This window comes from Vicugna pacos, chromosome 10 (genome assembly GCF_048564905.1).
Source record: "Vicugna pacos chromosome 10, VicPac4, whole genome shotgun sequence".
Taxonomy (NCBI): Eukaryota; Metazoa; Chordata; class Mammalia; order Artiodactyla; family Camelidae; genus Vicugna; species Vicugna pacos.
In genome coordinates this window covers 74,139,517-74,261,412 of record NC_132996.1, presented here as the reverse complement: position 1 = coordinate 74,261,412, position 121,896 = coordinate 74,139,517, and the positions used below count along the sequence as shown (strand labels likewise).

Below are 121,896 nucleotides of genomic sequence, written 5' to 3'. Positions count from 1 at the left end.
AGCTTATTTTCTGGGGGATGGGCGGGGACAGAGGGGAGAGGAACAGGACTTCAGGTCATAGGAGGGAGGACAGGGACATAGGGCTGGGGGTCAAAAGAAGAACAAATAGAAGAAACAGCCAGAGAACAGCTGGGGGGGCAGGCACCCCCCCCATGCCTGAGGACTCAGTCCTGCCCGGGTCACCCCTCCTGCCAAGCCCCTGACCTAGTCCCAAGGTGACCAGCCCCTACCCCTAGACTCTCTAGGACATCAGGTTGGAGGACGTTAATTCCTGCCTCCCAAAGCCTTGGGTCCCACCGACCCAAGAGGGTGGGGGCGGCTGGGGCTTTTCTCCTGCCCTCACCCCCAGGCTGGCCCGCCTGGGCCAAAAAGCCACCTGCGGGTGGGGACTGGCACGTCACCTCAAAGATACCAGGGAGACTTCAGAGAGGAGAGCTCCCCGGGAAAGGGGTGTACGGGGTGGGGGGCTCTCTCCTCCGAGGTCCTTGTGGGGCTTGGGGCAGACATAGGCCCCCTTCATCTGCTTACATCAGGGACCTTTACCTGCCTGGAGATGGCTCTCCCAAAACTAAGGGCCTCACCCTCTAGGAGTGAAAGGGTCTGACAGGCATTTAACTGCCCACTTCCTCCGCAAAGCGGTCACTCGTGGAGGTACCTCAACCCGCAGGACCTTCCTGAACTCTAGGTCTGACCTGGGGCCTAGGGGGGTGGGACAAGAGCCCACACCAAGCCTCTAAGTCCCTCTGCCCTCTGCTCAGTGGCGCGGGCACTGGCTGGCCCAGCTCCTCTCGCTTGACACCTGCAGGGGCCAAGCCCCCCTCCTGCTGTTCCCCACCTGGCAGCTGGCGCTAGGGGGCACCCATGGAGCAGAGGAGAGGGGAACAGCTTCCTCTGAACCGGTGAAACTAGACCCAGGCTCAGGCAGGAGTGGAGACATTCCATCTCCAGCCCGCCCTGGGGACCCAAATCATCAGACACTCCGGGGGCCCCCTTCACTGCACTCCGGCCCTGTTCCACACCCCAGCCGTCTCAACACCCCGGTCTCCTCAGGCCCAAGCCCTCGACACCCGCCAGGCCACAGGCCCGGGGGGGGGGTGGGCAGTGGAGGTGCCCTCAGTGGCACCAAGCTTTGGCTCCTGGAGCTGACAGGCTGCTAGAAGTGCCCCCTCCACTACACCCCGGCTCCTGGAGACACTGCCTCCCACCTATGGCTTTGGCGCAGAGCCCAGAAGACGCAGGGGAGCTGGAAGAGGTTGGGGAGGACGGGGTGGGCAGGGAGGTTCTGCGGCTCAGTTTGTGGCAAAGTTTTTTTTTTTATCCTTTTTTCCCCCTTTTTCTTATGTAAAAAGTGCACAAAAGCTCAGCAGCCTCTTTGCATCGATCAGCAGTGTTTCCTGGGGGAGCGGGTGGAGGGGACCCCAGGCCTGGCACCCCAGCCTGCAACTGAAGGTGGCCTCATATTGCTTAGAAACGTGGGTTTCAGTTTAAATACCAGACAGTAAAAATAGAGCTCAGAGGGCCGCCCGCAGTGTTGCCAAATCATTGCCAGAATGAACAGCTCAAATAAATAAAAAATTGAAATATTTACTTCTCGATAAAAATCGCAGTAAAACCATTTACCTTTCTTTGCGATACATATACTATATATTTATAGCGGGCCGGCTGCGGGCGGCCCAGCCGAGGGAGCGGACGGCGGCAACGGCGCTCGGGGCGCTGGGTCCCCGCGGAAAGGCCGCGCCCGGCCGCGGTCAGGACACCTCGATGACCTCCACGCTGCCGGAGAAGCTGGCCTGCTTGCCCAGGGCGGCCAGCTCCTCGCCGCGTGCGCGCCCCTCCACCATGCCCTCCTCGAACTCCATCTGGCAGCTCCGGCGCTTGAACTGCGTCTCCGGGGCCGGCTCGTCCGGCCAGCCGGTCCTCGCGTCCCGGGCCTCGGGCCTCGCCGCCTCCCGCCGCCGCAGGTCGCCACCGCCCGCGCCCTGCCCGCCAGCCCGGCCGAAGGGTGCGAATCGCGCGCTGCCCGCGCCCTGCGCGCCCTCGGGGCTGAAGCACCAGGGCCCGTCGGGCGACGGCGTGCCCGGGGAGTCGAGCGGTGGCGCCCAGCCCCCGGGGCCGGCCGGCTGGCCGGGGCCAGGCAGCCCGGGCGCCGACAGGGCCGAGAGGCCGTGCCGCGGAGTGTGCCGGGGGGGGTCGCCGAAGTTCAGGCCGAGGCCGTGGGCTGGGGAGCGCGCGGGGGAGCCCGCTGGAGGCCTGGGCCGCCTGCGGAGCCTCGGGCGCGTCTCCGGCGCCGCGTCCGGGCTGTCGGGGCTGGGCGAGGGCAGGCCCAGCGCACCCCCCGACGGACTGTCCAGCTTGCAGAGCTTGGGGGCCTCGCCGGGGTCCGGGGGCCCGGGGTGGTCGGGCCGCCGGCTGGGGGCGTAGGCCGACTTGATGTCCAGCGAGAAGGAGCGCTTGAGGCGGTTGGTGTCCTGCAGGCGGTCGGAGGAGAGGTGCAGGCCCCGCAGGCCCTGCTGCAGCGCGCTGGTGGCCGGGGCTGGGGCCAGGGCCTCGCCCCCTGCCGTCTGGGCGCCCTCCCTGGCTGCAGCAGCCGCTGCGCTCCCGGTGGCAGCGCTCTCTGAGGTAGGTGGTGGCAGCGGTGGCAGTGGGGCCGCAGGGCCTGGGAGGGGCTCCGGGGTCCCCGGGTAGGGAGCCCCGTCGCCCTGCAGGGCGGCCAGCAGCTTCAGGCTGCGCTCATACTCCAGCAGCTGGCCCAGGAAGTTGAAGTTGGGCGAGATGGACGGGCGCCGGTCCTTCACGAACCTGGGGGAGGGGCAGCTCCGTGGGGCGGGGCTCCTTCTGGGCCAGGCTGCCGGCCGGACTTGCCTGGCACCCACGGCCCACGCCGGGGCACACACACCAACGTGCAGATCTGAGTGTGTGGGGCTAGGCTCAGGCCTCCCCCTCCCCTGAAGGGGCTGTTAGTGGCTAGAGGGGGAGGGGAGGGAGGGGCTACCTGTAGGCGTCGTCTGAGGACATGCCCATGGTCTTCATGATATACGCGATGGCGATGGTGGCAGAGCGGGAGATGCCAGCCAGACAGTGGACGATGACTTGGCAGCTGGACAGCTTGGCTTTATCTAGAGGCAGATGAGGGCTGGGATAGCACGGTCCTTCCCCAAGCCCAGGCTCGGGCCCCAACCTCCCTACTGCCCATAACTCCAGCTCCTTCCTGGGAAGAGCACCTCCCAGGCCCCCTCCTTCAGGCCGCCCTCAGGCCCCCACCCGCCCGGCCAGCTCACCGATGAACTCGATGGACTTGTCCAGCCAGGGCAGCAGCTTGTCACAGTAGTTGTCATTAATGGGGATGCGCAGGAAGCGGCTCTCGCAGATGAAGTCGGGCTTGGGGCAGGAGCTGCTGGCGTTGAGAACGTAGCTGATCCCGTTCTGGGTCATCAGATCCTGGGGGAGGGGAGAGCGGAAGAGCAGGCTGGAAGGGGGTGCTGCCCGGCAGGAGGTCCGAAGCCCGGGATGTGTTCAACGTAGGAGCCCGTGGCTCCTGGAGCCCGGGGCATCTGTCCAAAGGGCTGGGCCTGGGACCCCCCCAGGGTTCCCACCCAGAGTCTGCAGCCCGGCCTGGCGCTGGGGCTGAGGGCCGCTGGTGGCCCACCGCGAGCCCCGCCCACAGCCTGCGGTAGGCTCCCAGGAATTTTACGGCCGCCTGGGCGTGGCTCCACCCTCCTCCCTCGTCACCATTTTTAAAATACGGGGTTCTTTCAGGGCTGGCCAGGGGCCCAGTGACATCGGCAGTCTGGCATGTGGGCTCTGCCGCCAAAGGGGCAGGGAGCTGCTTCCCGACCCGGCCCTGCCAGGCCGGGCCCCTGGGCTCTGCTCCGGTGCTGCCAGCCCCCTTGGGTCCTCCTGTGCCCCCCAGGCCATGCTTTGCCCACACCGTCAGCGTCCATCCCGAGTTGGGAGTGGGCAGACATCAGCGCCCTGCCTCCCCCAGCCCGCCCAGGAGCTGCTCTGGGCTCTAGCCGTGCACACACCTTGTTCAGGACGTCCTTCTGAGAGCCCAGGTACAGATGGGGCAGGATGCGGGTCAGGCCCACGCTTGGCACGGGCAGACAGGGCTGGGAGATGCTCATGGGCAGCAGGGCAGTAGGCTTGCCCTCACAGAGGCCGGGGAAGCAGGAGGAGAAGGTGGCAAAGCCCCCTGCAGAAGGAGCAGAGAGGGATGTGCGTCAGGGGCCCGGCCAGCTGGGGTGGGAGAGCCAGAGCACCCCCCCGACACGTTTCAGCCACACCCGGCCCGGACCCCCAGTCCGCATGATGGCAGCCACGGAGCCTCTGCCCTGAGCACCTGGAGGGCGGCTCTTATGGCGATGGCGCTGCGTGCTGTGCACATTTACAGCCTGCCCCACAACCACATTCCTCTTCACACTAATTAGGGGCTGGCCCCATCAAGGACGCCGCTGTGATGCCCGTAAAAGCAGGCTGAGGAGGCTGACCAGCACAGCACGCTAGGGGCCGGGGCAGCAGGGGCTCAGAGGCCATGGGGGCCTTCCCAGCAAGGGTTTGTATTCCCAGCCCCTCCACACCCATGCCCTGGGGCTAGGCTGAGCCCTTCTGCCTCTCCCTCCTTGCCTCCCGCTGGCCGGGAGTCCCAGGCCAGGCTTGGATGCCAAGGCTGGGAGGCAAGGGCATCTGAGGCGGCCCTTCCCCAACCCGGGCATGACATCACCCATGGGAGCTGGCACAGCCGCAGGGGCGCTGGCACTCTGGTTCTGGCTCCATTCCACCCAGCAGAAACTGGGCTGAGAGCTGGGAACCCTGGGGGCTGGGAGCACATGGGCCACACGCTCTACACGTGGTTGGTATGTGTCCAGTGGCCTTCCCCGCACGCCTCCTCCTGGGGTACAGGTCCCGGGAGACCCCCTGCCATTCAGAAAGGCCTGAGAGGGACCCACTGGCACCGTCTGACTCAGCGTGGGACACAGGCCTCCGTTTCCTTGTCCTGCCTGTCCCAGGCCCTGCTGCGAGGCTCACAGAAGATGACCATGAAACAACCTGGCTGCATGAAGCGGGGGGTGAGGCGGGGGGGTGAGGCGGGGTCCCCAGCACCCTTGCCTGCCCTGGTCCCCAGAAGCAGCTGGTGCTGGAGACCTGTGTTCCCGAGGACCGAGCTGCCTGCTGACCTCCACCTTCACCCCGGGCCCCGCTCAGTGGCCGTTCTGTACAAGCATCTGACCAGAATGCTGGCCATGTGTGCTCCTGTGCCCCCAACCAAAGCATGACTTTGGGGAGCCATTGAGGTGGGGCGCCATCAGCCTTGGAGGGGAAGGGGTCCCTTCCTTGGGCACCTGCTGGTCGGGCAGGGAGAAGCTGGCGACTGGCACCATGTACAATGTCACAGCTCTCAGGTCCCCACAAGAGGAGGCTGGGCTGAGCTGGGCGTGGTCAGCTCCTGCTCACCATCCAGAGCTGGGGGACCCCTGGACGCTTCAGCTGCAGGACAGGCCCCAGGAGGCACGGGGTCTGCTCTCCCAGCAGCAAAGCTGGGCAAGTACGGGGGTGCAGGGAGTTCCACCAGGAACCTCCCTGATCAAAGGACAGTTCTGGCAGGTGCAGAGACCAGTCGGCTCTGCTGCAGTTCCTCAGGTAAGGCCCCCAGGAAGCCAGTCCAGGCACAGCCAGGCAGCTAGGGGTGCCCCTACAAACTCCCTATAGACGCCAGTCCTTCCGCAATGTCAGGGCCACCCCAGGCCCTGGGGATGGGTGACAAGGGAGGGCCACCTGGGACAGCACCAGTGCCAGCAACCCGACCCTCTGCTCCCTGCACTCTCAGGGCCTGAGGTGCCCCTGGCCGTGGCGCTCTCCAGGACACCCGTGCCTCAGGAGGGACCCCGCCACCAACCCTGCGCTCTCTGCTGCGCAGGTCAGAGGAAGCCACACGGCAGCTCCCAGCCCCTCACAAAGAAATCCCCGACCGGCACAAATGCGCGTGTGGGGGAGGCACTCACTACGCGGCCACCGCCCCCACCGCCCCCACGCGCCTCCTCTCGCACCACACGCTCCTGCCTGGGTTGGGGGGGTGCCCCCGGTAGCGCCCACCACCCTGCCGCGGCTCCCGGGCTGGGGCTGCACCCACCCTCTGCGCAGGGGGGCTGCTCTCGCCACGGTCCCTGGCCAGGGTCCGAGGGTGGCGTGCACAGGGCAGGATGGCCTGCAGCGACAACACCAGCCCGCATTCCGCAGCAGTAGCACAGGGCGCAGGGGCGCAGCCAGCTCCAGGCGGGGCGCCTGCCGCTTAAAGGGCCAGGTTCCCTTTCCCGTTCCTGTCCCTGCTGGACGTCACCAGCCGAGCAGCTGTGGGGGAGGGGGGCGTGGCGGTGGTCGCAGCCACGAGTTCTAGGACCGCAGCATGGTCTGTCCCCACTGCCCTCTCCCGCGAACCTCCCTGTCCTGGAGCTCCCTTCTCTCCCGCTGTGACAGGTGCGCTTCCTTGATGCTCCTCAGCCCCACCCACGGGGGGCGGGGTCTGGTCCTCTCTTCTGGCCTCTACTGAGGACCCGCCCACCGTGCCAGTGATCCTCAAGAGCCCCTTTCCCCCTTTGGGGTGAGCAGCACCCCTCTAACCTTGCCCCCACCCCTCCCATTCTCCATGGTTCAGGCAGGAGCTGTGGGCAAGGCCAGGGGGCTGTCCCCAAGTCTCGGTCCAATTTGCTGTCACTATGAGCCATCCTCATACAGTGGGGTGTGCGGAGGGGTGTCATGACTCCTCCTTGGCCCAGCCCTCAGAGAAATAGGGGCAAATACTCTAACCTTGCAGGGTGACGCAGCTCCAAAGGCTGAGTGAGCCAGGTGGCCCAGCCAGGTCCCCGTGAGCCCCCTTGGGGCATCCCACCCAACCCAGGCCTGCCTTGCCAAGTTTTGGGTGAGGGCACTGCCCCCCCAGGGAGACAGACCTTTAGAGGCTCCGAGCTTTCGGGGCTCCTCTGGGACCCTCTTCTCAGACTCCCAGAAGGGCCTCTGCTTCCACTTCCCTCGAGAATGAACACACACACACACACACACACACACACGTTCCCAGCTGGGCCCTGGGAGAGTCCTGTTCTGCTTAGGGCACCTGCAAAAATCGCAGAACTTCTATCCTCTCTCCCCTCCACTCTTCACCTGCTTAGTCCCATACTGAACCCAGGGCAGTGGTGGAATCCGAGGGTCTGTAATTCTGCAGCTTCTGGTTCCCCACAAACGATGCACACAAATCCCATATCCCACCCCAACAAACTCAGGACCACCAGAGGTGGGACCCCCCGCCCCCGACCGTACACACACACTGGAGGAGCAGATGCTGACCGCCCTGTAACCACATGGACTGTGACACGCGGAGGGTTCCATCGGCGCCGGGACACCTGCGGAGAGCAGCACGCACACCGCCCACGGTGCTGGCCCACCCCACTGCCTGCCACACACCCTTCAGGGCTGGCTCCTACAGCGCCTCCTCTGCGAAGTCGGCCCAGGGCTGCCTGGCTCCGGCAGTTGATGGACCCTGCCCACATCCTCTCCATAACATGGGCTGTGCTGAAGGCCATGGTGTCCCTGGACACTTGCACAAGGCCAGCCTGGCGCCCATCGACCGCCCCTCATGTCTGTGTCCAGGAGGTGCTCAGGGCAGACGGATATGCAGAATGAACACAAGCGTCCCGCCAGCGGATGCCGGGGCGGCCCTCCACATCCTCCACCAGCCCGCCACAGCCCACACACAGAGGCCAGGGGCACGTGCAGAGAAGGGCGCACATCCCAGGGACAGGCCGGCTCCACCTGGCCCCAGGACCTGGGCCACCTATGTGGGGTGCGGGGTGGGTTCCACAGAAGCACTCCAGCCCCTGCCTACAGGATGAAGAAGCCAGTGGGAACCACAGCACAAGCCGTGTGTGTGTGTGTGTGCACGTGCACACACACACACGCATGGGCTGGGGTGGGTCAGGCTGCTCTTGGGGAGAGGGAAGCCCCGTGGGGACCTCTGCTGGCCCCGGGACTGCAGTCCTGATCAAGTAAGCTATTGCCAGGCCACCTGTGCCAGCTGGAGTACGCAAAGGACCTGCCTGTTTGGGGCCACTTCTGGCCCAGACCAACGTCCTAGTTTCCCGAGGATGGGGCCTCTGTCCCCTCCCTCAGACAGGCATTGTGTGTGTCTGTTGGGAGGTGGGGGGGCGCATTTCCACAGCAGAGCCGCATCTTTGCCCAGATTCCCCCTCCTTGCCACAGGCCTGTGCTGGGGTTTCCTCCTGTCCCCCTCTTCACCTGCTAGTGGAGGAGGGGTGGGCCTATGCTGGAGGGGGTCCTGAAGTGTGGGGCACAGGGGAGGGGTTGGTGGAGCCCCTGCGAACTCCAGAGCACCTGAGATCCCCTCCTGTCCCTTCAGTGGCCCCAGCATATGCTGGTCTCTGGGCTTCGAGAAGAGAGTAGAGAGGGACCCAGAATTTTGTTTCCTGGAACAGCCCCCCTGCCCCACCCCTGCCCAGCTGATGGCGTGGGGAGAGCCTGCTCACAGTGTCCAGAACTCACCCGTGAGGATGGCCACACTGTCAAAGCAGCCGTCCAGCTTGCTGAGCAGGATGGAGAGGAAGCTGTCTGCGGCCAGCACGCTGGCGTCCCGGGTGCTCTGGTCATAGACCACCACGTCCTGCGGCTCTGCGGCCTCCACCTGGGGGCCGTGAGGGAGGAGGTCAGGGCACCGCCAGGTACCTGCCACCTGCTGGCCGGCCCATCCCCGCTGCGGCAGTCCAGATGGAAAGGAGGGGCTGCTGCCACCCTGGTGCCTCGAGGGGGAGGCAAGCTCCCAGCTGAGGTTCACACCTGGACAGGTATAGATGCCGACAGCCACACAGGTGGACCCTCAGAGCTGGTAGGGCAGGGGACACTCACCCCCATGCAGCCTGCCCCGCGCACACTCACACCGTGAAGGTGACTGAGACGGGGGTAAAGGCAGTGGGGCGCCCCAGGAGGCGCACACAGGTGCCCGCAAGGGCAGGGGCACGTGGATGAGGCCTGGACGGGCTCCCAGGGCACCTGAGGGAAACAGGCTCTTCCTCAGGCATGTGTCGGTGGTTTTGAAGGTGGGGTGCCTCTGTGTCTGGGCTCCTTCCCTCCCCAGCTAGTGACTGGGAAACTGAGGACGCAGCAAGCCTTCCCTGCCCGCCCCATAAGGATTCAGGCAGCAGCCGGAGGCTGGGGCTCCACCTGCTCTCCCCGCCCGCAGTGCCCGCTGGGGCCCAGATGTTGAGTGGCTCCTGCGCAGAGAGCAGCTGATGCCCCCGCCCCCAAGCACACACAGCCCTTAAGCCAGCTGAGCTGCCAACCCTGGGCCAGATGATGTCACCAGCGGCCAATGGGAGGGCGCTCTGGCCGGGAGTCCTCGCTGGGGGTTATTAATCACCGGATTCCCCGCATTGGAGGCTGTGGGGAGCCTGTGCTGCCTCGGGGTGGGAGGCTCCCAGCTGGGTCCTCTCACGTCCCAGCCTGGCACGGGGCAGGGCCTGTGACCAGGACCCCTCCCTCAGCCTCCGGGCTGCCGGGCATGCCACCCCTCCCCCAGCGGAGGAGCCACTGCCTTCCCAGGTCCCTGGCCCAGCGGCCGACCCCAGCACTGGACTTCATACTCCTGGGGGGGGGGGGGCAGAGGCAGGGCTGTCTACTGCAGGCGACCTGAGCCATCCTTGGGGGCCACAGAGAATCCCTGGTCCTCCAGACTCCAGAGGGGCAAGAACGGGGGGCTGAGGACACAGACTGCCTGTGTGAGCTCCTTGGCTGCCCCTCCCATCCTCTTCCAAGTCCTCACAGCAGTCAGAGTGCGCCTGAGCCGGCTGCCTACCCCCCGCCCAGCCCCGCTGCCCCTCTGCCGCCTGCCCGCCCCTACCTGGCTGCCCCTGTGCAGGCCACACACGTCCCCTCATCCAGCGCCCCCAGAGCCCTCGCCGGGCCGCGCGGGGCGGGCGGTACCTGGCCGCGCACGGCGGGCTGGATCAGCTCGGCGATGGTCACCTTGCCCTGCTGCAGCCGCCGCTTCACCAGCTTGGAGCAGCAGATGTTGACGGAGCGGAGCACGTGCCCGCTGTTGTACTCCACGAAGGAGCGGCTGTCGATGACCAGCGGCCCCCCGGGCCCGGCCCGCAGCAGGCTGGCCAGTTTCCTGGCGTCCATCGCCTTCCGAGGGAGCCGGTCCCCGGCCATGGCGCGGCCGTGGGCAGTGCGGAGGGGAGACCCCCAGAGCGAGCGGGGGCTGCCCCGAAGGCCAGGGGGTGGCCTAGGGTTGCAAGCGGCTGGGCATGGCGCCAGACCTGCAGGGAGAGGCAGATGGTCAGCAGCGGGCGGGCACCGGGCCAGCGCCCCAGACGGGAGTGACCTCAGAGGGGCCGGTGGTGGGGCTGACCCCAGGGCACCAGAGAAGCTGGGCCTGACGCGTGCCTGTGGGGCCCCGCCCCCTCTGGCTCCTCCACGGAGGTCGGTCAGCGTCCCTCTGGCTCCTCCACGGAGGTCGAGCTCCCTGACCCCTCAGCTCTCGAGCTGGAACCTGTGAAGTGTGCCCAGTGAGTGGCCATCCAGCTCCGCACCCTCCAGGTCACAGTGTCAGCCTCCAGCAGGACGCAGCAAGGCAGATGGGGGACTTACAGACGGAGGGGCCTTGGGGCCTGGGCTGGAGAGGTGGGATGAGGCCTGAGGGCCCCTCCTCTGGGCCTTGGGGTCTACGGACCCTTACTTATTCCAGAACACTTCTTTCTGACCCTGTGGCTCCTGTCGCCTCATCCCTGGGAGGCAGACCCCTCCCCAGTCTGGCCTCCACGTCTTCTCAGTTCCCAGGACCCCAGGGCAAGACAGGGGTCCAGAACATGCCCCCCACCCTCCCTTGCTGCCAAGCCCTCCCCTCCCCGGCACACCCTTGCTTCCCAACCCCGCTCAGCCCCATGGCTCCAGAAGCCAGTTATCTGGATGGGGTGAGTGGGGGGTCTCCTGGACGTGGTGGCCAGGGTGGGGCGCTGGAGGGGGTTCAAGAGTGGAGTTCTGCAGGCCAAGACTTAGACACGCCATGGGCCAACGTCTGCCTCCTGCAGGGACATGACACGTGCTCACAGAACAGGGGTGACACATGGCCTAAGGTCCCAGGCACAGCAGTAGCCTGGGGTCTAGGGCACTCTTTTTGGGACTGGTAGGTCCAGGGATGGGGTGTGGCAGGGGGCACCCAAGGTCGCTGTGGGTGGCCTGTATGTAGGACCCTCAGGCTCAGGGGTGCTTGGAAGGAGCGGGAGGTGGATGGGGTCATGGGGACTCCAGAGCCCTGGGCAGAAGCTCCCCCTACAATTTGGTGCCAAACCTCTGCCCCACCTGTTACCTGTCAGAACTGGCCTTCCTCTAGGCCCACTCAGGCCTCACAGCCCTCTCCCCCTGGAGGCATTTGGCATCGGGATGATGAGTTTGCTTTAAAGATGGGGAAACTGAGGAGGGGGTGGGATCAACTCAAGGTCACATGAAGCAGACTGGACAGAACCCAGGGCCACTCAGTCAGGGCCTTCCCTCGACCATATCCCCAGCCAGTGGGGGGGGGGCTGGGAGACGGCTGCCCCCCAGGGCACAGAGAAGACCCCCTCGGCGGGGCCCCAGCTGCAGGGGCAGAGGGTGTTGGTGTGAGGGGACGTGTCGCCCTTCAGGCAGCGCTGATGACACTGCCGCAGCTGCCCCATCCCTGGGCCGCCCTCTTGGGGGAGCTCCCTGGCTGGAACTCTGGGCTTCTCAGTGGGGGGGGGGAGGCCTGGGGGTGCAGCTGGGGCTGCTCCCCACTCCACGCCAAGCAAGTCTGACAGCAACAGGGCCCACCTCATGGGGGGACCTGCCTGTGAGCCAAGGGGTCCCTGATTTGATTCCTGTACCAGCTTTTTCCAGAAGCTTCTCATGAGTTCTAACCCAAATCTTGTCAAGGCTGTGATGGGTCATGGCCACCAGGCCCCCTCCCACATGCGGCTCCTGCAGGCCTGGGCAGGGCCTCCCCACCTTGGATGTGGGACCAAGAGGCCAGTTCAGAGGCCCAGGGACTGGAGAAGGGTGAAGCAGGGTGGGGACACTGGGGGTCCAGAGGGTCCCAGCTGAGCCCCTGACCTCAGAATCTTCATCAGCCAGCTGGGGGCGACTCCCTTTCACCTGAAACAATAGAAGCCAAACGGAATTTGGTGCAGGGAGGATGGAGGGGACTGGTAGGGAGAGGCCTTCACTCTGCCTGCAGCCGGCCTGCACTGGGCTACCGCCCCCGGGTCCTTCAACAACCAGAGAAGGGCTGGGGTGTGGAGGGGTGCCCACTCCGCAGAGGGGCATGGAGGCTGGGGAAGGGGTGGGCGGCTGGCTCCCAGGCCCAGTACCTGGGCCCAGCCCCCGCCTCCCAAGGAACCCTCCAGCTCGGCCCTATTAACCACTGTAGTATTGTTATTTGCAGCCGAGGGGGACTCATTAGCAAGTTGGCACCTCCACCGTCGCCATGGCAACAGCAGAGGTGCCAGGCAACCGCTGCTCCTGCGGCAGCCGCTCAGAGCAGCTCACTCTGCAGAGCCAGGTCCCCTCCTCACTGGCTCCCACCCCTCCCTGGCACTGCAGGTGCCCAGTAGCTGAGCCTGGGACCACCCCCAGCCAGGCCACCCCTCTTCCCCCCCAACCCTCGACCCCCAGTCCCAAAGATCAGAGGGGTGGATGGATTCCTCCAGGCCCCTCCCTGTCTGCTCCACCTGGTCTTAACCCTTCTCACTGTGGGCACCCACGTGCACAGACTCATGCCCGGCAGCCCTCTCTCTCCCACCCCTAGGAGGCCTGGCCTGAATGGCCAGGGTCTGGCTGGAGGGCCTCTCCTGCAGACCTGTGGCACTCAGCTGGCTTTCTGGGAGTGCACCCTCATCCACAGGGCCTCCCTGGGCCTGGAGCTCCTGGGGGGCAGACCCCTCACCTCCCGAAAGTGCAACAGAGATCGGGGCTCAGAGCTGGGCACTGGGGGGCGGCTGGAGAAAGTCGGGACAGCCTTGGGGACACCAGGTGGGCAGAGAGGAAAGAGACTGTAGGGCGTGGGCCACCCCCCTTTCAAGGACCCACCCCAGGCTCAACCGAGACCCCTTCCCTGGGAGCTGAGGGGGAGAGTGTCGAGCCTGGGGCGGGTGGGAGGGAGGAACAGCCCTGCTTGCCCCAACCAAGGGGACAGCAGTACCCAGTCAGAAGCAGAAGGAAGGCCCTCCCCTCCCTGCCCTGGCTGGGCGTGGCCTGGGAAGCCACAGGCAGCCCCCCTTTCCCTGGGGAGGCCAGGTACCCGGGCTGCCTGGCCCCTGTGCGGTGGGCAGGTCAGACATGCCCCTTCGCACACTGACCGCACGCGGGACCTCGTACTTACCCCATTCCCACAATGCACCCCACTCCTGTGCGCACTGTCTCACGTGACAACACGTGTGCACGTTCACGTGGTCGCTGGATGCACACATCCCCACCTTCTCCATGCCAAGCACCCCAAGCTCCAGGAAGCCCAAGCCCCAGTGCCAGCTACAGCACCTCCTTGCACCATCGGCTGCGGCGGCCTGCACTTGGCACATCCCTGTCCCTGAGCACATGTGTGACCAGAAAGCTCCCAATTCAGGGCAGCCTCATCAGATTCTACTCAGAGTCTAGGGAACGCACGCCCCCAGGGCGCAGACAGCAACTGCAGCTCTCACGCAGACGGCGACTCCGGCCCGAGTGGTGCCTGGTACACACAGGCAGGCCTTCAGGAAGAGCTGCCAGTGGAGGGACCCACAGTGCTGAGACGTCCAGCTCACTCTGACCCAGGCAGGGGCTTTGGAGGCAGAAACTGCTACACTGAGGAGGCCAGGAGAGACTGTGAGGGGGTGACCTCCAGGAGTCAGGGGGCCCGAGTGCTCACCCTCAACTGCTGTCGTCAGGGACCCCCAAATGTTCTTGCCCCTGCTCTCCCCCCGCCCCGTACTGGCCCTAGTTCTCGGGGATGTGTGGCACGGGACCCAAGCTGGCCTTCACTTTGTCCTGGATGAACTTGGCAACACCAAGCAGAACCAGCCTAGTATGGGGAGGCAGTGGGCTTGGGAGACAGTGAGGTAAGGCTCCTGCCCTGCCCAGGGGTCTGGGCTGAGCCTGGGCTAGGGGGGCTTGGCACGTGGGTCCTTAAAAGGGCAGGCCCAGGACCCTACACATGGAGATCTCCTGTTTCTGCCTGGCTTGTTCTAGCCCCACTGATGTGCAGAACTTCCACTGGTCACTGTCCCCCATGCTACACACCTGGGCCAGCGTCTACCGGTCATTGTCCCAAGGGGTTCAGGCAGAGGTGGCTCAGCCTGTGCAGTCCTGATGGCCAGAGTCTGAGCTACGTCTCTCTGGCAGTGGGTTTGGCTGCCTCCACTCCTTTCCCTCCGAGCTGCATGTCTAGGAGCCGAGCGGACACCCTCTGGCTTCCTCTGGCCCTGGCCCATGGCCCCACGAGCTCTGTCTGGTTGAAACCTCTGGGCCCTGAGGTCGGCCTCAGCCTGAGGGGTGAGGCGATGCTGGGAAGGGTCCTGGAGCAGATGACTCCTGCATCTCTGTTCCTGGGAACCCACTCTTCCCAGAGGCAGCCTCTGGGGCCCAGGCGCCTTTCCAGGGGCCGAGGGCAGCAGGGGACTAGAACTGCCCAGCAACTCTCCTGAGGGCCGCAGGCGGCCTACAGCAGGAGGCATTTCAGTCAGACTTCAGGACGAACTCCCAGCTCCTGGTCGCACGGTCTGGCCATCTTTGGCAGGTGCTTATCAACTATCTGCGGAGCAAAGGAACATCTGTCCTCCCTGAGCAGGACAGGGACACTGGAAGCTACCCTCATTCCCTGGGCTGTGCTGGGAGCAAGGAGTTCTGAGGGAGTCGACGAGGAGCGCATGGACCCTCAGACCATTGTGGACCCCTGGGAGCAGGGGCACAGGGCAGGAAGAACACTGCTTCCGTGGCCTGCAACATCCCCACCCCCACCCCAAGCAGCACAGGAACACGGCAGACGCCGCACTAGATCCGGCCACCTCTCTCCTCCACCCGACAAAGTAGCCCCAACATTGCAGCACCCAGGCCCCAACACCCCCATTTCAGAAGCCAGTACAATTTTGCAGCAGGAAGTCAGAAGTCAATTCTCCCAGAAGGGATGACCTGGTGGCGGCTGGGCCCATTGTCACCCCCTCCCCTTCAGGCTGGACCAGTAGGTACCCTCCACCCCTAGGTGGGCGGATAGGCTTTAGGGGGCTGGGTACACTCGGCCTGGCGGTGCCAACCCCTCCCCCAGCACCCGCCGCGGCTTCTGCAGCAGGCTGGCGGATGGTCTTTATTCCTCAGAGACCAGCTGAGCACCCCGACGTGGGGGTGCGCTTCGCAGCTTGGCTAGACAGGGGAGATGGCTCCGCAGTCCTTCCCCACCGGACACAGAATGAGCCCTTTCCTGAGGCTCCCGCGGGCCAAGGCCTCCGCATCTCCCCGCCGGGCCCGGGGAACGGACAATTTCCTCCAATTCCGGGGCCCAGCGTGGTGCCGTTCGGGGACGTCTGGGGCTCGGGAAGGGGCTAGGACAGATTCAAGCTGGATCTCAAACGGCCCTTCTCGTTCTTAATTCGTGCCCCTCCCCCACCAAATTAAGAAAGCACTGCAAGGAGAAAAGCGGCGAAGCCGTGGCCGGGTGTGGGCTGGGCCGGGGTCCGCAGGGCGATGCGGGAGGCGGGGGAAGAGCTTATCGGTCCGGTCAGTAGCGTCCCTGCGTGAGGGGTTAGGGGCCCGCGGGCCGGCACCGCTCACCTCGAGGCCGCCTCCTCCTCCCGGGTGCCCGCCGGGCGCAGCCCCCGAGCGCTCCTGATGCGGCGCCCACCTAGCCGGGCGCAAGGGCTCCGCGCCGGTTAACCCCCACTCCGCCGGCGCCCCGCGCGCCCCCCGCCCCGCTCACCTCGCTCACGCTCGCCTCCCGGGCGCACAGGGGACCTGAGCCGCGCTCAGCGCGCCCACTCTGCCGCGCCGCCCATGGGCCCGGCGGGGACCCGCTCAGCTGGGGCCGGGGTCGGGGGAGCGTGCGGGCCGCGTCGCCGCCGCCGCCGCCGCCGCCGCCGCCGCCGCGGGGAGCGCTCGCACGGGCCGGGGCGCGCGCACTGCGGGCGGGCGCGCGCTCTCGCGGCGCGCATCCCACCCCGCGGCTCGGCGGGCGCGGCCGGTGCGACTCCGGCTCGGGCTCGGGCTCGGGCTCGGGCTCCGGCTCCGGCGTCCGGCAAGGGGGGGCGGGGGGTGAGCCGCGGAGCCGGCTCGGCAGCCGAGCTCGGCCGCGAGTGACAGGCCCGGGGCGGAGGGCGGGGCCGCCGGCGGGGATGAGGTCATGCCGAGCGAAAAAAGCCCCTGACGTCACCTGCAGCCAATCAACGCGCACGGCTCCGGGGCAGGTGACGTCAGCCGGAGCCCGGGCTTCGGGTGCTGATTAGAGGCGGCGGCCGCCAGAGCCAGGGGCGGGCGAGGTAGGGTAGGGGGAGCCGGGCTCAGCGCCGCCGCCCTGCGCCCTCGGCCCTCAGCCCTCAGCCCTCACCGGCTCTTAAAGGGGCCGCAAGGCGTTGGGACGTGCCTGAAGCCCGCCTCCGGGAAGCCCTCCCAGCCCCAGCGCTCGGCCCCACAAAGGGACTCCCCCCTCAGCTTCGCTGCACACACACCCGCAGAGGGTCCGCCTGACCCGGCCCCGAGCGCGAAGGTCCTCTCCCCGCCGGCCTGGCCGGAGTTGGCGTCCCCTCTTGCGCCCCACAGCCTTTGTTCGTGCGGGGCCTGCCTCCGGGAGAGCCTTCGCTAGCCGGGGGCCCGGCGCGAGCGCGCACCGCGAGCCCGGCTCTGCGCCGCGCTTTACCTGCGGCATCTGCGCTTACCCTCTCCACGACCCCTGGAGGTGGGAGCCTGGGTCTGCACTTTACTTGGAAGGAAATTAAAAGCTCAGAGGAGAGATGGTTTGCCTCAGGTCACACATCTCAGGAAGTCTGGAGGAGGGAGTCCCCTGTGCAGTGGTGTCCCCCAGCCCCACCCATGACCCCCAGCCTTTGTCGCTTCCAGTGAAAAGCCGCCCCTAAGCAGCGCTCAAGGTGACCCATCCTGATCATGCGACCCCTAACCCCATAAAGGCAGTTGAGGGACCGCCCCCAGCTGGCCGCTGTTGAAACACAACCATTTGGCTGCTTGGATGCTGGCTGTCCAGCGCGGGAGCAAACATAGGTAATTACACCTTGGGCAAGCGTCCGGTGGAAGCACACTGGAGCGGGTGAACGTCCCAGAGGCCACCCCAGGATGGGACATGCAAGCCGTGACTGGAAGCCAAGGCAGCGCCCTGGTGCAGAAGGGACCACCCTGGGCAGGACAGGTCTTGTCCCTCCACCAGGAGGTCAGGGTGCTGGAGTCACTAAGGGGGAGCCGGGAGAGGTGTGACAGGGCACTCTGTCTGGGGTCCACCCTCACGGCAGGTGTTTACTGAGAACCTGTGCCGGGCACTGGGGACTTAACTCTGAGAAAGGAAACAAAGACCCTTGCCGAGGGAGCCAAGGAGCCCTGAGAGCATTTGAAGGTAATTATTTTGGGGGGAGGTGTGACCAGACAGCCTAGACATTCCTAAAACCACTCCTCCCACCCCGGGCTGCCTGGTGGAGAGTGAGGGCCGTTTCTCCTCCAGCCTGGAGCCCCCAGCCATCACAGGGCTCCCAGGGCCAACCTGGGCTCTGAGGGAGGCTTTGGCCCCCAGGAAGTGCAGCCCCTTCCCATGTAGGGTGGGATCTGGGAGGCCATAGCAGTTTGAATGAAGGATCCTATTGCAGGGGGCTGTGTCCTGTACCCTCCTGGGCTAGGTGGGCACTCAGGACCCCAGAACTCAGAGTTGTAGTGGGAGAGGGCAGCAGGCAGCAGGTGGATGCTAGGCAGGGCTCCGGAGGGCCCTCTGACTTCCCGTGCTTGGTTCTCCTGACCTCCTGCCCAAGAACTTTGCACGCAGTAGGTGCTTACTAAGTGCTTGGCCCACTCCCTTGCTAGCTTGAGGAGTGCCCAAGTAGTTGTATCTGGTGTGTGTGTGTGTCTTGCAGGGGGAAGAGTGTGTTCCTGGCTCAGAGCCAGCACCTAGGATAACAAATATTACTGGGGTGGAGGAGGGTGGGGAGTGGGGCTGTCCTGGAAGAAAGCACTGGTAACCTAGGGGTTATTTGTGTCAGGCTGGGTTCAGGTCCTTCCTCTTTCCTACCCCAGGCTGGGCCTCAAAGGAGGAAAGGCCTGCTGAGGAGAGAGGCCCTGGATAGAGGTGGTCCCTGAGCTCGGGGAGATGCCCAGCCCTGATACATGGCCAGGTCAGGTCAGCGATGGAGTGTGCGGTGTGGTGGGGCTCACTCCATGTCTGAAAAGTGGGGAGGCTGGGTCCTGGGAGGGTGAGGAGGATTCAGGTGGAGCCTCGCTGCGGTCCTGGTGGCGGGAGCAGGTACTTGAGGCCCTTGGGGAAGCAAGGACAGACCCCCAAAGGGCCTGGGACCCATAGGAGTGGGAGGATGCAGGCACTGTCCCCTGGGCTGGGAGGATGCTCAGCTCAGTTTGCCCCCCTGCCAGGCCCAGGATGAGCCCAGTAGAGAGAAGGAAGACAGACCGCCCAAGTGGGCTCTTCTGCTCAGCCTAGATGTGGTCAGTGCCTGCATGTGGCCCCCCGGGCAACTCCCAGCTCCAGGCCTGAGCAGGGACAGTAAGCTGAGAGGAGGGGTTGGTGTCCTTGTGCCTCTTCTGGGAGAGTGGGGGTGGCATGCAGTACGCCCCACCCCCCGCCCCACTGTGTCTGGGCAGCGGAATTTGGGCCATGATTATTTTATTCCTCTGAGAGTCACTTCTCCTGCAAATAAGCATTTAAAGCCTGGGGTTCTGCAAGGATGGGGCGGAGGGGGGCGTGGTACCTCCTCTGGAGAGGACAGTGACTGCCAAGGCGACCAACTCTGGCCCTGGGTTCTTTGCAGCCCCAGACCCCGCCAACTCAGCGCGGCGTCCCCACCTCCCAGGGGCACGGGCGGCTTGGGGAGCGGGCTGCGCGTGGAAGGGACACCTCGCGGCGGTGACGGCTCCCCGGGGGCCCAGCCTCAGGCTGGGGAGGCCGTGCGGGGCGGGGCCAGCTCCAGGCCTGGTAGGCTCTCGAGGGCGCCCGGCCCGCGCGTGCGGATGCCGCCTCGGGGTCTCCGCGGTGGAGCAGGGCCCCGCGCAGGGACCGGGAGGCACCGTGGCCGCGCGTGGGGTCGGGCCACGCCGGACCTTCGCGATCGCTGCGCGCAGCCCTCGGCAGGACCCGCGCCTACAGCGGCCAGGTCGGAGTGCGGCTGCCCGGGAGGTCCGTGCGCGCCCCCTGCCGGCCACGTGCGTTCTTTTCTTTCTTTTTCCGTTGAAGTTAATTTACAACGTTGTGGTAATTTCTGATGTACTACGTAGTGATTCAGTTGTACGTATATCCACGTTTTCACATTATTTTCCATCGTAGGATATTATGAGATATTGAATACAGTTTCGTGAGCTATATATACAGTAGGACCTTGTTTATTTTATATGTGGTAGTCTCTGCAAATTTATTTTTAAATTTTATTTATTTACTTATTTTTAGTTTTATATTTTTTGAAGGGGGAGGTAACTAGGTTTATTTATTTTTAGAAGCGGCACTGGGGATTGAACCCAAGACCCTGTGTATGCTAAGCATGAACTCTACCATTTGAGCTATGCCCTCCCCCCCAGTATCTGCAAATTTCAAACTCCCAGTTTATCCCTTCCCACCCCCTTCCCCGCTGGTCGCCGTAAGTTTGTTTTCTGTTTGTGAGCCTATCTCTGTTTTGTAAATAAGTTCATTTGTGTCATTTTTTAAAGATTCCACATATGAGTGGTATCATATGTTTTTCTTTCTCTTTCTGGCTTACTTCACTTAGAATGATGATCTCCAGGTCCACCCATGTTGCTGCAAAGGGCATTATTTCATTCTTTTTTATGGCTGAGTACTATTCCCACCGGGACATTTCTTAATGCTTCTTTCTGGGCAAAAGGATTAGCAGGGTTCACTTATTTTTTGTTGATGCTCAATTCTGTGTTCCACATAATGGCATACGGTAAACATGTATCCATGGCGTTACGTTTTTCGCAACCTGATTCTTTTTTCAGTCAAGGCATAGTTGATAGAATGCACATTCAGCCACGTGTTCAAGCAGTGGATTTTGACAACTGTCACCGCCCATAACAAGTGCTCTAGAAAGTTCCCTCACAACCCTTGCGGGCAGACCCCCCTCACCTCTGAGCTATCACCATCAGTGCTGTTGCCTGTTCTTGAACTTCACAGACATGGGAACGTGCTGTGTGGATTCCTTTGTGTCTGACTCCTCTCACTCCAGGAGGTACTTCTGAGGCTCATTCTCATTCCTGTTTCCCACAACCTGGTGATAAATGTCTGTGTGAGTGGTGTTTTGTGGACGTATGGTGATATGTGAACCAATTCTCCATTTTTATATATTAGATTATTTCCATATCTCAGCTATTAAAACCAGCAGTGAGTAGGTTCCTTCTATATGCTTTTAATACCACATTTCAGATTATTTTCTTTCTGAGTATGACATTTAAAAAATGGACAAATAAACACAGAGAATGACAGAACAGACACCTGGCTCCTTACAGCCAGACCTGTCAGCCCTTTCCCAGTTTGCTTCAGGTTAGAAAACAACAGTACAGATGGGGGCAGTGCTCCCGGTGCCTCCCCTGCCTCCCTGTTCGGAGGCAGCCTCCGCGGAAGGTGGCGGCCGTCTTCCCGGCTGGCTGTGTGTGTGAGTCTGTGTACGCCACGTGGTATTGTCTCATGCGCTTTAAAATATTCGTATGAGTATCATAGGAGCGGTTCTCCTTCAATTTGCTTTTTTTTTTTTCACATCTCAGTCCGCTCATCCTTGCTGATGCAGGTGAGCCTAGTTTATGCACTGGGGCTGCTGTACAGGTTTCCATGGCATGAACAGATCTCCTCTGCGCCCTTTAGCTTGTTTTCCTGCGCGTGGCAGTGCCGCGAGGGACGTTATAGTAGCTATCTCCTGGCGCCTTGAGACCCCGGCCAGCTGTGTCAGCGTTGCCTGCAAGCGGGTTACAGGTGCAGACTCTCAGCTCCCACCCCAAGCCTGCTGAGCTGCAATCTGTGTTTTAACAACGCCAGGAGATTCTTATGCACCTGTCGTTTTTCGCTTTTCTTTTTTGCATCGTTTTATTTAATTTTTATGATTATTATGTAGTGAAATTGACTTTTTGTTGACTTTCTATATGTGTAAAATCTATATAACATAAACTTTACCATCCTAGCCATTTTTAAGTGCAGCCCTGAGCACATTCACACTGTTGTGCAACCATGACACCATCCACGTCCAGAACTTTCCATCTTCCCAAGCTGACTCTCTGTCCCATTGAACACTCAGTCCCTCCCCCCTCCCCCAGGCCCTGGCCCCTCAACCTACTTTCTGTCTCAATGGAATTGACCCCTCTAGGGACCTTATATGAGTGCGATCCGACAGGATTTGTTCTTTTTTGCCTGGCTCATTGCACTTAAGGCAATGTTTTCAAGATTCATCCACGTGGTAGCACATGTCAGAATTTCATTCTTTCTTATGATTGAATAATAGCTCATTGTATGGATGGACCGCATTGTGTATCCAATCACCAGTCAGACGCCTGGGTTATTGCTTTTAGCTACTGCGAATAATGCTGCTAGGAACACGGGTGTGCAATTATTTGAAACCGTACTTTGAGTTATTTAGGGGAGACACCCAGAAGTGAAATTACTGGATCATATGATGACTTTAACTTGTGTTTAACTTTTGAAGAACCACCAAACTGTCACAGCACTGCATCGTTTTGTGTTCCCAACAGCAGTTCCTTAGGGTTCAAATTTCTCAACATCCTTGGCAAAATGGACTCTTTTGAATTCGAACCCATGTGTAGTTCTGTGCCTTTTAACACATGTACAGATTCGTGTATTGTCATCATACTTAGGACACAGAACAGCGCTACCACCCCAAGACTCTCCCTGGAGCTATTCCTTCATGGTGATGCCCCTCCTGCTGGCCTGTCTCCATCACTGGGACCTTTGTCTTTTGAGATTGTGGTGGGGATGGAGTCATGGAGGAGGCGAGCTTCCGAGTCTCACGTGCCCAGGCAGCTCCTCCGGACTGTTTCATATAACAGCAGGTCATCCCTCTGTGCTGCTGGGAAGTACTCAATGGCATGTTTAAACCAAAGTTTACTCTTGCTGAAGAACATTTGGGTTGTTTTCAGTTTTTTTTAAGCACTTTTTTTTTTACAATTTCACATTAAAATTTTTTTGTTGTTGTTGAGGGGAGGTAATTAGGTTCTTATTTATTTTTAATAGAGGTACTGGGAATTGAACCTGGGACCTTAATGCAAGCTAAGCACACGCTCTACTACCTGAGCTATACACCCCGCCCTCCCCCCATTTTCAGTTTTTGGAGATGACAAATGAAGCCACTGTAAACATTCCTGTGCATCACAGCCTCCTGGGACAGAGGACCTCTGGCTGCTAACGGGAAGGTGGTGGACTGTTCCTTGTGGGGGCAGATCTAGACAACCCATGAGGGCGAGGGCTGGTTGTTCCCAGTGACGGGCTCTTCCTCGGGCTGTTTGTCTGTCCCCAGGGTGGCCAGTCCAGAGCAGCCACAGCCCTCAGGCTTGGGACAGCTCTCCCCACACTGTCCATGGATTCTCCTAGCCTCAGGGATGTCTCCTGGGTTGGCCACACTGCTGTTGCTCAGACAGAAACCCGACAGCGCCTGCAGAGTGGATAGTGGGAGATGCCTGGCGGTGCCACCGCCCACGGGGGAGTACGACCTTTGCCAGCCCCTGGGCATCCGGACCAGTCCGTCGGCCCAGGTGGCTTGTTCCCGCCTCCGCTGCTCTCCAGGTCTGCATCTTGGTCCTCTCTGCAGGGTCAGTGCCCTTGGGGATGGTCCTGCTCGTGGCTGTCGGGACAGGGTGTGGGTGTGCTTTCTCTGCAGGGGCCTCGGGGTGCTCCTGGTCCTGATGTCACAGGAGAGCCAGCAACAGTCAGGTGGCACTCGAGGGCTTCTTTAAATCCTTCTTGCCACTCAGCCTCCAACCAGGTACTCAACTCTCCATTAACAGGGAGCACAGTGAGGGGCCACTTACTCACCGCCCCGCCCACCGCTCACTGCCGGCCGCTGGAAATCTCACAGGAGGCTGTTAACTGTATTTCCTTCTGTTTCTGGTTTCTGCGGAGCTTTTTTTTTTAAATCATGAATAGGTGTTGATTGTTTTAAACGTGCGTGTCTGGTTTTTTCCCCCCTCGGCGGTAGTTATTTATTTATTTCTTAAAAAATTTTAAACAGAGGTACCGGAGACGGAACGCAGGACACGCGCCTGCCGCTGAGCTGCGCCCTTGGCCCGCGTTGGGCTCGCAACATGCTTTCTCCGCACCTACCGGGGTGATCCTATGCGGCTTCTCCTTTATTCGGTACGTGTGATGAGCTGAGTTGATCAAACTTGGGACGTCAAGTCAACCTGTCATTGCTGGTTGTGACATAATAACCCTTTCCTATAACTGAGTCTTGTTGGACGTTTGCGTATGTCTGCGAGACGTTTCGGCATGTCGTGTTTTCTTGTTTTATCTACAGATTGGGTGTCAAGTGCGTGCTGGCTTCATGAAGTAAGTTGGGTAGCCTTACCTCTTCTCTCATCTCCGAAAGAGTTTGTGAAAGATTTGTGTGTCGGTTTCTCGTTGTTGTTGTTAAACGTGACCACAGGGGTGGGGAGGGTAGAGCTCAGTGGTGGAGTGCGTGCTTAGCACGCACGAGGCCCTGGGTTCAATCCCCAGGACGCTATTAAATCAGTAAACCTAATTACCTGCTCCCCACCCCCCAAAAAAGGCAATCTACGAATGGGAGAAATCTTCACCGCTGAAGAAACAAAATCTGTGTTAGGAGTAAACAAACTGGTGCCCATGGAGCAAATCTAGCCCTCTGCCCAAGTGAAAAAGAGTGACCACAAATTCAGTGGCTTAAAACAACACACATTTGTCACCTGGTAGTTCCTAAGTACCCAATAGGTCTTACAGCCTGAAATCAGGCCGTGTTCACAGCCGAGTGGGGTTTCTTCTGGAGGCGCTGGGGAGGACCCGTTCCTGGCCTCGAGCAGATTGTACACGCCAGCTGCATTCCGGGGTCACGGCCCCTTCCTCCATCTCCAGACACATCGCTCCACGCTCAGCGTTTCCTCAGCGTCTCGTTGCGTCTCCTTCTCTGATTTGGACCCTCCGGCCTCCCACGTAATAAGGATGATTGTGACAACAGTGGGCCTGCCTTGACAGCCCAGGACAGTCTCCTCGTTTCAAGGTCCTCGACTAAGCCATGTCTTAAAGCCTCCGTTATTCACTGGTTCTGAGGGTTAGGATGTGGGCAGCTTTGGGTGTCTGCTCTCCCTTCTCCCACCATTGGCACTACCGCTCCCTTAAGTGCCTGGAAGTGTTCACTCTCGGAGACATTGGCCCTCTGCTTTCTTTGTGGGAAAGTTTTCCATTACAGACTCAATTTCTTTGGCAGAGAAAGGACTCGTCACACGTTCTGTTTCTTCTGATGTCAGTTGCGATGAACTTGTGTTTTTCAGGGAATTCACGTATTTCATCTAAAGCTTGAAGTTATTCGTGTAGATTTGTCCTCACACCTAGTTATGGTTTTACTGTGTGCAGAGTATGTCATAGTGCCCCTTTGCATTTCTTTTAGTTGTGATTTACCTTTTCCTCTGTTTTCTGGATCAGCATTGCTAGTGGTTTGTGCATTTTATTAATCTTTATGAAGAGCAAACGACTTGGCGATGTTAATTTTCTCTGTTTTACATCTGATTCCGTTCGTTGATTTCTGCTCCCACTTTTATTATTTCCTTTCTTCTCCTTTATTTGAATTCAGTTTGCTTTTCTTTTTCCAGCTCCTTGAGATGGAAGTTTAGACAGCTGATTTTCACCTGCTCTCCTTTTCTAATACACGTGTTTTGAGCTGTAGCCTTTTCTCTAAGCACAATGTAGCCGAAGCCAGCAGACTTTGATGTCATATTTACATTGTAAGGCAGTCCAAAATATATCTCAATTTCCACTGGGATTTCTTAGACTTCTGGGTTATATTGAAGTCTCTGACTTAATTTTCGTACATGTGGGGATTACAGTGAGCTGTCTTTCTCTTACTGAGTCCGAGTTTGACTCCTCTCTGTGAAAGGACATACTCTGTAAGATTTCAATATACATCAATTAGGCAAGTTGGCTCCTTATGTTGTTCGGGTCGCCTGTATCTTTGCTGACTTTTTATCTCCTTGTTATATCAGTTACTGAGAGAGAGTTATTAATATTCTCAATTCTGTTTGTGAATTTGTGTACCACTTCTCTTGGTTTTGTCAACATCTGCTTTATGTGTTTGGCAGCTTTGTTATTTGGTGCATAGAAACTGAGGGTCCTTTTCCTTTTGATCGCATGGCTCTTCCAGCATCGTTGGCTGTTCTTTGTTGTCTCTGATAAGTTTTGTCTTAAAGTCTGTATTACCTGATATTAATATAGCTACACTAGCTTTTTTAGAAAATAAAATTAGTGTTTATAGGATATATCTTTCCCATCTTTTCACTTTCTTCCTTTCTGGGTCCTGATGTTTAAAGTGTATCTTTTGTAAGTAGTGTGTGGTCGAGTGTCCTTTTAATGTCCCTGCCTGACAGTTGCCTTTTATTGGACTGTTCAGAGTACTAGCATCTACTGTGGTTGCCAACCTTGTTGGGCTTAAATGGCTGTTTTTATGTTGTATTTCTCTCATCTCTTCTTCCTTTATTCCTCCTTTTCTGTCTTCTTTCGGATTCATCAAATATTTTCTATTCAGCTTATCTCTTCTATTGGCTTTTGAGCTATATATTCATATATTATTTCTTAATGGCTATCCTAGAGATTACATTTTACTTTCTTGAAGTCTCATGACTTCCTGAAAAAGGAGAGAACCTCACCTTTTAATTCCATGTGTTTAATTTCATGTGTTTGCTTATATTTTACTTCTGTGAATGTTAACGATCTTACTGGACATTAATGTACTGTTTTAGGCAGTTAATTTTCTTTTGTTCTTACCAGCCTATTTAGCCTCTCCATCACGCTTTACTCACTCCTGAGGTTCACTCCCGTACAGCTACTTTCCTCCAGCTCAAAGAGCTTCCTTTAGTGTTTCTTGTGGTGGAGATCTTTCAGCTGAAGACAGCTATATTCCACTTACATTTTGAAGGTGATTTTCATTAGGCATAAAATTCCACATTGGCAGTTTTCCCTTTCAGCCCTGAAAAATGTCTTTCCATTTTCTTCTGGATTCCATCATTTCTGTTAAAAAGTCCACCGTCATTCTTACAATTGCTCCTTCAGAGATAATGTGTCCTTGTCCTCCTGTTGCTTTTACAATTTTTAAAAATTGACCTTTTGTGCTTGAAAGGTGCCCTGTGGTTAGCCCCTGTGTGATTTTCTATTTATTTACTCTGCTGTGAGTGTGCTGAGCCTCTTGAATCTGTAGGCTCATGGTTTTCATGAATTCTGGAAAAATATACCATTATACTATGTCTTCAACATAGCCCTTGCTCCATTATTCCTCCCTTCTCTCTCTGGGAGTTCAGAAATGTGTTTTAAACTATGTTTTGCATTTCTCATGCTCCATTCTATTTTTATTTTCAACATTTTTTCTTTCTGTGTTTCAATTAGCGTATTTTCTATTTATATATCTTTGAGTTCTCTGAACTTATTTTTTGTTGTTAAATTTGTCCCATGAGTCATGAATTTTAGGCATTTCCACATAGTGCATTTTTCAGTATTAGAATGTCCATTAACATTTAAAAGTATATTCTATATTTTGGTCTGGCTGCTTCAGTAAAGACAATGCTCTGCTCATCACTGAGCCAGGAGTGTGTGCAGAAATTACCCAGGCCCCCATCTCACCATGTCCCACCTCACACAGCTGCTTTACCGTTTATAGGGAAGGTGCTATTAACTGCCTATTTCACAGATGTGGACACTGAGGTTCTAGGAGAAAAAGTGATTTGCTCAAAGCTGCTCAGATAGTTGGCTGTAGAAAACACACACAAAGTACTTGGGGGATGGGGAGCAGGCCAGCACTCTCTGGGGACACTCTGGGAAACTTGGACAGGTGGGCTGTGAGCAGGTCCAGGGATGAGTGTAGCCACAGGTGATATTCCGATGTGCACCCCCCCCCACCCCACCAGAGGACTAGAGACAGACAAATGTACCAACACAGAAATAGGGTTCTGGGTGAGTGGCTTTATTAGACACTTAAAGGACAGAGAGATCTGAGCAACTAGCGACCAAGAAGGAGCAGAGCTGAGGGAACGTGTGCTGTCTGCTCAGAAGTCCTTACTGGAGCAGGTGCCAGGTGGGCAGGGCTTGGGACAGGCCTTTGCTGCAGGTGATTCAGGAAGGTCTCCAGATGCCGAGAAGGGGGCTCTGGAAGTCATTCTTGGACACAAGTGCCTGAAGCATTTCTTAGCAAAAGGTCAAATAGGAAAAATTGTACTTGGCAAGAGAGGAGGATTCAAAACAGGGAAGTTGGGTAGGGAAGGAGAGTCTGCTTCAGAGGGGGTCGGGAATAGGCAGATGACGACTGTGCTGGAGCCCATGACCCCTGACCAGGGATGGCACTGGCTTCAGTAAGAATCCCTGCAAAAACTGATAATCAGATCTTGCGCTGGCAGCAAACGGGGACACAGCAGCTGGACTGGGAGCAGCAGGGTTTGCAGCAGCTGGACTGGCAGCAAATGGGGACACAGCAGCTGGACTGGGAGCAGCAGGGTCTGCAGCAGCTGGACTGGCAGCAAACGGGGACACAGCAGCTGGACTGGGAGCAGCCACAGGAGCCACAGCCCCCTTTGCCACAGCTGGAGCAGGAGCAGGTGGGCACACAGCAGCACACGGGCACACAGCAGCTGGAGCCACAGCCCCCCTTGCAGCCCCCGCAGGAGCCACAGTCCCCCTTGCCACAGCTGGAGCAGGAGCCACAGCCCCCCTTGCCACAGCTGGAGCAGGAGCCACAGCCCCCCTTGCCACAGCTGGAGCAGGAGCAGGCGGGCACACAGCGGCACACAGGCACACAGCAGCTGGAGCCACAGCCCCCGGAACAGCCACAGTGACTCATGGTTCTGGTGGGTGGAGAGTGGAGGAGGTCAGAGGAGCAGGTGAAGAGAGAGGGGAGGTGTTCAGATGTGGAGCCTCCAGGGCCAGGGGCATTTATACCCCTGCCAGGGTCAGGTGAGATGCTGGGCGCAGGGTCACTTCCTCGTGACTGTTGATACTGTTTGTCTAAGCCCTGCTTTTTCCCTATGCTTGTGCCTTCCCCCTGGCTCAGGTGAGCATCCACTTTCTGTATTTCCTATTTGTCCTCTTCCCCTTTGTTTTGGCCCCGTAACCAGGACCTCAGCTCCAGGCTCCCAGTGCTTCCTCCCAGGTGCTGGTCACACGGCTTCTCTGCTGACCTCAGGGGACCTCTGGATGACAGAGTCCACCCAGGTGCTCTTCCCTTTGCTGTGCTGGCTTCTCCATGACAGTGTTAACCTTACTTGTGTACAGTTTAAGTCATCCATGGTGTCTACTGGAGACAATAAGAAACGAGAGAAGAAAGCAGATTACCCACAATCCTGTCCACTGGAGATGGCACTGTGGTTGACTTCCCTCTGAAGGAGTACGTGTGTCTGTGTTCAGGTTGCCTCACTTCACCCAGGCCTTTGTCAGCTTTTTGGGGATCTCCTTTTCTTTAGTACCCAAATAAGGAGGATCTAGTCCCTATCCCGGTGTTCAGAAGAAACCCCCCCCATCCTTGAGTAGTTCTTAAATCCTGACGAATGCCTCTGGTTCCTGCTCTTCTCTTCCCCCTTCTCCACTCAGACCACCCCCTCCTCCTGAGGCTGCTGCTTCCAGCTGCTGGTCCACCTCCCTCCTCAGCCTTGCTCCGTGGAAGAAACCAGGTTCCTCTCTAATCACCAAGCCATTGCTGATTCAGGCCACTTCGTTGAAGGGATGGTTCTAAGCTTGGAAGAGGGGATAAGAGGATTACTTTACTGAAAAGGAGAACTTAAGCTTGCATTCCAGGTGTTGCTGCTCCTGAATCCTCTTGGGCACCGGGTCCCACTGGACGCCTTCCTCCTCAGCCCTCCACCCACTGCCTTTTTGGCTGGACCTCCTCCCTTTTGCATGAGAAGTCTCCTCCTTTTCTTCCATGTTTCTTTCAGTCTCCACCTCTGAGTCTTGTCCTGACAGGGGATCCTCCAAATTAGCAAAGTATACGATGACCTTGGCAGAGATGCACCCTTCTACTCGTGAAGTTAGCCTTTCCCTTGATTACACGGTGAAGTTAACCCACCGGTCTGCAGCATCTTATCTCAGGGCTTCCTGACACGCGGTCAGATGGTCACCTCTGCATCTGTCAGTTTGACTAGAGTTCCTGATATTGAACCATCCTCACATGCCTGAAAAAACCCAGCTGGGTCATAGTGTATGTTTATCTCGATACACTGTTGGAGTCTATTGATTACTATTTAGAAAATTTGCATTGATATTCAGAAGTAAAATTTGGAGGGGATTCTTGGAAGATGACAGGTGACTATGCAGCATCTGCCTTCTACTGCCAACTTTGATTCCTACCCCTGTGTCTTTCAAGGGCAGCAGGTAGGGATGTCATGGGTGGGGGTCATGGATGAAGTTGCAGGCTCTCCTTGAAACTCTGGGACTGATGAGAACTCGGGGAGGAGTTAGAGACGGCCTGAGGAAGGATCAGGACTTAGTGGGTCTGGAGAAGGACTTGGACCACAGAGAGACAGAGAGCAGAGTGAGAGTCAAGGTTTCCTCACTCCTGTCCCCAGGGAGCCAGGAAAAATGTGAAATGAGTCCTCTGACTTCTGGAAGAACCTTGAAACACGTGGGAGCAGAGTGGGTTCCACCTGATGTCCTGATGGGGGTCTTGTGTTGTGCGATGGTGCACGGGGCCAGAGCCACGGTGCCTTCTACATCCTGTGAGAGTGCAGCCAGTACAGATATCCTAGCAGGTGGAGTGGACACCGTGGGGCAGCAGGAGAGCTCACATCACAGGTGATGTGAGTTGGAGGAATGGGGAGACCGGGCACCAGCTCCCTGTAAAAAGGAGTTTCTAGTGGAGATGAATGACAGTTAGGCAACAATAAAAAGGAGGAGTGGCCAAGGGGAGTCAAATGCAGGCACACACACAGGTTTAAAAACATTCAATAGACTGTATTATTTTTAAAAACGGTTTTAGGTTTACAGAAAAAAATGGAGTGAGAAGGTCAGAGTACTCCCATATACGCCCTTTGCCCTCACCCTCGCGGTTTCCCACATTTCTAACATTTTGCATTAATGTGGTACATGTGTTACAACAGAGGAGCCAATATTGATGTATTACTATTTAGCCAAAGTCCATGGTTTACTTCAGAGGTCACTGTGTGCTTTACATTCTGTGGGCTCTGAAAAAAGTTTAATCCCATTTATCCACCATTATGTATCTTACAGAATAATAGTCTCACCGCCCTAAACATTCGCTGTGCTCCATTTATTCCTCTCACCTCCTCACACCCCCACCCCCACCCCTCGTCTTTTCATTGTCTCCGTAACTTTGCCTTTTCCAGAATGCCACGTGGGTGGAATCACACAGTCTGTCAACTATCCAGACAGGCTTCTTTCGCTTCGTAACATGCTTTCACGTTTCCTCCACGTCTTTTCATGGCTTGATAGCTCTTTTTTTTCTTTTTAAAGCATGGAATAATATTTTGTTGTCTGGATGAACCACGGTCTATTCAGCCACTTGCCAACACAAGAGCATCTTTGTGGCTTCCAATTTTTGATGATTGTGAATAATACTGCTATGAACATCTATGTGCAGTTTTTTCTGTGGACATGTTTTTCACTCACTTGGGTACCAAGGAGTGTGATTACTGAATCACATGGTAAGAGCATGTTTAGTTTTGTAGGAAACTGCCAAACTATCTTCCAAAGTGGCTGCACCATTTTGCACTCACACCAGGGTGTGTGTAGTGGTATCTCATGTCATTTTAATTTGCAGTTCTCGAGGGACATATGATGTGAAGCATCTTTTTGTGTGCTTATGGGCCATCTGAGCATTCTCTTTGGTGATGTGTACTTCCAGATCCTTTGCCCACTTTTAAATTGAGTTGTTTGTTTCTGTATTGTCGAGTTTTAAGGATTCTTTATATATTTTTGATACTAGTCCTGTATCTGATATGTCTTTCGGAAAGTTTTTAACTTTTTCCCCAGGCTTGTTTTTCATTCTCTTAACATTTTTTTTTTTTTGCAAAGTAGATATTTTTAATTTTAATGAAGTACAGCTTATCAAATTTTTTAAAATTGAAGTGTAGTTGATTTACACTTTTGTGTCAGTTTCTGGTGTATAGCATAACAGTTCAGGCATACATATACACACATACAGTCTTTTTCACATTCCTTTTCTTTATACGTTACTACAATGTATTGAATATAGTTCCCTGTGCTGTATATAGTACAAACTTAAAAATTTTTGTGGGGGGGAGGGAATTTGGTTTATTTATTTATTTAATGGAAGTCCTGGGGATTGAACCCAGGACCTCGTGCGTGCTAAGCACACACTCTACCACTGAGCTGTAATTCTCCCCACTTTGCCTTTGTTCTTTCTTCTCCAAAATGGTTGGGCTCTCTCTCCATTGATTTGGTTCTCTGGTTTCATTCATCAGAGTTTTGTAGTTTTCCTCGTATAAACCTTGTACATATTTCATTAGATTTGTATCTAAGTGGTTCACTTTTTCGGGCGCAAAGCTAAGCGTCATTGTGTTTCACTTGCTGGTCTGAAGGCAGGTGGCTGACTTATTACGTCAGCCTCGCTCACTGTGGCCCTGACGTGACTGCTCGCTCCTTCCAGGGGGTCGTTCTGGGCTGTTGTTGGTGATTTTGGATTTTCTAACGTGGATGGTCACACCATCCGTGAACAAAGATCATTTTATTTCTTCCCTCCCAATCTGTATACCTTTGATTTCTTTTTCTTGTCTTATTGCGTTAGCTAGGACTTCCAGTGTGATGTGGAGAGCAGTGGTGAGAGGGCACGTCTCTGCCTCGTCTCTGATCGTAGTGGGAAGGCTCGACATTTCTTATCATGAAGTATGATGTCAGCTGTAGGTCTTTTGTAGATATTTCTTTATCAAGTTGAGGAAGTTCCCCTCTATTTCTAATTTCCTGGGAGGAAATCACTGGTAATCATAGTCAGTCAGGTGAGTTTGTGGACGTCAGATAAAAGCCCACTGTCAGATTTGCAAACATCTCCCACCATTCTGTGCTCGCGCTCCACTTTCACAGTGGCATCCGTTGAAGCACAAGCATCTTTGGTTTTGCAGAGGTCCAGTTTACCCACTTTCTTTTGTTGCTTGTGCTTTTGGCGTCATTTCTAAGAATGCTTTGCCAAATCCAAGGTCACGAAGACTTAAACCTACATTTTCTTCTAAGACTTTCATAGTTTTAGCTCTTAAATTTAGGTCTTGGATCTATTTTTAGCTATTTTTGCATAGGGTGTGAAGTGAGGGCCCAGCTTCATACTTTGGCATGTGGATATCCACTTGTCCCAGGGCCGTTTGTGGAAAGACTCTTCTCTCCCCAGTAGGTAAGTCTGCCACGTACTTCCTTGGTTGATGGTGGTCGCCAGTGAGTGGTGCTGGGTCGCTGTTCCTGGGTCCAGAGGGGTATCACCCTTGCCCCTGGCACACACCAGTCCTGCCTGCAGAACCCACCTTGACACCCATCCCCTTTTGGTAGTTGGCTGTACAGTCTTTTTTTCCCCTTTCCTGCCAGGTGTTTGGCCTGGGCCCCTACGGTGCCTCCAAAGATTCCCCTAACTTGGAGTCTGTGGGAGACCGGGTCGGATCTCACAAGAGGTTTCAGGCTTCTCAGGAAAAGTGTTGCAGCTCTTCTCTGGCGTTGACATCACCAATAATTCCTGTAGCAGCAGCATAATTGGAAAGCTAGACACAGGGACATTCTCTTTGCTGGTTCTGTTTCTGGTATAACCAGGCAGTGGACTCAGTGTAACCTGTTTCTTCATGTATGACTTAAGAGCATGCACATAATTTATTTTCATTTTTGTGTTTTGCTTTTGATTTGAGTTGGGAAAGTCTACCTATCTTAGAAGTTTACGACTCACTGAACTTTTGTACCTGTGTAATCACCACTCATTCCAGGATAAAGAATGCTCACAGTGTCCCAAATCTGCATATTTAAAAAAAGTATTAATTTTTAAAATTAAAGATACAAATATTAGAGAATCCTCACCTCATCCATCTCTTGCACAAACACGGTTGTGACCACATGCTCTGTAATGTTTTGCATCCTGACGTTTTTCTGTGACACAACAACAAAACCACATCCCCGGGTTATAAAAATCCCACAGGCATTTGCACTGCCTGCTTCCCCCTGCCCCCAAAGAATATATCATGTCATGTCATTTGCAGCCATTCAATTTTAGGTGGTTGCTAATTCCATCCTCTAATGAATAACTTCGTGTTAACCAAACTTGTCCACGAAGTCTGTGAACATCCAGTATCTTTTCCTCTAGATAAATACTGAGAACTCAAGGCGCAGAGCACAGAGGTCAGCACGTGCCAAACGTTAGTAAATACTGCCGGCGCACCACGGCCTCTGCTGCCACGAACGGTGCACCAGACGTTCAGGAACGTTTCTCGCCAGGAAAGCGGTGAGGAAGGAATCACAGTGAGACATGGCTTGTCGAGACTTTGTTTATTTAGAGGCCTCACAAAGTCCAGAGTGGAATTTGCTAGAGCGAGAGTCAGAATGAGCTGGTGTCAGGGGAGAGGTGAGGGGCGTGTGATGGATGTGGCCCCCCAGGTTCCGGGGAATCAGCACCAGCCCTGAGGTTATGTGAGAATGAGGACTGAGCAGGAAGGAACCGGGAGTAGGGAAATGGTAGCACAGCTCTGTGCCCCATTCGGAGCATGAGGAGTGGGCCTTCTGAGGTTCAGTACGTGAAGAGCCTACAGATGGTAAAGTTCAGCTGCCAAGGACGAAGATTCCTCTGAGTTGTGTGTAGTAGTGAATCCCCGGATGGCTCAAAGCACATGAGGGGGACCCCTTTCTCCATCACGAAGTGTGGAGCGGGAACTCTGGTCCTGAAGATTCAGACTCCATGACTCCTGCAGGGGATGGACAAAGAACTATGCACTGGGGGTATGGGGCGTGACAAGATGCATGGCCAGGGAGCGTGCATTGGTCTGATTTCAGATTCTCAGATCTTGCACTGGCAGCAAATGGGGACACAGCAGCTGGACTGGGAGGAGCAGGGTTTGCAGCAGCTGGACTGACAGCAAACGGGGACACAGCAGCTGGACTGGGAGCAGCAGGGTTTGCAGCAGCTGGACTGACAGCAAACGGGGACACAGCAGCTGGACTGGGAGCAGCCACAGGAGCCACAGCCCTCCTTGCCACAGCTGGAGCAGGAGCAGGTGGGCACACAGCAGCACACGGGCACACAGCAGCTGGAGCCACAGCCCCCCTTGCAGCCCCCGCAGGAGCTACAGTCCCCCTTGCCACAGCTGGAGCAGGAGCCACAGCCCCCCTTGCCACAGCTGGAGCAGGAGCAGGAGCCACAGCCCCCTTTGCCACAGCTGGAGCAGGAGCAGGCGGGCACACAGCAGCACACAGGCACACAGCAGCTGGAGCCACAGCCCCCCTTGCAGCCCCCGCAGGAGCCACAGCCCCCCTTGCAGCCCCCGCAGGAGCCACAGCCCCCCTTGCCACAGCTGGAGCAGGAGCCACAGCCCCCCTTGCAGCCTCCGCAGGAGCTACAGCCCCCCTTGCAGCCCCCACAGGAGCCACAGCCCCCCTTGCCACAGCTGGAGCAGGAGTAGGCGGGCACACAGCGGCACACGGGCACACAGCAGCTGGAGCCACAGCCCCCGGAACAGCCACAGTGACTCATGGTTCTGGTGGGTGGAGAGTGGAGGAAGTCAGAGGAGCAGGTGAAGAGAGAGGGGAGGTGTTCAGATGTGGAGCCTCCAGGGCCAGGGGCCTTTATAGCCCTGCCAGGGTCAGGTGAGATCTGGGCGCAGGCCACTTCCTGGTTCCTGCTTGTGGCGTGTTTGTTTCTTCTCGTCCCCGAACCCTCACTGACTCAGGCAGCATCGGCTTTCCTAGGCTTCTAAATTTGGTGTCTTCCCCTTTTTTGGTCCCTAAAGCTAGGAGCTCGGCTTGTGTTTGCTCAGTGTATCCCTGGCCTCCCAAGGAAGTGGTCACCCAGCGTTTGTGCCCATCGCAAGTGACCTTCTGGAGGATGGCCCAGGCCTGTACCCCGGCAGCGTCTAAGGAACGTCCCCAGGCGTCAACATCTCGGCAGCTGCTCACGCGGGGAGAGGCACGTGGCACCAAGCAGACGAGCTGGATTTAGTCCCAGCACCCTGAGTCCAATTCCTTTCCACTTATTGAGAAGACTGTTAAATTCCAATTGCTCTTTTGCCCTGATTTTAGTATTTACTATCTAAGAATTACTTTTAATGTTTTAAATCAAAGTAATACACATACAGTTTTAAAATTCTCATGAGGCTTTCCCCCAGGAATTCAAGGTCTGTGTACCATTCTGAAAGGAATCCATGTAATTAACTATGCGAGTGGAATAGAGGAGAGAAGCCGCCTGATCATATCACACGCTCAGAACAAGCATTAGGCAGAAGCCAGTACCCGTTCATGATTTTTACCAAAATCTCTCAGAAAACTAGGAGGGAGCTTCCTTAACCTGATAGAGCAAATGTCCAGAACTGTGAAGTGACTGAGGCATTTTTTCAATTGCAAACTGCAAGCTATACTGCCTCGGTTTCACAGGTCCTGGTAAAAGACATGAGACCCTTGGGTCAGAGACAAAGCACTGCTTGTCACTCGCCGCAGAACCAGCAGACAAGGACCAACCTTTAACGCCAGTTCCTTGAATTCCAGTTCCCACAGGGCGACCCATGTGACACCTGTGTACTTGGAGGTACCTTACAGGGTAGGAGCCCTGAGCTTTGAGAATCTGAGCCTTTTATAATAGGCAGTAAACATGCCCACCCTTTGCTTCAGAGGGAGACAGTGCTCTCTCCCAAGGCTGTTTGCTATACAAACACTCATGGAAAAATCATGCGGAGCTAAACACAGCTGTATCTCTATTCTTGAGACGCACAGAAATGAGAGACCCATGGTGCATTGTATCCCAATGTTTTTCTAAGAAAACATTACAGCAAACATCATACTCAGGGGTAAAACAAAAGGCTTTCTCCCTAAGACTGGGAACACGGGGAAAATGCTCACTATTACACTTGTAGTCAAGATAAGTTAGCAAGTGAAAAAAAATCTGCTGGGATTTTAATTGACTGCAATAATCAATGTTTGGAAAACTGACATCTTGGCAACATTGAGCCATGAAATCTGGGAATAGGAGATAGCTTTCCATTTTTAAATTCCTCTTCAATATCTTTCAATAATGTTTTGTGATTTTCATTTTAGGGGTTGTGTATTATTTTATACAATTTATATTGCTAGGTGAATGATTTTGGGGGGATGAGTTAGAAACGATTTTTAGATTTTAATATAAATAACTATGTATTTTAAAATTTAACTTAAATTTCTAATTGCTGTTCTTAGCATATATGGAAAATTAATTTTGTATTGATTGGTTATCCAGTGATCTCGCTAAATTTACTTGCTTATTGCAATACTTTATTTATAGATTATTTTGGATTTTATTTTGTGTTTATCCATATCTTACCTTCCAGGAATTTCTTGCCAGATTATAGTCTACATTAAAAATTATGACTTTACTCCTTCACAAAGAAACCAAGAAAAGCACAAGAGGTCGGCTCCGTCCGCCCTGCTGCTGACTTGCCCTCACGTGTTTCTCTTGTCCATGTATTGCAAACCCCAGAAGCTGTATTTTTAAGCTGTTACTTTGAATGGTCATTGTACGAGCCTGCTTTGGCTGGAATGCCAAGGCACCACAGCCCGGGTGTCTTAACAACAGGCACTTATCTTCCTAAAGTTCTGGAGGCTGGCGGTCCAAGCTCAAGGACGATTCTGGGCGAGACCCCGCTTTCTGGCTTGCAGCTCGCCGCCTTCGCGCTGTGCTGTCACAGGCCCCCCTTGTGTGAGGGGACACTGCGGGGCAGGCTCAGTTGTCTGGCGTCTCTTCCTCTTCTTCTCGGGACGCTAGTCCTATAGAGTTAGGACCCACCCTATTACCTCATTTAACCTTAATTTCCCCTTAAGGGCCGTCTTTCCGAATACCGCATTAGGGCTTCAACCTGTAAATGTGGGGGCACGACTCAGCCCATACATGGTCGTTACTCTTTTGTAGTTACCCGCAGACTCACACTCTGTAGTGGTCTTCCTGGAAATGTCTGTTTTTTATGAGACCACTTCCCTTCAGCCTGAAGGACTTCTTTCAGTCTTTCTGGAAGTGTGAGTCTGCTTGTGAAGCGTTTTAGTTTTGTCTTCCTGAAGATGTCTTTATGTAATCTTCATTTTTGAAAAGTTACTTTTGTTGAAAATGGAATTTTCAACACAGAATTGTTCACTAACCATGCTCGTCGTTCGTTCCTTCAGAGACGGCGTTCCACTGCCTTCTGGCCCCCATAGTTTTTCCTGCAGTCAGCTCTACATTTTGCTGTTCCTTCTTTGGGAGTCATGTGCCATTTGCTATGCTCTTAGAATTTAAAAAAACCCTTTGTTTTTCAGAAGCTGGTCATTATGTAGCTAGGGTTTTAAAGATGTGTTCTTCTCGGGTGTTACTGGGCCTCCTGAAGCTGTGGGTTGGTGTCTTCTGTCAGTTCTAGACCCTGCGTAACCCCTGTCCTTTCAGTATTGCGCTTGCCCATTTCTTTCTCCTTTCCCTCTGAGCTGCCAGTTATACTTCTGTTTCTGTCTGGTGCACCTTTTGCACCCATTGATTTGCTCCCGTTCTTATTTCTCTCTGTGCTTTAGCTTGGGTGTTTTCCCGTGGACTCGTTTTCGCGTTCCCTAATCCCGTCTCTTGCCGTGTCCAGTCAGCTGTGAAAGCTAGCCAGTCAGTTCTGAGTTTTATATATTATACTTTCCAGCTTTAGAATGTCCATTTGATTCTATTTTTATGGATACCATTTTGGTAGAAGTTTTTCATTTTTTTCATCTAGCTTGTCCATCTTTTCTCCACAGTATGTTTAATTTCAGGTCCTTGCCAGTTAACAGCAAAATCTGAGTCATTTTTGTCTGCTTTTATTCCATTTTTCCTTTTGATTATTAGTCCCATTTTTGTATTTCCTTTTACGTCTAGTAATGTTTCATGTACGCTGGCTCTTGCGTGTAGAAGAGTCACAGAGGTTGTGTGTGATGTAATCTCCCATCAGGGGAGAGCACTCTGTTTTTTGGAAAGGTTTCTGCTTCAGGAATCCCATTCACCTAGTTCTTGCTACATCCACATTTCCCCACTGTCTTTAAAACACGATGTTTGTAAATCACCTGGGTTCGCTTCGTTGTTGTAGGGGCATTCGGGATGCTGCCACTTACTACATTCCACCTGGCGGCAGAAGCCCATTTCCATTCATCTGCAATATCCCACAGTTTCGCTACGATGTGATCTATTTGTGCATTTTCTTGTTCTTCCTCCTAGGGACCCATTATGTGCTTTTAATCTGAAGCGTCTTTGTGTATTGTCTCTTTGAATATTGCTTTCCTCCCGTTTCTTTTGATCTCTGCGTGGACGATGGAGCCTTGCAATCTGCCTCCCACGTTTCCTAGCTTCTGTCTGATGGCTCCACTCTCGTGACTCCACGCTGCATTCTGGGTGAGTTCCTCATCCTGTCCTCCTGCCTTCTGTTCTGTGCCCCTCACTTAGCTTCTGGGGATTTGCCAGCAGCTTTGGTGTCCCTTGGCTTATAGAAGCCTGCCCTGAACCTCTGCCTCCATCTTCGTGTGATGTTCCCCGCGATGAGCGAGTCTGCCTCTAAATTCCCCTTTTGTAAGAGGGCAGCAGTGCTGCTGGGCTAGGAGCCCGCCCTGCTCCGTTCTGACCTCATCTTGTCTTAGCTGACTGTATCTGCAGAAACTCTTCTCAAATAAGGTCGTGTTCTGGGGCACAAGGAACTTGGACTTCAACATACAAATTGTGGGGGCTACAATTCAGCCCACAGAGAGTCTGAGTAGACCTGGTACAGGGTCTCACTGGGAGGGAAGGACAGAGGCGGTGGGTGACCCGGGAGGCCTGGTTCTCCCTGAGGTCTATGGACAGATGGGTGGTGTGAGGGCCACACCCGTGTCGCTCCCTCTGAGGGAGAGAGTGTAACCAGACCTGAGGGCCACCCCAGAGTCAATGCCTGTGGTCAGGCCAAGGGACACCTACCATGGACCTGCGAGCTCTGTGACTTTGCTGAACCTCCTTGGACACAGTCGAACAGGCATGAAATCTGGCATCTTGGAGCACCAGCTCTGGGAGGGAACCCGGTGCAGCCCAGGGAAGGGGGATCGTGAGTTCTCACTCTTAGACCCGTGCCCGGGGTGTCAGGACTGGCGGGGCCCCGACACTGACGTACCGAGGCCTCTGAGTCAGTCGGGGCCCGTCAGGCACGGCAGACCACACGCACTGTGCTCATTTCCTGTGCCTGCTGTGACACGTCGCCACAAATTAGTGGCTTAAAACAGCGTACATTTGGTTTTCTTTTTGGTCATTTAGAAAACATTTTTCTATTGAGTACATCTGTTACTTTACAGTTCTCAGTGTCAGAAATTGAAAATAGGTCTTCCGGGCTAAAATCGAGGTGTTGGCAGGCCCCCACTCATGAGTAGATGTTCTGAGGAGAGCCCGTTCCCCTGGGTGCCGGGGCCTCGGCTCACGGCTCCTCTCCTTTCCCCATCATCCAAGCCAGCAGTGGCCAGTCCAGTCCTCCTCCAGCCACCGTCTGTCTGCTTGTGACCCTCCTGTCTCCCTCTTCCCCATTTCAGGGCCCCTGTGACTGTACTGGACAATCCAGTAGAATCTCCCCATCCAAGATCAGCTGGTCAGCAGGCTGAAATTTCTTGCCACGTGAGCCAACACAGTCACCAGTTCTGGAGATTAGGAATGTATGTCTGTGGCCACAGTGGGACTGAACACAGTGAGCCAGGTGGTTCCAGAACCACTGAAAGGGGCAGAGATGTGGGCTTCAGGCTGAGCATCCTGGACAAGCATGACGCCCATGGCTGGACAATGGGATGCAGTTAATGGCACAGCACTAAGGTCCAAGATGCCCTTACTTGCTTCTGCCTTATTTTTCTTTCCAAATCACATGAGAAGGCAGTGCAGGGCGGCTGAGCCTGTTGCAGCTGGAACCGCGTGCAAGGGAGTCAAGACAATGCTTTCCAGCCCCTGTGAGATGGGAGGGAAGGAGCGCAGAGAGGCTGCTGTCCCCCCGCAGTAAGTTTACTGCCCCAAAGGGAAACCCCCACTGCCGGGCGGTCGCAGACACAGGACGCAAGCCCCACATCCTGACCTGCAGGCCGGTCGTGCCTCGTAAGGTCCCCTTGCCAGAACATCAGTGGAGGACAGTCACGGGTGGAGGCAGCCGGGACAGCTGGACGTAAACGGGGTCAGTGCCCGGGAGACAGGCGTGGGCTGCCAGGAGCGCATTCCAACCCAGGCTCCTTATTCATCAGCCCTTGGTGCAGAGGCGGCAGTGAGCTACTCTGTGACTTAAATTGTTTTGCAGTGACAGAGATAGTTTTATTGAAAAAGCATTTTGTCGTACTTTAGCAGACAAGTGTAGACCCCTGCTATCAGGCAGGGGGCGCTGCGGGGCTAGGCTTTGTCGGGGAAGGACGCGTGGATGTGATCCGAGCAGCATCTTTCCTCATGGAGGAGCCGGGAGGGATGTTCTCGACCGGCCACCGGTAGACCCCTCACGTGGAGGTCAGCGCCTGCACGTGGCAGCTAGTGGCCCTTAGAAGGGTCAGAAAGACATGCAGTGGCCACTTGCTTTTTAGAGACTGTTAGAACATGGCCTTCTTCTGGGTATTGATATCTGGGAGGGACAAGGACAGAGCCATTGCCACTCATGTGAATGGTGTTTCCTGTGCTGGACACAGGACAGTGAAGGAAGGAGGTGTGCAGGGCAAGAAGTGTTCAGGGGAGTGACAAGACCATGGGCCTCATGAGCTGCTGCAAGTGGAAGAAGCTAGCTGAATACCGGACTGGCCACTACATCTGGGCTTGTCCTGGCAGCAAATGGGGACACAGCAGCTGGACTGGGAGCAGCCACAGGTGCCACAGTCCCCTTTGCCACAGCTGGAGCAGGAGCAGACAGCCGCCACTGCTGGAGCCACAGCGGCCCACGGTTCTGCTGGGTGGGGGTGGGGGGGCAGTCCAAGGAGCAGGTGGAGAGAGAGGGGGTTGTTCAGGTGTGGAGCCTCTGGGGCCAGGAAACTACACACCTGCCAGGGTGTGTGCTGGGCACCCACTCACCTCCTTGTGTCTGGACTGTTTGCCAGGATCAGGTTTTTGCTTATTTCTTTTTCCATGAGTTCCTACTGCCTGTGTCACTAACAACTTTCTTAGGTTCCAGATTTGACGTCTTCCTCATCCATGCTAGATTTCAGTCTGTCCTTCCCCAGTGTCCCTGTCAACTGGTCCCAAGCCTTGGTGTGGACTGCACGTGACCTGTGACGACAGCCTTGCATCCAGGTTCCCTTACCTCGGATCTACTGGGAATTTTGCAGGTGTGATTAAATTCAGTCCTGCGGTAGAGAGACCATCCTGGGGGTTCTGGGTGGGCCTGAACGTAAGCCCATGTATCATCATGGGACAGAGGCGGGGGGAGCCTGGCGCACGCAGAGGAGGAAAAGGCGGTGTGCAGACGCTGCCTTGACCGTTCGAGTGGTGTGGCCACAAGCCGCGGAGGCTGGCAGCCACCAGAAGGGAGGGGAGGTTTGCAGAGGGAGTGCAGCCTTGCTGACAGCTGCCTTAGTGGGACGAATGGCCTCCAGGACTGTGAGGGTGAGAATATATTTCTGTTATTTCAAGCCATCATATTTGTGATGACTTGTTGCAATGGCCACAAGAAAAAAAAATACAGATTTTGGTGACGGGAAGCAGTTTGCTGTTGTAAGTACCTGAAAACGTGGAGGTGGCTTTGTTAAGAGGGTCATGGGTGGGGGCTGCAAGGCTTTTGAGGTGTATGGTAGCAAAAGCCTGGATTACCTCAAACGAGCGTTCGGTAGGAATACGGACGTAAAGGTGCTTTATGACAGAACACACGCACGTGAGAAACATGCTATTGGAGACCGGAGGAGGGGGGACCCTCGTTACAGACCGGCAGAAAACAAAGATGAATGTTTTCTGGACTTTCTAGGCATCACTTAGAAAGTGATGAATTTGGCTGTTAGCTGAGGGGTTTCCTAGCAAAGAGTTGGAACCTAGTTTCTTCTTGCTCCTTACAGTAAGACGTGAGGGGAATGAGGTAAATCTAGGAAAGAACTGTTAAGCCAAGAGGAACCAGCCCTTGAATATTTGGGAATATTCCAGCGTGTTCAGATTGCAACAGATGCTAAGAGTAGCCGTTCGGAAGGCGCGCCCCGCGGAGGAGGCCGGCGCGCGCCGGGACAAACTGTTCCTGAAGGGACTGGGCCGGCGGTTCCTGGACCGGCTCAGCCGCGGCCCAGCAGTCAGTGCAGAGGCTGGGCTGCTCGGCGAGGGGCCGCGAGGACCCGCTGGTCCAGCTGCGCGCGCGCGGCGCGGCCCCCCGCGTGGGTGAGCCGGGCTGTCTCCGCGCAGACGGCCGCGGGCGCCCGCCCTCCCGCCTGGATGGCAGAGCCTGCGTGAGACGCTGGGGCCCGGTGCTCTTCACGAGCACACAGCCCGGGACGGTAGCATTTGCGGGTCTGGCTCTCCACGCACCGCGTCGTCCTGGCGGCCGGGGCCGCGCGGCCCGCTGCTTCGCGCACAGAGGCGTCGCGCTTGCTTGAGCGAATCTGGCATCGTTTCGAGCTGAAACTCTTGGTTTTAAGATCTCTGTGCGTCCTCTGGTTTTTGGGGCCCAACTCAGAAAGAGTGTGCATATATCTGAGTTGATAATTAGAATAAGAAATCACAGTAATTCACAGATTTAAAGAACTGACGAATACCGACAAACGTGGGAAAAACCCTTATATTTTGTTGAATGAATTGCCTGAACTCCCCCCGCCCCGCCCACCTCACAGCACTTTTCCCCACTGGTTTTTGGCCACACGTCCTTCCGTCACTTCTTCATATGACAGCAATTTTATAACTTCGTTTTCTAAAGAGGGACTAGGAAAACATACTAGTTTCTCAACTCTATCGTGGCTGCGTAAGATTTGTTTTTTTTTACTGTCGATTTTGAAAATTTCTTTTAGTCTCATGGTATTGTCATACAGGTTTTTAGGTTTGCTGTCAAATCTGGGAAAATACTAATTCAAACTTCAGGACAGCGGCATTCTGTGTGCTGGTTAGTCTTACATTCTCTTCTGCTTAACTACACTCGTCGATCTGTTCACGATGACGTCCTCGTTAGAGTGGGCTGTTACGGGTTTTATAACACCTTTGGCTGCATCAATATTTTTACGTCCAATTAGCAGGAAACTTAAATCTTTCCCAAAATATTTAAATGATTCACTGTTATACATCAATCAGATTTTCAAATAATCTATGAGCCTTTATTACTTCTGCTTGAATGTCTCTCTTTATGAATTCTGCTGTTGGTGTGATATGAAAATTTTGCTACATTTGGGTCTCCTGTCGAAATGATTTATAGCTTGTTTTTATCATGTTTATTTCACATTTTATTACTTTTGGTGAGAAGTACCTCTCAGTTCTTTCATAAATAAACGTAAAGATGACAAAGGAATGCTTGCTTTATATACGTTCAACCCAGCGTCCCGTACTTCCTCCCTTTTTAACTGGAAAGTTCAAAAGGTATTTCCGAACTGCAGTTCAGAAGGCACATTGGTACTGGAACAACTTTTTTTTCTTGAACAACTTTTGTATACTGTTTGTGTTCAGCTTTCTCTTCTGAATTTTTGAAGACACGTTTCAGAGTTTTTAGAGTATTGAACCCATGTTGTAAGCCTTGAACAGCCTTATGCTGGGCAGACCACCGTTACCTCTAGATTCTTTAGAGAAAAATGCCAGTTGACACGTGGCTTCTTAAGGATGGACCTGGAGCAAGTTAGGAAGGAGCTGCCTTCAGTGGCCTGGGGGCAGCCTTGTTCTGCTGTGACCGAGGCCAGGAGGTGGCTGGGCACGGCGCTCTGCGTGGACACCCTTACCTACGTGGTGTTCTGTGATCGTGAATGCCCTCCAAGGAAGGGCTGGTTACAGTCATCTGCAAGTTTTTTCACTTTTTGAATAAAGCTGCGGGGGGATGGTGCTGAGTTGGTGGAGATGTTCAGTGCAGCCGATAAGGTCTTCTGTTTCCGCTGCAACGCGCAAGTCTTGTGGGCGAATCAGGGACCACCGTTTGCGAAGGAGGACGTTTGGCAGTGGGGATGTATTTCGTATCTGGCTTATTTTATTTCATGTATCGGTTTATTTTGTACACGTCCTTATTTAATTGGGTTGACTTTTCATCAACTGTTTTGGATAAATGAGGCACACGTGCTTTTACATTTTGACATCTTTTTAAGGGCTCATGCGAAATGGATCCAGCCCAGGATTTGGTTAATTTTGATCAACGTTCCAAAATGTCTTTAGGAAAAAAAATATACGCTCTCTTGGTGTTGGGAACCGTGCTCTGTATACGTTCAGGAGGCTAAGCTGCTGTTGGATGATTTGAATTTTCGGTCATTGTGCTGACGTTTTATATTTTCAGTCTCATAATTACTGAGAGAAGCTTGTTAAAAACCTGCAGTGCTTGTAACCGCGGGGTCATCACTTTCTCCGTGTAACCCTCCCATTTTTGTCTTCGATATTTTCGTGTGCTTTATGTATTTGAATGCATGCAGTTTCAGGAACGAACGTCCTACCTTCCTTGTGAATTTGCCCTTTGATCATGAATTGAGAGGCGTTTATCACCGTCTCCTTTTCCATTCTTCCCACCCCCACCTCCCTCTTCTGTAACTTTGCCTTGAAAGCCTGCTTTGATGTTAAAACATAACTATATGCATTTTCCTTGGTTAATATGTTCCTATTTCTTTATTCTCAGCATTTCCATGGCATTTTGTTTTACAACTATTCTCTTAACAGATTAAAGAAAACGAACCTGCAGATTTGTCTTTGAAGTGATGACTTCACTTCCTTTTGGGGGGAGGGGAGTGTTGATACATTTTTCTTTCTTTCTTTGCGGGGGAGGGATGTTTTCCAGTCACCGTACTTTTTCTTTGCTTCCTTATTGTATTAATCTAGCTCTTCATTTTTTATGTTCACCCCAGCTGGACCCTCCAGGCTCTGTGAAGGTGTGTAATTTGTTTCTCCTGCTTTGGTGGGAGGTCTTAGCTGCGTGCCCGGAGACCTGCTGTGGGTGACTTGTGGGCGTGGCGTGGAGAGCTCACCGGCCGCTCCCTGCAGGCTCGCCCCGAAGGCGAAGGCGGGAGCCTGAGCAGGGGAGGGGCGGCTACGAGCGCGCAGCCCGGGGAGGAGGCGCCGTCCGCGCGGCTCCCGCCAGCGCTGCCGGCCCCTCGCTGGGCGCGGGTCCCCACACCGGGCGCGGCCCCGGCCCCGGGCCCCGCTGCGCCGCCGGGACCTGGGAGGGCTGCGCCCCCGAAGCAGACCCGTGGGGGCCCTGCTCCCCGCACCACTAGTCTCTGATGCGGTGCCCGGGGCCGGCTGGGTGGGCAAGCCTCGGCCTATGTCCCCCTGAGAGGACGGTCAGGAGGGAGGCTATCGGCCCTCTGACTTCCGTCCTGAGAGACAGGGCCGTCCTCTCCCGGAAGCGTCCCTGAGGAACCCCCCAGACACAGGAGGTGGCGCCGGAGCCCGTCGGCCCGCCGCCACGACGCCCTCCGCCACCGCCTTCAACACGGAGCGAGCGCGGGGCTGGGTCCGAGCCCGGGGCCCCCGGGCAGGCCTGTGAGCCGAGTGGCCAGAGGGTCCCGGCTCCCGCGACCGACCCCCGGGGCCACGCGAGCCGCCTCGCCGGGGTGCTGCGCCGCCCCGCTCGCTCGGGCGCTCTCCGCGCGCGTCCTGCTCTGCGCCGTCCGCAGGCCACGTGACCTGCGCGCGCGCGCGCCCCCGGCCTGGGCTTTCCCGCCTCCCCAAGGGCCTGCGGGGCCCGGGGGGCCGGCCACGGGGCGGCGGCGGCGGCGGCGGCGGCGGGCTCTCTCGTCTGAGCGGAGCGCAGCGGCGTTTCCACTTCGCGCCGAGCTGGTGCAGACGGCCTTGCTGGGCGTAGAACCCCAGACCGACAGCGGTCCGCTTCCTCCTGGTGCTCGATGTCCCCCGCGTCTCCCGCCCCCTCCTTTCCAGTTGAGAAGTCTGTTGCCAATGGAAGCATTAGTTAGTCTTTCTGCTCTGGTAGTTTCAGAGGTTTGCTATTTGCCGTCGTGTTCTGAAGTTTTACTGTGATGTGGCCAGGTTTGGATTTATGTAAATTTTGTTTATCATGTTTTGGCCTTGAGATTATTCAGTATGAAATCCATCCTTTTATCCATTCTGGATAACTGTTGTTTCCAAATGTCGGATTTTATCCGTAATCTCTGTTCTCTCCCTCCGCAGCTTGTGTAAGAAGTATGTTGAAACTTTTCATTGTATTCTTCATGTGTCTTAAGGTTGTTTTCATATTTAAACATTTTTCTATGCTGCATTCCAATCAATTTTCTTTAACATTTGCCCTCTGTTCAGCATCTCTCTCTGAAGCTGTATCTGCTCTTCTGTTTACTGGTCCTTTGGAGTTTTAATTTTAGTGACATTGTATTTATATTGATAATTCTCTATGAACATTCTTACAAAATTTTCTGTTTGTTCTTTAAATATTTAAACCTTTGATAGATCCCAAGTTTTCCTCTTTAAAAGTCATGTGATAGCTCTCCTTGTGCATAAATCTTTGTGTTCATTTGCAGTTTTTCCCTTAGAATATATTTCTCGAAGGCTCATTGCCAGGCAAGTGGGTGCGCACATCTAAAGTGCTGATAAATGTGTGTCTCAAGCTGGTTAGTTTTGGTGAGTCGTAACCACCCATAGTGCATGGGTTCAAGTCCTACCGCTGCAGCACAAGTCACCACAAACACGGTGTCTCAGCACAGCCCCTGGAGGCCAGAGCATCGCCAGGCGGTGGCGGCCAAGGAACACAGGGCCGTGTTCCCGCTGGAGGCTGGAAGGAAGGCTCTGCTCCTTTGCCTCCTCTGATTTCAGGAGTCCACCTGCTTCCCTAGGCTCCTGGCTCTCTTCTGTCTTCCAACTGCAGCACCCTGACCTCTGCTTTTGTGGTCACATCTCCCTTTCTGACTCTCAAAGGACCTTGGTATAAAGCTTGTCTTTTAAGACCCTGATGGTTACACTGGGCATACCAAAATAATCCAGGACAGCCTCGCATCTCAGCCCTCAGTTTAAGCACACCTGCAAAGCGACCCTTGCCACATGTGGTAACATATTCACAGGTTCCCCAGGTCAGAACATGCATGTCCTCGAGGGGCCGTTATTCTGCTGCCACGGTAAATTTGAAAGATAACCCGGTGAGAGGTAAATGTGTTTCTCCCACCCACGCCCCACTGCCTACTTGCCTTCCTCAGAGCCAACGTAAAGGGTTGCACCTTCTACACATGATCTGCACCTTGATTTTTTTCACTTAACACATTCTAGGCGCCAGGCTAAACCATTACACCCAGGGCTGCTTCATTTTTGGGCATCACTGCTGATTACTTCATTTTTGACTGTGTTATATATTTCACGTAGCTTATTGTTACAGGACGTTCAAGTCATTATGGCTCCTTTGGAAGCTTGGAAGAATAATGAAATAATAATCCCTGTGTTGACTTCCTAGAACTGGGGTTTCCGGGGCAAACGATATGGACACTTAAAATTCTTGATAAATGCTGTCAAATTTCCATCATTAGAAACCGATTAATATTCCCCAAAAGGTGTGAACATGCCCATCTTTGACAATTCATTGTATTGTCAAACTTTCTGAGTAAGTTTGTCTGATAGCTGAGAAATTACGTATCTTAGGGTTATAATATGCATTTTTGTGTCATTTAAGACCCATTTGTATTTCTTCCCATAATCAGACTGTCCATGTTCTTTGCTCATTTTCAATATTGAATTTTAAAAAATTTTTTGGTAAGAAATACATACCATAAAGTTTAAAATCTTAGCCATTTTAAAACGTACAGTCCAGCAGTGTTAGGCATATTTACATGGTTGGGAAACAGGTCTCCAGAACCTTTCCATCTTGCAGAACTGAGACTCTATACCCTTCAAAGCCAGCTGCCCTCCCCCTCCCCGTCTTCCCAGCCCCTACAGCCACCACTGTACTTTCTACATCCATGAATTTGGCTACTTTGGAGACCTCATATAATTGGAATTACATACTATTTGTTTTTTTGTGACCGACTTTTTTCATTAGTCTAAAATCCTCAAGGTTCGTCCGTGCTGTAGCCTACGGTGGGACATTCCCCTTTTGCGTCTCCATTCACCCACCTGTGGACACTGTGTTGCTTCCACTTCTTGGATGTTGTGAATAGTGCTGTTATGAACATGGGTGTGCAGACATTTCTTTGAGACTGTCCTTTTGGTTCTTTTGGCTGCATACCCAGAAGGGGAGTTGCTGGATCATATAGTGGTTCTGTTTTTAATTGTTTTGAGGCGCTGCCGTACAGTTTTCCACGGTGGCTGCGTCATTTTATAATCTCACAAAGTGTGCACGAGGATTCTGACTTCTCTGCATCCCTGCCAACACCTGCTGTTTTCTGTTTCTTTAATGGCATGCATCTTCCTGGGGATGAGGCAATATTTGTCAGACACACAACTTGCAAATGCTTTCTCCCATTCTGCAGCTGCCTTTTCACTCTGTTGCTTGCTCCCGTTGCCGTGCAGAAGCTTTTCGCTTTGACGCGATATCGCTTGTCTGGTTTTGCTCCTGCTGCCTGTGTTTTTGGTGTCTTATGCATGAAACAATTGTCAAAACCAATATCATAAAGATTCCCCCTATGTTTTCTTCTAGGAGTTGTGTAGTTTTGGGGTCATGTTTAGGTCTTGAATCCATTCTGAGCTGAATTTTGTATATGGCACAAGGTAAGGGTGCAGTTTTGCTCTTTTGAATGTGGAGATCCAGCTTTCCTAATGCCATGTGTTGCCTAGATCGTCCTGTTCCCGAGGGGTTCTCTTAGTGCCCTGGTCGAAGGGCATTCGATCCTGTATGTGAGGGTTTACTTCTGGACTCTCTGTTCTTCCCATCTCTGTCTCTATGCCAGTGTCACACTGTTTTGATTACTGTAGCTTTGTAACCTGTTTTTGGAATCAGGAAATGTGAGTCCTCCAATTTTGTTCTTTTCCCCAAGCTGTTTGGCTGTTTACTGACAGTTTATTGAGGGTTTTTGCAGCAATGTCCATTGAAAGTATTGGTCTTTAGCTTTCCTTTCTTGTTGTGTCTTTGGTTTTGGTGTCAAGATAATGCTGGTCTCAGAATGAATTTGGAAGTGCTCCCTCCTCTTCAGTTCTTTGGGAAAGTCTGAGAAGGAGTGGTGCTAATTCTTCCTCAAGTGTTTGATAGAATTCTGGTTCACTCTCTGGTCCTGGGCTTTGTCAGGAGGCTTTGAGTTCCTGATTTAATCTCGTTGCTAGCTATCGTTCTGTTTAGAGCTTCCTTTTCTGCACGGTTCAGTCTTCGGAGGTCGTGTATTTCCAGGAACTTACCCCTTCCTCTAGGTTATCCAACTTGCTGGCACACGATTGCTCACAGTATTCTCTTATCATCTTTCTTTAGTTTCTGTGGCATCATTTGTAATATTCCCTTTCACTTCTGATTTAGTTACTTGAGTCTTCTTTCTGTTTCCTTAGTTAATCTGGCTACGGGCTTGTCCGTTTTTCTACTGGCTTTCTATTCTGCAGTTCATTAATTTGTGCTCTAATATTTATTATTTCCTTCCTTCTGCTGGCTTTTGATTTCGCTCGTCCTTCTTTCTGTAGTTCCTGTAGAGCTAGTTTGTTAATTTGAGACCTTTCTTCTTTTGTAATGTACGAGTTTATAGCGAAACTCTCACCCGCACGGCCGTCTCTTCTTTTGCTATGTTTTAGTGTGTTGTGTGTTCATTTTCATTAGTCTCTTGGTATTTTCCAATTCCTCTTATGACTTCTTTACTCATTGGTTATTTGAGAGTGTGTTGTTTAATTTTCACAGACGTACAGATTTTCCAGTCTTCCTTCTGTTATGGATTTTAAACTTCACCCTGTTGTGGTTGGAGGAGATACTTCATATGGTATCTGGTGTTTTACACCTGTTGAGCCTGTTCTGTGGTCTGTTCTGCAAAGGGTTCCATGTGCACGTGAGAAGAATTCGTACTCGGTCTTCTTTGAGTAGAGTGTTCTGTGCACGCCTGTGAGGTCCGGTTTTTAAGCCGTGTGGCGCCTCTGCCTCCTTTCGCTCCTCCGTCTTGCTGCCTGCCGTTGTTGAGAGCGAGGCACCGCAGCCTCCTGCTCGTGTTGTGCTGAGGCTTCTCCTTTCAGTTCTGCCAAAGTTCGCTTCATGTATTTAGGCCGATGTTTCAAACTCTGTCTGTGTTACTAATTTTAGTTGAAATATAGTTGATGTACAACATTATCTTAGTTTCAGGTGTACTTCCTACGTTTGCACACATCATGAAGTGGCCCCCACGGTAAGTCCAGGAACCACCTGTCCCCATACAGAAGCTATTACAGTGCTGTTGCCCTGTTCCTCGTGCTGTGCCTCACACCCCCGCGGCGTATTTATTTAACAGCTGGAGGTTTGTACCTACTAACCCCTTTCACCTACTTTGCATCCCGCCCCCCAGCCCCTGGCAACCACTTGTTTGTTACTTGTGTCTGTGAGTCTGTTTTAATTTTCTTTTGTTTCTTCATTTTGTTGTTTAGGTTCCACATGTAAGTGAGACCTGTCTTTCTCTGACTCATTTCACTAAGCGTAACGCCCTGTAGATCCATCAATGTTGTCACAAAAGGCAAGATTTCACTTTTTACGGCAGTGTAGCATTCCATTGTACACATACGTGTGTGCGCGTCTGTACCTCGAATCTTCTTTATCCATTCATCTATCAGGGGACACTTAGGTTGCTTCCGTATCTTGGCCATTGTAAATGATGCTGCAGTGAACATTGGTGTGCATGTATCTTTTTGAATCCTGATTTTATTTTCTTAGGATTAATACCCAGCTGTGAATTTGCTGGATCACGTGGTATTTGTATTTTTGATTTTCTGAGGAGCTTCCGTACTGTTTTCCATTATGACTGGACTGATTTACGGTCCCGCTGACGCTGCGCCAGGGCCCCCTTTGCTCCCCGCCCCCCCCCCCCCCCGCCGCTTGCTGTTTGCTGTCTTCGGGGTAATCCCCGTTCCGGCGGGCGTGAGGTAGCCGCTCAGACGTTTTCGGAGGCTGTGTCTTCTCTGGGTCTGCGTGTGTGCTTCTAGCCACCTCAGACCTCCTAAGCATGTTGTCCCTGCCCCTTCTCAGAAGCCTGTAATGTCGCGAGTCCCCGGCACCGCCTCCAGGAGGGCAGCTGACCGTGCCGCGCGTCGCGCCTGTGGTCCGTGCCTCCCGCACAGGGACGGCGGCTGTCAGCGCGCGCGGCGGGCGAGACGGACGGCTGCCCTCGGGCGGGGCCTGGCGCCTCGTGGACTGTCCGTTGACGCTGCTCTTACTTACTTATTTCTTTTGCCATGCAGATGAGCTTTTTCTTTTTGCATGTCTATTGTCCTTTGATGCTGAACTTATCAACCTTTTCTTTTTGTGGGCTGCTGAATTGTGTGTCGTGCTTAGAAAAAAACGATTCCATCCCGATGTTATTTGAAGTTCCTGTTTTCTTTAAGCTGTTTTGTGTGGTTTTTGTTTGTGTCTTCATTCCTTATGGAATTTATTTTTAGAGTAAGAGGTGAAGTAAAGTTACAATTTTGGTTTTCCCAGATCCTACTGATTGCTTTAATACCATGCATGGAGAACACATTGGTAAACAAATCACACGCGCCGTCTTTCACAGGTAAGGGGGCCGCGTGCGTGCTTGCTTCCCCTTCCGGTGGGTCTGCTCTTTGACATTTCTCCGTTGGATCTCCATGTGCTTGTGTCAAGTTGTTTGAATTATCGTAACTTTATACGTTTGATAGCTGGTCCCCTTTCTTTTTAACATTGTCTTGGCTGCTTTTATGCGTATATTTGTTCTGTGTGAATGTTACAATCAGAATAGCTACTTAAAAGATCTTCTTGGTATATTTATTCAGATTAAATATATATTAATTTAGGAAGCATGACTTGGTTATAGGGTTAACACTTCCTATTAAGAGAAGAGTTATCTGCTCTTTTATTCATGAGTCCTTTTACGTCTTGCAGCATATTGAAGTGTTCTTCACATAGATTTTAAGAGACTTTTATTGAAATATAAATTAAAGGAGAAAAATGCACATAAGAAAGCAGCTTGATAAACTTTCGCAAAATGAACACACATGTATTTAGAAACAGAACATTACCAGACCTCAGGATCTCTCTTCCTGTCTCCCTTCCTGACACTTCTCCCCGAAAGAGCCCTGCTCCGCTCCTTGGTGGCACAGACCAGCCTGTTCTTTGCGTGTGTGTGTGTGCGCGCGCACATGACTCCTATCGAAGGAGTCATGGTGTATACCTTTTTGTTGGATTCTTCCACTCAGTATTATGTTTCTAGGATTCTCTTTGCCATGTGGTATTCCACTGACTGACTATGCTGCAAAGAATTTTTTTTCTACTAATAATGGACATCTAGACAATTTCCCGTTTTTACTATCGTAAATGCTGCTTTTTTGTATAGATTTTTGAAATGTGTCTTATAAAGTTCATGTTGGCAGAGTGTGGTTCTTTTCTGTCATTACATTTCTGTTTATTATGTGTGAATAGAAAGGCTGTTGATTTTACATGTTATGTACCCAGCCCTCTACCTGAGTTCACTTACATTTTTCAGCATTTTTTATTTGACTCTCCCCACCCACCCAGGTATACGGTGGAACCATCTGTGGATAATGATAATTTTGCCTTCTGCTTCCAACTGTTACATTTTTCTGTTTCATTCTCTTTAATAATTGTATTGGATAATGCCACCAAAGCAAGTAAAAATAATACTGTCAATGGCGAAATTGTAGTAAATATTGCCAAATTTACCTTCAGAAAAAGAAGTTCCATCTGTTTTTACTCCCATCAATAATGCACAGGTGTTTTTTGAATTTCCCATTGGAGCGAATATTAGAGAAATACCATGGAGACAGAGTCCTCGAGCTAGGAACGAGTTTATTTAGAGCTGTCGCCAGGTCAGTGTGGACCTTGGCAGGGAAAGAAACACAGGCAGGTTACAAAGACGTGCCAGAGCCGGGCCAGGTGGTGTGGGGTTGGGGGAGGGCGTTGTGCGAGCTGGACATCTCCTGGCCTGTGCTCCAGACTTCGAACTTGTGGGACTGACCAGGCTCAGCCACGTCTGAAGCATGATGGGTGATGGGCTCCAGGGATCAGGGGCCTGAGGAGACAGTCATTGTTGAAGGGACTGTGAGGAGGAAGTTACTCTCCCACAAGGTGGATGAGGCAGAGAATCCAGAATGGACAGAAGGCACAGGAGATCCATCTTCTCCTCTAGAATCTGGGGAGAAACCGCTGGGACTGGAAATCTAGGCTCCCCCATTCTAGAAAAGGTGAATTCACAGCTGCAATTTGCAACTCTGGGATGGGACACTGATCACTTCCTAGACATCCTGGATCTGCAGTAGCCACTTGAGGTCCCTGGACAGAGCCTCAGATCTTGCGCTGGCAGCAAACGGGGACACAGCAGCTGGACTGGGAGCAGCAGGGTTTGCAGCAGCTGGACTGGCAGCAAATGGGGACACAGCAGCTGGACTGGGAGCAGCCACAGGAGCCACAGCCCCCCTTGCCACAGCTGGAGCAGGAGCCACAGCCCCCCTTGCCACAGCTGGAGCAGGAGCAGGAGCCACAGCCCCCTTTGCCACAGCTGGAGCAGGAGCAGGTGGGCACACAGCAGCACACGGGCACACAGCAGCTGGAGCCACAGCCCCCCTTGCCACAGCTGGAGCAGGAGCAGGTGGGCACACAGCAGCACACGGGCACACAGCAGCTGGAGCCACAGCCCCCCTTGCAGCCCCCACAGGAGCCACAGCCCCCCTTGCCACAGCTGGAGCAGGAGCAGGAGCCACAGCCCCCCTTGCAGCCTCCGCAGGAGCTACAGCCCCCCTTGCAGCCCCCACAGGAGCTACAGCTCCCCTTGCAGCCCCCACAGGAGCCACAGCCCCCCTTGCCACAGCTGGAGCAGGAGCCACAGCCCCCCTTGCAGCCTCCGCAGGAGCTACAGCCCCCCTTGCAGCCCCCACAGGAGCCACAGCCCCCCTTGCCACAGCTGGAGCAGGAGCCACAGCCCCCCTTGCCACAGCTGGAGCAGGAGCAGGCGGGCACACAGCGGCACACGGGCACACAGCGGCACACGGGCACACAGCAGCTGGAGCCACAGCCCCCGGAACAGCCACAGTGACTCATGGTTCTGGTGGGTGGAGAGTGGAGGTGGTCAGAGGAGCAGGTGGAGAGAGAGGGGAGGTGTTCAGGTGTGGAGCCTCCAGGGCCAGGGGCATTTATACCCCTGCCAGGGTCAGGTGAGATCTGGGCGCAGGCCACTTCCTGGTTCCTTTTGTGCTACCATGTCCTGTTTGTGCTCCTAGATTCCCCGGGCTTTTTTTGGCTTTTGTCCAGCAGACACCTTCGTAGGTTTCTAAATCTGGCTTCTTCCCCATCCTGTTTATTTCTTGTAAAAAGGAACAGCTCCAGATTCATGAAGTTTCTAGTTATCTTTTGACTACGTCTAATTGAGGGATCCAGGGGTCACTGTCAACTTATCTATTTTCTGTACTGAAAATTTCCCTATTATTTATCTTCAATATTTTATTTTAATTGAGGTTTGCAATGGAAACAAAAGCAAAAAAAACAGGTAGGACTACGTCAAACTAAAAAGCTTCTTGCACGGCAAAGGAAACCATCAACAAAATTAAAAGGCAGCCTACTGAATAGGAGGAAATATTTATCAATCATACATCTGATAAGGAGTTAATGTCCAAAATATGTGATGAACTCATACAACTCAATAACAGGAAAACAAACAATACACTTTAAAAATGCGCAAAAGATCTGAATAAACAGTTTTCTAAGGAAGGCACACGGATGACCAACAGGCACGTGAGGAGGTGCTCACCACGGCCGCTCATCAGGGAAATGCCCCGCGAGACACCGTCACCCCTGTCAGAGTGGCCGTCAGCAAGCAGGCAGCAAATAACAAATGCCGGTGCGGGCGTGGAGGGAAGGGGGCCCTGGCGCCCTGCTGGTGGGAACGCAAACCGGGGCAGCCCCAGTGGGAAGCAGCACGGCGTTTCCTCCAAAAATTAAAAATAGACCTGCCATATGATCCAGCAGTTCTGCTAATGGGTATTTATCTTAAAGAAAGGAAAACATTCCCTTGAAACAATCCCTGGACCCGCGTGCTCACTGCAGTGTTATCTGCAACAGTCGGGACATGGAAGCGGCCTAGGTGTCCACTGAGGACGAGTGGGCACAGCACATGTGATTTGTAACGTAATACTGTCCAGCCACAAAAAAGAAGGAAGTCTTGCTGTTTGTAAGAAAACAGTTGGACCTAGAGGGCATCGTGACAAACGAGTTAAGTCAGACGGAGTAAGACGCTGTGTCATCTCACTTGTATGTAGAATATTAAAAAAAAAAGCCAAATGGGCTCACAGGTGCAGAGAACTGATTGATAAGAGGGTGAAGATGGGCAAAATAGGTGAATGGGGGCAAAGGTACAAACTTCCAGTTATAAATCAGTCACGGAGGGGGCGGGGGGCAGCTCAGCGGTGCAGCACGCGCTCAGCACGCACGCGGTCCTGGGTTCAATCCCCCGTCCCTCCACTGAAAAATAACAGAAATAAACCCAATTAGCCCCCCCAAAATCAACAAAAACTAGTCCCTGAAAATAAGTCGCGGGGGTGCGACGTGCAGCGCGGGGACTGTGGTCAATGACACTGTCTTCTATGTTTGCACGTTGCTAAAAGAGCAGATCTTGACCTTCTCATCTCAAGAAGGAAATTGTGATTCCGAGGCCGTGTTTGTTTGCTAGACTTGCTGTGACGCCTGTTTCACGGTATATGCGGGTGTCAGACCATCGCGTAGCCCGCCTGCACCTGGTCTCCGTGTTTGTCAGTCGGTTCTCAGTAAGAAAATGGGCTCTTAGTTAAGCAAAAGTAGCAAATTGGAGGAGAAAGCGAATCGCCCACGGCCCCGTTCGCTAGTGCTCACATTTCGGTTGATCGCATGTAGTTTAAAAAAACAGGCGGCGTAGCTCGTGCTTACTCTGTATCCAAGGCCGCCTGTGTTTTCAGCTCTCTGAGGTGCACGTCCTTTACTAGCCAATAAGAATGACGTGGCCCTTGCCCTGCTGTGACCGGTCCCCTTCCCGTCCCACGTGGACCCCTGGCCCGCGGGCTGGGAGCTGCTCCTCCGTCTCCCTCTGACTGACTGCCGGGCACCCGTCCCGGCCCCCCTGCCCTCCCTCCTGACTGCTCTCCGCTCTCACAGGGGAACCTCTGGGAACCAAGTCCTGCATCCCCGCTGTGGCTTCAAGTGGGTTCCCCTTGGCGGAGAACAGGGGCGCCGTGGCAGGGCCTGGTCTGGGCCTGGCTCTGCGTCGGAAGTGGACGCTGCCCGCCGGTGCTGGAGGTGGTGGGCGGCAGCCTGCCGCTGGCCCGAGGTGCTTCTGTTCCTGGGGAAGAAGAAGGTGGCTTTGGGATTCAGGAACAGTGGTCAGCGTCTTGTCTGGCTGCTCTGAGTCTTGGAGGGAACAGGACTGCAAGCTCGGCGGGAAACATGGGTGAGAGCAGGAAGGCGGTCAAGACCCGGGCTGCCCTCTGGCTGTGTCCAGGGCGGTCAGGGCGGGGGCAGGAGTCGTAGGTCCTCGTCCTGTGCTCTTCAACTGGCCTGGGCGCCCCTCGACCCCCGCCCACTCTGCTTTCCCGAGTGGAGAATGTGGAACAGAAAACAGAGGCCGAGATGGGGCAGACACAACTCAAGAGTCTGGTGATAAAGGCGCCCGCCCGCCCCTGCAGCCAGCCCTGGGCTGAGCTGGGGTCTCTCTTTAGGGGGAGGTGGTCCCGGTGCCCGGCCGTGGGGGACGAGGCAGCTCCCCGAGCAGCACCCTGTGTCTGCAGCATCTCAGGTTAGTACTTGATTGTCTTCGCTGTGGAATCAGAGGTCTCGGGGAAGTTCCGCAGGGCCGTGGGGCAGCAGCATCGGTCAGGGGTACCCTGGGGAGCCAGTGTGTGCGCCTGGGGGCCCCACCCAGGGTCAGCCGGGTCCTCGGCGGGCTTCCAGGCACACGACTGGTTACGGTGACCTCTGAGCCCCGAGTCCCCGCAGTTCTGAAGGCACGTCTCCCCACCCTTCCTCTGCACGTGCGTGCGCACGCACACACACGCCTCCCTCTGGTGTCAGGGCTTCAGACTTCCCGAACGTGAAGAGGGGATGCGAGTCTCTGCGCAGAGAGCCTCACTGCTCTTCTGCAGAAGGTCTGGCCGCCTCCGGGTGGCAGGTGTTTGGGGACCACCCACAGGTGGCTTAGGACTTCCCTGTTGGCTTTTCTAAGACTTGAAGATATAAATCCTTTCAAAACCTCATAGCCCGACTCCGGTGCCACCTGGCACCACACTGTTCTGACGCAGAACCACACCCGAAACCAAGGGTGCGGGCCACTGTGCGGTCCCCGACTCAGAGACAGCCCTTTCCTCCCACTCCTCCTCATGCCCCTCCCAGTCCCAGTGGTCGCCACGTCCAAAATTCTACCTTCAAGTGACATAAGACGTTAGCTGGTCCCCAGTCCCTCCGTGGCCGGTCTCACCTTCATGCCTCTGTCCCTCCCCAGGTGTCCTGTCGCCCTGGTGGCTGCCTGGCCCTCTGCCCTTCTCCCGCACCACGGTTGTGGGCGCCTTGGGCAGGTGCACGCCGCGTTCCTTCCTGACCGCCAGCCCCTCGCACCGCGTGAGCAGTGCGCGCTGAGCACGCCGTGTCCCGTGGGTCACTGAACGCCCTGGCGGGATTCCGGAGAGCCACAAAGGACGTGACGCTCCAGAGACGGGACGGATGCTGACGTGGCAGACTAACAGCAACGGTAAGAAGAGAATCATGTAAAGACCAGCGCTTGTGCGGGGAAGGGGTAGGTTTATTTAAAGGAATCGCAAAGATGCAGACCCTGATAAACAGAATTACGCACCTGACGTCAGGAACCTTCCTCAGAGAGATGTCTGAGGGCTGGGGCCGAGGCTGAGAGGAGGGGCCGTGAAAGCCCCGGTAGAGAGAGGCGATCTGGGAGAGGAGGCTGCCTGGCTCCATTTTCAAGGGCTCTTCACAAGAAGGTGATGGGAGGTGAGGGGGACGACCACCCTCACAGGTCCCGGGCATGCGGTTCCTGCTCTGAACGGTCCTCTGCCCACATTCCAGGAAACACCAGGCCAGGGCCAGGACTGAGGGCTGTGAGATCAAATTCGGGTCTCCGTCCAGGGCATCCAAGCTGCAGCCACTGGGGGTGTGTTACAGAGCAGCTCTCACACTGGCAGCGCAGGGGAGCACAGCAGCTGGACTGGGGGCCCCCACACCAGCCACAGCCCCGGAACAGCCGCAGCGCCCACTGTGCTGGTGGGGGGAGGGGGGGTCCGAGGAGCAGGTGGGGGGGCGTTCAGGTGTGGAGCCCCCAGGGCCGGGAGCCTCAGGACACCTGCCGGGGGTCCCCCTCAGCCTATGACTGCTTCCTCTGACGCTTTTCCCTAGTTCATGTGCACAGGCGCTGTGTTTAAACTCTGCCACCCCGTGAGCTCCCGACAGCTCAAGCCACAGTCCACTTCTCTGGTTTCTAAATGTGGCCTCTCCCTTTTGGGTGCGTCTCTTTTTAAACAGTCACCGAGCTCCCCCGTCAGGGAGCTCCTGGGAGCGGAGTCACCGCCCTCGGTTTTCCCATTTCTGTTTGTTGATATCCAACCTCTGTCCCCCGCCCTGATGTTTCTATTTCTCTGCTTACACGTCAGCGGGTGTCATTTTTAAAATAAAAGTGTTGAGCAGAAAAATAGACCGTTCCTAGTTCCTGCTCCCCAGAACGACCAGTCTCAGTATTTTGTCAAGTTTGAAAAGCGAGACGTGAAGCGCTTTGCTAGCAGTGCTTCCTTGGGGTGCCCCCGTCCTCGTTTCCCGCCCCCACCTGCTTGGCTGGTCGCCCCAAACACGGATCCGACCCGGCATTCTCTCTCTCCACGTGGCCCGGCGTCACCAATCACTGTTACTCTTCCTGCGCCTCTCGGTTTTGTTCAGTCCGCTTTTATGAAACTCCCTCACGTCAGCGGACAGAGCCCACGTTCCCTGTCTTTAAAGGCTGCACAACCGCTTAGCGCAAGTGTCGGCCACCGTCCTCTCCGACGGACCTCCGTGTCTTAGACAATGAATTTCCAGTTTTTTCATGGAGGTAGAACTTAGACCCAGTGAGGTGCGCACGTCTGCACGTACGACTCGCAGGTTTGCCCCTCGAGCACTGATGCAGCCACCACCCCGGTCACGACAGGCCGCTGCCACCGTCCAGAAAGCCCGCCCTGCCCTCCCGGTGGCCGCCCGGCCGGCTTCGCCTGCGTGGACGTCTTAGAGCTGGAACGCAGAGCGGGCGTTCTCAGCACGTCGCCCTGTGCACCAGCACCTGTGTGTGGCTTTATCGCCGCCGAGGGTTCCAGGCGGGAACGCACCCCAGGGGACCCCGGTCTCTCGTTCACAGACCCTCGGAGTGTTTCCAGCCCGCGGCTCTGAGGGGTGGAACTTTAATGGGCATCCTTGTGCGCATCTTTTGGTGAAACTGTGTCTTGTTTCCTTTGGGGGCGGGACTCCCAGGGAGCACACGATCAGCTGTGCAAGCAGCCCGCATCTTCCGTGAGGGGTGGCCATGCCGCCTCGCCTCCAGCCCCCTGGGTCCGCGCTGCCGCCGCGCCCACAGCCTGCGCGTCCCCGCGGGGGCGCAGTGCCACCGCCCTGGTGACGGAGGTGGCCAAGCGCCTTTCCATGAGCCTGCTGATCGTTTAGACACTTCCTGGGTAAAGAATGTTTGCTCAGTTTTGTTGGCCCCTTTTTATTGTGTTTTTTGGTTTTCTTCTTTTGTGACAGATTTACTGGAGTTCTTCATAAATTCTGTCTGAAGTGCTTGCTCTGTGTGTATAAACACGTTTGTCTACAGGTAAATGTGTGCTTTTCTCCTGGCATTTAGTTGCCTCATTATTAACGCATTAGTATTAACCTTTTGATAGGGGAATTTGGGAGGGCTTGAACTGAAGTTTTTTTTCCTTTTCCAGTTTTCAGAGGTAGAATTGTTACAGTCGGACCGCACATACGCAATGTATCGTATGTGAACACATATACACCACGTACCGCTCATATTTAAAAACTTTGCAGTATGTGCTGATCACTGTTTACAAGAACAGATTAGAGCTTTAGCTTTTTAAACTTACATATTATCAAAGGAATAAAGCCAACCACAAAACAAGAGTCAACAGCATGCGGTGATCCAGTCACGAAGGACAGTCAGATGTGCTCGCACATATTCAAGAAATCAGTCCTCTGAGTTATAAATCGTAAGTAGTTCAGTTGTGTCCTTTTTTTTTAAGATTCCACATGTGAGTGATATCACATGGCATTTTTCTTTCTCTTTCTGGCTGACTTCTCTTAGAATGACGATCTCCAGGTCCATCCGTGTTGCTGCAAATGAATGGCACTATTTTATTCTTTTTTATGGCTGAGTAGTATTCCACTGTATACATACACCACAGCTTCTTTACCCAGGCATCTGTTGGTGGACACTTGGGCTGCTTCCATGTCGTGGCTGCTGTAAACAGTGCTGCTATGAACAGCGGGCTGTGTGTATCCTTTTGAATTAGAGCTTTGGTCTTTTCCAGACAGATGCCCAGGAGAGGGATTGCTGGATCACAGGCAAGTCTATTTTCAGTTTTTACGGACCCCCATACCGTTTTCCACGGGGCTTCATGGCTGAGCATCTTTGTCATGGTGGTTAGGGCTTTCTTCAACTTCTCTGAAAAATCTCCTGGTTTCCCTCCTAGGTGCATTGGTTTTTTTTACATTTATTTTTATGGTGAATCTCAAACCTGATTTTGTTTGCCAAGAGAGGCAGGACCAGGGCCTTAGTGGCCCCTGAGTGCTGGGTCTGCAGAGCCGGCAGGGCTGCGGGATAGACTGCATCTCAGGCGGGTGAGCTGTTGGGTGGGGGGGGGGCGGATAATTTTAGAAGGGTTGGCTTGTCCCGGAACACTTTCAAGACATGATGGACCTTTCCTGGGACTCGGGTGACACGGCTTGGGGTAACAGACCCGCTGGACTGAGCCTGGCGAAGCGGGCTGGGCCAAGGGCTGGACGTGGAGGGAGTATGCGGGGCAGCTCCGTGCTTCACGGAGTTTCGGGGCCGGGGAGCCGCTCCTGATCTGAGGGCAGGGGAGGACGGAGCCTGGGCGGCACCGATGCCCTGTTTCTGTCAGTGTCACCAGCCCCCGTCAGTTCTACTTCTGAAACCCACCTGGCATCTGGTCTTTGCCATCTTCCCTGCCCCCACCGAACTCCCGCAGCGCCTTCTGCACACACGCGCTTCATGGACGTCAAGAACCTTAAGCGTATGCTTCTGTGGGGGCTGAGCTTCTCACTCCAGCCCCGAACCTGGGGGTGGCTGCGGACCCCTGCCACCCCTGGGGCAGCCGGGAAGCTACACGCTTAGAGTGGGGATGTCTTAGATTGAGTTTGCCTCGCCCTTTGCTGCCCGAGGACCTTCTGAGTGTCACTCCCTTCCAGCTGGGGGTGAGAATCCCGTAGCCCCCCCACCCCCCACGTTTCTGGACTTTCTTCACACCTTTCCTTCTGGCTTGCAAAGCAGGCAGGTCCCTGAACGTCGCCAGATATGGACACAACGGCCGCAGGGAGGCAGCACTGAGCCCCCGAGCGGGCGCTCCTCCCGGAGACACGCAGTCTGGGGCCGCCTCCCCAGATGCGTAATAACCGTCTTCCCGCCGCTGAAGGCCGCGTCCTCTCTGCCCCCGCCTGGCCACCCGCAGCACCATGCGTGCGTCTGTGCCGGGAGGTTTCTGGGGCAAGGGACAGGCCACCGCCGAGTCCGTGGGCGGCACAGGCAAGTTCACTTCTTGCCCCTGCGGGTCAGCTGGGGCTCTGCCCTGCGCGCCCTCCCTCTGGGAGTCAGGACGAGCTCTGGCGGGGACATCGGGGGCTCCTGGAAGAAGGGGACGCCAGTGCGGAGACCACAGCACCTGTTTGCCGGCTTGGACCGCCCCCGCGGCCACGCCCGGCTCCCAGGGGACTCGTGCCGGGCTGCCACCTGCTGTGCAGTGGGGCTCCCGGGGCAGGGGCCCGGGTCTGCAGGAGCCGCGTCGCGCTCTGTGGCAGCCCAGTGGGTGCCTAAGATGCGCTTTCAGCTCCGGGGTCCTCACGCCGGCGCCCACGCTCCAGGCGGCATGTTGTCCTCTGAGCGCTGACTTGGTCGCGTTCAGTCAATTCGATGTGAAATAATTCATTCTCGTCACCTGTAGCCACTGTTTCATGAGTCCTGTGGAGTGGTGTGTTTCTAACCCTGCCATTCCTCCTGCGTTCATAATCTGGAATTCTTCCTCCCACGGTGTGATAACCGTAACAGAGCTTGTGTATAAAAAGCAGGGTGAACGCAACATTCTCTCCCTCACTTACTCCTGTTCAAAATAATGAATCGATTCGCAGCCTCCTCCGAAGGCAACTGATAAAGGTTGGGTTTTTCGTATTTTTTCCCCTTTAAATGAAAGAAAACTGTATGATTGATCAATAAAAAATGTATGTGTTCAGGTTGTACCACGCGATGTTTTGATACATATACACGTTGCGAAATGATGACAGTCATCAAGTCAATTCACACATCCGTCACCTCACAGGTGCCTTTTTGGGGATGAGAACACTTCGCAAGCTGCTCTCAGCGAAGTTCAATCATCCAAGGCAGCGCTGTTACCTCCAGTCACCGTGCTGTGCATTAGGTCCCTGGCACTTACCTGCCTTAAAGCTGAAAGTTTGTGCCCTTTGACCAGCTCCCCCCATGCCCCTTGCCCTCCAGCCCCTGGTGAAGAGGGGAATGCTGGTTTCACGGTTCTATTCTTTGCTACTATGAGTTCAGTATATTTTTTAGATTCCACATGTGAGTGGGTTAACTGTCCTTCTGTGTGTGGCTTGTTTTACTTTGCAGTGTCCTCCAGGTTCACCCGCGTTGCCACAGTTAGCAGGGTTCCCATCCTTTTGTAAGACTGTATAATATTCCATTGTGGACGTGCGCGCGTGCACGCGCACACGCGTGTGTGTACATATCTTCTTTATCCATTCATCTGTTGAGGGACACCCAGGCTGCTTCTGTATCTTGGCTGCAGTAAACGTGGGGTGCAGGTAGCTCTCCCGTATATAGTTTTATTTCTTTTGGGTATGTATCCAGACGAGGAATTGCTGGATCGGAGGGTAAGTCTATTTTCAACTTTTTGAGGAACTTCCATGCTATTTTCCACGGTGGCCGCACCGATCTGCATTCCCGCCAGCAGCGTGAAGGGCCCCCTCTGCTCCACGCCCTCTCCAGCCCCTGTTACTTGGGTTCTTTTTGACGACCGCCGTTCCTGCAGGTGCGAGGTGGTGGCTCGCTGTGGTTGGGATCTGCCTTCCCTGGTGGCGATGCTGAGCACCTTTCCACGTGCCCGCTGGCCGTCTGTACGAGTTCTTGGGAACATGTCTTTTCGTGTCCTTTGCCCAGTTTTAGCTGAGTTACTTGGTTTTTGTGGTTGAGTTATGTGAGTTCCTTGTGTGTTTGGATATGAAGCCCTTATCAGATAAAGTTTTGCAAATACTTTCTCCTGTGCGGGCTGCCTCGCCCCTCACTGACGGCCCCCCTGCCGTGCAGGGGCTTTTCAGGTTGACCTGGTCCCACTTGTTTGTTTTTGCTTTTGTTTCCCACGGAGCCGCTGTCCTGGGCTTCCCCTCGGGGGCCGCTGGGTCAGTCTCCTCGCTGGTCACAGGGCTGTTCAGGTTTTCTCTTCTTCATGATTCAGGCTTGATCGTGTGTTTCCAGGAGTGTATCCATTTCTTCTAGGCTGCTGTGGAGAAATAAGAAATATATATGGTCTCTGCGTCCAGCTCCAGCACAGGGCCCCCAGGCCCTCGGAGTTTTGTGGGAGACGGGAGCGTCCTTTGCCGCCCACTACGAGTCCCTTTTGAGTCCTGAGTGTATGCTAATGAGGTGACAGGTGGCGCCTGGACAGCCTCCGGGTGGGGCTGGTCCTCAGAGAGACTAAGTGATCAGTGGGTGGGACGCGCAGGCCTGCCCCGAGCTCTGGGAAGGGGCAGCGGGGGCTGCAGGCCGAGTGCTGTGAACGCTCGTCAGCACGAGGGTGAGTGCACTTCCAGGCTGCGGAGCCCGTGGAGCTTCACGGAGAAGGCGCACCTGAGAGGGCATGGAAACTGCACCCCACACCCAGAGTCCCAGTTCCTGCTGCCAGCGACACCCGCGTGGCAGGCTGTGAGCGACAGGGCCGACTCTACCGCCGCCAAGGCGGTGACCGACGGGAGCCCAGATCGCCAGTTTTTGTTCTTCTGCGCTTAGGCTCTGTCCCACCAGTACATGACTGTGTTTTCAGATGACTTGAAACAATCCGTCTCCATTGGTACCGCCTTTCGTGAGGTTTGAGAGAATGCTGTTGGGAGGGCCCTTAGGGTAGCAGGGACACCTCAGAGCACCACTCCCCAAGGTCCTCGGTCTGGGAAGCAGCCGCCGTCCATTCTTTTTCTTGACAATCCCTTACGTGTCTGCAGATTGAGAAACACAGGTGAAGGGCTATGGAGACGTGGAAGTCGCACGCTCTTCCTTAGATGGGCGGGCCTGCGAGGGCTTCCGGTGGCCAGAGGCTGGGGATGCTCGGTCCTCAAACGTGAAAGGACAGTGGTTGTGCTCAGCCCAGCCCGGGCCACGCTGACCGAGACAGGGGCTTCCCGAGGGCAGCTGGAGGAAGAGCGCTCTCCCGTCTAATGGAGGCGACGGCCGGGCCTGGGCCGGAGGGGCGTGGAGTCTGAACTCTCCCGGTCTTCTCAGCAGCCTCCTGGGCCTCTGTTGTCCTGGGCCCAGGGACAGTTCTGTCTCCATCAAATCAGTGGCTGGTAAAACGCAGGGAAGAGAAGGGTCCAGAGAGAGGGAGGCGATGGGCCCAGGAGGAGGCTCGAGGCAGGGGGACCGCCAGCCTCACCTGGTGGGGAGGCTTTTGCGCCTTCTGCCGACATCTCCATTAGCCCCCGAGGTCTGCGAAGCAACCAGAACCAGAACGACAGTGACCAGAGCAGTGGTACTGACCAACGGCAGAGCAGTGGTAAGGTGTGGAGCCCAACGTGTCGGCGTGAGATTTCCATTGATTTGCAACATACAATTTAAGATGAAGCAGAGTGTTTGACATGTCTCCTTAGCTCCCCCCACCTTGTTCCAAGCGGAACGCCAACACTGCGGCCCCGGGGTGAGAGCGCAGGGTTCCGGCACTCCCGCCTCCGAGCGGGCCGGCCGTGGGCAGGCTGCGTGGTGGCGGGGGCGGCCTGGCTGCAGTCTGACTCGGGGTGAGAGCTGGCGACGTGGGTATTAGGCTGATTCTCCTCAGGAACGAGCAGCCACGTCAGGCTTCATCCTGCAGGGGGGATGGCCTGAGGCCCCGATCTCAGCGGTGAAGCGCACAGCCCGCCCCGGGAAACCAGCAGGGCTCACCGGGACCTGAGGTCGGCCTCTCAGATCGTGCACTGGCAGCAAAGGGAGACACAGCCGCTGGACTGGGGGCCCCCCACGAGCCACAGCCCGCACAGCGGGAGCCACAGCCCTCAGAACAGCCGCAGTGGCCCACGGTTCTGGTGGGAGGAGGGGGGAGGAGGTCAGAGGAGCAGGTGGAGAGAGGAGGGCGCTCAGGTGTAGAGCCTCCAGGGTCAGAAGCCTCTCTGCCCCTCCAGGGTCGGGTGGGATCTGGGCACCTGCTCACTCCTGTTCCTGCCTGCGGCGTTTCCCCGGGGGGGCTCCCTGCCCTGCGTTTTCTAACCCCACTGCTTTTTCTACCTCGTGGTCAGTTCCATTGGTGGAACGTTGCTCTCAGTGAAGGAGAACGGGTCCCCTTCTCGTGGGGACGCGCGCGGCTCAGAGACCGGTCTCGGGAGCCGAAGCTGAGCCCACGGCCTGGATCGTCCCCGTGCGAGGGTGTCCTGCAGCCTCTCTTCTTGCTCTGGAGGGGCCCGGGCCCTCATCGTCGCTGTCCACGGGGAGCCCCTGGCCAGGGGCTGCTTCTGAAGAGCCGGGGCTTCGGCTCTCTGGCCTCCAGGTTTCTCATCCATGTAAGACTTCCCTGGAGATGCTGCGTGTTGACGAGGGAGTGCGTTAAGACGCTTGTCCCAGGGCTCTGCCAGGGGCTCCACGTGGGAAGGGGCTCCTGCGGTAACGGGTGTGCTTCCAGCCCTTTCAGACCTCTCTGCTCAGCCCGCCGCCAGGGGCGGGGTTCAGGATGCCAGTGGAAACTGGATGCCAGCGAGACACGTACTTTTTAAGTATAATATGTCCCCAGTATCATCTGCGTGTCAGTGTCGCATCTGTGCTCAGGTGGGGACAGACGCTGTGCTGTTCTTCCCGCTGCCACACGATGTCGCTCCAAGACCTTGCAGGAGCTGGAGTGCAGGCCAGGAGGCAGCGAAATCCCAGGGCAAAGGCCGTTCCTCTTCCTTGAAGAAGTTACATAGAGAAGCGGTCACGTGGAGGTGCCTGAAACAGTCTCTCAGCCCGCCCGGTGGGCTCCGAGTAACTGCCCTGGGCGGGCTCCCTGCCCCGGGACGGGAGGGGGCGTGTTCTCAGCCGCACGCTTTCTTAGAGCAAGGCTGCATTCCCTTTGGCCCTTTGATTGCCTTTAGGTTCAGTGAGTCAGGCAAAGCGGGTCTCGGTCTGAACAGGGAAGGAGGGCCCCTAAAACGTTCCTGCTGGACTGTCGACCCAGCAGTGGCCTCTGCCCTTGCTGTGGTGAAGCCAGCAGTGAACAGCTTCCGAACAGGCACCCGCGGAGTACGTGTGTTCCTACAACGTACAGGTGTTCCTGTTCAGTCACGTGCTGCATGTCAGTTCATCTTCATCTTCTTGAAGGTGAAACGCATGCATGTTTTAACACCCTTTCCCTGCTCCACCTTGGGGACCACATCTGTACCCCCCTCCTCTGACAGTGCAGCGAGCTTCTCCTTGGAAAAGTCTACACCCACGCGCATGAGCGCACCAGTCTGCGTAAAGCTCTTAAGACTGCGTGTCAGAGCTGATGTCCACGCACGGCTTGCAGGCCCCAGATTAAGAGCTCCCTACAAGGGGAGGCTTTAAGGAAGAGGGGAGGTGTCTCCCCTTCACATCCATGGAGGGTGTCCCGTGATTGCACGGGCTCTCACTCCTCTACCTCCTGAAGCCAAAATAAAATGAGAGCAAAGGTGCAAGGGCAGCATTTTTTAAAAAAAGATAGTCAAGTACTAACAGAGTTAGCTGAGCAAGCAAAGTTGCAGGCTTTAGAGAGGATCATGAATGAGCAATGTCCCCAACAGTGGTTCCCTTCAGCGAACAGAATGGGCAGAGCTGATGGTGTGTGACTTGGAGGCCGGGTCATGAAGGCCAGGTGCCATGCCGCAGTCCAGTGGGGAAGCCCACATGTGAGGAACTGAGGCCTCCAGCCCACAGCCATGTGGGTGCACCATTTGAGAATGGGTCCTCCAGCCCCAGGCGAGCCTTCAGATGATGCAGCCCCAGTCAACACCTTGACGAGAGTCTTAGGAGAGACATTGAGCCAGGATGACTCAGGAAAATTTAGAGCCAGACAGAAAAGATTGAAAACAAAGTAAGTATTCAAATGGAGATGCTAGGAAAGTGCCAAAGGAAACTGAAGTAATTGGGAGGAAGCAGAACAGAAATGAGACATGAGTTACAAAAGAAAGCTTTTTTTGTTTTAAATTAATTAGATAGACGGATCTCTGAAAAACTGAGTCACAAAAAGGAAGCAAGATGGAGATAAACAAAATACAAACTGGGCAAGGTTGAATGACGTAGATAGAACAGATTTTACAAAAAGGAACATGGAGAAGAGATTCTGCTGGTAAATTTGGTATCTGGAAGAAATGGATACATTTTTGAAAGAAAAAACATGAGATGGTAAAATTCACATGGAAAGATTTGGAAAACTTGAATGGCTCAATACCATTAAAGACAATGAAATGATCACCAGAAATCTCAAGCCTGGAAAAGCCCCAACCCCAGGTGGCTTTACGGATGAGCTCTAAGAAAGGCCCACTCCTACTCACATCCTGAGAATCAAACGGAAGGGAGGCTGAGCAGGTTCATGAAGCCATTATGTCTTGACTTCAAAGTCAGGCAAGGGCTATCAGACAAAGGAAAATTACAGACCCACTTCATTACGAACAGAAATGCACCATTTCTAAATCAAATATTAGAGCAATCAGACAGGTTATTTAAAGAATAACAAGCCATAACCAAGCAGGGCTCGTTCCTAGACTGTGAAGGTGGCTCACCGCCAGTAAACACATCCACGTGGCTCACTGCAGCAATGGCTCCAAGGGGAAAAGAAGGCACGTGACCATCTCCGCCCGCGTAGCAATAAAGGTTTGATGAAATTAATTATGACGTTGCTGCCCAGAAGTTGAGGGACAGAGGGACCTTCTTTAACCTGATAAAATCTGCCTATCGATCTCTCTAGCAAATATAGTTAGTTAAGAAATTAAAGAAACATTACATTTTTTTTAATCTTTTTTGCCGGCGGTGGGGAGGTGATTAGGTTTATTTATTTATTTTAATGGAGGTGCTGGGGATTCAACTTGGGACCTCGTGCATGCTAAGCACACGCTCTACGACTGAGCTACACCTTTGCCCCAGACATATTAAATTTATGCATAAGATCAGCATTGCATCGTGACTACAGGAAAAGACAAAGGGGTCATTTGCAGATGACATGGTCATCTACGAAGAAAAGCAATCCAGAACCAGCAGAGACAGAATGAGAGAATTCAGCGAGGTCTCAGGGTATCTGCCCAGCATTCAAGAAGTAATCGTTTTCTTCATCGGGAACTGGAACGTGAGATAATGTGCACAAGGACAAGTGTCAGCTACCCGGGATCGCTCCTCGCTCAGGCTGGTCCTTCACCGAACTACTCAACTGGAGAAAGCCTGCACTGACACAACGTAGCAATTGACCGCATGATACGTGGCAGTGGACCTGAACTGATAAAACAGTGGTGGGAGGAAGATGCCGGTCCTCTCCCAGCTGGCCTACACAGCCCACTCTAACAGCTCCCAGAAGGCTCTGGGAAGAACTTAACAAACAATTCTGAAATTACACGGAAGCCTGAGGCTTCAGGGGCCACAGCGAGGGGAGAGTCCGCCTCCCCGACGTGGAGCCTGGGCCCTGAGAGGCCGTGCTGGGTCCGAGCGGGGAGGCAAGGAGGCCAGGGACAGCGGGCAAACTATGCACCAGACAGACGAGGGACTGGGTTCATACAAAGAAACGTGCCTTCGACACAGGGATCTCTATTCAATTTCTTGTAATAAGCTATAGTGGAAAAGAATCTGAAAATATATGTACGATTATGTATGTACATGCGTAACTGGGTCTCTTTGCTCTACACCTGAAACTCACGTTGCAAGTCTACTACACCTCAATAAAAACAAAATAAAATAAAAGGAAATGTGGCTTTTCACATTTACACAAAATTTTACAAATACAGTATTCTGCAAGTGAGAGGAACGAAATAAGATCTGAGGGGCAAGGTGTATGTCCATTTAAACTGAAACATGAAGAGCCAGACTGTGTTTTCCCAGGAGGTACATGTCTGCGTGAGTATCTCTGAAGCGCATTCGCGGAGGTTCCTTTGTGGGGGGAGCCCCTCCCTGACAGGGAGGCAGGATGAGAATAATCGGAACCAAGTAAGGAGAGACCGGTTTCAAAAGACACCGGTGACCCCGGCTCTCGTGACTAACCGCGCTCATTCGGAAGATGCAGGGGGAACGGGGTGGGGAGGAAGCAGGGGCTCTGCGGCTCACGGGGTCTGCTGACGTCCGCACGGCGGGCCTGCTGCCGACTGCTCGGAATGAACCTCGTCGTGCTGACTTCCCACCAGAGCTTCCTCTCGCTCTGCTTTGATGTGGGTCAGCCCCAGCAGGATGGAGCCTGTTATCAGCTTGTTGAGGAGCCCGTGCTGCGTGTGTTATCTGGGTTTCTGTCCTGTTTGGGGCTGTTTGCCTTTCTTCTTTACTTCAGAGGCGTTGCGTCTAAGTATGCTGTCCCTGGGTCATACTTGTTTTCGACGGGTTTTTGGAGATATTGCGCCAACGTCTTTGGGTCTGGGATGTTCTGAGGGGCATCTGGAGCCAGCCAGATATCTCCGTATCTGGGAATCTGCTGTTTTCACAACATTTTAAACCCCTTTGGAATGCATCACCGGAATCGCTGTGTGTCCTGGGCTGGGGCTCTTTCCCCCTTGAGCCACGTTGTGTCCCTTTGGCTAAACTCTCAGATTTTCCTTCAGGTCACGGGGAATTTCACATATTGAGACGGCATTTCAGCTCCACATCCTGGGGTCTTCACCACGCGCACGGGGGCTGGTCCCCCCTGCCCTCCGCATCTGGGAGCCCCTCCCTGGCTGATGCGGCAGCCCTGCATTCGCACCTACACTGCGGGCCTCCCAAGGCTACTTTTTTGGTGTCAGCTCTTCCATGTCTAGCCATCCCTGTGCCGCCCCGTGTTTTTCTACTGCTGTTACTCTGCCTGTAATGACCTGCGACGCCTGATCTTTGTTCACAAAGGCCTCTTCAGCTCCCCTTTAAAACTTACTCCATGGTTTAATCATTTCACCTGTGAGTCCCCTTAAGCTGACTCTGCCACGTCTTACTTTGCACTATAGCTCGACCATCTGTGGGAAATGCACCTTCGTCTCCTGCATAAGGTTCAGTTTAGAGTGATGTATCTGGCTTTTCCTTCCTTCCTCCCTTCGCTCGCTCCCTCCTCCTTTCTTCATGGTTTGTTTGCGTAGTTGTCAGGTTTGGGCAGCCCCGTCTACACCCTCTACTTTTGTTGAACAAAGTGGGAAGTTTCTTGTTTCCTCTGCCCAGTGTCTGAGGGCCGGGCTGCGGGCTCTGGCTGGACAGTGGGGCACCTGCGGCCCTGCCCCATCCTGCCCAGGGCGGCCCTGGGCACGGCAGGCGGAAGGGAGCTTCGCGAGCACGGCCAGGGGCTGCTTGTACCTTCCAGTCCTTAGGACGCGTCCCCACCTGGTGGGAAGCTGCGAGCTGCCGCCACGGGGGCTGCCCAGGCTGCAGATGCAGGGTTTTGCTGGGGGGCACGTTCTGGGCTGGCGGACGCGGGCAGAGCTGGCGGCCCCTGTCTGTGTCCTGCTGCGTGTTCCTCTCCGACTCCATGAGCAACGTGAATGAACTGGAACGACACCGTCTCACTCCTCCCAAACGGGACACCGCCTTCCCCTCTCAGACGGTCATCTTACACCATCTAAACGTGCTGGCCAGGCAGGAAAAAACTGGCCATTAAGAAAAAGTGAAAAGGGCTTTTTAAAAGTCAAAAACTAAACGACCACATAAACACCTGTGGAAAACAAACCACATTGAGCACAAGGAATCTGTTTCCCCAGCAGATGGAGGACTTTGAAGGCAATGAAGGGAACGCCGAGACAGTACAGTTTATAGTAAAGAGGAAACCCCTTGAAAAAAGAAATTAAAGCAAAAACGAGATGCTTTCTTCCACGGGCGAAATTCATGAAGGCTTGAAAAATAAATGGTGACGCCGTCATGAGGCTGTTTCCACAGGAGCCAAGAGCTGGGAGCGAGCTGAGCGCTGGAGAGGCCAGAAGGCAGAAGACACCAGCGCTCATGGGTCTGTGTGTGCTGAGATGGGATGAGGCTGCAAAATCTCCCTTTCAGTGAAGCCTCTTTAAGGACATGGATTCAAGAGTCAGCGAAAAAGAACTAGGTTTCCTGGGACATCAGAATCTGAAAGGAAACGCAGCTGTAGCGATGGAAGGTGGACGGGGAGAGGCGAATCAAAGCGCCACGCTGGGAGCTGGGGGCACTGGGTACTGTAGCATCCCTCCTTGCATTTCCAGAGTTCCTCTTCTTGGCACGGCCGTCTTGTATTTTAGGAGTCAGAAGTGTTATAAAGATATAGCTGCTGTTAATCACATTTGATTAAACATATTTTGGCCGCAGACCTCAGGTGTCCGGGCTCTGTCTTCACCCCTCTGTGTGCAGGGAGGAGCTGGGGGGTGGGGGTGTCTAGCTCAGGACCTGAGTCACTCGGGGACCCAGAACGGAGGCTCTAGCTCTGGTTCAGGAGGGCACTGGGGCAGGAGCGGCGTGAGACTGTGAGTCCCCGCCGCCCCGTGTTCCCTGCTTCCTTCCCATGTCGGCTGCACGGTCTCCTCGGAAGGCTGCTCCTCCCCTAGGGCTGCCTGGTGGGCCTGTGGCCTCTGCAGACACACTGCGTCCCCTGCCCAACACGCTCCGTGTCGTCAGTAGGCCGCAGACCCCAGCCCACCCTGTCCCGACCTCCAGGTCTCCCCCACCAGCTTGCAGGACCCACAGGCAGCCCACTCAGCCGGCCCCAAACCATCTTCTTCCACTGCCCCCCACCCCTCCCATCTGGGTGAGCAGCCCCAGGACCTATCCAGAAGCCAGAGGCCAGGAACCATGCTATGCAACCCCCGCCACCGCCTCCACGCCAAACACTGCACTCACCCCTTGCTCTCCTGCACGACTGTGATCCCCTCCAGCCCACACAGGGTTTTGTGACCTGTGCCTCCATCAGGTCATCAGTGCTGCTTCCGTCTGTCTGTCCACGGAGGAGAAATTGTCTGTGCATGTGCCCAAGGCGACGTGAGCAGACTTGCAGGGCTAGCTGTGCGTGAGCGGGTGGGCCGGGTTATTGTGCGTGAGCGGGTGTGCAGGGCTAGCTGCGCGTGAGCGGGTGGGCCGGGTTATTGCGCGTGAGCGGGTGTGCAGGGCTAGCTGTAGCAACAGCAACAACAGAGAACCAAATGTCTGAACCAAGGGGAATTCGGCCGCACTGCACACGACAGAAAAACATGTCAACGACCAGAGATTTGTTCCCCCAGGAGAACAGCATTCCAGTGAGAGGCCGCCAGGCTAGGATGCAAACAGCCAAGTAAATGCAGGTGATGGAGGAGGCTTTTTACCTGTTGGAGTCTGGGGAAGTCACTCTGGCTTATATGTGATGTAACTTGAATTTTAAGCTAACTAGAACATTAGTCTTACAGCCTGTCAATCACGCACTGCACGCCGGCTTTAACCATTAAAGAAAAGAACGCATTTAACAATCAAAATGCAGTCACTGTGGAGCAGGCATCCAAAACGGAGCCGGGCGGCCACTGTGGATGTGGTTTCAGACACGTGCCTGCATCACTGAGAACCTGGATTTTCTGGACGGTGTCGGACTCGAGGGCACCACCAGCCATTCTCAGAACAGCAGCTGCCAGCACAACCCTTAGTCTCAGGGTCTGCCCTTGCCTGTGCAACCATTTCGGACCCCAAGCAACCCTCACTAAGCAGCACCCCGACTGCTCACCAGCTCCCACCCTAATTCTTGGTGAACAGTTCACGTAACCGTGCGGTTTTTGCCTGTGTAAGGTTCCCGCACTTTGCAGGCCGGGAACATAATTCAAGTGCTTCTGAGTCTGTGTCTCCCATGCCAGAGCCTCAGTTTGGCTGGACTACAGCTCTTTTCTATTCCTGCAGGTTGTCTATTGATGGTTTCCGGCATACAAGGGAGGCAAAAGGGTGGCATTCACCAAATGGAAGCAGGGACGTGCGATCGGGGGACAGCCTCGAAGGCAAACACAGGTCAGAGGGCAGTCGCTTGGTTGTTCTGAAAAATGAAGTTCCCCAGACCAGAAAGTCAACAGAGATCGCCACATGTGAAATAGATTAACGGCGGGTTTCTCCCGGATAGCCCAGGGAGCCGAATCCGGTATCTCGCGGTGACCTGCGATGAAAAGGGACGTGAAAAGGAGTACCCGTACGAACGCGTAGGGCTGAACACCACGCTGGACACCAGAGATGACGCGACGTTGTAACTGACTGCACTTCAATTAAAGAAAAAAAGAGTGAAAAAGAAAGTCAGAGGAGGAAGCAGTCTCAAAAGGGGGGAAAACGTGGAATTAGAACAGTCAAGGAAAAAGTTTTTTAATTCACTTGCTTATTTTGGGGCAAGGAAACTGTTCGCAGCGTGGCTAAGGTGGGAGGGGGCCCAGGAGCGCGCGCGTCGCTGCTCGACCTGGGGAGCCGGCGCAGCCAGCAGAGCCCCGGCCGCAGGCGGCACCTCGAAGGTGGTGGGAGCCGCCCAGAGACAAAGCCCAGGCCCCCGGCCTCCCTGGCGGCCCCCGCCTGCTCTTCCCGAGCAAACACCCACGTGCAGCTCAAACAGGGTGGTGCAGGGGAGGAAGGCCAGCTTCCAGGTGACTTTCGTGAGGCCACCACCCCATGGGGGACAAGACGTGACAAGAGAGGGTGACCGCAGAATTTCAGCCCCTCCCACACAACAGACTTGGAGCTGAGATGCTGAATAAAAGTCCTGGCAGATCGATTCCCACGTCACACGCACAATACAGCGGCCACAGAGGGTTCGCACCAAGAGCGCAAAGCGGCTGCGCCGTGATGGACGTGGGAGCCCTTCACCACTCGGGCGGAAGGGGACGCGCATCTGCTCGTGTCCTCCTTCCTGGGAAGTGCTGGTGACAGGCACCAGCACCGAAGTGGCGGGACAGCGGCCACTGGGCCCCCGGGCAGCATGATGGCAGCGCGTGTGCTCATCGATGCTCGCGTGTTCCCGTGGACACGCGTCCCCCGGCTCCAGCGCTGTGTCTTTCCCGCTGAGTCCGGGAGTGGAGCCGTGTTTGGGACAGCCGTGCTTACACCGAGGATGCCGGGGCCCTGGCCGCGGGGCTTTGCCCGCGGGGCCTCGGGGGCTGCGGCCGGGCTGACCTGAGGAAGTGGAGGTCCCGCCGGGGCCCCCGGGAGCCTGGCCGCCCCCTCGGGCCCCAGGAGCTCTGCTCAAATCAAACAAATGAGCGTCTCCTCCTCCCTAAGCCTCCTTCCTGGACGGAGGGATATCAGCAAATTCCGGGCAGACGGAAGAATGTAAACAGCTGTCCTGCAGGTCATGTGTGCGTGTGCGTGTGTGTGTGTGTGCGTGCACGCGCGTGTGTGTCCGGGCCTGCGGAAGCAGGGAATTCTGTCCTCTCTGCTTGAGAAGCACTAGGCACAGATTCTCTGGAGGTTCACGCCTTTTAAACCCACGTAAGAAAGACTTTTAATAATGGAAAGGAAAGCCTGCACAGAGGTGCGCCCAAGCCCTCATTCCTGCCAAGCTGGGAGCAGCGTGTGTGCCCGCCTGCGTCCTTCTCTCCCCGGAACCGGAGCGTTGCAGGTGAAGCGCCGGTGCCAGCCCCGCGCCCCGCGCCCTGCAGGCGGTGTCGGCCACCTGCGTGCTTCACTTTCTTCCTTTGTGCGTGAGCGCTCGCCGACGCCCTGCAACACGCAGCCCCTGCCCTCCTGCCCGGCTTGTGGTCCCGCCGATGCCACCTTTCCTCCGTCTGTCGTGTCTCCTCCTCAGAAGGTTGGCGCCCCGAGAACAGGGTCGCTGTGGCTTTGGTGGTGTTGGTCACTGCTCTGTTCTGTGCCCACAGCAGTGCCCCAACCATAGCAGAAACTCAATCAATATTTGCAGAACAAATGGGTGGACTTGCCTGACCCTCAGCTGCTCTGGACGGTGGCTCTGGGTTGCAGGTGGGACCCCCACCTGGTGCAGGACCAGAGAACAGGCTTGGATCGGGAGAGCCGCTGGGGTGCTGGGCCCTGGGAGGTGGCAGTGGCATCTCTGAGCACAAAGGGAGACCGCCAGGTGCCCCGGGGATGGGGGAGGGTGGCCAAGCCGCCTGGCTGAGGCACAGCCCGGGCAGAAGGTACCCGCCCTGGCACAGCCGGGCCTCCAGAGGTGGAGTGTCTGTCAGGGGCTCTCGGGTGAGAACAAAGGATGGTCCTTCTAGAAACACATGAGCTGAGCCTTGTTTCCACTTGTTTTGTGTTTGTGGTTTAGAGCCAGGAGCAGGGCAAGCGCGAGGCCCCAAGGCCCGAATAAGCCCCCGTCCAGTGTGTGTGCGTGGGGCTCAGGGACCAAGGGGGCACGGCAACGGGCGTGACACAGGTAGAGCTGGGGGCTGAAGGGCAGTGCTGGTCGCGGTGCAGGGTCGCAGCGGTGAGGCTGACGGGATGGAGACGGTGCGGGAGGAGCGGGCCCTGCGGCCTTGTTGCCCGGCTGCGTTTTAAGCGCCATCGGACGCTCATAGCGGAGGAGCCGTGGTGCGTGGCGCCCTACCCGGGCCGCCCGGGCCCCGCTAAACCTCCCCGGTCTTCATCCAGGCCTCCGGGCCGCTGTTTCCTTTGCTCTTTGACTCTCTATTTCTGGCAAACAAATGTTATTTTTACCTAAACATTTTCTTAGTTTGTTATCTGATTGAGCCTGGGGCCTGCTGCCCCCCCCCCCCCCCCCCCGTTCAGGACATTCCTGGTCTCCTCGGAGGGCCCTGGGCTCCTCTGGGCGGTCGAGGGGTCCACGCCGGCCTGGAGGCTCCCAGAGAGCAGGGTGGTCCAACCCCTGCACGTCCCGATGTGTCTGCCGTGGGGGGTCAGTCTCAGCTGGCGAGGGGGGCACCTGCTCGTCTGTGGGTGACCCCGCACACGCTTTGCCAGCGTCTGGACACAGCTGCGAGGCGGCCTCGTCTGTGTCACCTTGTTGTGGTCTCAGCTTGCTCGGACAGTCTGCATCCAACAGGAGGACGGGCGGCCCAGCTGGGGTGCCAGCCGCTTCCCTGGCCGCGGCCTTTTCTTGTTCCTTTTCCTGCCATTTCCCTCCCTCGTCCCCCTTCCTTCCTTTTTTTCTTTTCCATCCAGAAAGTCCCATCATTCTTATTTATTTGTTCTCCCCCCATTTTTTAAGTTGAAGCACGGTCAGGTGCAACACGGCGTCAGTCTGGTGCGCGCATCGTGTTTCAGTCACACACATTCATGCAGACACTCCTTTTCACGACCTCGTCCAGGATCCGCAAGATGTTGAGTGCAGTTCCCTGGGCTGTGCTGAATGAGCCTGCTGTTCATCCGTGTTACAGAGCTTTCCCTCTTCCTCTTGCCTTCCTTCTCTCTGACTTGGAACCCCTCTGTCTCTCAGCCCTCACCCGCGGGCTCACACCCTGAAGCTTCGGGCAGGCAGGTGTCCCCAGGCCCGTCCCGGGCGGCCTGGCACACCTCCCTGATACACTCCTGCTGCAGGGCCACCCCCCTCCGGAGAAGCAGTGCCTTTGCTGTAATCTAAGGCTGGTGCAGGCCACCTCCCACCCCCACCCCTCTTGCCTGCAGCCCCACGCCACCCCCATGACCCCGAGGACCTCCGAGAAAGAGACTGAGTCTGCAGGCTCCACCCTCGTGTCCACTCACCCCCTCCCCAGGGACCCTGAACCGAGCAGATCTGGGGGGTAGGGACCATGGTGGGTGGCTCTGCCACGAACTCCGACCTCCGACCTCCGCAGAGGAGCCCAGGCGGCCCCGCACACAGCATCCCCGGAGGCCCAGCTGCTCCGGCGCGTCCGCCCCTGCCCTGGCCGCCGGGCCCTCCGCACGCGGTCCCCAGGTTGAAGTCCAGATCAGTTCTTCTCGTCCCTGGCTTAGCAACATCTCATGGCTGTCTAACCTTCCTGTTACTTAGTTACACTGGTCAATTTCTATTTCTGCAACTGTTTCTCATTCCAAACCGCTCTGGAGACTTTTCAGAGCATTCTATCTCTTGGACATGGATTCGTGATCTACTTTTCAGCAGCTGAAACACACTTCCTATATTAATTAGCGTTCATTTCATTTTTCTGAAGTTTCCAAAACCTCATGAGCTTGAGCCTGTCCCTTCCTTCCTTCCTTCCTCTCGCTCTTTTTCACTCCTGATGCTCAGGAAAGGTAGCCTTCCCCCTGGTGTTTGTTTTTGGCCGTGCTTGGCGGCTCACATGCAGTGAAAATCTGTTTGAGGAGGATTGGAGGCACCAGTTTGGAGTAAGCTCTTCCAGAAATAAGCTGCATGTCTGTCGTCCAGCCCAGCTGGCATCCTGTGAACTCAGGAAGTCGGGAAGCAGGTTTGCGAGCAGGGGGTTGCGTTGCGAGGGTGCCTGCTCCGTCCACGAGCCCCCGCCGCGGGCCCGGGCCTGCCACACGGCTGCGGCCGGGCCTGGGCAGGGGCCCCCTGCCAGCGCCTGTGCTGTGTGTCTGACTGGCTTTCTGTCTTGTGGTCGCTGCACCAAGACTTGGCCGTCTGACACCCGACGTCAGGGCACTGGACCTGGCCGACGTCCCTTACGCCCACCGGTCCCACTGGGTGCCCGTGTTGAGCTTCCTACGGCCGCGGCCGCCAAGCACCGCAGGGACTTAGCAGAAATGTGCGGTCTCACTTGCACGGGCCTGGAGGTCCGAAGCCCAGGATCACGGCTTTTTCCTGAGGCTGTGGGTGGGGGAGAGACTGGGCCAGGCCCCTCTCCTCTTTGGGTGGCCCGTGGGCTGGCCATCGGAGGGGCCTCTCAGTGTGCAGACACGCCGCCCCCGTGTCCGCAACACCCTCACCTGGTGCGCCCCTGGCACCCAGGTGCGCCTCAGTGCTTTCTTTTTATGAAGATACTGATCTAGCTGGATTACAGCCCACACTGAGGACCGCGTTTCGGCCTGGTTAGTCCTGTGAAGCCTCCATGTCCAAGTAAGGTGACATTCTAGGGACAGGACTTCGGCGTGTGGCTTGGTGTGAGGCGGGGAGGGGGGCCCAGTTCCACCCGCGGCAGCTACAGCAGCACCATCAAGGGCCTCACGGCTCTTGGTGTCTGATGATCCCCTGTGTTCTCGCGCCAGGCCAGCCGGGCTTCGGGGAAAAAGGGAGCAGTCACGCAATCAGGAGGGAAGGAACGCGCGCATTTCCAATGACGGGTGTGACCTCCGCTGCGGATCTTCCCGGCTCCCACAAACGGCAGGAAGATTACAAAGGAATTTGGCAATTTCTGTAAAGATAAACTCTTTGAAAACTAAAATTTATACAGAGGCAGTGAAGAAGAAATAGAACATCTGAGTTACTCTACGTCTGTTAAGTCAACTGAATCCACTACTGAAGTCGTCCCGCGAAGGCAACCCCAGGCCCAGCCGGCTCCCTCAGAGGACCCCGAAAACGCTGAGAACAGGGCACCAACTTCACATACATTTCTTCCTGAAGGACAGACAGAGTGGAAGACTTAAGAACTTTTTATGAGGTTAGCATGACTACGACCCCCCAAACCTTGAAGGCCACTACAAGAAAGAATTTGGAATCCGCACTGTGTCGTGAGTATAGATGCAAAGCGGCTAACAAAATACACGCTCATTAAATGTAACAGCATCTGGAAAAATAATGTATTATGATCAAGTGGAACGGATTCCAGGTTTGCAAGGGTGGTGGAAGCATCGACAAATCAATCAGCATAATTCATTACAGAACAAGGAGGAAATTTCATGTGATCGTCTCAGTTGATGCAGAGCAATTGTTTGACAAGGCCCCACAGCAGTTCACAGCGGAACTCCCAGGCCTCAGCCTTGCTGGCGTTTGGGGTAGAGCATTCTTTTCTGCCGTGTTGATATTTATTTTCGGTTTTTAAAAACTGAAGCGCAGTTGATTTGCCGTGTTCGTTTCCGGTGGACAGCAACGCGATTCAGTCGTGCACACACGCATTCTTTTCCGGGCTCTTTTCCATTGTGAGCTGCTGTGAGCTACTGAACGTAGCTCCCTGTGCTGCACAGCAGGACTTGTCGTCTGTCTGTCCTGTGCATAGTAGTTCGTATCTGCTAATCCCAAACCCCTGACTTATTCTTCACCGTCCTCCCGCCTGGTAGCCCTCGTTTGTTTTCTATGTCTGTGGGTCTGTTCCTGCCTTGTACATAAGTTTATTTGTGTCATGTTTTAAATTCCACATGTAAGTGATATTAAATGATATTTGTCTTTCTCTGTCTGACTTACTTCACTTAGTATGATAACCTGTAGGTCCCTTCATGTTTCTGCAAATGGCATCATTCCATTCTCTTTTATGGCTGAGTAGTACTCCATTGCATACATACACCACGTCGCCTCTAGTCAGTCTACGGCCCTTTAGGCTGCTTCCATGTCTTGGCTGTTGTGAACAGTGCTGCTGCAAGCACTGGGGTGCAGGTGCCTTTTCAAGCTAGAGTCTTCTCGGGATACATGCCCAGGAGAGGGGTTGCTGGGTCATAGGGTAAGTCTACTTTTAGCTTTTTAAGGAAACTCCATGCTGTTTTCCACGGTGGCTGCACCGGTTTACATTCCTGCCAACAGTGTGGGACGGCTCCCTTTTCTCCGCACCCTCCCCAGCCTTTGTCGTTGGTGAACTGTTTGGTGACGGCCCTTCTGAGCGGTGTGAGGTGGCACCTCGCTGTGCCTTCGAGTTGCGTCTCTCTGATAATTGGCGATGCTGGGTGTCCTTCCGTGTGCCCGCTGGCCCTCCGCATGTCTTCTTTGGAGAAATGGCAGTCTAGGTCTTCTGCCATTTTTGGGTTGGGTTGTTTGTTTTTGATATTGAGCTGTATGAGCTGTTTGTGTGTTTTGGAAGTTAAGCCCTTGTCGGTCACATCATTTGCAAATATGTTCTCCCAGTCCATAGGTTGTCTTTTCATTTTGTTTATGGCTTCCTTTGCTGTGCAAAGGCTTTTAAGTTTGATTAGATCCCATTTGTTTATTTTTGATTTTATTTCTATTGCCTTGGGAAACTGACCTAAGAAAACACTGCTGTGATTTATGTCAGAGACATTTTGCCTGTGTCCCCTTCTGGGAGATTTATGGTGTCATGTCTCATATTTAAGACTTCAAGCTATTTTGAGTTTATTTTTGCATGTAGTGTGAGAGAGAGTTCTCACTTGATTCCACGCATCATATGATATTTAGAAATAGCCTCGTCGTCTACCTACTAGAGGCCAGTAGAGCCACACACCTAAGTCACGACAGCCAGAATGTCTCCAGATCTTGTCAAATGTTCCGGGGGCAAACCTGCACCCAGCTGAGAACCACAGTATAAAAGAAATGTAGCGAACTATGACTAGAAGTAAACATTCCTACCTGGTTTTTAAATCTACCAAACTCACAGCAAACATTAAATATTGGAATAGTAAACATTTTACCCTAAAAGCATATGCAAGACCTGGCTGCACTTGATGACCAGATCCATTAAACACTGCCTTGGAGAAATCCAGTCCGTTCAATAAGGGGAACAAAAAAAGGAGATAACATTATAAATATTGGAGAGGAAATAAAATTGCTATAATTCATGAATAACGTGATTTTTAATGTATGAAGTTCAAAGAAGTCTATTATAATCAATAAGTTAGTCTAGCAAGATAGACACCAGATCAGCATAAAAATTAATCATGTTTTGACTACAGGCAACAATCCCACAGAAGATGAGATGGAAAATACGTCATGAACAAGGACAGTTTTAAAAATCAATTACCTGGGCCTCAAACAGAAGGAAGAACTCACGAAAACTGTGACATACGTTTGAGGGGCGTTAAGGAAGGTGTGGGTGAGTAAAGCCGAGCATCGTTCGTGGAGCTGAAAAGCCAAGATTATAAAGGTGGTGATTCTTCCAAGACTTACGTAGAGGGTCAGAAGGTTCACTTTGTTTAAGGTGATCAGCTGGTTCCAAAATTTATATGGAGAGTCCAAAGACCAGGAAGAGCCAGGTGATCTTGAGGAACAAAGCTGGAGGATTTGCCCACTGACGTCAAAGCCTAGCATGAAGGCAGAGTACGTAAGACAGAGAGGGCGGTGAGAGACGGCAGCGCGCGGGGTGCAGAGGCGCGGCCCCCGCCCCTCGGAAGTGTCCGTGCTGCCCTGTGCTGCGGGCCCCGCCACGTCTGGCTACCGGGCATTTGAAAAGTGACCAAAGAGACTGAAGAACCAAATTTTCAGTTGTATGTGTTTGTAACTAATTTAATTTAAAATAGCCACACGTGGCTCATGGCTGCCGCGTTGCCAAGCACGTTTGCGGGGAAGCCAGCGACAGCCCCGCGTCTCATACGACACCCTTATTTGTAACCAAGGTGATGCTTCAGTGCAACATGGAGAGGCTGCTCTTTTCAATAAATGGTTTGAGAGAAACAGACCATCCATATTAAAGAAAGGCCGCTTGCCCCTTACCTCACACCACGCTCAAAAGTCGGCTCCAGATGCCTGCATTTCTATAGGTGAAAGCTCAGAAAGAACAGCGTTTTGCTAGGGAGCCTCGAGGGATGACTTTCTGATGGCCCATGTTCTCTTAAGAAGTAAAGTAATAGCTCGGGATATTTAAAATGTGAGAAATCTGTCGTTAAAGAGAAACACTGAAGACAATGAAAGGCACCTGGAAGAGCTGGAGAAGATGTTGAAAAGGCATATATTTGACAAAGAGCTAGTGTCAGGCTGCTGTGAATAATTTAAATATAATCATAATGACTTCTATGAATAATTTTTAGAAGACAGACGGTCCAGTGGAAAACAGGCCGAAGGTTGGAGCAGCCGTCTCACGGAGAGGACAGGCAAGCGGCTAATACACAGAGCAGGAGCTGCCCAGGTCCGTAGGCGTCAGAAAAATGCAGAATTACAGTCGCAGTGCGGCACTGCTCTACATGGGTGAGGGCGGGTAAAATGGGGGGCTCGAGGCGCCCGCGGACGGCGGGGCTGGGGGGCGGCGGGAACTCTCCCACGCTGGCGAGGAAGCAAAACTTGGCTCAGCTGCGTTCGAAAACTGTCTCCTCGTGATCCAGCAAATCCCCCCCGATTACTGCACACCCGACAGACGTGAGCGCTGACGCTAACCAAGAAGTCAGACGCAAGAGCGATCAAAGCCACTTTATTCCATAACCCAGACCTGGAAGCATTTCAAATGTCCATAAACGGCAGAGCAGATCAGGAAACTGTGTGTTTGTCCCGGGGAACAGTCCACAAGGGGAAAAGGTGTGGTATGTCACGTGCGACAGGATGGACTGTCTTCCCAGACCTGCACGTTGAGCAGGTCGGCCTCCAGAGACTGTGTCTCTACAGGTCAGCGCTTACGAGCGACCAAAGCAAGGTGCCACTCACCTCTGGGGACCCAGGGGAGGGTGGCGGGTAGATCTGAAGTCCCCACTGGGAGGAGACACGTGGAAGCCTTTTAAGCCCACAGGCAATTTCAACAGAAAGGTCGAAACTATCAGAAAGAACACCACCGAAGTGCTGGAGGGGGAGAGCGCAGCCACAGGGCCGGAGCGCCTCCCGAAGGGCCGTCAGCAGGCTTGACGTGGCTGAGGGGGACCCCGAACTCAGACAGGGCCAGAGGAAGGCGCGAGCTGACACTCAGGGCGGGAAAGAGAGTGGGCCGGAAGGGACAGAGCCTCCCAGGGCCGAAGCAGGGGCTTCAGAAGTGGGACAAAGGGGGGCAAGATGCAGTTTCCTTGTTTTTAACTGTCCTACAAGGTGGCTGTTGAAGCAGTGATGGTAACGATGAGCGGGAGACGACAGCGCCCATGAACGGGGGACGCTGGCAGCCGTGGCAGCAGACAGAGGAGTGAGGTGTCCCCTCTGCAGGAGAGAGCCACCTGCGCGGCTCATTCGTACAGGTGTGAGCCTGTAAGGGGGCTCTGAGTGTTGGCCTCCTCTCAATGGCTTTGGTCCCAGTGCCCCCCTGTGATCGAGCCCAAGCTCGCGCCACTCACTGCAGGGCCAGCCAGTCATTCGAGAGGCGAGGTGTTGGGGCAAGAAGGGTGGCTTTATTCGGAAGCCAGCAGACGGAGAAGGTGGTGGACTGGTGTCCTAAAGAGCCATCTTGACTCGGGGTGGACCTCGGGCTTCAGGAGTAGAAGCCACGGGAACTGGGGAGGGGGAGGCCCTCAGACCAAAGGGCAGAGGCGGGCGCAGACCTCCCGGAGCCACCTGGCCTCCAGGGAAGCACGCGCTTCTCTGTTGCCCTGGCTGCTCCTCCGCGGTCCGAGGCCCCTGCAGAGCCTCAGGCTGTTAGCAGTTACTTCTATGTTGCGGCTCTTATCTCTGCTTGTTTGCAAGGTTTCTGGGCTGAAAGCAAACTTATCTGCAAGTAGGAGCCATAACTAACCCGGACCGTGGGATGGGAACTTTCTTCAGGGAACTTAATGAGCTATTTGGGCACAAACAACATTTCTCTGATGTTTAACTCTTGACGCGCAGGGCTAAAGCAACAGGACGCGGGGTCACAGGCTGGGCGGGGGCAGGCCCAACGCGGCGGCGGCGCTGTGCCCCTCCGTTTCCCTTCCTCTTAAAAGCCTGCATTTCCCACATTCCGGGGGGCGTTTTAAATATTATAAATCTATCCATCGCATCAAAATGATGTTTTGTGAACTCTTAGAGCTCAGGTGAAAATATTAAAATCTGGTTGATTGATACCGAGGGAAGCAGTGAGTTGCGCCGTGTGGGAGACAGGCGGTGTTTGTCCTTCATCACAGAGACGACTGGTTTTGAAGCCATGTTTTGGTCTCGGCCGAGGAGGGCCTGAAACAGGGCGTGAGTGCGCACAGGATGGGGGCTCGGTGAGGGGCTGCAAGGCAGCGTCTCCCTCGTACGAAGGGGTCGTCACTTCATGAGCTTTTCTGGAGGTAGGGGGTGGATTTCAAGCTGCGCTGGCCCGAGTGCCCCCCCCACCGCCCGCCTGTGTCCCACCGCCAGGCCAGGCCGGAGCAGCGCTTTGGGAAAGCAGCTGGTCCGTGCCCCTTCCGCACCCCCCCGCCCCCCTGCCCAGGATCGGCAGGAAGGCTGTAAAGCCGAGAGGAATGTTCCCAGAGGAGCGTCCCCGGCAGACGCATTTCAGCTGCCATCAGCCCTGATCTGTAAAGACCCAAATACCTTCCGATAAACCGCCTTTGGGAACTTCATATCTTCAAACATTTTTGTCTTTAGTGGAAATATTTCAGATCCAGCTCATCTGAAGCACTAATCTCTCCCACAGCTGCTGCCTGGAGATAAGGCGCTGTCCGGGGGCCGCGGCGGGAAGCTTTCCCGCGGGGGCAGGGGGGCCGCGGCACAGGCCGGGCCGGACGGGGCGCCCCGGGCTCCGGGAAGCGGCCGGGGCGGAGGCGGGTGGCACCGCTCTGCCGGGAGTGGGTGCCGTTTCGGATTGCTTTATTATTGAACGTGAAAGAGTCACAAATGATGGTAACTCAGCTTGAGGTTTTGTCTTCTTCCATAGAAAATGACAGGAAAACACGCATCGGTTGAGTGTGCAGTCCCACTGAAGGCAGGGACGTGGGAGGTGCGGGTGAACGCGGGGCGGGGCAGGAAGCCGCCTTCAGCAACCCCGTGCCGGCGGCGGGGGGCACCTGCGTGCCTCTGCAGGGGTGCTGCTGCGGGGTTCCCCGCGCCCTGCGCGTCCTCTGGGCCGAGCCTGCCGGGCCGTCCGCTCGGGCAGACACTGCGCCCTCTGGCGGATGAGGCGTCCAGGTGGCGACACCTCCGGACGGAGCCCCGGCCTGAGGAAAACCTGGACAGGAGTGGGATGTGGCTTCCTGCCCCCCCGGGATGCCCATGGTTTACAGTGGCAACCCACCTCATCAGTGCCGTGTCTGCAGCCCCCAGGGCAGTGCGGCCAGCCGCAGGGCCAGCCCCGAGCTGCTCCCCTCTCTCTGGGGAGGGACCCTTATCCCACACGCTTCCCTCTTGTCCATGCTCCCCGCTGACCTCCCAGCACCTGCGGGCCCATTCTCCCCCTAGGTGGGCGGACCCCTCTCTTCTCTGCTGCTCGGTGGTCGTGCCGTCAGCCGGCTGGGGTCTGGGGCTGAGGCTCTCTCTGCCCTCAGGTTCTCGGGGGCAGTGGGGGATTATCAAGCCAGAAGGCCGAGAAGAAAGCATTGCAGACGACATGTTTCACTAGTAACAGGGGCAAGACGTCCAGCTGGTCTCTTTCTTTGGTTTCAGATCTATGTTTTATCTAAACCAATAGATCTGAAACAGCATATCAACACGTGATCAATATAATAACATTGCTTCCAGGGTTTTTTTTGACATGACACTTCCTAATAGTAAAGTGTTGACAGCTACTTTTGGACGAGGGTGGGGCTAACTAGGTTTCTTTCTGTATTTCTTTGTTTGCTTATTTATTTATTTATTTAATGGAGGTGCTGGGGATTGAACCCAGGACCTCGTGCATGCTAGGCACGTGCTCCACGCCTGGCAGTACCACCGCCAAGAGCAGACCTCTGTGGGCGCCCCGGGCAGTCCTGGTCTGGTGTCCCGAGACTGAGCCCGTCCACCCTAGGCTGGGTGTTCCGGGCAAGGCTGACAAGGCGACGACAGGGCACCAAGACTGGAGACCCTGCACCGGAGGCTCCTGGCCGGGGACACAGATCACGTGAGACATTCCCTGCCCCCCCAGAGACCCGGCCCCCACCGCCTTGTGCTCTGCCTCCTAAGAGCATGTCCTGCGTCACCCTTTTGCCCAGATCCTCTATATTCTGGCTTTTTCTCAGAGCTGAGAAAGGGCACCGACACACTGTCTCCCCTTGAACACCCCTCCGGGGCCAGCCTGAGGTGCGGGCCGCCGGCCAGGTCAGCACAGCACAGCCAGCCCGGCCTCACCCCTGCCCCTGGGAGGGTTCGGACGCTGCTGTTTCTGCCTCCGTGGAAAAGGGTGCAGGACTCTTGACCTGAGTGGCGTCGGGCTGAATTGGGAGGAGGCGACACTTAAAGGGACCATGGTGGCACCGGACGTGGGACATCAGGTCTGCCCGACCCCTTGGTCCTCGCCCTTCCAGCTGGAGAGCCACTTGGGCTGGTGAGAAAGACAGAAATGGCCCTACTGAGGAGAAAAAGGGGCCTTGCTAATCCCCCCCTGCCCCAGGGCGTGGTGCCCTTGACATGGACGTAGGACAGCTTTGTCCTGACCGGTGTTTCAACAGGACCTTGGGACAGCAGAAGCCCAGACGCTCCTGGCCGTTTAAAGAGTGTACACGGGGAGAAACTGAGGGAAGAGCGTGACGGCCAGCTGAGCTTTCAGGGGACTCCAGTCCGCCCCGCGTCTGCGAAGCCGAGGCTGGCGCGGGCCTCGTGGCTTTCCCTCCTCCGCTCAGACGCCCGAGTTTCCCCCGTTTGGGGCCATGTGTGGGCATCCTGGCTGTTTTTGGAAGAGTATTTTGGGAACTTCAGCTCTTTCTTATTAAGTTCAGTAAGCCTCTGCGTCTGGCTTAGTAACTGAGGAAAGGGTCACTTTGTGCGGGGTCGGGGGTGGGGAGGGGTCGCGTTCTGAAATGTTCTTTTCGAACTGGAAGGGGACGGGCTGGGACACACGGAGCCGGCCACCAGATGGCACTGTTGCACGGCGGACCGAGTGCACTGGCTGGTGGGGACGGAGCCTCTCTGAGGACACAGGCGAAGAGCCGTGACCACCGGGGAGCCCAGGCGCGCGGGCAGAGAGTCCTGGGCAGCCCGACCTGACGGAGAGCCAAGGGGGACCCAGGGCAGCGCGCTCTCGGGGAGCTGCCGCTTGGCCTTCCCGGTGGGGCGGTCGTCATCGGGCTGTGTCCCTCCTGAGCCCAGGAGACCACGGAGGACGGGCCTCTTCCCCTGCGGAGTCGTCCTCTGCGTTCCGTGTGCAGGACGTGGCAGCCCCGTCTCAGAGCTTCCCGCCCGGAGCCTCCCTGCCCCTGGAATGCAGGCACTGTCCCACCACATGGGGCAGAGTCTCATGCACGTAGGGGCATTTTTAACCCCCTCAAACCCCGGGGCCTGCGGGGTGGTGACCTCTGGACCCCAGAGCAGCAGCGCTGTCTGTGTGCTTCTCAAGGGACACCGAGCCCCGGGCCCGCTCTCGAGCCTCCTCTTGCTGGGGGTCCAGTGGCCGAGGGGATAATTACAGGCTGGGGGCAAAGTCCCTGCCAGGCCTGCCCCGAGCTGGGTTTGGGTTGAAATTCTGTTATTCGTCTGTTTCCCACACTGTCCAGCTCTGACTGGCGTGTGGCCACAGGCTTCTTTGTCCCCGTAAGTCCAGGGAGGGCCGCAGCTGTCTGGGGAAGGCACCTCTTCTGGGGCGATGCTGGCAGGGTCCTCGCTCAGGAAGTGGGTGTCCTGCCCGGTCGGGGGTCAGGACGCTGAGAAGCCTGGGAGCCAGGGAGGGGTGGGTCGGTCGTGCCGCCAGGAGACAGGACGGAGCTGGCTTCTTGGCTCTGGTGCTGGGACGACACCTCTGCCTCCCCCAGACTGTCCACCTCTGGGTCCCCCGCACAGGAACGCGGCGCGAATAGGAAAGATGGTTGGTGGCTGCAAAAGCTAATGACATCAGAAACAGTCCCTACGTCCTGCGCGAAGCACTTGATGAAACGCAGCCTCCTTTCTTTACAAAACCCAGTGTCAAACGGAGGTGCAAAGAAACCGCTTACGCTGGAAAAACATTACGTTTCAAAACATGAACTCAAACCGCTGCCACTCAGGAGGACCCTGAGACTTCCCTGGTCGCATGGTCATCGGCTGAGATGCTGGTGGCCCTGGGCGGCGGGGGTAGGACACAGAATTAGCCTTAAGGGAGAAACACAGTCAGGAGAGCTGGGCGGACGGGCAGGTGCTGGTGGACCCCTTGCTGGCTGTTGACAAATCGCCGGGCAGGGAGGCTGAGCTCGCTCCCACCGCGTGGGTTGCGCAGGTCTGGGGGCTTCCCCGGGGCACAGGACTTTCAGTGGGAAACAGGCAGGGTCCCGGGCGGGCCTGGCTGTGACTGATGGACCCCTGCCTCCTCCCCAGGCCGGGACGAGGGAGGGGTCTCATTGGTGGTTTTCCTCTGTGTTTGGGTCGCGGCTCCGGGTCTTTTCAGGCGAGCGCTGCCCTCAGCACTTCCTCCTCTGTGCGAATTTCTCATTTACATGATTTGTCCATATTTCTACCAGTCCTCTTTGTTTTCGCCTTTTCCATTTGAATTGCAAATATCCTTTGAGGCTGCAGGCCTCTTTGGGATGTGCTTCTTAACTGAAATGTGTCAGCGCAGAGGTGTCCATGAACAAGGGTGTCTAGGAGGCGTTCTGTGTCATGGAAACTGCAAAACAATGCAGGACAAATGATCTGGAAATAATAGTGTTTTCCACCGACAGGGTGATTGTTTAAGACGCGGTGATACAATTAAACTGTGGAATATTATGCAACAATCGAAAAGAGTGGGTTACACCTACAGGCGCGACCTTAAAGTATTCCTGTTTTGCAAAGAAGAAGACGTCTGCATCCACGTCCAGGCCGGGCAGGAAACCGGGTGAGAGCTGGTGGCGGAAGGGAGCCCGTGTGGAGAACGGGGACTCGGCGCGGAGGGGCCGGGGGAGGCTCTGACTCGTGGCGGCGCTGCGGCCGCGCTCAGACGCTCTCCGTGCGGCTCAAGACGTGAACGAATTACAGAGACCTTGTCAGGATACAGAGCATCACGTACGTTGTGATCCTTCTGCTGAAGTAAAAACGGCTTGTCAGAGAGTCAGAGGCAAAGGTTTGACTTACTCGTTTTTGAGAACGAGGTAAGGGGGTGAAGGTACAAGCACCACACAAAGAGACGGAAAAGAAGGGAAACCGCAGTGAACTCAACGAGACCGAAACCCGGGGTTTGCTCAGCTGACTAACTATTCAATAGAGAAACACGGGGAGAAGGGGGAGCCCCTCCACCCGTCCGTCCCCGGCGACGCTGCATCCTGCCGTGCCGGCCACCCACACCCCGCGTGCGTTCACACGGGCGCAGGAGAAGGCCCACCCTCTGCCGGGGCACCAGCCTCTGCCGAGGCGTGTAGCTTTTCTTCTGAGAACAGTGGGGGGCCAGCAGGGCTTTGAAGACCAGAGTGAGAGGGTACAGCTCGTGCTTTTTAGAGACCATGGCTGCTGCTCGGTGATGACAAGTTGTCGGCTGGAGGGAAGGATGGACGTGACCGGCCAGATGCAGGGAATAAAGCTTTGGGCACATTACAAATGACGGAGGCTGAGATGGGGCCGGAGGGGGCCGTCAGCCGCGATTCTGAGCTGTGGACGAATGTGCAGCCCATCTCAGACGGGAAATGACAGCCCTGTTGATGGATGGGGTGGGGGGTGAAGGAAGAGCGAGGCCCCAGCGTGACGCCCAGGTTGCTCCCTGGGCGCGGAGGCTCTCACACAACGGGGCTGACGCGGCCATGGGCGGGCGGGCAGGTGCCTGCGGCCCGCAGAGTGGCGCCCAGTAGGTAGCGGGTCACAAAAGCGTGTGTGGGAGCGCGGCTGGGGAGGGGGCTCCCGTTGGGAACTTCTTGCATGCAGATGTCAAATGGTGGGGAGGGGGAGAGAGGGACACTGTCGGGGGTGGAGGGAGAGACAGGGAGTGGGAGGCAGGGGAGGACGAGAGAGGGACCGCGGGCGAGGGGCGGGGGAGACGGGGACCTCACGTCTAACAGGCGAGGAGGACCAGGCAAGCCGGGAGGAAGCTGGTGGCAGACCTTGGAGGTGGGGGTGGGGAGCCCACGGGAAGGAGGGAGGGTGAGTTGAGAGGACAGCTGTGGGCGCCCAGGAAGATGACGCTGAAATTGTCTGGAGGATGCTGAGGGCTGAGACCGGTGCTCAGGGAGATGCCGCGCCCGACTTAGAGCTAACAGATCAGCCTGTGCTGTCTCCGGGTGCAAATAACCACTCTCACCAGAACCCACATCCTCTGGCGGCAAGTGTCACCCAGGCAGCTGCTGCCTCCCACAAAGAGGACGTTGCCCCGACCGGGCTCCATACACTCGGGGTCAGAGACAAAGGCCTCCTTACTCAGCACGGCAGGCAGTGTGGACGTCAGCACATTTACGTCGGCTCCCGTTACCCCAGAGCACCCAGCAGGGATGGGGGACAGTGACCACGGGCCGACACGCCACGTGCACAGCCAGCCATACTGCAGCAAGCAGCAGACGTGGCCGCAAACGGTGATACGGCAACAAGGAGCAGACACTAGCGAGCAGCGAACCGCGCAGGGAGCCCCGGGCACGCGCACCCCCTCCGCTGGGAGCCGGCAGCTGCGGGTGGTCGCGCTGCGGTCCCCACACCCGCTTCCCCGCCGGTGGGGCCAGCTGCAGCGAGGGGGCTCGGCCCCAGGGGACGGGGGGCCTTGTCTCTGGAGCCACAGCACGCACAGGCATGGATGCTCGGGCCCCGGGGATGCCTCTCCCGACACGAGCCGAGGCTGCAGGGCCAGAACAGGGGGGAGCAGGACAACGGATCGCCGGCGCCCACCCTGCTGTCCACGTCTGGTCCCAGGCCCTTCTCTGCCGGGACGCGCTGCCCTGCAGACGCCAGGAAGGGGCAGACGCTGGGCTGGGGTCTGGAGGCTCCACTGCCCTAGAGCAGGGCTGGGTGGGCTGCAGGAGGAGGGGAGGAGCCGGGCTCCCCAAGCGGTGGCCGTCCCTCCTGCAGAACCGAGGGCCACACCGTCTCCATCCTCAAGACGGAGCTGCCCCCTGAAGCCTTCACCCGGATGCAAGCCTCTGTCTCGGCACCAAGAGCCGTCGTCGGACCAAGAGCCGTTGGTAACAGGCCCTTCGTTCCTTCTGGCTGGGACTGCGGCCAGCCGCTCTGTGTCATCAGACGTGACGGCTCCGGGGACAGAGACGGACACGTTTCTGTCTCAGCCACGCCAGGTGTCTGTGTGAGTGAGTGTCTGTGTGTGTGTCTCTGCGTGAGTGTGTGAGTGTGTGCGTGCTGGGGGGTAATGACATAATGAAGTCACTCCGTGAATACACATCACTTTCCCTGCGTCAGTGTCGGTGACTAACAGGTGTCTGTCACCCCGTCCACACTTTGAATGAGAAGATCCGCTCACTCGCTGCTCTCGCTCTGGACACGGCAGCGCGGCTGGGATTCGTGCCCCAGGACTTGTGTCCTGCGGTCGTCAAAAAGCAAATGCAGGCCTTTTTAAGTAACCAAAGTAAGTTAACAGCCAAACAAATTCAAAGTGCGGTCAATCACCTGCTAAATACAACGACCAAGGCTGTGACCGCCAACGCCCGGACGACGTGCACACTCAACCAAACACCAAACCCACGCGAAACGGGTGAGCTGAGACGGTGACCACAGGTAGGAAACATGCTCACCGTTCAGTTAAAAAGAAAGAAGCAAAAGGGAAGGGACACCGGGGAAAGGAGAGCTGCGGCCCCTTTGGCTCTCCGAGGCCACCCCACGTGCCGTCGTCAGACTCGGCGTTCGCTGGCGGACAGACGCGGCACTGCGACCGCGGGCGGCGGGGGCAGAGCACTTCTGGGAGCAGCCGGGCAGGTGCCCGGAACCTTGCTCTCCTCCCACGCCTGGGAACAGCAGCTTCCCTGCTGCGCTTTGCCTGCAGGAGCACTGAGAGCGCGGCTCCCAGAAGTGCTGCCGGGTCCAGATCGCCGGCAGCACGGCAGGACACGGACAGCCTCACGTGGAGCGACACTGACACCAACGTCCCGGAAGTAAAAAAGATCGGGGTCCCGGGGATACACAAGTGTGCGACTCTGCTTGCACAGTCACACCAGTTCTCAAGGAGACGTCAGGGCAGATGCAGGAAACACTGGAGGGCCAGCAAGAGAAGGGCTGGGTCCCGGCGTGTCCGGGTGGTGAGGCGGCGATCCACTTTCATTGTTGTGTCGTTCTTTTCTATAATAAAAGAGAATTATTCCAATTTTCCAAAATCTAGGATTACTTTTAAAGAGACAGTGCATTACAGAAAGCCCCCAGTAACAATGGCTTAAACTGTTTTAAGGAGTGGGAATTTCATTCTCAATCACATTTTTCAAAAAGCCTAGATGTAGGGTCCACTGAGGCGCGATCCAAAGAGGCACCAACACACACTCTGGTGTTTAAGCTCCCTCTGTCTTTCTACTCCATCATCCCAGCACGAGGAAGCCAGCCTTTAAGTTCTAAGATGGCTGCTGGAGCACCTGCCATTGCACCAGCATTCTAAAAGGCAGAAGGGGGCACAGAGGAAAGACCAGAGAGTCACTAGTAGCAGAGAGCGTCCCTTTTGAGAAAGAGGGTTGAGCTCAGAATTCCCGTGTGACCCAGCAATCCCCCTCCTCAGTACAGACCCAAAGAATGGAAAGCAGAGATTGAAATAGATATTTGCACACCCGTGTTCACAGCAGCATTACTCACAATAGCCCGGATGTGGAAACAACCCCGTCTCCATCAACAAGTGAATGGATGCACAAAATGCGGTCCATACACACAGTGCGACAGTGCTCAGCCTGAACTTAAGAAGGAAGGACGTTCGGACACAGCTCCAAACACAGGTGGACCCTGGGGACGAGATGCTCGGTGAAACGATCCAGACACGAGAGCCCAAATCCTGTGTGACTCCCGTCACGTGAGGACCCCGGAGGAGTCAGACCCACAGAGACAGGAAGACAGGAAGACTGGGGGCAGTGGGGGCGGGGGGGGGCCGAGTGTTTGATGGGGCCAGAGTGTCAGTTTGGGAAGATGGAAAGTTCTGGACATGGTGGTGTGATGGTCACACAACCGTGTGACTGTGTTTCATGCCACGCAGATGTGCGCTCAGAATGGTTAAGATGCCAAAGTTAGGCTGTGTGTGGTTTATCACAATTTCAAAAAATGGAGGGAAGGAAGAAGGCAGGCGCCTACCCGCCAGGCTGTCGGGCACCACGTCACGGGTCCTTTCTTGGCGGCCGGACACCGGCGTGTGGCGCCTGCCGGTGTGAGCGAGGCCGGGTCCCCCGGGTGGCAGCGCAGGGCTCCGGGCCCCCGGCGGGAGGCGCGTGGGCGCCGGGCGGCTCCGGGGGTCTGGCGGGGGCTGGGGGGAGGCGGTGGGCCGAGCGGCGGGCGCGGCGGCCCCGGGCGCCGTCTTGGGAAGGACGTGGCTTCAGAGCCGCGTCACGTCTGCCGTCCCTGTGGGCTGAGGGGCTGGCGTTTCCTGAGAGCACCGGGGAGCTGGGCAGGGAGTTCTACCGGGGGGGTGTGCTCTGTGGGGTGGGGATGGGAGCTCGGGACCCAGCAGTGGCCCCCAGTGATGCGGGGGTGGCCCCGGAAGAGGGGTGAGCAGTGGGATGGAGGTGGGGTGCCGGTGGGGAAAACCAGAGACGTGGACAGTCCGGGCCCACCTGACCCGCTGCTCTGAGCGGGGCTGGGGACTGAGGAGGACGCGGCCCCGGCGACCTCGGGGTCTGTGAGCTGGACGCCATGAGGGCGGTGATGCCCTAAGCAGACAGATCACACGGGGGAGATTCGGGGCCCGGGGCTGGGGCTCGGGAGGGGCCGTGGTCTGAAGAGGAGGTGGGGGCGTACCTGTGTGCGGGGCCACGTGGCGAGCCCGGCAGGCTCTGAGCACAGACGTCGTGGAGTCATGCTGGGGAGCGTGGCTCTGGCAGCTGGGGGGACGAGGAGGGGAGCATGGCTGGGACGGGACCACAGGGCCGCAGCCCCAGCACAGCCCCAGCGGCCCGTGTTCTGGGGGTGGAGGGTGGAGAGGGCCGGGGGGCAGGTGGAGGGGAGGGGACCAGGGGCCTCTGATCCCCGCCGCGGGTCTGTCTCCCAGGACCCCTGCCTGGGCACCTCCCCTCCCCTGCTGTCACTGACCCCCCACCGGGCCCCTGGGGCCGGGTCTGGACACTTGGTCCTGGGAAGCGGGGCCCCTCAGAGTCCGTGGACAGCGCAGGCCCTGATGGCCCCGTCACCCCTCTTGCAGAACACCCTGGAGGGCGCGGCGCCCGGCCCCCTGGGCCTGCAGCTCCTTGGGGTGGAGCAGCCCCCAGCCCTCCACCTGAGGCTCCTGCCCAGGCTGCAGGCCGCCTCCTTCCCCGCCCAGGGGTCCCCAGACCCTCCCCGTCGGCCCTGCGGGCACCGACCCCGGCTGGCCGCCGGGGGCCAGGCCACGAGCTGATGGGTCCCCCGGACGGGCGGTCCCGAGGTGGCGTGACCGGCGTGGTGTCGCGGACGGTCCCGCAGCGACCCGGGGGGGACCTGCGGAGCGTTCCGCCAAATGAAAGAGAAGGCGCGGGAGGGACAGATGTGCTGTCTGCAAACAGTCCGATTTCCCAGTGCAAACCAGGCTCAGGCCCCGGACATCAGGTAAACATCTGCGTCAGAGCCGGGCCCCCCACCGCGGGGAGGCCCCGGGGTCCGCAGCGCCTGCTCTGGGACACGTCAGGGTGACCGCCCAGGCGCTTCGTAATTAGGCAAAATTGGTCTTGCATTCCTGCCCTAAATCCCCAAGATCTCTGCAATTTCAGGTCTTCTCAAACATGAAAACACTTGCTAATTAAATGATACAAGTGGGAAAAAGCACAGAACGTTCTGTCAACTGGAAAATACCAATTAAGGCAGCAGTTCTGAGTTTCCACCCACCTTGGGCCGAGCTGGGAGCTCATCTGGCTCTGAGGCAGGAGTCCGCCGGAGGAGGGTCTGGGCAGGGCCCCTTCCCGGAGCCCCCTCTGGGGGAGGCTGGCTGGGGAGGGCCTAGGGAGGGGGCCGGGCTGAGCCTGGCTCTCTGACACCAGGGCTGGGGGCCGGGAGGCCCCGGTATTGGCGCCAGCTGTGTGGCAGCACCACGGACAGTGGCCTTGACGCCAAATGTGGGCGATGGGCTCCCTTGCCTGCTGGCTGGCTGGGCCCCGCCGGCCCTGCCCGCTGGAGGACCCAGGAGGCCGTGGTGGGAGCCGGCTGCCCGTGCTGCAGCCTGGCTGCCCACTGTACCCTGGGAGCTCCCTTCCCCACTGGTCCCGCCTGAGCTGGTCTGGGTCTTGTCTCAGGCATGGAGCTCAGGCCCGTGTGTGCAGACGACGGTTCCCTTCGTCTCTCGGCTGCTAACCCCTGGGTCTCCTCCTCCTCTCGGCTCAGTGTCTCCCACTGTCTGGAGATTTATGTGTCACTCCCACTGAGCCTGACTCTGGACCCCTGGGCTGGCTTTGAGAACACATCCCTGTGTGCCCACCAGCTTAGGATGGGATTTAGGTTTTTGTTGGTTGGATGAAACCAAAAGAAAGTCACACTTTGTGACCCCTGAAAATTACACGGAGCTGGCATTTCGGAGCCCATGGCCCGTTTTGGAGCGATGGCCCGTCTGTTCGCAGACTGTCCGTGGCTACTTTCTGGCCACCACGGCAGGGCTGAGTTGTGGCCACAGGGGCCGTGGGGCCCATGAAGCGGACAACATTCATCGTCCGGCCCCTGTGTGAACTGTTCGTCGATTCTGACACATGCCGTCTCCGGCCAGGCCCAAGTCGCTGGCCGGCTCTGGTCTCCGAGTCTGTGGCGCTGCCGTCAGCCTTTGAGTCAGGCTGGTGGAGCCTTTGGAAAGTGCTTCATGCAATCGTTTGAATACTCTCTCCAGATGCCTGGGCTTCCAGAAATTCCAGTCAATTGTAGACATATTTCTAGAACATTAACTTGCAATGGGCTATAGGGATGAGGGGGCTGGAGACCAGGCTAACTGATAAGTGGTCCTGGTCCTCAAGGGTGTCCCAGCCAACCACAAAGACACCAAGTAACGCTCCCGGTGTCACGGGTCGCTCCTGGGTCCAGGCTGGGGCACCCGCGGAGCCGCAGTTCCAGCCCCCAGGAAAACAAGCCTGAACATGGTTTTTAGCCTGAGTGTTGGCCCCCTTTTTCCGACGGACGCGGTTGTCAATCAGCAGGCCTGTGTCATGTGCCTGCCTTTTTTTTAGAGAACGTAATTGCTGGGTTTCAGGCAACGATGATTTCTGTGCGTGTAATTACACACGCACAAGTCTATACATACACCCGCGTCTGCAGTGGGCCAGCGGCTTGTGGTTTTTTTTGGATGAAAATGCAGCTGCATCAGATATGGGTGTCGTGGTCACCCCGAAGGACCCCCCCCCACCAGAAATCTGGTTCCAGCGTCAAGACGGTAATGCCATGCAGTTACCAAGAGAAGATGGAAAGGTTTGTCACTTAGGAACGAGGTTTCTGGGGAGAGCGGGGCAGCTTTAGGAGAGGGGCTGGCTTGGGGCTCTGACTGAGGGGTGAGACCTCCTCCCACGGCAGGAGATGAGTGTTTGAAACTCTCTGGTACCAAAGAAGGAGTACCCGGCGCTCCTAGCAGTGTGCTGCGGTGCAGGCAGGATGGGAGGAGGGGCGGAGCTTAAAAGCTGTCAGCAGCGAAGCATCGTAAACATCACACAAACGGGGTCAGACTCTTTATTCCAGGGAACAGGTCGTTTGCATCTCCCAGAACAACTGGAGGAGTCGGGGGTCTCTGCGCTGGGTTTTGGGGGGTGAGGGGCTTCACTGGGCCCACGCACACGGCGGATTACCCCGAGAAGGACACAGCGAGTTTTCAGCGCTGCCCATGGGAGAAGTATTTCCCGGTCACCTCCAGCACGGAGATGCTGAAACAGCAATGTTTACAGTCTGATGGCAGAGCTGTCATTTTTAAGAAGACAGATGGCCTGGCTGTTTTTCCTGATAAGACGGCATCCCATTGTTGGCGCTGTGAACTCACAGGGGGCTGGGGCCCCCGCAGCCGCTGCCGCGGAGCCGCAGGGACCAGGCCTCGCCCCTCTCCCTTGGGCCTTTGTGCTGCGGGGACCAGATGCTCCAGCGCCTGCCTGAGGTGTGCTTTGTCCCTGCTTGTCCTGAGCAGACCCTTGGCACGTCCTGCTTGGGGGCTTGCGGGGCATCCTCACGGTTGGCCTTTGGGCTGCAGTTTGGGAAGAAGGGGAGAGGAGAGGCCAGGAGGGAGGGGAGAGGGAACAACCATTTACCTGGACCCGCGAGGGCCAGGCACCCCTCCCACCAGCCCCCCTGCCCGCCGCGCCCCCAGCTCGCATTTGAGGAAACTGAAGCTGGGGAACCGAAGCAGCCCCCCCGAGGTCATGCACACTGAGGGTCCGCTCCCCGAGAGGCCCTGTTGCATCAGACAGCGAGCCGGGGCCGCAGCGAAGAATCTGGTTGAGGTCACCTTCCTCAGAGCCCAAAACATTCTCTTCTGGCAGCAAGAAAGCACAGCGGGTCACGGTGACTCAGCCAAGGCCAGTCCCTCACCTGCGCGCGTCCCGAGCACGGCCCGGCCCTGGTCTCGGCGGACGGCCCGGGCCCCTCTGCCTGGCCGGCCGCGCGCTGCGTCACCCCCGATGCCGCGGGGCTGCTGGAGTCTCCACCTGGGAGTCTGGCCTCGAGCGCTGTTTTCTGCCTGGTGCTTCCCTCCACGCAGACACAGTGTCAGTGTCAGGAGTCCCTCCAGAGAAAGTCACGTGCTAACGGCCACTTGCCTGGGGTTCTCTTTTCCCCGGGATCATGAACTACAAACATACGTACGTGTCTGCATATGTGCGTATGTGAAGAGATTTACCGACAGAAATTGGCTTGTGTGGTTACAAAGGCTGGTGAGTCCAAAATCCCCCGAGTGGGCCCAGGGCGCAGATGAAGTCCGGAGGCCACCTGCTGCAGAGCTCCCTCCTTCTCGGGGCGGGCAGGCTTTTGTTCTGGTCAGGCCTTCAACTGATTGGACAAGGCCCACCACGTCATGGAGGTCGGTCTGATTTTCTGAACATCTAAAGCCAGTTTAAATGTTAACCTCGGCCCCCAAACACCCGGGTTGATGCAAGAAATCAACCCTCACTGAAGAGTTAGTATTTGCCTCGTGATAGCCACAGGGGTGCTTTTCAGACAGAGAAAACAAACATGTTTGCCAGGGGAGCAGGCGGGGTGGGGGATAAACTGGGAGTTTGGGCTTTGCAGATACAAGCTACCACGCACAGAACAGATAAACAACTGTGGAGCACAGGGAACTGCATTCAAGAGCTTGTAGCAGCCGGCAGTGGAAAGTAATCTGAGAAAGAATGCGTGCGTGCGTGCGTGTGTGTGCACACGCATACATGTGCAACTGAGTCACTGCGCTGTGACTCCAGACACTTTAAAAAAGTAAAATCAAGATAAAGTAAAATGGAAAAGAAAGCAAAAACCAAAGCAGTAGTTTTCAACAAGACGTTAAGGGTTTGAACATCGGGCCTGGGGTGTGCGGGAGACCGAGAAGGCGGGTTTCTCCCCTCTGGCGGGGAGAGGCCCCGGGCACGGCTTAGGAGAGGAGAGGGCGCGGCTCTGAGGCTGAAGAGTGCAGCCCGGCGCCTGGCCTGCAGGGGCGGTGGGAGAAAGAGAGGGCGCGAGAGCGTGGAAGTTAGACGGAGCCGGCCTGTTTTTGCCTACGTCACAGTATCCTTGGGAGCAGCAAACTGCGCGCATCTGAAGTGCGACCCTGGTGAGCCCTGCCGTGCATTCAGCCAGGAAGCCACCTCCACCAGCAGGCTAACGGACGTGCCCGTCACCCGCCGAGCTCCCGCCAGCGCCTGACCCTCCCCGCCCCACGAGACCCGCGGGCTCTGTCCCTGGGACTAACTGGCATTTTGTACAGAGGTGGACTCACCAGCTGTGTGCTCTCTGGGGCTGGGCTTTCCGCTCAGCATACATCTGAGGCTCATCCACATTCCTGCCGGCTCAGGAGTTCATTCCGCTGCTGGGAAGAAGCCCACGTAGGGAAAGACCCTCAAATGCAAAGGCCGCCGGTGCGTTCATCCGTCCACCCGCTGGAGACCTCGGGGCTGTTTCCGGTTTGGGGCTGTTACAGGCCTTATGGGGTCATAGACTTCCGCTGCTCTTAGGGAGGCGCCTCGGGCCGCGTGCCTGGGTCACGTGAGAGGCGTACGTCTCACCATGCAAGACGCCACCAAGCTGACCTCCGCGTGCTGCACCACGTGCCCATCAGCGGGGGGTGAGGTGAGGGCCCAGGCTCCCCACGTGCGTCCTGGCTGAGGGTGGCGCTCTGACAGACGTGTGACAGCGTCTCACTGCGGTCCTAGCTCCCTTCCAGTGGCCGCGAGCACTTGAAACGGGCTTGGGTTCCATCTGCGTGGTTCAGAAAGGCTGTTCAACTCCTGCCCATTTTTGAATTGGGTTCTTTGTTTCCTGATGGTTGACACTGGAGTTACACCTTCTGGCCAGACACCCTGGACCAGATGAGTGATTTGCAGACAGCTTCTTCCAGTCTGAGCTTGACTTCCCGTCCTCCACGCTGTGAACCTTCGGGAGCTGAAGCTGCGCCTTTTCACTTCGATACAGTCTAGCCTAGCAGTTTGTTCTTTAATGAGCCAAAGAAACCTTTGCCTAACCCACTGCTCAGAGCAGGCCAGGCGTTGGCTGGGGACGAGGTGAGGGCAGGCGGGGGCAGGTTCACTACTGGACCACGCCTGACGCTCTTGTGCGGGACTGTTCGGGTCCAGTGTGTGTGACGAGTCCCTGCTGTTTGTGTGGCCACAGGCTCCCTGTGCAGATTCTCCCAGAGTGGGTCCCAACCACCTTCTCTTCGGGGGCAGAAGACTGCTGTGGCACTAGGCAGTCCGCTTTCCCAGATCTCCCAACCAGGTCCAACAACGTGCCGTCATGCAGTCTCAGCCGGGGGCCGTCTTACCCCCCGGGACTCCAAGGAGCAGACAGCGTGCCCTGGCGTGTTTCCAGCGGTGGAGGGTGTGGGCTCTGGGTGCCTCTGCCGGGGATGGCGTCGTGGGACAGGTGACTCCTCGAACGTCCAGCCCTGGGACGTGCAGCCGCTCTGGCGGAAGCCACTCACAGTGACACCCAGGAGCAGACCGGCGCTGGGCTGGATGCTGGGGCGGGAGGGGGCGGGGGACTGCAGGCAGAGCCAGCTGGGCAGTTAGCAGACGCTACTGGGCACTTCGAGGACAATGAATAAGGTGCGACTCCCTGCTTCCGAGGCCGAGGAGGTGGAGTGTGTGTGCCCAGCCCTGACTGCCCGGCTAACCCCGCCTGGGTCTGGGCGGTGCCCTCTGCCTTGAAGTCTCGGCCTCGTCTGACCTCACAGCCTCACAAAGAACCACCCCTTAGGCTACGCCCCAGGTGAGAATTGCAGGAGGCAGCTGTGTAGACCGTTACAATGATGGCCAAGATGCTGGACTCCGATTTGTCACATGACAGGCTTATTTCTTCACGGGCTGCGCCCTGAGCCTCCTGCGTCTCTGGAGGTTGAATGAGACGAGGACTTGGCACCCCAGGCACCAGGACCCTGTATGGGGAAGTGCGCCGCATCCTTCCACTCCCGGACCATGTGTGACCGCCTGCCTTGTCCCCCAGGGGTTTGGTAATCGGCCCCACCTGTGCCGCAGCCCCTGCTGGAGGCTGGCTCTTTGTACCACTGAGCCGGGTCTGCCTTGCTACTGAGGCCAGCGTGACCTGGGACTTGTTCAGGTCCCAGAGGCTCAGTGGGCAGGACAAGGAGCCCCAGACCCAGGATGGGGCCCAACCACCGGTCTCCAGCCCACGGCCCTGATGCGGAGGGTCTTCTGCCCCACAAAGCCGTTCAGTTCACCCCTCCTGGGTATTTCTGGCTTCAGAGTCAAGGTCAGCCCTTCCCCAGACTGTGTCCGCCTTCTCTACAGATTCTCCCACTGGCAGGCAGGCGCAACGGAGGCCGTGGAAGAGTGACGGGGGTGAAGGTTACTGCAAGACGCTGAATACAGTTCCCTGTGCCACGCAGAAGAAATTTGCTTTTCATCTCTTTTTACATATAGCGGTTGGCGTTTGCACGTCTCAAACTCCCAAACGCACCCCTTCCCACCCTCTGCCCCCGGTAACCGTAGGATTGTTTACTGCGTCTGCGAGTCTGCTTCTGTTTTGTAGAAGAGTTCATTAGTGTCTTCTTTTTTCCCCAGAATAGCTAATTTTTTAAAAACCACTTTTAAGACTCAAGTCGGAGGAATCACACCACTCGATCCGCAGACTTACTCTAGGGCTGCTGGGATCCAGAGTGGGGCCCTGGGGAAGAGACGGGCTCATGGCAAATGGAACAGAGCAGGGTCCACATACAGCCCCGCACAAGTGCGGCCAACGCTGCTTTACAAATGCCAAAGCCACTGCCTGGAGGACGTGGCGTCTTGGCAACAAACTGCTGGATGGAGCAGGTAGGTATCCGGAGTGAGGAACAGGCCCTTGACCTAAACCTCACACCGTCTCATAAAAAAAGTGAACTCAAATTGGGTCCCAGATTTAAACATACACTGTAATACTTAAAACTTCTAAAGGCAAACAGAGGAGAAGGTCTCCAGGACTTGGCAGACCTCTTAGACACAACATCAAAAGCCAGATCCATGAATTTCTCAAAAAATCGTCGAAATTAAAACCTTTTACCCTGCAAAGGCGCCTGTTAAGAGGATGAAAAGATAAGCTATAGACTGGGAGGAGACGTTTGCAAACCGCGTATCTGACAAAGGCCTCACCTAGAACACATGGAGCCTCTCACAGCGCGGCCGGAGGGGCACTGACAGCAGGGGCGTGCAAGCGGACACGTCACGGGGGAGGAGACGCGGGTGGCGAACAGGCCCTGAGGGGGGCCCGGCCGGGCTGGCCGTTAAGGAAACGCAAGCGAAGGCTGCAGTGAGGCCTCCCTACACGCCTACCAGAGCAGCGAACACAGAAAGGTGATGACGGCGCGCGCTGGGGGGGCACACATGGCTGCTGGGGATCGAAGACGGGCATCCGCTCTGGAAAATAGTCGGACAGTTTCCTTAAAAGCTCAGCGTACACATAGCCTACGGCCCAGCAGTCACACTCCCGGGCATTTATCCCAGAGACATGAAAACTTATGTTCACATGCAGGCAAAAACGCACACGACCGCTTACAGGAGCACCATTTGTAATAGTAAAGCTGGAAGGTAAAATGTCCTTCCAGGCGTGGAGGCTGGACAGATGGCGGCCCACGAGTTCCACGGGAGACTGTGAGTCAGAGAAATAGCTCACCGACAGGCTGAGCAGCGCAGACGGGCCAAGGGCACCACGCCGAGTCAGAAAGCCCGTCTCGAAGGGTCACATCCTGCGTTGTTCCGTCTGTGTGTTGTCTTGAAAGAGACACCATTACAGCCGTGGGGCGTGGCCAGGCGGTGGCCGAGGGTCGGGGTGGGCTTGGAGTCTTGCCTCTGAGGTGCACGGTTCCGGGGAGCCGTCCCTTACCCGAGGCCACACAGGCTGTACTGGCTCCTGGGACCACACCGCACAGGGCACCCCCAGGGTCCCGCATCCAGGCTGTGCTGTAGCTCAGAGCCCACCCTGGGGGACTGGGGGAGTAGTTGGGCTGTGAGCACTGATCTGAAAACCCCTGTGAGTCTAGAATTATCGCACAATAAAAACTACTTTTTAGAAGCCATCGTAAGCTATTAAAAAGGGCTTGTAGTATGTACTGCCTCACACGTAGGAAATAGGGGGAAATAGGAAAAGAATGTGAAAATGAATATGTGCACGTGCACGTGTGACTGAAACGCGATGCTGTGCACCAGAAACTGACACAACATTGTAAACAGATTATAATTAAATCAAAAATATTTTCAAGGGGCGCAAGTAGAAAAACACACATATCCAGTTACACTTGCAAGCAAAACCCCAGGAAGGTACACCAGAAACAGAAGAGAGGCTGAATGAGAACAGGAGGTTTGAATTTCCGGAGCCGTTTAAATGTGTTACATTATCAAACGATCACCAGGAATTAAAACCAACACGGATGGGGAAAACTAAAACGCACTAAACCACCACTTATGAGCATTTTACATGAATAACTGCTTGGAAGGCTGCAGCACGGGCAGCCGGCTCCCACCACGGCCTCCCGGGTCCTCCAGCGGGCAGGGCCGGCGGGGCCCAGCCAGCCAGCAGGCAAGGGAGCCCATCGCCCACATCTGGCGTCAAGGCCACTGTCCGTGGTGCTGCCACACAGCTGGCGCCAATACCGGGGCCTCCCGGCCCCCAGCCCTGGTGTCAGAGAGCCAGGCTCAGCCCGGCCCCCTCCCTAGGCCCTCCCCAGCCAGCCTCCCCCAGAGGGGGCTCCGGGAAGGGGCCCTGCCCAGACCCTCCTCCGGCGGACTCCTGCCTCAGAGCCAGATGAGCTCCCAGCTCGGCCCAAGGTGGGTGGAAACTCAGAACTGCTGCCTTAATTGGTATTTTCCAGTTGACAGAACGTTCTGTGCTTTTTCCCACTTGTATCATTTAATTAGCAAGTGTTTTCATGTTTGAGAAGACCTGAAATTGCAGAGATCTTGGGGATTTAGGGCAGGAATGCAAGACCAATTTTGCCTAATTACGAAGCGCCTGGGCGGTCACCCTGACGTGTCCCAGAGCAGGCGCTGCGGACCCCGGGGCCTCCCCGCGGTGGGGGGCCCGGCTCTGACGCAGATGTTTACCTGATGTCCGGGGCCTGAGCCTGGTTTGCACTGGGAAATCGGACTGTTTGCAGACAGCACATCTGTCCCTCCCGCGCCTTCTCTTTCATTTGGCGGAACGCTCCGCAGGTCCCCCCCGGGTCGCTGCGGGACCGTCCGCGACACCACGCCGGTCACGCCACCTCGGGACCGCCCGTCCGGGGGACCCATCAGCTCGTGGCCTGGCCCCCGGCGGCCAGCCGGGGTCGGTGCCCGCAGGGCCGACGGGGAGGGTCTGGGGACCCCTGGGCGGGGAAGGAGGCGGCCTGCAGCCTGGGCAGGAGCCTCAGGTGGAGGGCTGGGGGCTGCTCCACCCCAAGGAGCTGCAGGCCCAGGGGGCCGGGCGCCGCGCCCTCCAGGGTGTTCTGCAAGAGGGGTGACGGGGCCATCAGGGCCTGCGCTGTCCACGGACTCTGAGGGGCCCCGCTTCCCAGGACCAAGTGTCCAGACCCGGCCCCAGGGGCCCGGTGGGGGGTCAGTGACAGCAGGGGAGGGGAGGTGCCCAGGCAGGGGTCCTGGGAGACAGACCCGCGGCGGGGATCAGAGGCCCCTGGTCCCCTCCCCTCCACCTGCCCCCCGGCCCTCTCCACCCTCCACCCCCAGAACACGGGCCGCTGGGGCTGTGCTGGGGCTGCGGCCCTGTGGTCCCGTCCCAGCCATGCTCCCCTCCTCGTCCCCCCAGCTGCCAGAGCCACGCTCCCCAGCACGACTCCACGACGTCTGTGCTCAGAGCCTGCCGGGCTCGCCACGTGGCCCCGCACACAGGTACGCCCCCACCTCCTCTTCAGACCACGGCCCCTCCCGAGCCCCAGCCCCGGGTCCCGAATCTCCCCCGTGTGATCTGTCTGCTTAGGGCATCACCGCCCTCATGGCGTCCAGCTCACAGACCCCGAGGTCGCCGGGGCCGCGTCCTCCTCAGTCCCCAGCCCCGCTCAGAGCAGCGGGTCAGGTGGGCCCGGACTGTCCACGTCTCTGGTTTTCCCCACCGGCACCCCACCTCCATCCCACTGCTCACCCCTCTTCCGGGGCCACCCCCGCATCACTGGGGGCCACTGCTGGGTCCCGAGCTCCCATCCCCACCCCACAGAGCACACCCCCCCGGTAGAACTCCCTGCCCAGCTCCCCGGTGCTCTCAGGAAACGCCAGCCCCTCAGCCCACAGGGACGGCAGACGTGACGCGGCTCTGAAGCCACGTCCTTCCCAAGACGGCGCCCGGGGCTGCCGCGCCCGCCGCTCGGCCCACTGCCTCCCCCCAGCCCCCGCCAGACCCCCGGAGCCGCCCAGCGCCCACGCGCCTCCCGCCGGGGGCCCGGAGCCCTGCGCTGCCACCCGGGGGACCCGGCCTCGCTCACACCGGCAGGCGCCACACGCCGGTGTCCGGCCGCCAAGAAAGGACCCGTGACGTGGTGCCCGACAGCCTGGCGGGTAGGCGCCTGCCTTCTTCCTTCCCTCCATTTTTTGAAATTGTGATAAACCACACACAGCCTAACTTTGGCATCTTAACCATTCTGAGCGCACATCTGCGTGGCATGAAACACAGTCACACGGTTGTGTGACCATCACACCACCATGTCCAGAACTTTCCATCTTCCCAAACTGACACTCTGGCCCCATCAAACACTCGGCCCCCCCCGCCCCCACTGCCCCCAGTCTTCCTGTCTTCCTGTCTCTGTGGGTCTGACTCCTCCGGGGTCCTCACGTGACGGGAGTCACACAGGATTTGGGCTCTCGTGTCTGGATCGTTTCACCGAGCATCTCGTCCCCAGGGTCCACCCGTGTTTGGAGCTGTGTCCGAACGTCCTTCCTTCTTAAGTTCAGGCTGAGCACTGTCGCACTGTGTGTATGGACCGCATTTTGTGCATCCATTCACTTGTTGATGGAGACGGGGTTGTTTCCACATCCGGGCTATTGTGAGTAATGCTGCTGTGAACACGGGTGTGCAAATATCTATTTCAATCTCTGCTTTCCATTCTTTGGGTCTGTACTGAGGAGGGGGATTGCTGGGTCACACGGGAATTCTGAGCTCAACCCTCTTTCTCAAAAGGGACGCTCTCTGCTACTAGTGACTCTCTGGTCTTTCCTCTGTGCCCCCTTCTGCCTTTTAGAATGCTGGTGCAATGGCAGGTGCTCCAGCAGCCATCTTAGAACTTAAAGGCTGGCTTCCTCGTGCTGGGATGATGGAGTAGAAAGACAGAGGGAGCTTAAACACCAGAGTGTGTGTTGGTGCCTCTTTGGATCGCGCCTCAGTGGACCCTACATCTAGGCTTTTTGAAAAATGTGATTGAGAATGAAATTCCCACTCCTTAAAACAGTTTAAGCCATTGTTACTGGGGGCTTTCTGTAATGCACTGTCTCTTTAAAAGTAATCCTAGATTTTGGAAAATTGGAATAATTCTCTTTTATTATAGAAAAGAACGACACAACAATGAAAGTGGATCGCCGCCTCACCACCCGGACACGCCGGGACCCAGCCCTTCTCTTGCTGGCCCTCCAGCGTTTCCTGCATCTGCCCTGACGTCTCCTTGAGAACTGGTGTGACTGTGCAAGCAGAGTCGCACACTTGTGTATCCCCGGGACCCCGATCTTTTTTACTTCCGGGACGTTGGTGTCAGTGTCGCTCCACGTGAGGCTGTCCGTGTCCTGCCGTGCTGCCGGCGATCTGGACCCGGCAGCACTTCTGGGAGCCGCGCTCTCAGTGCTCCTGCAGGCAAAGCGCAGCAGGGAAGCTGCTGTTCCCAGGCGTGGGAGGAGAGCAAGGTTCCGGGCACCTGCCCGGCTGCTCCCAGAAGTGCTCTGCCCCCGCCGCCCGCGGCCGCAGTGCCGCGTCTGTCCGCCAGCGAACGCCGAGTCTGACGACGGCACGTGGGGTGGCCTCGGAGAGCCAAAGGGGCCGCAGCTCTCCTTTCCCCGGTGTCCCTTCCCATTTGCTTCTTTCTTTTTAACTGAACGGTGAGCATGTTTCCTACCTGTGGTCACCGTCTCAGCTCACCCGTTTCGCGTGGGTTTGGTGTTTGGTTGAGTGTGCACGTCGTCCGGGCGTTGGCGGTCACAGCCTTGGTCGTTGTATTTAGCAGGTGATTGACCGCACTTTGAATTTGTTTGGCTGTTAACTTACTTTGGTTACTTAAAAAGGCCTGCATTTGCTTTTTGACGACCGCAGGACACAAGTCCTGGGGCACGAATCCCAGCCGCGCTGCCGTGTCCAGAGCGAGAGCAGCGAGTGAGCGGATCTTCTCATTCAAAGTGTGGACGGGGTGACAGACACCTGTTAGTCACCGACACTGACGCAGGGAAAGTGATGTGTATTCACGGAGTGACTTCATTATGTCATTACCCCCCAGCACGCACGCACTCACACACTCACGCAGAGACTCACACACAGACACTCACTCACACACACACCTGGCGTGGCTGAGACAGAAACGTGTCCGTCTCTGTCCCCGGAGCCGTCACGTCTGATGACACAGAGCGGCTGGCCGCAGTCCCAGCCAGAAGGAACGAAGGGCCTGTTACCAACGGCTCTTGGTCCGACGACGGCTCTTGGTGCCGAGACAGAGGCTTGCATCCGGGTGAAGGCTTCAGGGGGCAGCTCCGTCTTGAGGATGGAGACGGTGTGGCCCTCGGTTCTGCAGGAGGGACGGCCACCGCTTGGGGAGCCCGGCTCCTCCCCTCCTCCTGCAGCCCGCCCAGCCCTGCTCTAGGGCAGTGGAGCCTCCAGACCCCAGCCCAGCGTCTGCCCCTTCCTGGCGTCTGCAGGGCAGCGCGTCCCGGCAGAGAAGGGCCTGGGACCAGACGTGGACAGCAGGGTGGGCGCCGGCGATCCGTTGTCCTGCTCCCTCCTGTTCTGGCCCTGCAGCCTCGGCTCGTGTCGGGAGAGGCATCCCCGGGGCCCGAGCATCCATGCCTGTGCGTGCTGTGGCTCCAGAGACAAGGCCCCCCGTCCCCTGGGGCCGAGCCCCCTCGCTGCAGCTGGCCCCACCGGCGGGGAAGCGGGTGTGGGGACCGCAGCGCGACCACCCGCAGCTGCCGGCTCCCAGCGGAGGGGGTGCGCGTGCCCGGGGCTCCCTGCGCGGTTCGCTGCTCGCTAGTGTCTGCTCCTTGTTGCCGTATCACCGTTTGCGGCCACATCTGCTGCTTGCTGCAGTATGGCTGGCTGTGCACGTGGCGTGTCGGCCCGTGGTCACTGTCCCCCATCCCTGCTGGGTGCTCTGGGGTAACGGGAGCCGACGTAAATGTGCTGACGTCCACACTGCCTGCCGTGCTGAGTAAGGAGGCCTTTGTCTCTGACCCTGAGTGTATGGAGCCCGGTCGGGGCAGCGTCCTCTTTGTGGGAGGCAGCAGCTGCCTGGGTGACATTCACGGCTGGAAGAGGCACGTGGTGAGTGGGGAGTATAGCTGTCATGGCTCTGGGGGAGACTCTGGCCTTCTCAGAGGACCCTGGGTCCTGAGGGACCTGGGTCTCAGGCTGGAGGTCCTGCAGAACACCCTATGGGGCTCAGGGAAGGCGGGAGACCCCAGGTCTCCAGTAGCTCCAGGCTGGTCCTTGGTGGTTTTCCTGAGCCTCGGCACCAGTCAGCTGTGCGGATGTCACATGTCTCCAGCACCAGCTGCAGAGCCTTGGCGTCCTCATCCTCACTCTCCCTCCCCCACCCCGGGAACCTGTCCCCTGGCTTTCCAGAGGCCAGTGCTGGCCTGGCCCTGAAGCCCTCTCCTTCTGTACCTGCGTCCCCCCACGGCCGGTCTTCTCCACGGCTGCCTCCTGCATGTGCATCTTTGATCCTAACTCTTCCAAAGTCCTGCCTGAGGTGCTCCCCAAATTACTCAGGGCGTGCTGGCATCTGGGGGAGGGCATCAGGCTGTGTCAGCGACTCCTCCGTTGATTAGACAGAAATCGATTTAGGGATTAATTTATGGTGAAAAATAGATGAATGGGACCCGCCAAATAAGTGCTTTCCAATCTCCAGACAAAGTGGACTTGGTTTGGTTCCACTCTTTTCTCGGGTGGGCCCAGGCCAGAGAGCTGTAACCTCATCAGAGCTCCAGGTGTTTCAGTGGCACCTGACCCGCTGGGGACACCGCCCCTCGAGGTCCCGGCAGATTCCTGCAGACCCCAAACCCTGGAGGTCAGCTGGGCACCCTCCCAACAGCCTTCCTTCCACTGGCCGGTGCGCCGTCGTGTGTACCCCCCTGCCACCAGGTGGCGCCCTCTCACCCCGCTGACTTTTCAGGGCCTGGAAGAGGCCCCCGAGCATCTTCCCACTTAGTGGGGATGGGCTCTACTCTCACTGTTGTGATTTTACAGTTGAGAAGAGGAGGTTCAGCGAGCATCAGCAACTCGGTGACAGACAGGCCGAGGACTGGAGCCTACCCAGGACACAGACAGCCCCTGGGGATGGGGACAGGGCTGGGGGACAGGGACCTGGAGGACCCAGAGGCTGATGGGGGGCCAGGGACAGGGCACCAGAGGCCAGCAAGTGCGGGGCTGCTTCCTCGTGGGCCTGAGCCCGCAGACCCAGTGCCCAGGGAGCTGGCCCGAGCCATGGAGCGACAGGCAGGTGGGGGGTCTGAGGGCACAGACCAGCCGGCTTGCCCGGGCACACGGCGAGGGCCCTGCTGGCAGTCGGACCCAAGGGAAGGGCCTTGCTCTTATCCCCTTTCCTGCTCAGGCCCTTCCAGCCCCGGGACAGCTCAGCGCGGTCCACGCGGAGGGGAGGGGCCAGGAGGAACACGGGTCACCTCAAAGCCAGGGCCAGCTCGCTGGGGGGAAGGGTCGTGGTACCAGTGCTCCAAGCGCACAGCCCCAGGGGGCCACGTCGGCGCCCTTTCTCTGCACCAGCCTGTGCCCAGGGTTCCAGACTATCTGCTGCTCAGAGCCGGGGTCCTGCGCCGGGGTCCTGTCTGCAGACTCAGAGCTCCCGGCACCAGGGGGCGCCCGTGGACTTCGCAGCGACCTCTGCTCGGCCCCCTCCTTTCCCACCCTGTCTGCTCCTCAAAGAGGCCCTCCCTAAACCCTGAGGGGAGGGAGGACCACGCGGGCAGCCCCGGGCCCAGGAGAGGACAGAGGGCCAGAGTGAAAATGTCACCGTGCTCTCACTGGGAACCTGGGAAGGGCCAGGTTTTCATCCACTCTCATGAAGTAACCTCAAAGCAGTTACTGCGGGTCCTTTTACAGATGAGGACCCTGAGGGCCGGCAAGCCTGTGTGACGCCCCAGGTCACCGGGCAGGGAGGGGAGGTGGGCATCTGCACCAGGCAGTGGCTCTGCCGACTGGGCCTCACGGCCGCATGGCCTGCCGCCCCAACAGGCCAGCCTCCAGCCCACGTGAGGAGGCTGTGCTCGCGGCGCTCAGGGTTACCTGCGGCGGCAGAGCCGGCAGGCCGCCTTCACTGGGGGGTGAGTGGAGGCGGGGTGTGCGGGTGGGGGGTGGGGGACCGGGGACGGGGGACCGTGGCTGGGGGATGGGTGGACACCTCTGAGGTGAGGAGACAGGATGCGGTCATTGTCCATTACAAAGCCAGCGTAGCAACGTGTCTGCTATTCAGATGGTGTGTCTTTAGAACATTAAAACACATCTACAACTTTTTTTATCACAAGAACACAAAATGCCCACAGACATCCATGCACCCCGAATGGCTGACCACGGCTTATAGGGGATGATGACCAGGGACTGGAGGCGCAGGGAGGTCAAGGAAAGGGAGCTGGGCTCTGCTGCCTCCACCGTGAACTCCTCCTCTCCTCTCTCCCTCCCTCCTTCCCTCCCTTCCTTCTTTCCTTCCTTCCTTCCTTCCTTCCCTCACCTCTCCCCGTTTCCCCCACCCCCGGCTCCTGGCAGCTGCTTTTCTTCTCTGCTTCCATGACTTTGGGTCTTTACTTTTCAGATCCCACATGGAAGTGACACCAGGCGGTGTTCGTGCTTCTCTGTCTGACACTTCACTTGGCACAGCGCCCTCCAGATCTGTCCATGTTGTTGCAAACGGCAGGGCTTCCTTCTTTCCGTGGCTGAGCACTGTTCCACTGGGTAAACATGCCACTTGAAGGGCACCGCGTTTGTTCCCGAGCCTTGGCTGCGGCGGACACTGCGGCGGTGGATGGGGGTGCCCGTGTCTCTTCGAGCTAGTGTTTTCATTTCCTCGGGTGTCCCTAGGAGCGGACTTCTGGCCCCAGAGCTGGGAGAGGACACATTCCCACTGTTCCCCACCCCCAGATGTCGTCATCTGTTCCAGCGGCCACTGGACACCAGTGCAGGCAGCACAGATGGACAGAGCATCGGAGCCAAGGACCCCGCCCCGCCATGGCCAACCGACACGGACACCAGGGCCTTGCTGTTCCTCAGGGACACGTGAGGGAAAATAATGACCTAAGGAAAGAGCACAAGACAACGGCACCATCGAGGTCCCTCTGGGGTTAAACAGAGAAACGCAGTCTCCCCGGGGAAGACGCACAAAGGGGAACCAGGAGCGAGCGGCGCCCGGCCTCACCTGACCTGGCCGGCGCGTAGAGGCCCCCGGCCCCGGAGGCTCCACACCCGAACACCCGCCGTGCCCCGCTCCTCAGACCCCCCCTACCCCGGCACCGCGGGTGCTGTGGCTGTTCCGGGGCGGTGGCTCCAGCTGCTGTGTGCCCGCCTGCTCCCGCTCCAGCTGTGGCTGGTGGGGGGCTCCCAGTCCAGCTGCTGTGTCCCCGTGCGCTGCCAGTGTGAGATCTGAGCCTCCGACCGCAGGTCTTGGGGGCCACTCTCCCCAGGAAGTGACCTCTCAGCTCCGAACTGACTGGAGCGGCGTCCCCCGAGTCCTGAGGGAGGGAGTGGCCCTGTCACTGTCCTTGGCCTGTCCCGGGACCCCTCTGTGGTCACGCACCATGAGGACTCTCCTTTCCCACCCCTGCCCGGCTGCCAGCAGCTCCCAAAGCCCAAAACCTCCTGCCACAAGCCCCCGCCGGGTCCAGCCCAGGCGGGACCCTCGCTCTTGCCCCTTCCCCTCCAGACTCGCCGCCTGAGCCGGCCTTGCAGCCGGGTCAGCCCTGGGGGGGACAGAGCCACAGCTGAGGCTCTTAATGTCCAGCTGGACCGCTGGACCTTCAGTCCCTTTGAGTGAACGTTCCCCCGCCACAGCCGCCTTGCTCTCGCTGGCTCTTTTAAGGTCTTCATCATTCAGTGCAGGAGCCCCAGTAGGTTTCGGGCTATCTGCTCTGCCAGGGACACAGCAGTGAGGATGACAGAGGCCCTCACCTGAGGGCTGCGTCTGGGTGGGGATGGCTCCCCGGCCCACAGCACCCTTGAGGTTGGCCCTGTGGCGTCTGCATTTCTGGGCGCAGAGCCCCAGACACAGAGCGGCGCACACCTGGACAGGCGGCACAGGTGGAATTCCGGCCCCTTATCTGCCTGCAGGTCCCGCTCGTGACCACAATGGAACACCCAGCCAGCGCAGAGAGCTTCAGTGTGGAAAGACGCCGGGAGGGCAGAGGACAAGCAGGGGCTCCTCCGCTCGGGGGCGACAGGCTCACACAGACACGCTGTGACACCTCGCTCTTGCACGGCCGGGGAGGCAGCTGCACTGGGCGCCTGCCTGGGGCTCGTGTCCTTCCTGGGCCCACGGGGCACACAGGCTCAGAGAGGGTACAGTCTGGGCTTGGCCGGCAGGCACAGGATGTGGGGTGTATGTGTCAGTTTCCTTCCAGGCCCCCACAGCCCCAGGTCTGGGGAAGTTCAGGTCCCTAGTGGGCACTGGACCTGGGCCTGGAGGTCCCCGTGCCTCCTCTGGGCTGGCCGCAGGCCCCCCTCCCACCCTTCATACTCACAGGGTGTCCAAGGCATCGTGAGTGCCACATCACAGGAGAGGCTGTGTCCCCAGGGCCGTGGGGCCCCTCGACCACTCACCAGGACAGATGCCTGTGGCTCGCAGGAGGCCCCGGGCTGTGACTCCAAAGCCCCTGCCCTGTCTGAGCGTCCCCATGTGAGGTGGCACCAGAGGGCTCAGAGTGCTGCGAGCCCATCTCCCCAGCCCCACCTTCCCACCCCGGACCGCCCTCCCCTCAGGAGCCCCAATTAAGGCCTGTGTCAGCCCAGACCTCTTCGCTTCATGACTTCTCTCTCTGACCCAGGGCCAGCATAGGGCAGGCAGGACCTCGGCTGGACGGTGGCACCGTCTCCCCAGGCCTTCCTGACAGGCCCCTGAACCCCAGGTGTCAGCAGCCGGACCCCCTGGGGACCAGCCTTGGGCACCGGAAGGGCCTCACATCTCTCTGCCTCTGCCCTTGGCCAGGAATGCTCCCTGCCGGCTGGGGTGCCCACTCCATTCACGTCTAATTTAGTGCTTCCCTTAACATGACAAAATGATTTAAAAATAATAACAAATTTTATTGAGTGTCATGTGTCAGGCTCTGAGTTAAATATTTACATATTCTTTCCTAAATGTAGAATTAAAAAACCAAGAGGTAAAGGAGTTGTCCCAAGCCAGAGAGCTAGGAAATCCAGAGTCAGAGTCTAAATCAACATCACTCTGTCCCCAAGGCCGGATGCTGACTGGCTTTCTTTGGATGCCAGAGGGTGTAGATTATTTTAGAGCAAAAGTTCAGCAAGAATATGACCTCCCAGAGGAAAGAAAGAGCAGACGGGACCATGATATCATTGCATCCAGGTTCAGGGAAAGGCAAGCCTGACAGCCCAGCTTTTGCTGTGAGCTCCCTAGCAGCCACAGCAAAAAGGGAGAAGCCTCATAGACCTCGTCACCTGTAGGAGGGAACGAAGTGGTTTACAGAAGGACCTCTGCCCCATTTCAGAGGGAAAAGTTACATGCGGTGACGCGCCCCAGAAGAGAGAAGCCCTCCAGGGCAGAGGGTCTGCACTGTTGCCTCTGAGACTCAGGGACCTGTCCTCAGACCTGACGTAGAAGTTCTGCACGCCAAGCCTGAAAGCGCGAGTAACTTACGCACTGGCAGCAAGTCTGAAGTTCACGTTCAGGGAAAGCGCGACTGGTCCAGTGTGAAGCAAGGGCGCGACTGTCAGCTGGGTGGGGCCATGCTGCCCAGGCATTTGGTCACGTGTTGCTCTGGGTGTTCCTGCGAGGGCGTTTTTGGATGAGGTTAGCGTTTACAGGGGTAGTTTTTACTGTTTTTGTTTGTTTGTTTGCTGGGGATTAAACCCAGGACCTCATGAGTGCAAAGCATGTGCTCCACCGCTGAGCTACACCCTCGCCCCGCCCCCAAATGGTGGATTTTGAGCAAAGTGGACAGCTGGCCATACCGTGGGTGGGCCTCACCTAATCAGCTGCAAGTCCGAGCCCAACCGAAGGCCGACTCCCCCACCACCCTGAGCAGGAGGAAGTCCTGCAACAGGCGCGCTTCCCTCGGCCGCATGGGCGCCAGCTAGCTTGCCAGCAGACTATCTTCAGATGCAGACTGCAGCTCTGCCCTGAGTCTCCTGGCCTGCCTCCCCCATCAGATGGCACTTACCAAGCCGCCTCAGCAGGGTGAGTCAGTTCCTTAAGTAAGTGTCCTTCTGTGGACACACATCTTGTTGGTTCTGTTGGGCCGGAGGAGCCGACTGGCCCTGGCTGTCGGCGGCAGGGACACTGCCCGCAGACCCCCACCCACAGCCTGCGGGTTCTGGCCCTCCCGAGCCCTTCTGCGTGATGCGGTCCTAGACGGTGGAGGCGAGAATTCTGCAAAGACCTCCAGCAACCAGCTCTGGAAAGACACCTCCCTGCAGGAAGGCTCTGTGTGAAACCTGAGCAGGTCTGCACACGCCTGGAACCACACTGGGGTCCGGGCCGAGCCGGACCTGTTGCTGTGTGCGTGGGCCTCCTTCTGTGAGAAGCAGGTCACTGAACCTGCCGGGGCGGGTGGGGGTGGCGGCACGAGTAAGAGATGGCGTCAAACAGTAGAAAGCCCATGGCAGCTTGGCATCAAAGGGCAGGCCCGGGCAGGGGCGTGGGGGAGGCCGAGGGTCGCCGGCTCCGCGTGGTCCCGGGTCCCCCGCACCCGGGCCTCTGTCTCCTCGCCCTGACCTGGCCTGGGGCCGGGCCCGTGGGTGCGAGGGCGTGGCTGCTGCTGGCCCCCACCTGCTGGGCTGTGCCGTTTCCAGCGTGGGACTCATCCTCAGAGGGTCCTCCAGCTCTCGAAACGCAAGATGTGCAGCCAGGAACAATCCCTCCAGCTTAAAAGACATGTAGCTGTTGGGTGAAACAGAGAAAGTGCTTGTCAGCCCAGAGCTGACTCACGGGTGCCAGGCTGGAGGTCACGGGACGGCGGGGAGGAGCTGGACGCGGCTGTGAGGGGCCGAGGTCAGGGCGGCCAGTCGATGCCTTCCGGACTCCCCGCTGCTGCCTTCTCCGCCCTGAAGCACGTTCTGCTGAGAGGAAACCACAGAGAAGGGGACCAGCGATGCACACAGACCTCGCCCTCGCACAAGCTGACCGCCCTCCCGTGGCCAGGCCTCAGAGCAAGACACAGAGCATTCTGGCGTCCCGGGAGCGCCCGCTTCCACCTGCTGCCCTGGCCCCCAAGGGCCCACTGGCTCGCATTCTCCAATCAAATGAGTCCTGCCCGTCACTGAGGGCCACACAAATGCCACCAGACTGTGTATCTTTCCTTCCTTCCCACCCAGGTGTGTTGGTGTGTTTCATCCACATGGTGCAGGTGACGGGGGTCCACTCAGGGCTCTGCGGCAGAGCGTCCCTGGGGTGGATGGATCGCCATGTACTCGTGCGACCTGGGACTTTGGTTTTATGAGCCAGGTGAAGGCGGGGCTGCACTGCTCACCCGGAGGTGAGAGTCCCAGAGCCTGCACCCCCCCAGTAAGAGGGGGCCAGGGAAGCCCGCCCACGTCTGAAGGGGGGAGCAAGGAAATGTTCTTCCTGAGTCTGAGCTGTGGGTGATGAGGGTTCCATGCCTCCCCTGAGAAGTGACAAGCCAGCCTCCCTCACGTAACTGGAGGCCCAAACCGACATTGACTTGCAGTCCAGGAAACCGCAGGCTGAGAAGGGCACGTGGAGGGGTCTTGGGTCTGGAGTGGCCAGTGCAGCTGGGCGGAGGCAAAGCAAAACTTCAAGGAGAGGTGCAGCCTCACCCGGGAGCTTGGGTTCCTGCTAGAGTCTGGGCGACACGAATCCACAGCAGAAACCAAAAACCCACAAAACCACACAGCACGCGAGGAAGAAGGCCCATGAGTGAGAGCCAGCAGACACCCGGGGAGAAGCGCGGACCCCCAGGAGCTCGTGAGAGAAAGCGCCGGGGGAACACCTCATGCGGGGCTTCGCCAGCGGTCTTGGGACCACAGGGCTTCCTGTCAGGCAGGAAGCTTCCAGCCCTCGGGGTTTTAGGGGGGCACGGGGAGCACGCTGACATCTCTGCCCACGTGTGCCTCGACAGCTGAGGTCCCGAGGCCAGGGTCCCCGGGGGTGAGCCGCCAAGCTCAGTCCAGAAGACACAGACGGTCTGAACAGCCCTACATCCCCGACGGAACCGAAGTCATCGTGAGAACAAAAGCCTCCCTCACACCCGAGGGAGCTCCACGTCCAGACGGCTTCGCTGGTCAGTCAGACAAAGCCTTTAAGGGAGAAATAATCCAAACGTTGTAGTCGTTTCCAAAACATGGAAGAGGACGGACACGTCCCAGCTCTTTTGGGGGAGCCAGTGCTATCCTGACACCAAAACTTTTCAAAGGAAATCCACAGACCTGACTCAGCCAAGCACCAGCTCAAACCCAGCTGCGATACGTGCACACACGTAACTGTACGCAGGTGCACGGGAACACACACGCAGCGTCATCTGCGAGTGTGCACAGGTAAGCGTGCTGTGTGGTAGAGGAGAGAGGGAAGTGGACATATCTACAGAAACTTAGTTAAAGATTAAGTGCAGGGAATTCCCTTCAAATATACATGATACATAATCACATATCTATGTACAAACACATGCTTTATATTACATACATCCACCCATCCATCCATTCGTCCGTCCATCCATCTGTGCGCCTGTCATCTATCCCCCACCTGACGTCCACACCCACCTGCTGGCGCCCCTGCACCAGAAGAGCAGCGGACCACCCCGCAGCCCACGGCCCTGAGCCGCGGTCCCGCCCTGGCCGACCAGGTCGGGGTTGAGGGTGTCTTCTGAGGCCCAGCTGACGTCGCTGTATTAGGGCTGCAGTTTTGCTTTTTCTTTGACTGTGTGGCTGACTTTGTGGCGATCGATCGTGGGGCATCGGAGGCTTTTCCCTGGCTTTTATTTAAGGCGCACCCAGGCCCCGGGAACCCGGTGAACAGCCTGGAGGGAAGATCTGGAGGCAGATCCAGGAGGCACCGGGGCAGCCTTGTCTCCTTCCCTGACTGTTGGGATGGTGCCTCGAGGGGCCTCATTTGCCTCGGGACAGGGATGGGCTGGGGCAGGCTTCACCCCGCCAGCAGGCTGGGGGGAGGGGACAGGCCCCGCCCGCCCCCAGGCCTCTCCTGGGCTGAGCCCCTTGCGTGGGGAACAGAAGCAGCTCCGGCAGCAGGCTGCTCGTGGCCTGACCTCAGAAGCTCCGGGGCTGGTGAGAACCTGGCTCCTTCATCAGGAGAATTTTATCCTGCCCCTTTTGTTCGGTGGTTTGGAGACATTCCGGGGTGCGGTTTGGTCAGTTACAATTAAAAGTTGACTCTTTATTCAGGAAAAAAATTACAACCTCGAGAGTGAACCCTCAGGTACACGGTGGACTTTGGGCGATGACGGTCAGCGTAGGTCCTCAGCTGTAACAAACGCGCCACCTGACGGGGGGGTCGGTGGTGGGGGAGCCTGCGCGAGTCCGGGGCAGAGGGCACATGGGGAGTCTCTGTACTTCCCACCCGGTTCTGCGGCGGTCCTTAAACTGCTCTGAAAAATAAAGCCTGCTTTTAAATAAATAGTCTGTTTAAAAAATAGCCTCAGAGGTGAAATACTTCGGTATAAGCTGAACAAATCAAGGGAGACTCAGTGGTGGGAAGAGAGAGGGCCTCTATGGGTTAAAGAGTCAAAGCAGTGAAGACAGCCACTGGTCCCAAACTGATTTGCAAATTTAATAGGATTCCATTAAAGAAATCTTAGCAGGATTTTTTTTTCTTTTTTGGTAAATAGAGACAAAAAGAAATTTTGTTTGTGAAATGTACATGGAGAGGCAAAAAAAAAAATTAAAGTTGCCAAAGAAATTTTGAAAAAGAGAAATAAAGTTGGAGGCGTGGTATTACGTGACTTGAAGACGTCTTAGAAAGTTCTGGTGAGGCGGGAAGCCCCATAAAAAGACCAGCAGGACCCCAGGCAGGGCCACTACTCTTGCAGCGGCACCACTGGGTTCCCTGGCCCAGAGACTCTATCTCACTTTTTGCCTCTGAAACGGCTTACTTACCCCTAAAATTCTATTGGTTCCCTGAGCTCACTCCTGATTGGTTATTTCCTTCACTCCTGATTGGTCCATTTCCCTAACTTCTGATTAGTCCATTTGTAGTACTTCATTTGCATGGAGCTCACTCCTGATTGGTTATTTCTCTCCCTCCTGATTGGTCCATTTCTACAAAGCTTGTCCCTAATTAGTCAACTTTTGTTATACCTTATTTGCATATACTGTTGCACAGTGTAAACTGGCAGTCTAGAAAAGCCTGTGTAAACCTACCGACGGGATCCAGAGCTTGGAGTGTTAACTCTTCTGGGCCTGCTAACGTAATAAACCTGAGGTCTCCAGCTCTGCGTGCCGCTTGGTTTCTCGGCAGGATCTGTGTTGCTGTCACAACTGAGCTGTAACACGTTTTTCTGCACCACTGGTGATCTGGACAGTGTGGTGCTGGCAGGGGGCAAGGGCAGAGATCCGTGGGAAAGTACTGAGTGTAGACAGAACTGGGTAGAAATGAGACTCATTGCTTTCTGACAAAGGTGCAAAGACAGCTAATGAGAGTGAGAGTCTTTGTCGACAAATGGTGTCGAAACAGTTGAACAGCCATACTAAAAAATTAAAATGAAAATAGTACAAAATTAACTCTGGATCAGTCCTCGCTGTAAATGCAACCTGGGAAGCTGTAAGACATTTAGAATCAGGCACAGGAGAAAGTCTTTGTGACCTTGAGTGACACAAACAAGAGTGTATTAGAAGGCGCACCGTGACATAAGCAGGGTGTATTACAGTCCGGAGGTGAAGGGGAAGTCCCAAGGAAGAAGGGACAGCAGGACAGCAGGTAGCAGGTGGCAGCTGGAGCGGGAGGGGCCCGTGGAGGGTCCCTTTGGAAGGCACTTCTTTCTTCTGCGCCATTTTCTTCACCAACTGTTTAGCCTTTGGGGGCTCAAGATCATCTTCTACCCAAATTTCACTTAATTATAAAGTGATGGGGGATTCCTGCTCTGAGACTGACAGTGGAGAGGGTGGCGAGGGGAAGCTCTGCAGATCCACTCAGACGTGAAGCGGGAGAAAATTCGTTTTTGAAAAATGCAAGCGGCCGTTCTCCGGAAGCGGCGCTGGAGCCCTGTCAAATGAAGAAACATTCATTCCGTCAAATCTCCCGGACTTGGGCAGAACTGTGAGCGTCCGTGGTGTCTGGACCGAGGTGTGTGCCTGCCCTGCTCCCGGGAGCCAGGCACGCGGGGCCCCTCCCCAGCCCACAGCTCCTGGGTCGTCAGTCCCTGGGGAGGGGGTGGCGGGCAGTATGTCTGCATTTCTCGTCCTGCCCTCCAGCCCTCTGCTTTTGTGGCTCAGTCCTCAGTGAGTGCAGCTGAGAGGTGGGGGCGTCTTGCTCCGGCTCAGGCCCCACCCGAGGGACTGAGGCTTCACCTGGGGCTCAGAGCACTGAGGATGCTGGCTGCCTGTCGTCCTTGCTCCGGCTTGTGGTGGGCTGGAGGGGTCCACCCAGAGACCTGGAGCTGCTGCCAAGTATCAGAATGGGCCAATGACTGAAAGAGACGCTTGACCCAAGGAGAGTCAGATGGCAGATGAGCACAGGGAAAGATGCTCAGCACATACGTCCTTAGGGAAATGCAGATTAAAACCGCAGGGAGGCACCACCATGTACTTTTTAGAGTGGCCAGAATGAAAGAAAAGTTCGGGCCCTCTCCAGTGCGGACCAGGATGGTAGTCCCGGAAACCAGAGGTAGCAACACAAAGCGAGCAGCCCTTTGGGAAAGGAGTCTGGTCGTTTCTTGTAAGTGAAGCATGAACTTATTATGTGACTCAGCAATCCTGCTCAAAGACAAGCGAGATAAAAAGCTGTATTCTCAAGAAACCTATACTCACCAAAGGCCAGGAACAACCCACACTGACCCGCCCCTGGGGACCGATGAGCTAGAGCTGCTGCGCATCCTAACGCCCCGTAGCAACACAAAGAAGCAGCTCCCCCACGCAGCTGCATGAACGAAGCTCGGCCCACCATCACCAGTGAGACAAGGGACAGAAGAGACGCATCTTGTGAGATACCACCTGCATGGCATTCTGGAAAGAGCTGTATTACAGAAACAGGAAAAAAAACGAAAAGTCAGTGGTTGCCAGCGCCTGGGGGTGCAGAGGGGCTTGATCTCAAAGCAGCACAGGGGAATTTTTTGTGATGGGAAACTGTTCTGTGTTTTGCTTTTGGTGGAGGTCATGGGACACTTGTCAGAAGTCAATGAACTGAATTTTACTGTATCTTATTCACACCTCAGTTTTTTTTTTTAAATGTGTGTGGGTTTCTTTTCTTTTCTTCTTTTTTTTTTTTTTTTGGTGGAGGGGGGCAGGATAACTAGGTGTATTTACTTATTTTAATTCTTTTAGTTGGTGGTGCTGGGCATTGAACCCAGGCCCTCGCGCCTGCCACTCACACACTCTACCACCGAGCTCTACCCCCCCATCAATTATTTTAATGGGGAAAAGGACCAATCCCACAAGCACTGCCCGCGCTCCCGCCAGGACCTGCCCCCTGGCTCTTGTGATGCTGCAAGTGAGCGGTGTCTTTCCCGCCCCACGTGCCCTGGCTGGACCCTGCTGGGCAAGACCTCGGGGAATCCTGAAGCCACCGTCTTCCATGCGAGAGAGAGCCGGGCCTGCCTGGGAACCCCGTCGTCGGCCCCCTGTCGGCTGCCTGGGCTGTGGTGCGCGTGTGGGGTTAGATTTTGAGAGCAGCTGCTGGGGCCTTTGATCAGTTGCGCGCCCCCGAAATGGAGCCAACAAGTACGCGGAGGATCTGACATCCCCACGAAAAAGTTCTACCTACGAGTCACATTGAGAACCCAGCATCGACACTGTAAAGTCAGTA

At 56.3% G+C, this 121,896-nt stretch overlaps 3 protein-coding genes and 2 long non-coding RNA genes across 5 annotated transcripts; 3 read left to right on the top strand and 2 right to left on the bottom strand.

Annotated features, from left to right (window-relative positions):
- Nucleotides 1–1,564: 1,564 nt before the first annotated feature.
- DUSP8 (dual specificity phosphatase 8) lies at nt 1,565–16,271 on the bottom strand. Its single transcript, XM_072970550.1, has 7 exons — nt 15,959–16,271; nt 9,982–10,319; nt 8,548–8,686; nt 4,026–4,192; nt 3,279–3,438; nt 2,993–3,116; nt 1,565–2,799 (listed from the first exon to the last, which is right to left on the bottom strand). The coding sequence occupies exons 2-7, from the start codon at nt 10,210–10,212 to the stop codon at nt 1,749–1,751; spliced, it is 1,872 nt and encodes a 623-aa protein (XP_072826651.1). The 5' UTR covers nt 10,213–10,319; nt 15,959–16,271; the 3' UTR covers nt 1,565–1,748.
- Nucleotides 16,272–17,270: 999 nt separating this feature from the next.
- Nucleotides 17,271–63,144, top strand: LOC116279191 (uncharacterized). Its single transcript, XR_012076871.1, has 5 exons — nt 17,271–17,596; nt 58,178–58,423; nt 60,448–60,517; nt 60,633–60,911; nt 61,007–63,144. It is a non-coding gene; the product is annotated as an uncharacterized lncRNA (long non-coding RNA).
- On the top strand, nt 22,789–34,669 carry LOC140698622 (uncharacterized). Its single transcript, XM_072968888.1, has 2 exons — nt 22,789–22,972; nt 27,756–34,669. The coding sequence occupies exons 1-2, from the start codon at nt 22,789–22,791 to the stop codon at nt 28,277–28,279; spliced, it is 708 nt and encodes a 235-aa protein (XP_072824989.1). The 3' UTR covers nt 28,280–34,669.
- LOC140698621 (uncharacterized) lies at nt 44,292–54,950 on the top strand. The gene is made up of 5 exons (XM_072968887.1): nt 44,292–44,427; nt 45,645–45,849; nt 46,037–46,485; nt 46,791–46,795; nt 53,979–54,950. The coding sequence occupies exons 1-5, from the start codon at nt 44,292–44,294 to the stop codon at nt 54,933–54,935; spliced, it is 1,752 nt and encodes a 583-aa protein (XP_072824988.1). The 3' UTR covers nt 54,936–54,950.
- A 48,541-nt stretch (nt 63,145–111,685) lies between the features above and the next one.
- On the bottom strand, nt 111,686–115,392 carry LOC140698857 (uncharacterized). Its single transcript, XR_012076870.1, has 3 exons — nt 115,130–115,392; nt 114,607–114,736; nt 111,686–112,471 (listed from the first exon to the last, which is right to left on the bottom strand). It is a non-coding gene; the product is annotated as an uncharacterized lncRNA (long non-coding RNA).
- Between the last annotated feature and the right edge of the window lie 6,504 nt (nt 115,393–121,896).

Excerpts from the sequence above, each read along its gene's own strand:
- LOC140698621 (XM_072968887.1), top strand. The coding sequence starts at position 44,292 with ATGGACCTGGAGCAAGTTAGGAAGGAGCTGCCTTCAGTGGCCTGGGGG. Across the intron at positions 44,428-45,644 it reads CTACGTGGTGTTCTGTGATC|GCTCGCCCCGAAGGCGAAGG; the intron begins GTGAATGCCCTC and ends CGCTCCCTGCAG. Across the intron at positions 45,850-46,036 it reads TGCGCCCCCGAAGCAGACCC|GAGGTGGCGCCGGAGCCCGT; the intron begins GTGGGGGCCCTG and ends CCCCAGACACAG.
- LOC140698622 (XM_072968888.1), top strand. The coding sequence starts at position 22,789 with ATGTCTCCTGGGTTGGCCACACTGCTGTTGCTCAGACAGAAACCCGAC. Across the intron at positions 22,973-27,755 it reads CCGCCTCCGCTGCTCTCCAG|AATCCCTGCAAAAACTGATA; the intron begins GTCTGCATCTTG and ends GGCTTCAGTAAG.
- DUSP8 (XM_072970550.1), bottom strand. The coding sequence starts at position 10,212 with ATGGCCGGGGACCGGCTCCCTCGGAAGGCGATGGACGCCAGGAAACTG. Across the intron at positions 8,687-9,981 it reads AGCCCGCCGTGCGCGGCCAG|GTGGAGGCCGCAGAGCCGCA; the intron begins GTACCGCCCGCC and ends CACGGCCCCCAG. Across the intron at positions 2,800-2,992 it reads TCCTCAGACGACGCCTACAG|GTTCGTGAAGGACCGGCGCC; the intron begins GTAGCCCCTCCC and ends CCCCTCCCCCAG.